Genomic DNA, 111,849 nt, shown 5'->3' on the forward strand with positions numbered 1-111,849 from the left:
TTTAATGCAGTGGTCCCCAACCTTTTTATGACAGCGGACCGGCCAAAGCCTTCGTATATTTCCGCGGACCGGGGGGGGGGGGGGGGGGTGCATGCGCGTTGTGAGGATCGTCGAACGGGGGGGGGATGCGTGCGTTGTGAGGATCGAAAGGGGTGGGGGTGCGCGCGTTGTGAGCTGGCGCAAGACTCAACCCTCGGCATCCGGTGTACGATTTTCAAAATAAAAGCTCCTCCAGACTCAATGCATAGAACGGACATATTTAATTATTTCTTGCGCGGCCCGGTACCAATTGGTCCACGGACCGGTTCCGGTCCGCGGCCCGGTGGTTGGGGACCACTGCTTTAATGGACAGATTCATAAACATTTAAAGTTTTATTTTCAGTGCTGATTTTCTTCAGAACTTTTCAGAACAGAAAAATCCTCGTAGAGTCAGGAGAGATTCAGGCGCTTCGGATTAGAACAAAGAAACCAAACTTCCCCAAAAGCCCAAGACGTTCAAAAAAACAAACATCAGGTCAAAGGTCAAAGTGACTCCCTGGTCTGTCCAACAAATCAATCAAACAGCTGCAGCTGATCCAGAATGCTGCTGCTGGAGTTCTCACTAAAACCAGGAAGATAGAGCACATAACACCAGTTTTAAAGTCTCTCCACTGGCTCCCTGTAGCTCAAAGAATAGACTTTAAAATACTGTTGTTAGTTTATAAATCACTGAATGGTTTAGCACCACAATACATTAAAGATCTGCTGCTGTTGTATCAACCTTCCAGAACTCTCAGGTTCTGGTTCTGGTTCTGCTCTGCATCCCCAGAACCAGAACCAAACGAGGAGAAGCAGCATTCAGCATCTATGCACCAAAAATCTGGAACAAACTTCCAGAAAACTGTAAAACAGCTGAAACACTGACTTCCTTTAAATCTCAACTAAAAACCCACTTGTTTAGAGTTTTACTAGAAATGTAATCAATTACAAATTTATTGACGGAATCTGACTTGATGTGTTTTTATTGTTGATTTGATGTAAAGCACTTTGAAATGCCTTGATGCTGAAATGTGCAACTAATAAAATTTGATTTGATTATCTTGTTGACCTTTGACCTGTCAGCAACCAACCGAACGGAGTCGGTACATTGGACCGGCGCCGTTAGCATGGATCAACTCTGAGCAACATGGAGTCCAAACATTGCTGTGAGGGAGCAGCATCTGCTGGTTGTTGTATAAATCTACGTCTTGGCACTAACTGTTTGTGGAGGGAAACAGAGAGGCTTATTGCGGTCCACAGCTCTCTTCTTTCTCTCTCAGATGATAAACTGGTGTAGAAATAATTACTGGGGGACTCGAGGTGGTCATAAAAACCAACAGGAGAACCAACAGCAGCTCATTTCATTTAGTGGAGCCTACAAATGGCGCAGCAGAGACGACCAGATTCATGTTTCACCAGACAGGAAGGAAGGCTCTGCAGAATGGCCGCCGCTCGGAACCGGGACCATGACCTCTATAAAAATTCTTCTTCTGGTTTGGACAATCTTCCAGGGATTTATTATTTTGGCATAAATTTTAAATGTCAGGTTTTTTCATTGGTTGCTTTTTAAAGTTTATTTTCTCCTGAAAGATGGCCGACGCTCTTCCTGTCAGAAACTGGAGAATCTGCTGGGGTGTGAATACTTTTGGTCTTTATTGAACAGTATTATTAATGTTTTACAGTGTATTGAACATCTTTTAGAACCAGAACCTGAATTATTGATGTGCAAGCCAATTAATGTACCTGATTCCCAACCAGGTTTCTGGTGACCCGTCAAAACCAGCAGTACGAGCTCCATCATCCGTCGTTTGGACCAGTCAGAACCCGTTAGAGTTCTGTCCGGTTCCTCGCTCTGTACATCAAGTGGCTCATTAATAACCAAAAACATCCATAACACCTGAGATGAAGAATTTCCAGACAGAAGCTCTTTATTGGAACGTTGCATTAATACACAAACTGGTCAGAACATAATGTCTGAATTTATCAAAAGCTGCTGCAGGTTCTGCCTGGTACTGATACTGGCATCAATTTATGGACTGAAACATAAAAACTTTAAGAAGCAAAAACAGACTCTAAGCGGATCAACGGAACCGGTTAGAACCAAGCTGGAGCAGAAAGATAAAGTTGGACAAAAACTCAACAATCTGTTGTACCTGTAGGGGAACTGAGCCTGAAGTCCAGATTATTATTTATAAATATTGTTCCCAAAGGTCTGAAGAACCAGGAATACTCTTGGCTTACAAACACTTTTCCCACATTTCAGAAGAAAATACAAAAGAACAGAAGAAAAATTCTGAATAAATTTCCCGGCTGATCCGTTTGGTTTCATCTGAAAATCATGGAACCGGGCCTGACGGCACCACTCAGACCGTCGCTGTCAGAACGCAGCGGGTCCAGCGGGTTAGGACATGACCCCAAACACGGGGTTATGGCGGCAGATGCTCGGCCCGATCTCCTCGTAGTCCTTCTTGGTGTGGCAGACCTGGTAGAACTCGGGCTGAAGAGCAGAAGAAGAAGTCAGCTGACCAGAAACTATTACAGCTAATGTTAATGTTAGCACCCACGATAGCAGCTAACGTAATGTTAGCCTCCAGGGTAGCAGCTAACGTAATGTTAGCCTCCACGGTAGCAGCTAACATAATGTTAGCCTCCAGGGTAGCAGCTAACGTAATGTTAGCCTCCACGGTAGCAGCTAACATAATGTTAGCCTCCAGGGTAGCAGCTAACATAATGTTAGCCTCCAGGGTAGCAGCTAACATAATGTTAGCCTCCAGTGTAGCAGCTAACATAATGTTAGCCTCCAGGGTAGCAGCTAACGTAATGTTAGCCTCCAGGGTAACAGCTAACGTAATGTTAGCCTCCAGGGTAGCAGCTAACATAATGTTAGCCTCCAGGGTAGCAGCTAACGTAATGTTAGCCTCCAGGGTAACAGCTAACGTAATGTTAGCCTCCAGGGTAGCAGCTAACATAATGTTAGCCTCCAGGGTAGCAGCTAACATAATGTTAGCCTCCCCGGTAGCAGCTAACATAATGTTAGCCTCCACGGTAGCAGCTAACATAATGTTAGCCTCCAGGGTAGCAGCTAACGTCAATGTTCGCATACACCTCAGAAAGTATGTAGTTGCGCCCCGGCTGGAGAAGTACCAGCACCTCCTGACCCCACTAGGGACAAGACGGACGGAGAGACAGACGGGTGGGTGAGTGGATGTAAGTGTAACGGACAACCATTCCCTACTTCACTGTTTCTCAATTCCGGTCCTCATGACCCCCCGCCCTGCATGTTTTAGGTGTTTCCCTTCTGCCACACACCTGGTTGAATCTATGGGTGATCAACAGGTTTCTGCAGCACTTGATGGTGATGCAATCATTTGAATCAGCTGCTCTGGAATAGAGGTACATCTAAAACATGCAGAGCAGGGGGCCTGAGGACTGGAATAGAGAAACACTGTCCTACTTGATGCTGTCAAATCTAGAAAATGAGTCACTGAAAAGTGACTTTGTCTTGAACCTGTAGGTTCTGGGATGATTCAGGAAGTCATATGGACATCTACCAAAGACCAACTTGCTAACTAAGAAAAGTGGGGGCATCTGACCTTGAACTGCTGAGAGCCCTAAGTGAAGGGAAATGTCAATTGAAAGATTAACACAACAAACAAAAACACTACAGTTCCTTGTATAAGTTACATTCAAATCAATGGAGCTAAAATAGGTCAAGTTAAACTGCTAGTGCTGAATGTTGTTCTAATCTGTTAAGTTTTCTTTAAAGACAGAGGGGAGATTGTTAAGCGCATGTGTTGGATGTGAGGTAATGGGAGGCAGGGCGAGAACTGTTTGTGCTGTTGTGAGAGGAGCGCGTGTTGTTAGCTATGTTAATGGCCACCATTAAAGTGTGGACGCCAACATCAGTAGTGTGATTATCGCTAACGTTAGCATCTGGAGATGCTTACCGTCGATGCCAGCATGGATCCTCCAAACCACACGGCGTATCTCTGCATGTGATGAGTGACGACCTGAACATCGATTGGTTTGGGCTGCAGAGAGAACAGAACCAGGCTGATTAATGGAAACAAAACCGGAAAGCAAAGCCTGGACAGTTTAACAGAGTATCTACTGTAAAACGAGGCCTGGGAACTTTGCGGCGGCGGCTCCCACCTTGAGCTTTCCTCCGCTCAGCTCCTCGCTCAGCTTCAGCCGGGCGTCCACCGTCCTCTTCAGGTCTCTCTGCAGCCGTCGCCCAAAGTCCCTGAACATGGTGGAGCCTCCGGACAGAACCACATTCTGAGGAAGGAGGAACATTTGGGTTATGGACCCCCAGAACCTGAACGGACCGGGCCAGACCGGGACGACGCGGTTACCTTGTAGAGCGGACGGCGAACGTCAATGGGACAGTTCTGGATGACCTCGTCCACGACCTCTGAGATGGGCTGGGTGAAGTCCGGGTTGGCGAACTGGGACCAGAGACAGCGGGTCAGAAGGTTCCGACAGTCGGGTCGGCCAGCCGGACACACTGCGCCGCTGTGCAATAATAACCAGACTGACCTCTGGGTGGAAGAAGATCTCTGGGCCTAGGAAGCGCTCGTAGCCCACGTCGATGGTGAACTCCTTCTTACTGACGGCGTTGACCCCAGTGTACTGCTTGATCCATTTGGACCCGTCCGAGTCGTACTTACTGAACTCTTTGACCAGGTCCGGACACACGTAGCTGAACCTTTCCTGAGAGGGAACGAGAGGGGGAACATTAGAGGGAACATGGAGATGAATGAGGGGTACCGGAGCTCTGCTGGATCTAAAGTCTTTGACCGGCTTCAGTGAAGCTTCAGGTTGTGGAGTTCTACCTGAAGCTGCTTAGTTTCCTAGCAGCTGATGTTCATGTCCAACTAAAACCAGTTACAGACAAACAGCACCACCTGGTGGCAACATGAAGAACAGTAGAGCCTGCTCTATCTTGATGTCAAACAGCCAGACTGATCTAATCAACCTTCAGTGATGTTTAGGTTAATGTCCAGCTGAGGACTCACCTTGACCGCCTTGGCCGTCTCCAGGGACTGCTCCGGGGGGACGCCCACCTCCCTGTCCCTCAGCAGCTGCTGGGTGAAGTAGGTGATGTCTCTGCCTGCGATGGGGATGTGCTTGATGCAGCTGCCGATCACATAGCCTTCAGCCTGGGATGGAGTGGACAGAGGGGGACAATCAGCTCTTAAATATCAGGTTCTTATTTGTTCATCTTTGAAGTGATTTAGTTTGTAAAGTTTCCATCTGGACTGTTTTCATGTTTCCAATAAATTCAGTTTTAACATTTTAATAAAAATGTTATTACAGCAGAGGCAGCAGATTTAAAAACATCTGTGATACTGAATGGGAGATCCCTCAGGAAAATCAATGAACCCAACTCAACGGTTCTGCTGGTTTAACGTTTAGAAAACTGCTGAATCATCAGTAAAGCAGAGCTGGGTTTTAAAATCAGGTCGACCTGCAATGAGCCACAGCGACCACCAGGTGGCAGCAGCTCACCACCACACATGAGGGAGAACCAGAAGCAGCTTCCCGAGTCTGCAGCTGGTTTGGACCTCCAGGCCACCGTACAGAAACAGCAGGGCGTCCCCATGGAGGACTCACCACAGGAATGACGTGAGTAACGCCGTCTCCGCTGTCGATGACGGTTCCGGTCAGGGTCCGCTCTCCGACCTGCCTAGAAGTCCAGGAGGCTGCCAGCGCCAAAACCGCCTGCAGGACACACAGAGGGGATCAGAACCATGAAACAGAACCATCAGAACCAGGAGGAGCCGGATCAGAACCAGAACCAGAACCTCTGACCTGCACGGCGATGTAGAGCCCAGGGACGTTGAAGGACTCAAACATGATCTCGGCCGTGTATTCCCGGTTCTCCGGCGTGTTCAGAGGAGGTTCCGTCTGCAAACAGAAGACCGGGTCAGACCCACCGGGCCGGCCGTGAACCGGGCCGGGTCTGGTGGCCCGTCCAGAACTCACCAGCAGGAAGTAGTGGTCCTCCGGCTCGGCCCGCAGGTACTTGAAGATGACCTGCTCCATGAAGCGCTCCATCAGGTCCCAGTCCTCCACGATCCCGTGTCGGATCGGCCACTGGGGTAGGAGAGGTCAGAGGTCAGCAACAGGGCAGCACGGTCCAGAACCCAGCAGAATCTCCCGGCCCAGAGACCAGCTGGACCGACCAGGAGGTTCCAACAGAACAGATCTTGCTCACAGCATCAGCAGAACTCTGGATGGAGGATTGGACCCTGTCCAAATTGATGACCCTCGCTCTGTTTGGACCTCCAGAACCAGTCCTGTCCACCAGAACCACCACTCAAAGGGAACATGGACCACAAACAGCTGAACCGGTCCAGTTGGGTAAAGTGAAAAGTAGTTTGGTTGTCCTGGTTGGCCGCTAAGTGTCAATAAATTAATCAAACCCTCCAGAAGGTTCTGGACGGTTCTCTGCTGATTCACGTTGGCGTGACCCTCTGAGGTTCTGCTCAAACCTGACTCCTGACCTCTGACCTCTTACCTTGGTGGAGTACGAGGGTTTGTCCACAGCTTCATCACCGATGTAGAAGTCCAGGTCGTCCACTCCCTTCATCATCCTCCGCTGGGCTTGATCGCCCACCTTCGCCGACTCCTTGATGGCGATGCCTGAAGAAACAAGAATTGTTAGGAGGAGGACTTCCTGTCCGCAGGAGGAGGACTTCCTGTCCGCAGGAGGAGGACTTCCTGTCCGCAGGAGGAGGACTTCCTGTCCGCAGGAGGAGGACTTCCTGTCCGCAGGAGGAGGACTTCCTTTCTACTCACATGAGGGAACGATGAACTGCGGCTCGGTGTTTCCTGCGTAGCCCAGCTTGGTGTAACTAAGAGAAGAAAACAGTCCAATTACTGTAGGAACCCGGCCCAGAAGTTCTGACCGGCCCGGTTATTTTAGTCTGCCGATGGTTCTAGTTCTGGTTGGGCTCCAGCAGGAAGTCAATGCTCTCCATGTAATTTCAGGTTCTGGACAGCAGGAAGATTTTTATCAGAACCTGGCAGCGGTTCTGGAGAAACTTCAGTCCAAGCACACCATTTACGTCAGGCTGAGGTCTGGACTTTGACTAGGCTGTTCTGTTGAAAATCTGCTGTGTTTAGCCCAAGCTCCACATCACCATACCTCCACCACCTTCCTGTTGAGTCCAAATGTCCACTGGTCTGTCTGACCCAAGAGAACCTATCCAGGTCCAAACAGCAGCTCCAACAGTACAGGATGTGATCCAATAACCTGATCAAAGCACTTCCTGTTTACAGACAAACATCTGGAACTTGAGGAAGGGCTCCTGAACCGGGCCAGAACAGAATCCAACATGATGCTGATTTATTCTACTGGTGCCCTTCATCACTATCATCACCATCAGAGCCCCGCCTCTAACTGCCAGAACATTTCCCTGGTTCTGCTGCGACCCGTCTGACCCAGCTCATTTCAAAGAGCAGTCCCAGCATGTCGGCCGCAACCTGCCGCGACACGCTGCAAATATGCAGCGCATGCAGCCGGGGAGCCCAACCTGCAGCGCGGTTCTGATCCGGGTCGGCACCGCACAGAGGTCCTCTCTGCTGCGGCGTCACCATGACAACCTGTCCAGCTAAACCCAGACCCGCTGCACAACAGGAAGTCTCACCTTGTGGACCACAGACCAGCACTGGCTGCTCTGGGAAACACGGCGGCCATCTTGGAGAGGTCCAAATCGGCCTGTCTAAAATCTAAAATCAACATATTCAACATGGTCTGGCCAGATGATGGCGGCCTGTTGGATGTGACACGTAGCCAATCGGAGCGCGGTGATGTAAGAACGGAGGGAATCCCAGACTGTTGTCATGGCAACTGAGAGTCGGTGGACATCGGAGGAGATATGTGGAAATGTTTATTACTACATGTAAAGGTCATTATTATATGTGGTTATGTTTATTCAGTTAAAAATGTTAAATATAAAAACAGAATAATTCCCTCCAGATCACAGAGCAGCAAATTGAGCTGCTGCTCCCTCCGACTTTATCAAACGGTTTTTCTTTTTGTTTTGTCTTTTATGGTTTAAAATGAATCTCTAACTTTCACTACTGCTTGATTATTCTAGATTCATGTTTGGTCTGCTGGGGGTTTTACTGGATTTTCTTCAGGAACCAGGATGTTCTGAGTGGAACCGGTTCTTGTGTGGTGTGTTGCTCCTGCCGTGTGTCTGGACTCAGGAACCGACCAGAACCTGTTGGACTTTTATGGCTCTGTGGTCACAGAGGTTTGGAGAATCGGCCCACAATCCTTAAATCATGTGAACCAGACCTAAAACTCTCAGCTCTACTCCTCTCATCTCCTCTCTCTGCTGCCCTAACGCTCTGACTCTGGTCGCTATGGTAACGTCTACACATCCCTTCAAAATAAGATACAGATGCTCCACAAAAACAAACATTTGACCTCAGGATAAGGACTAATGGAGAACTGATCTTGTTTCTCTGCAACCAGACGGTCCATCTGGGAGAGATGAGAGACACCAGAAGTGTTGCTGATGCTCAGGGTTCTTGGTCTCTAGTGGAGAAACAGTTTGAAGCTTCATGGCCTCATTAACATCCGGTCACCATATCATGCAGAGCTTGGACTGTGGGAATCACCTACTGGGATAAATCCATCCTCCTGTCTCTTCTCTGGACCTTTTCCCTTCATAAAGAAACTTTACAAAGAATCTGATCTGGTTCTGACCCATTTTGCTGCTTGTGGCTCAATGTTGGCGCCAAGACGGAACCTAGAGGGTCCGGTTAAAGGATTTTCAAAATAAAAGATCCTCCAGACTCAAATAATACATTAAACAGAAATATTTCATTATTTCTTGTGCGGCCCGGTACCAATCGGTCCATGGACCGGTACCGGTCCGCGGCCCGGAGTTTGGGGGCCACAGCTGGAAAACATGAATAAAACCTATGTAGATATTATGTATATAATCATGTTCATCATTATTTAATCATATTTGTTTCTCTATGATTGTATTATTTTGTTTGTATATTTATATAAATATGTATTGATATTACTAAATAATATATTTAAAAAATTATGACTGGTTGTGTGCTTTGTGAAATGCTCATCATACATCAATATCAAAATATTCTATTCTGAATCTATTCTGTTTCGCCATTAAGAATAAATATGCTGAACCATGTATCAGTCTATTGAAAAATACTTTTAAAAAATAACTTTCTTGTAAATGTAGTTATGAAAGCTGTTTGAATAAGGTTTACATTTTTTAAAAATCGTAAAAATTTGTTTAGCATTTAGCAAGTTATGATCGATTAAATGTGCTGGTACTTCATTGTGCCTGTCAAACATATAACGCTGAGTGGAGCGGTCGACCTCTCCAAGATGGCCGCCTTAAATCTCGTCAGCTACAATAGCCAGGAGTGGCCATGAGGCGGCTATTCTTTATTTATGTCTTTGTTGTGGACAGCAACAGCTGACGACATCAGCAGAATCTCCTGGTACCGAGCTAATCAGCAGAAACCGGTCCTGGGCTGGGTCTCACAGGAGGACGGGCGTCGGTCAGTCCGTCAGGCGGTCCGTCTCCTAGGAGACGAGATCGCTCCTCCAGGTTTCTGGAGTCTTTCACCGTTCTTTGGCCTCCGGCATCTTTCTCCGTTTGCTGCACAAACCGAAACATTTCAGAACCGGCTGAACATCAGGTCCACTGACCGAGTCCGGCCAAAAGCTTAGGAGGCCGCTGGCCCATAAGGTTCTGCTGGACCGGACCGCAAGTCATCCACAATGCAAAATCCCGAAAATAACTGAAAATCATAAAGAAAACCAACTTAAAAACCCAACAGATCTACTATCCAGGACCACCTTAAAGGAGAACAAGGATGGCCTTTTTGCACAGTACTGAATCAGCTCTAACAGAACCAGAACTTTTTTTGTTTTTGTTTTTGCAAAACCGGGTCAGAGGCTGCAGACTGGTTTGCAGCCAGAGGGAAGTGTCTCCACAAGAATCGGATCCAAATGTCCAGAACCAGAACCATCCCGTCTGCAGAGCAGCAGGATAAACCAACTATCAGAACCAGAACCGAGTACTGTACTTTCCCGTTGTAATAACCGGGTTCTGATGCCGAGTCACAACCATATATGGACTAAAAAGGCTGAATGAGGAAGTGTAAGCTGAGCGTAGGAAGTAGCACCGCGCATGCGTAGCTGAACAGATTTTAATGTTTGGTTTAACTGGGAAATTAGAGCAGCCATCGCGTCAACCTGAACGAAGCCGACCCGTAATAACTAGACCGGTTCTGGTTGGTTCCGTTTGTTCACCAGGTTAGAACCAGCGTACACAACCAGAGTTGTCAATCAAAGTTCGGTAAACAGAAACCCCGGACTCCCGGACAAAGCCCCGGACTCAACACCGGACTGAGCTCCGCTCCGCTCCTCCGTACCCTGGCTCCAAATGCTTACCCCGTCCCACAGTCCACCACACACGCCGGTAGCCGTCCAGCCATCTCTGCCTCGGGTCTCTGCTGAAGTGCTGCTTTCTGGTGGAGGCTGGAGGACAGGCGGAACCCTGCTGAGCCCGCACACAACCGTTTCCTCTTCCGCGCTCCGCTTCTGGCAGCCAGAGAGAGGCAAGATGGCGGAGCGGCGGAGGCGGGGCGGCTGTCACTCAGCGGGGTCCGCTCCTCTGCAGCCAGCCGGCAGCTAGGGCGGCCCGAGGGCAGGCGGCGTCACCCAAACGATTCAGGTTCGCTGTTTGGTTCAAATCCCGGAGGTTCCTAAAAAAGAATCTCTTAAGCTTTTAAACAAACCCAAACAGTTTCTGGGTTTCCTTAAATGTTGAAGAATTATTGTTTGCATGCAAAGTCATGTTTGAGTTAATTGAATAAGTCTGGTGTAGAGGTAGGCCCTTAAACAGGTTGTTTCTGACCTTTGCTGCATGTCTTCCCTGTCTCTCTGTCACCTTGGTTTCTGTTTGATTATTGTGAATAAAGCCACTCTAATGTCACTAAATTGTAGTCAGAGGAGGCAGTAGGAAGTGAATGGAAGACAGCAGGAAGTGAAGAGGAGACAGCAGGAAGTGAAGAGGAGGCAGCAGGAAGCGCTGACATATCGGTGTCTAACAGACGGGCAAGATGGCGGGCTGAGCATTCCTACTAGTGCTTTTCTCTTAAAGAATTCATCAAATAATAGTTTGTGAACTTTAGAATCCCCCTCCGATTTTAAAATATAATATTGCGACTACCAACAAAAGCCTCCCAAAAAATGGAACATGACTACGGGCAAGGAAACTGCATGGAGACCGAAAGCTCTGGCGAATAATTTATTAGTTTACAACCTAAGAAAACTTTTCACATGTTCATGATTTTTAATTTACTCAGAACTGTTTCTTGTTGCTATGAGGTTTCCAGCTAATATTATCTCTGAAAACCAATTTATTTTTCATTTCTCTCAAGGCTCTTAAAGACAACGGAAAGCCAAAAGCCATTTCTTTTTTTGTTTTTCTATAGGAAACCCGGTCCTGCGCTTCAAATGCCGTCTGAGGCAAATGATTGTACTTTTTGTCAATCTGATGTAGAAACTTTGCAACATTTATTCTTTTCTTGTAGTTCCAAAGCGACGGACACACTTTGGCAGGCCCCGGTTAAATTTCTTCAGGAATTTTCTAGTTATTATTATTATTATTATTATTATTATTATTATTATTATTATTATTATTATTATTATTATTATTATTATTATTATTATTATTATTATTATTATTATTATTATTATTATTATTATTATTATTATTATGAGTTTTTATATATTTATAGATAGACCATCACGAACCACCCTCCATACCAGTAAGTGGCGGTAATGCTACTAAAAGTTTGTTGCCAACCACCAAAAAAAACAACAAAAAGAAGAAGAACCCTAAAAGCAATCAAATTAAAAAAATAAATAAATAAAATCGAAAAAAAAATAAGGGGGAAACCCTTAACCAATATTAAGAGACTAATCGTTGAAACTCTTCCGTTATCTGGTTCATTGCTTTTTACACGTTTACTTCTGCGCCTATTTTTACTCAGGCACAGCAGCGGGTTTCCCGAGGGGTCCTCGTCGTCACAGTATTACACACGTGTTGAGCAACCATGGCGGACCTTCAGATGAAGCTGCTCCGAAAGAAAATTCAGAAAAGGACCGAAAAGAACCGGGAGAGAAAACAGAAGAGGACACAGCCGGAAGAAGTGGAGGCAGGTGAGTGATCCGGAACCGACTGATGGCTCCGAACCGGGACCGGGATAGCGCCACTTGTTCAAGTCTGACCCGAAAGCTGGCTGAGAATCATAAGAACCTACGTTAAACTGACTGATTACAGAGTAAAACTAAAAGCGAGCTGTTTGAATCAGTTGATCAGTCTTATAGTGTTTTATTCAGAAATATTCTGGCTGGAGGCGGGTTCCGGTGGTCCATTAGGTCCAGGTCGGAGGTTCTTCCTGGACTCTTCAGGATGTTTTTATCGGTTCCCCCAGAGTCGGAATAAGATGTTGTAGAGGAAACTGTGTCCCAACACAACGGAGCTGTCCTGCCACAGACCCATCAGAACCCATCCGAGCCTCACGGACCAGTTTCAGACTTGTTTCATGGAGTTCTGGGATCGGGACGCTCCTCGGCTTCTCAGATTAATTTAATCCTGAATCTAAATCGGATGGGATTATTTATGACGGAAACCTCTGATTTTAATTTATCTGAAACTTTTACAGTTTAAATCAGGAGTCTAAAATGTTTATTCAGCCTGGGAACCAAAACTGATGTAAATAAATATTAATCATAGACGTCAGGGGCCGCTGTCCTGTCCTGCAGCTTTTAGATGTGCCTCAGGTTGAAAGCTGGAATGAAACGGCTTCATCACCTCCTTCACGTAGAGACAAGCTGACGACCTCATTGTTCAGGACTGCAGTTTGACACCTGCCTGTGATAAACCCACCTAGTCGGTGCACATTTTTATGTCAAACATAGCTGTGAACTCTAATCTGATTGCCTTGAACAAACTGATATTTTGCATAAAATGCTGAATGTTTCAGGCTAAAATACTTTATATTTTATGATGGCACATTAGAGCCAGGCTATGAAAACATTTCTCTTTTATTATGAGAATAAAGTCTTAATAATGTGACAAGTTATGAGAGAATAAAATCTTATCAGAGTTGTAATATTGGTAGAATTATGGAGTAATGTTATCATATCTCCAGTTAATGTTGAGCATCTTGTGACGTTACGTTTTGGTTTTATATATTGGAAATAATCTTTCAACTAAGCCTGTCACCATAACAAATTTTGCTGAACAATTAATTGTCTCAAAAACTATTGCGATAAACGATAATATTGTTTAAAGACCTTTTTACACTCATTTAATGGAAATGACATAATAATGCATGTTATTTCCTGCCAGATACACTTTATTTTCAAAAGAACGCTTAGGGCGTGCTGTGGTGGCGTAGGGGACAGCGCCACCCACATTTGGAGGCCTTGAGTCTTCGACGTGGCCGTCGCAGGTTCGATTCCCGGACCCGGCGACATTTGCTGCATGTCTTCCCCCTTTCCTGTCAGCCTACTGTCATATAAGGTACACTAGAGCCACAAAAGACCCCCTGGTGGGTGAAAAAAAAACCCCATTTAACACTGGAACTGATAAATAAAACAACCAAAAACTAAAATAAAATGGATTCTCAGTCTCCATTAACAAAAATGTACTTGAATAAAAACATCAAAGTGTAAATAAATACTGGATTCAACCAAAAGAGTTCAGATTATGAAGTCTGTAAACCATATTGTCCTTCAGTAATCATTAGATTTAAATAGAGAAGATGGAACATCGACTACCTGATGCAATAGTTCACACTACACGTTAGTTCACTCCTACATTTTCCCCTTAAGACAATCTGAGAACGTTGATGTTCTCAGATTGTCTCTTGTGGTTTCATAACCGATCATCCTGTAGTGTGTGGTGTGTTACGGTAGATCGTTGTGGCGCTCCGATCTAAATCAGGGGTTTTTCCCACTGGGAGCTTAACGCAGCCTGTTGAATGTGACAGGTAGCCAATCAGAAAGCCGGATTCTCCTCCTGCTTTCTGAGGGGAAATTACAGAGGGGAATCCCAAACAGCTGACACGGAGCAACCCGAAGTCCAGCGGACATTGGAGATGATATGTGGAAACAACATTAATGTTTATAAAACATTTGGTGTAAAGAATATAGAAATGATGAGGGGAGGAGTTGGAGCCAAATTGGTACCAGTTGATGAACCCGGTAACTTTTCAGCTGTTCTTCGTTAACGTGACATAAAAAGGTTCTAATGATTTTCATTCAGTCAGGACGTTACGCTGACACTAGAGACACATGCACTGCAGGGAGATTGTAGTAAAGCATTGATTAATGCCTGGTTTTAAAATGACTTCACTGGACTTGGAGCCATTATTTTGTGCCCATTGTTGGACACCACACGGCCCGATGGAACCCGATGGAACCGTTCTACCTAGGATTTCTGTCGGCTAATGTTTGGTCTCTCAGGTTTTGAAAATGGGCCGACAATCGGCCGACAGCTCTAAGATGGTGTCGTGTGAACTGGACATTACACTGAGGAAATGAGGAAGGGAGGGTCAGTGGAGAGCAGCGGAGTTGAACCTTTTTTCATTCAGTGTCATCAACAGAAAGAGAAAAAGGCTGGAAGAGACGATAATTAAAATGATGTTGATAGTTTTAATTTATCATACATTAATTGATTTATTGTTTATGGTGACAGGTCTCGTTTCAACACATCAGCATCAAATGATCATCAGCAGGATTTTGTTGTAATTTTATGTATTGATTTACATTTTGATGTTTTAAAGATAAAACCAGAAAATATAAAATTGTTTTATTAATGATGGATTTTACCCAGACAGATGAACCCATCCTAACCTGTCGGTTCTGGTTCTGGTGCAGGGGGGTCCAACAGGCCAGATGAGGAAGGCTGGGAGGAACCAGCTGCTGATGCTGGTCCAACAGAACCAGAGCGGAACCAGCAGAACCCGGCTGAGGAAGAGGAAGCAGAAGAAACTCCTCTGAAGAAACAGAAGAAGAGGAAGAAGAAGAGGAAGCTGGCAGACGGAGACGCAGGTAGAGTCAGCACCAGGAAGCAGACTGGGTTTACTGGTTTTACTGGGTTTACTGGTTTTACTGGGTTTACTGGGTTCATGTTTCAGTCTCAGCTCAGAAGAAGATCAGGACTGAGGAAGAGGATGGGTTGGACATTAATGATGAAGCAGTAGAGGAAGAGGAGCCTGAACTACCCACAGGACTGACAGGTGAGCGATCAGCTGGTCCCTGAAGGCACCACCAGGTGGCGCTGCCTTCCAGCGTTGGCGGTGACTTGCTGCAGAAGAAGAAGAGCTGACCTGCTGCTTTCTGTTCAGGCGCTTTCGAGGACACCTCGTTCGCCTCTCTCACCGGCCTGGTCGGCGACCACCTCCTGAGGGCGATCAAGGAGATGGGCTTCGATCACATGACCGAGATCCAGCACAAAACCATCCGCCCCCTGCTGGAGGGAAGGTGAACTGCACTGCTTCACTCAGCAGCACTGTGGCAGGCTTCCTCCTGGTGACATCATCAGGTCCTCCTGGTGACATCATCAGGTCTAATGATGACATCATCAGCTCATCCCGTGGTTTCTCCTCAGAGACATCCTGGCTGCTGCTAAAACTGGCAGCGGGAAAACGTTGGCCTTCCTCATCCCGTCCATCGAGCTCATCAACAAGCTCAAGTTCATGCCCAGGAACGGTGAGTCTTCCTCCGGAGGCTCCGCCTCTCGCTCTGCGTTCCTATGCTGAGGCTCCGCCCCCTCTGCCCTCCCTCAGGTACCGGCGTGGTGATCCTGTCTCCGACACGGGAGCTGGCCATGCAGACGTACGGCGTGTTGAAGGAGCTGATGGCGCACGACGTCCACACCTTCGGCCTCATCATGGGCGGCAGCAACCGCTCCGCCGAGGCCCAGCGGCTCGCCAACGGCGTCAACATCATGGTGGCCACGCCCGGCCGCCTGCTGGACCACCTGCAGGTGAGACGGTGGAACTGCAGGCTAGTTCTGCACCAGAGTCTCGGTTCTGCTTTTGGTTTACGGGTCGTCTCCTCCCAGAACACGCCGGGCTTCATGTTTAAGAACCTGCAGTGTCTGATCATCGATGAGGCCGATCGGATCCTGGAGGTCGGCTTCGAGGAGGAGCTGAAGCAGATCATCAAGCTGCTGCCCAGTACGTCCCACCGCAGCGCCGCCTTCTGACCCCCACATGCCCCGGTGACCCCTGTTTTACCCCATCTGCCCCGTCTCTGCAGAGAAGAGGCAGACGATGCTGTTCTCGGCCACCCAGACGCGCAGGGTGGAAGACCTGGCCCGGATCTCCCTGAAGAAGGAGCCGCTGTACGTGGGCGTGGACGACCACAAGGACAGCGCCACCGTGGACGGGCTGGAGCAGGTAGGCCTCTGACCGACGGAGCCCCTCTGACCTCTCTGACCCCGGCTGACCTCCTGACCCCTGCAGGGCTACGTGGTGTGCCCGTCGGAGAAGCGCTTCCTGCTGCTGTTCACCTTCCTGAAGAAGAACCGCAGGAAGAAGCTGATGGTGTTCTTCTCCTCCTGCATGTCGGTCAAGTTCCACTACGAGCTTCTCAACTACATCGACCTCCCGGTCATGGCCATCCACGTGAGCTCCTGACCCAAACCGGCCCGGCTGACCGGTTCCGCTGGGTTCTGACCGACCCGTTTCTCCCCACAGGGCAAACAGAAGCAGACCAAGCGGACCACCACCTTCTTCCAGTTCTGTAACGCCGACTCCGGCATCCTGCTGTGCACCGACGTGGCGGCGCGCGGCCTCGACATCCCCGAGGTCGACTGGATCGTCCAGTACGACCCGCCGGACGACCCCAAGGTCAGCCCCGGGCGGGGTGGGCGGCACCGGGTGGCTAGAACTCTGACCTCTGACCTCTATCTTTGTCCCGGTCTGCAGGAGTACATCCATCGGGTCGGCAGAACCGCCAGAGGCATCGACGGCCGCGGCCACGCCCTGCTCATCCTGCGACCCCAGGAGCTGGGCTTCCTGCGCTTTCTGAAGCAGGCCAAGGTGATGTCTGACCCCAGCATGACCTCTGACTGACCTCTGACCCCTGGCTGACCCCCGGCTCTGCTCTCTCTGCTTCAGGTCCCGCTGAGCGAGTTTGAGTTCTCCTGGAGCAAGATCTCCGACATCCAGTCTCAGGTAAGAACCCGAACTGGTTCTGTTCTCGGTTCTGTTCTCGGTTCTGACCCGGTTTGAACCGGTTCTTCCTCTGTCCATCCAGCTGGAGAAACTGATAGAGAAGAACTACTACCTGCACAAGTCGGCCCAGGAGGCCTACAAGTCGTACGTCCGGGCCTACGACTCTCACTCTCTGAAGCAGATCTACAGCGTCGATACGCTGAACCTCCCCATGGTGGCGCTGTCCTTTGGATTCACCGTACCGCCCTACGTTGACCTCAGTATCCTTTTCTGTTCTGCTAAGGGTCCAGGCCCCTCTGGCCCCTCTGGCCCTGGAGTTAACCGCTCCTGTTTTAGATCCATGTTCAGATGTGGACCTGAATAATTAAACCTCCATGGTTTCCATGGTTTCCATGGTTCCTCCTTGACTCCGCCTCCTCCAGACGTTCACAGCAGCAAAGGCCTGAAGCTGCAGAAGCGCGGCGGCGGCGGCGGCTTCGGCTACCAGAAGGCCAAGAACGTCAGGAAGTCCCGGATCTTCAAACACGTCAGCAGAGGGCCGAGCGACCGCCGGCAGTTCTCCCGCTGAACGGAGCGGAGCGCCCCCTGCTGTTAATGTCCTGTAAAACTCAACATTTCTAATAAAGGAAACAAAGATCTTTGTGTTTCTAAGCTTTATTTTACCACAGGCTTTGACTAGGACACTAATGACATTAAAACATCAATTTGATCTTGAAGGTGTTTCTTCTGATCAGTTAATCAAGTTTCACAGGATGATAAAGATACAAAACATTTTCAGTCTGAATCTGGATTCTTCATCCTTTCTAGATTTATTTCCCTTTGAATAGAAAGATGTTCACACCGGGTCGGAACCGGGTCTCTGGCTGAAGTTCTGCTGCCAGAGCGAAGTTGGACCGAACCTTCACCTGACCCAGTCGGACCGGTTCTGTCAGCTGGACGGTTGAACTGGGAGCATCCTAATTGGATCCAAACTGGTTCTGGGAAAGCTGGCCAACATGGAGGTTCTGGAACAAAGGAGATCCGAGACCAAAGGTTCTGGTTGGGTTGGAAACGGTTCCGGTGGTCCCGCTCTGTCATCACTGGTTTAAATGAGCAGAACTTTAACTAGGCCGGTTCTTTCAGAAACTCCAGGGTCGGTTTCATCTCCAGAACCAGATTGGTACCCGGTACCACCATGTGGACTCAGTCGGATCCCAGCTGACAACCTGTGAGGAGAAACGGAGCGGGTTCAGAACCTCTAGACCTGGTTCTGCTGGTTCAGACCCGGTTCAGACAGGATCTGAACCGGGTCTGAACGCTACGGCGATTCACAACGCGTCGACTGTACAGGAATTGTTCCGATCGATTAGTTCCAACGGATCCAATCGATCAATCGGAACAGAAAGATCCGTTTGTCATTCACAACATCAGAACCTCCATCAGAACCTCATCAGAACCTCCATCTTGTCTCCATCAGTCTACATAAAGGTGGTTTTGGCAAAGAGATTAAAATCTGGATTACCTGAAATAATAATTCAAACCCAATCTGGTTTCCTAAGCAGCAGATCCATCATAAGAACATCCGCCTGGTTCTGGACTTTATTGATTATAGCCAATTGATAAAAGATGAAAGTTTTATGTTGGTTTCAGATTTGATTCTGTGGAACATCAAGTTATTTTTAACACATTGAGACATTTTGGATTTGGAAATAGTTTTCTTAATATGATTACCATGTTAAACACCAACATTAACAAATATAAATATATATAATTATATATTAATATTATTGTCACATGGCCCAGATTCACAGTAGAAAGAGGAACCGGACCAGGCTGCAGCTTCTCACTTATTGATTATAGTCAGAAATATTAGCAACAGCAATTAAATATTGAAGCTTTGGAAATGAAAAACCAGAAAACAATCATTGGTCAATCGACAGATGAAAACTCTCTTCCTGGAAAACAAAAACAAATTCCTGAGTTGTTCTCCCAGGGCTGCAGCCCAATTTAAATAAATGTGAAATTATGAATATCCATAACTGTTCTGATTCTTCAGTCTACAATATTCCAGTGAAAGATGAAATGAAGTATTTAGGAATGTGGATTAGTAAATGTCAAACTGAAACATTGACAAGTCAACATTGATAAATGTGGAAAACCTTAAAGAGACTCGATGTTGTTTCTGAAATATTATCAACAAAAACTGAATCCTAATCCGGGATGATGTTTCCAAATCTCATAAAACAGATTATCAGAATAAATTTGAACTTTATCTGGACAAACAAACACCATCACATCAGAAAAACAGATTTAATAAAACGTTCTGAGGAAGATGGTGTCAAAGGAATCGGTTTGAAGTTATGAATGGAACTAAAGATTAGATGGCGTCAGGAATCAGGGCCGTGCTGCGGTGGTGCAGCGGGTCAGCAGGCCTCAGTCCTCGACGCGAACGTCGTGGGTTCGACTCCCTGCCGCATGTCTCCCCCTCCCCCCTCCTCCTTCTTGTCCGCCTACTGATACAAAAATACGAAACATGAGCACCGCAAAAAAATGGAAAAAGAAACGGATCTTATTTGGTTTGTTGTTTCTATTTCAATAAGTTGGAGGTTTTGAATTTTTACTGAAATGTAATTTTGAATTATCTAAGCCATTCTATGTAGAAAATCTATAATTATGAAAGACTGGTGGAACAAAATAATCTGGTCAGTTACTCATTTACTGGATGGAAATGGAGATATTCTGAGTTTGGAGGAATTTAACAGGAAGTTTGGAACTGATTGTTCACTAACAGTTTATAAGAAAGTTTTCTACAGGATCCCTGATGTTCTCATTCTGTCAGTAAAAACAGTTTAACTAATTTCTCTATTCCAAGATCCAAACGGAGCATCTGGACATTAGAGGTAATAAATGCAGCAACAGGTTTTTCAATCAGTTTTCAATAAATAACATATTCACAGTTTTACAGATCTATGATAGTCAAAATGAGATTGATTCCTCCTAAAGAATTACATTTTAACATAATTAATAACATAAATCCATCAAATGAATTTTAATTTTAATTTAATATTAATGTGAAGAATTGTGGTTTTTGGAAACAACTAAACATTTGTTTTACGAATGTAAAGAAATATTAAACTTATAGGATCAACTTTGAAACTTTCTGTCTCCTAAAACAATAAATGTGGATTTTATTTCTTTACTAAACATTCAGTTCAGTTTATCTATCAAAGAAAGAAACATGGAATCTTCAGTCAATGTTCTAATTATTGTAGTTAAATATTATATCCATAAATGTCTCTGTGCAAAATGCTGCCTCTCAATCTCTGCTCTCAAAAATGAACTTTCCTTTTTTAAAAGATGCAGAATTTAAACACAATTAAATTGTTTGAGTTAATGGAACATTTTCAGTCAGTTCTCCTCTGATTAATTTAATTCATCTTATTTTATTATTATTTTTATTTAGTTAGTTTTTATTATTTTAATACTTTGTTCTAGCATTTGTATCTAAATGGATTGTCAACAGAGGAGATGTGATGAAGTCATTCAGTTTGCTGCAGCAGGATGGAGTCAGATGACATCAGTCTTAAGGTGTGAAACTCGTTTCCAGCGATGAAACATCAATTTGAGTTATTTATTCTTTATTTCTTTATCCATTTGAATTTTGTTATTTAATTCTTAAATTTCTATTTTTTGTATTGTTTACAGAGTTTATTTGCAGGTTAATAATTGTTGAGTCTATTTATCTTTTGTTTTCTTATTTCTCTTATTTATTCTGAGTCAGACAGGAAGTCATGTGGGTCAGTCCACTGTGGGTCAATCCACTGTGGGTCGGTCCACTGTGGGTCGGTCCACTGTGGGTCGGTCCACTGTGGGTCGGTCCACTGTGGGTTAATCCACTGTGGGTCAGTCCACTGTGGGTCAATCCACTGTGGGTCAATCCACTGTGGGTCGGTCCACTGTGGGTCAGTCCACTGTGGGTCGGTCCACTGTGGGTCGGTCCACTGTGGGTCGGTCCACTGTGGGTCAATCCACTGTGGGTCGGTCCACTGTGGGTCGGTCCATTGTGGCTGTAGGTCAATCCACTGTGGGTCAGTCCACTGTGGGTCGGTCCACTGTGGGTCAATCCACTGTGGGTCAGTCCACTGTGGGTCGGTCCACTGTGGGTCGGTCCACTGTGGGTCAGTCCACTGTGGGCCGGTCCACTGTGGGTCAATCCACTGTGGGTCGGTCCACTGTGGATCAGTAAAGGACCAGCAGGTGTTTGTTCTCCGGTCTAAAAACCACCAGACCCAAAGGAAAGTTTGAACTGTAATTGTTGCTGAAAAGGAAAATCAAGACAGTCATCAAGTTGGACATTAAAGTTCTTTTTCCTGCGTGGAGAATCTGGACCCAGAACCTCTTAGTGGCTGAAGGAACTTTTATTGGATGTTTGTTTGACAAACAATCACCACGACAACGTCTGCAACTAGAAATAAAAATGAACAAAAAGGAAAACATTCAGCCAGAACACGGCGGGTTCCCATGAAGCCTGACGTCAGAAGTTCAGGTGAGTCAGTCCACCTTAAAACACTGATGGGTTCAGAACCCAGCTTGTTCTGAACCCATCAGAACCCTGTGTTAGACTCGCATGCAGCATTGGCCCGTCAGAACAAGCAACATGCAGCACGGATACGGCCGGACCTTAGGGGTCCACTCTGATGAGGGCCAGGGACCCAGCAGGGGGCGCCGTTCGTCGTCTTCCCTACACCTGTGTTCACCCAGTGAGAGAGCATCCAGCGTGGGGCCCAGTGAGACTCCGGTTCTGGTTTCAGGTGGTCCATCAAGCGGCGGCGGTGGCTTACCGTTACTGGTGCAACTGGTCTCTGACGTCTCCCAGTTCATGGATTTCTGGACGGCTTTCTTCCAGCGAGCGAAGCGTAACTCGCTCTCTGTGGAGGAGGGTTTGGGTTCAGTAGCAGCAGAATCGGCCACTAGATGGCAGCAGATCACCTTTCATTATGCAAAGCAGGATTGTGGCGTCTCTGACCAAAGTCTTCATTCAGAAGCTTCTTCAGATTCACTGTAATACAGACTGCTACAGGAGATCTGTCCTGCCATCACCGTCTGCATTAACTCTGAATTAATATGAGCTACAACATTAAATTTCCTTTGAATCAATAAAGTGTTTTTGAATTTGAATTACTACAGTGCAGCTAAATGACCAGCAGGCAGTGTGTTGTGTGGTTCTGGTTCTGGTTCTGGTTCTGGTTCTGACCCTGGGTGTTGATCTGAGGTTGGTACCGCTCAGCTGTGACCTCAGGCAGCTGATCTGGGTTCAGGTTCCAGACCTCCACGCCCTCAGCGGCGCCGGCCGCCATGGCTGCACCCAGAGCCGTGGTCTCGGACATGCTGGGTCGCACTGAAAGCAGGGAGAGACAGAATCAGAACCAGAACCAGAACCAGAACATATTACACTATAAAACTAAGACAAATTTACTCATTATAATTACAATCATGAAAAATGATTTACTTGAATCCCAACTCTGTTATGTTTGGACTCAAAAGGTGATTCAGGTCGTTATCTGTGATGGTGGACAGGCCAAAGGTCAGAGGTGACTGTCTCTGACAGAACCAGAACCGGCTCTAAAACCCAGAGTAACTCTTTGAAGTTCTTACCGACGGGGATGCAGAGGATGTCGGCCTGCAGCTGCATCAGCAGCCGGTTCCCCGTCATGCCTCCGTCCACGCCCAGCACCGGCAGCGGGACGCAGCAGTCCTGGTTCATGGCGTCCAGGATCTGGCGCGCAGCAGGACGATCATCAGACTTTAACTGGACCTCAGCAGAACCGAAGGTTCTTTATGCCTGCTCACCTCTCTGGTCTGGAAGCAGACGGCCTCCAGGGCAGCAAACGCCAAGTGGCTTCTGTTGGTGAACTGGGTGAGGCCGCAGATGATGCTGGGAAACACCAGAGGTCAGGTGCGGTCAGCTTGGGAGCCACAGACCAGACCAGTTAGAGGAGCAGAGAGTCTCACCCTCTGGCGCTCGGCTCCCAGTACGGCGCGTAGAGGCCAGAGAACGCTGGAACAAAGTAGCAGCCGTAGGATGTTCCTGCTTCAGCTGCTAGCTGCTCTGAAACCACAGGGTGGCGCTAAAACACTCACACCTCCTCCCAACAGAAGGTTCCTGGTTCTGGTACCAGAACCGGGCTTCAAGAATTACCGATCTCAGAGGACGACTGCACAATGCACATGTTGTCCCTCAGCCAGCGAACCACGGCTCCAGCTATCGCCACCGAACCCTGCAGAGAAACATCAGAGCGTTTCAGTCAATACATTATGACCAACATTCTGGTGGTTAACAACGAAATGGAAATCAATTGTTGATTTTTTTTAATGATGTAAAGCATTTGAACTGAAATGACCTACATAAATAAACTTGATTGACTGATAAGTCAATCAGCTGGTCATTGGGTCAGTTGGTTGGTCAGTTCTGTAGGTTCTGTAGGTTCTGTTGGGGCGTTCCCCGGCTCACTGCCCTGCATGTTTTAGAAACATCTGAAACATTCAGGGCGGCGGACCGGACCACATGAGTGACCAAAAGGTCCGACTGGCTTCCAGTTTACTGATCAGGAACTTCCACTGAGCAGGATCTGGACCTGGCAGTCCTCACCCTGCAGGGACAGGACGTCCCCTGGTCCCGACCCGTTGGTCAGGAAGTTCAGACAAACCTAGTGAAGAACCAACAAGTCTCACCTCCAGCGCGTAGCAGGCTGGCCTGTCCCTCCCCAGCTTGTAGGCGACTGTAGTGATCAGACCGTGTTCAGACATCACCGGCTGCCGGAATCACCAGAAGACAACAAACTCAGTTTGGATCACAGGAAACGGTTCTGGCGGTTCTGAAGCATCTTACCTTGGTTCCTGTGTTCCTGAGCAGGAAGCATCCCGTCCCGTACGTGTTTTTGGCCTGGCCTTCCTCAAAGCACATCTGACCAACCAGAGCTGCCGACTGGTCCCCGAGACACTGACAGAGATAACGACACCGTCAGGTTCTGGAGGAACCGGTCCAAGATGGAGGACCGGCAGAACCTTGACTGGACTCCACAGTACATCAGAAGCCCCTTACCCCCGAGATGGGAACCCCTGCCAGCAAGCCAGACCCCTGGAGAAACAGGAAGTAGGTTCAGTTGGACGCCAACATCAACATCGACCGTCCTTTGAAATGCATCACTGTGCAAAAGTCTTAGGTCGCCTTTAAACAATTCTTTGGACTTTGGCTGCAGTCTTGTTCTGGGTATTTTAAAGGAAACGGCTTTGGTTTTTGGAGATTGAAACGAAATCTCACCAGGTGGATCATAAACCAGGATGGGTTGTTCTGTAGAACCTGGACAAAGGTCCAATAAAGCGAACCAGTCACACATTCCTCCGATCTTTGGTTAATATCTTTACCCAACGACAGAGAGCAAAGGGTAACGATCTGACGCTGTTATCAGATCAGATTTACAGGCAAGTTCAATAAAACGTCCCACAGCAGAATGAAGAGCCGCCACTGATCAGAACCGGGTCATCTGGTACCAAGCCCACATGTTGCTCAGTTCTGAAAAATAAAACTTGCGACTGTTCAGAGGATCAAAACGTCAAAAAGAGGCTAAAAGCGGTAAAAATGTTCTGGACCAAAGCAGTGAGGCGTGCAGCTGACCTCTGGACTGCAGATCGGGTCGGGTTTGGTCCAGAAGATAAGATATGAGACAAACACTGACAGGACATTCAGTTGGACCTGAACAAACAGCCTGCAGCAACCAGACCGGTTCTGATCCGGAGCAACAAGCAGCTTCACACATTCATTCCTAAAACTCGTCTCACACAGAGCTGCTGATTACGCCAAGCTCAGCAGCAGCGTGAGACCAGAACCTCTTCAGACCAGCTTATCAAGATCCTAAACGATTATAGCTTCATTAAGGAATTATAATAATAGAAAAATTCAACAAATTAAAATTAATATTCTCACTAATTATTGTTTCAACAAGGTGTTGCGCAATTCACTGTGTTTCAGTTCCTTTAACAAAAAAATCGACTCAAAGAGACATCAAGTTTAAATCAGCTCATCAACCATCGCTGTGTTCATGAGAGGCTGATTAATAATCCAGAAATAAACTCGATATCTTAACGGACTGAATGTTTTGTTTTTAATGTAATCTTTGCTCGTCTTGCGGGGCTCAGGCTGTTGCCATGGTAACAGGTGTGTTTAAACTACAAAGAGAGACAGAGAGTAAAAAGGTAGGAGTGGTTTTGAGTTGATCACCTGTTCGGGTTATTTTACCTTTGTTTTCCTTTGCTGTGGCTCATTACAGCCGCTGTAATTTCTAAACGTTGGACTAATTACCTCGTTCGTTTGTGAGTTTACATCATTCACAACAAACTTCACATAAAACAAATAGATTTCATTAAATTTTAACAAACAAATGGCTTCTACCGCGATAATTATGTGAGATTAAATGAATTATATTCCAGCTTCAGAAGATTTTCCTTTACCTTTCCAGAGCTCTTTGGTTCCTCCTGTCAGTCTGTAGCTTCTCATATTGAGGTCAAAGGTCAGATCTACCATAACTGACTGACACCTGCTGCTTTGCAACCAGTTTGTGACTGAGAAACCAGTAACCTCCTCCCACTGTCAGAGTCTCACTGAGGAAGAAACTGCATCAGGTTTTCTATCACTTTAATATTTCTGCTATAACTGATGGATATTCACATATAAAGTAAGTCAATAGAGTTTCATTTAGTATTTTTATGTCTTGGTGTCATGAGGTCGATCTCAGCCGGCTGGTGAGAGAAAAAGGAGATCTTGGTCTCAAAAAGTTTGGGTCCCCCTGATCTAACAGAACCTGGTGGGCTGGTAAAGCCACCGGTTTCAACAGGTTGTCACGGCAACTCAAACCGGTTGAATAAATGTGAACTTTCTCTAATGAGGCTTAAAGGGACGGTTTCGTACTCATGGCTGTTGGATTGCTCAACAGTAGCAACGTGTTGCCGCTGCTGGTCCGAGTGAAGACGGTCCATCAGGACGGAAACGCCGCCATCAGTCCTGATGGAACTGGAACAGGAAATGCCTTGCATTCACTGAGCAGCCATGTTTTAACGACAGAGACATTTCCTGTTCGCTGTCATGACACGATGGAGTTTGGATGTTCACTGAATCAAAATGGAAACCAGATCTCCCGCTCCCTTCTTCCCCCATTCATGAACAAGATCCCGAGATACTTGAACTCCTCCACTTGGGGCAGGACACCCTCCCTGACCCGGAGAAGGCACTCTACCCTTTTCCGGCTCAAGACCATGGCCTCGGATTTGGAGGCACTGACCGCCATCCCAGCCGTTTCACACTCGGCTGCGAACCGCTCCGCTCTGACACCGGTCCTACAGAGACCTCACAGCCCGTATCAAAGAGCCCGGTACCCCATACTCCCGGAGAACCCCTCACAGGGCTCCCCGAGGGACACAGTCGAACGCTTTCTCCAAGTCCACAAAACACATGTAGACTGGTTGGGCGAACTCCCAGAACCCTCCAGGACCTGCTGAGGGTGTAGAGCTGGTCCAGTGTTCCAAGACCAGGACGAAAACCACACTGCTCTTCCTGAATCCGAGGTTCAACAATCTGACGGACCCTCCTCTCCAGAACCCCCGAATAGACCTTGCCAGGGAGGCTTAAGAGTGTGACCCCCCTATAATTGGAGCACACCCTCCGGTCCCCCTTTTTGAACAGGGGGACCACCACTCCGGTCTGCCAATCCAGGGGAACTGCCCCCAATGTCCATGCGATATTGAAGAGTCGCGTTAGCCAACACAACCCTACAACATCCAGAGCCTTGAGGAACTCCGGGCGGATCTCATCCACCCCCGGGGCCCTGCCACCGAGGAGCTTTTTGACCACCTCGGCGACCTCGACCCCAGAGATTGGAGAGCCCAACCCAGAGTCCCCAGGCTCAGCTTCCAAAATAGAAGGCATGTCGGTGGGATTGAGGAGGTCTTCAAAGTATTCTGCCCACCGGCCCACAACATCCTGAGTTGAGGTCAGCAGCACACCATCCCCACTGTAGACAGTGTTGGTGCTGCACTGCTTCCCCCTCCTGAGACGCCGGATGGCCTCGAAGTATGTCCAGCCCCTCTCAAGGAGACTGGTTCCAGAACCAGAACCAGAGCCATGCATCGAGGTGAGACCGACTATTTCTAGCCGGAACCTCTTGACCTCACACACTAGCTCCGGCGCCTTCTCCACCAGAGAGGTGACATTCCACGTCCCAAGAGCTTCTGCAACCGAGGATTGGACAGCCAGGGCCCCCTCCCTCGGCCGCCACCCATCACCCATTGGTCCCATGGGAAGGGGGCCCATGTTTCCTCTTCGGGCTGAGCCCGGCCGGGCTCCATGGGTAAAAGCCCGGCCACCAGGCGCTTGCCATCGTGCCCCCCCTCCAGGCCTGGCTCCAGAGTGGGGACCCGGTGACCTGCGTCCAAGTCCAAAGTTTGTATCCATCATTGGGGTCTTCGGGCTGCACTTTGTCTGGTCCCTCACCTGGACCTGTCTGCCTTAGTGACCCTACCAGGGGCCTGAAGCCCCAGACAGCAGAGCTCCCAGGATCATTGGGGCCTCAAACCCCCCCACCACCATAAGGTGGCAGCACAAGGAGAGGCTGCTGCAGTTCATTCAGATTAATATTTTCAAACCTGGAAAAATCCGGGTTTCAGTTCCGGCCCAACAGAACCTCCAGTTATCCTGACTGTTAGCAGTTAGCATTTCTGACCCGGTTCCATTAGAACCTCTTCATTCATAAAGAACTTATTTTAAGCAGAAAGTTCAGATTTTTTGCCAATGGGCACATAAAGTATTATGGTTTTAGAGTGGCTTAGTTAAAGTCCAGACTTCAGGAAAAAAGCAAAAGCACCAAAAATGTGTAATGGTGTAAATACTTTCAATAAGTAAAGGGTCAGAACCAGAATATAGATGTTAGAACAAAAAATCATGAAAATCTTCTAGTTTCACAGATTGTTTCTTCTTCATTGTTGTTATGATTAATTATCATTGTTGTTATGATTAATTATCATTGTTGTTATGATTAATTATCATTGTTGTTATGATTAATTCTCGTCGGCGTGGCGTTCAGGGCTCACCATGCGGCCGTAGATCTCAGAGGAGCTTCTGACGGCGGGGAGGATTTCCATCGGGACATCAAAGAAACTGGAAACACAACCGAGTCCATCAAACCGGATATTTAAATGACTGGTCAACTGGTCAGAACCAGTCAGAATGAGCCAGAACTGGGACCAGCCAGAACCAGTCGCAAATGAATAGTAGCCTGGGTAAGAAATGCTCCAAGCTCCAACTTAAGAAGAATAAATTCAGTTTCCAAACTCTTGTGGGAAAATATTCCCGGCACCTGAAGCACCAAAACATTCCTGGGAAACTGATAAGCTCTGGATCTGAGTTCAGACCCAGACAGAGCAGCTTTGATATCCGGTTCCTGAGAGCCGGTTTTTCTGGCTAGTGAGACGAACTGGTCCAGGTTACCTGCAGAGCTCGGGGTCCCAGTCCAGGGTGTGGATGTCAAACAGCAAGGTGCGGCTGGCGTTGGACACGTCCGTGACGTGGACGCCTCCGTCTCGGCCACCCGTCAGACTCTGGAGGAGAGAGAGAGCTCTTTAATCGGCGGGAATAAAAACCTGGAGCTGGAACCGGCAGCCCGCTGCTCGTACCCAGATGATCCAGGAGTCCACGGTCCCAAACACGGCCCGTTTACTCAGAACCGCCTGCCGCACCGCCTCCACATTGTCCAGCAGCCAACGGAGTTTCACAGCACTGAAGTAAGTGCTGATGGGGAGTCCGGTCTTATGCTGCCAGGCAAGTCCAGTAGAACCAACAGGAGAACCAAAAACAGGTTGACCTCAGTGGCTCCCTGACCTCTCGAGATTTAGGGTTAACGGTCCTACCTTCAGGTGGTTCTTGCTCCTGCTGGGAGTTTTGCTGATGAGTCTCTCTACAGTGGACTGAGTCCTCAGGTCCAGCCAGACTGCAGAACACAGAGATTAGAACGTCCACATGATCAGAGTCCGACTGCTTCTGAGACAGGATTGTCTCAGAAGCAGTCGGACTCCTGCAACTTTTGGATGTGTCTCTGCTTCAACACACCTGAGTCACATAATGAGGTCATTAGCAGGAGTCTGGAGAACCTGACTGCACTAAGGAGGAGATTCAGCTGTTGGATTTAGGTTGTCGGACCAGGGAGACTCTAAGAGCTGCAGGACACCGACCCTCCAGAACCAGGACTGCCCAGCCCTGTTCTGAGAGGAAGTCAGCTAACCGTCTGCCACTTGGAAAAGTCTGGAGGCCTTAACAGTAGAAGAGTCCAATTTGGTACAGTATAATGAGTCCAGTTTGACCTTTTAAAGAGTTCATCCATCCATCCATCTTCTTCCGCTTATCCGGGGTCGGGTTGTGGGGGTAGCAGCTTCAGAAGGGAGGCCCAGACTTCCCTCTCCCCAGCCACTTCCACCAGCTCCTCCGGAGGAATCCCAAGGCGTTCCCAGGCCAGCCGAGAGACGTAGTCCTCAGTCTTCCAGCATGTCCTGGGTCTTCCCCGGGGTCTCCTCCCAGTGGGACGTGCCCGGAACACCTCACCAGGGAGGCGTCCAGGAGGCATCCTGACCAGATGCCCGAGCCACCTCAACTGGCCCCTCTCGACGTGAAGGAGCAGCAGCTCTACTCTGAGTCCCTCCTGGATGACTGAGCTTCTCTCTCTAAGGGAGAGCCCAGCCACCCTACGGAGAAAACCCATTTCGGCTGCTTGTATCCGTGATCTCATTCTTTCGGTCATGACCCAAAGCTCATGACCATAGATGAGGGTGGGAACGTAGATCGACCGGTAAATCGAGAGCTTTGCTTTTTGGCTCAGCTCTCTCTTCACCACGACGGACCGGTACAGCGCCCGCTTGACAGCAGACGCTGCACCAATCCGCCTGTCGATCTCCCGCTCCCTTCTTCCTTCATTCGTGAACAAGATCCCGAGATACTTGAACTCCTCCACTTGGGGCAGGACACCCCCCCTGACCCGGAGAAGGCACTCTACCCTTTTCCGGCTCAAGACCATGGCCTCAGATTTGGAGGCACTGATCGCCATCCCAGCCGCTTCACACTCGGCTGCGAACCGCTCCAGTGAGAGCTGCAGATCACGTCCTGATGAGGCCAAAAGGACCACATCATCCGCAAAAAGCAGAGATTTGATCCTAAGGCCACCAAAACGGATCCACTCAACACCTTGGCTGGTCCAGAGATTCTGTTCCTAAAAGTAATGAACAGAATCGGTGACAAAGGGCAGCCCTGGTGGAGTCCCAACTCTCACCGGAAACGAGCCCGACTTACTGCTGGCAATGCGGACCAGACTCTGACACCGGTCATACAGTGCTGCACTGCTTCCCCCTCCTGAGACGCCGGATGGTGGACCAGAATCGCCTCGAAGCCGTACGGAAGTCTTTCTCCATGGCCTCTCCAAACTCCTCCCACACCCGAGTTTTTGCCTCAGCAACCACCCGAGCTCCATGCCGCTTCGCCTGCCGGTACCCATTAGCTGCTTCCAGAGTCCCACAGGCCAAAAAGGCCCAATAGGACTCCTTCTTCAGCCTGACAGCTTCCCTCACCGAAGGTGTCCACCAACGGGTTCGAGGGTTGCCGCTGCAACAGGCACGACAACCTTGCGGCCACAGCTCAAATGAGCCTCCTCGACAATGGAGGCACGGAACACGGTCCACTCAGACTCCATGTCCCCCAACTCCCCCGGGACGTGTTCGAAGTTCTGCCAGAGGTGGGAGTTAAAGCTCCGTCTCACAGGGGATTCCGCCAGACGTTCCCAGCAGACCCTCACAACACGTTTGGGCTGCCAGGTCTAACCGGCATCCTCCCCCAACTCACCACCAGGTAGTGGTCAGTGGACAGCTCCGCACCTCTCTTCACCCGAGTGTCCAAGAGATACGGCTGCAGATCCGATGAAACGATGACAAAGTCGATCATCAAACTGCGGCCTAGGGTGTCCTGGTGCCAAGTGCACATATGGACACCGTTATGCTTGAACATGGTGTTCGTTATGGACAATCCATGACGAGCACAGAAGTCCAACAACAGAACACCACTCCAGTTCAGATCGGGGGGGCCGTTCCTCCCAACCACGCCCCTCCAGGCCTCACTGTCATTGCCCACATGAGCGTTGAAGTCCCCCAGCAGAACAAGGGAGTCCCCAGGTGGAGCACTCTCCAGTACCCCCTCTAGGGACTCCAAAAGGGTGGGTAATCTAAGCTGTCATCCGGCCCATAAGCACAAATGACAGTCAGGACCCGTCCCCCCACCCGTAGGCGGAGGGAAGCTACCCTCTCGTTCACCGGGGTAAACCCCAACGTACAGGCGCCGAGATGGGGAGCAACAAGTATGCCCACTCCTGCCCGACGCCTCTCACCTTGGGCAACTCCAGAGTGGAAGTATGTCCAGCCCCTCTCAAGGAGACTGGTTCCAGAACCAGAGCCATGCATCCAGGTGAGACCGACTATTTCTAGCCGGAACCTTTCAGCCTCACACACTAGCTCCGGCTCCTTCCCCACCAGAGAGGTGACATTCCACGTCCCAAGAGCCAGCCACCAAGAGGGTTGGACTACCAGGCTCCCCTCCTTCGGCCGCCACCCAGCACACATTGCACCCGACCCCTTTGGCCCCTCTCACAGGTGGTGGGCCCATGGGAGGTGGGACCCATGTTTCCTCTTCAGGCTGTGCCCGGCCAGGCTCCATGGGTAAAAGCCCGGCCACCAGACGCTCGCCGTCGTGCCCCCCCTCTAGGCCTGGCTCCAGAGAGGGGCCCCGGTGACCCGCGTCCGGGCGAGCGAACACGTAGTCCAAAGTTAGTATCCATCATCGGGGTCTTTGGGCTGCACTTTGTCTGACCCCTCACCTCGGACCTGTCTGCCTTGGGTGACCCTACCAGGGGCATGAAGCCCCGGACAGCATAGCTCCCAGGATCATTGGAGCACTCAAACCCCTCCACCACGATAAGGTGGCAGCCCAAGGAGAGGTTAAAGAGTTCAGTTATGGTAAAAACTAATGGATTCTGTCAGTCAACTGAACCAAATCTACTGGAACCTCCATGTTTTCATTGCAGCTCTTGTTCTTTTGTTCTTGTGAAGGGTCTGAAATAAATCCATCCATCCACCCCCTTGTCTTCAACTTAATCCAGGGTCGGGCTGTGGGGGCATCAGCCTAACGTAGGAGGCCCAGATTCCCCTCCAGCCTCCTGGTCCAGCTCTACCAGGAGAATCCCACGGTGTTCCCAGAGAGGAAGATCGTCTCTCCCTGCAGAGGAAACTCATTCCAGTTGCTTGTATCCATGACCTCGTTCTTTCGGCCTCTACCCAAAGCTCATGACCATAGATCCGACTCAGCTCTCTCTTCACCATGACAAATCGGTACAACGCTCGCTTCACTGCAGACTCCACCAATCCGCCTTCATGAGCTCAGAGATCCTTAAACTCCTCCATCCTAAGGCCACCAAAACAGATCCACTCAACACATTGGCTGGTCTACAAACACTATGAACAGAATCGGTGACAAATCACAGCCTGGACAGAGTACAGATCTCACCGGAATCCGACTTACTGCCGATAATGAGGACCAAGCCCCTGCAAGACTTCCTGAGGAACATAGTCCAACACTGTGCCCAGGTCTACAAAATGGACATGTAGACTGGTTGGGTGAACTCCCAGAACTCTCCAGGACCCTGCTGAGGGTGTAGAGTTGGTCCAGTGATCCATGACCAGGATGAAAACCTGGTTTAGTAACCTAATGAACCCAAGAAATAAACCTAACCTAACCTAGATAAACCCAACCTAAGCTGGCTGCAGAGCTGCTGACTACCTCCATTGCTGACCCAGTCCAGGAGAAGCTTCCTTCCAAGCTTCTGCGGGTTTTACTGGAACCAGTCCTTACTGGTTTCATGTGGCTGGACTCACCGATGGCGTTGTAGAGCGGCTCTCCGGTCTCCTTGTCCCAGACCAGGGTAGTTTCTCTCTGGTTGGTCACCCCCACCGCTGTAGAGCAACAACAACAATGTGAACGTGGATGAAGCTGCAGAAACAGAAGAGCGGCAGCAGCAGTATCCAACCTTTGATGCGGGACACGTCCACGCTGAGCTGCGCCAGTTTCTGGCAGGTCTTCTCCAGACACTCGTAAACGGTGTCCATGATCTCCCTGGGGTCCGCCTCCACCCACCTGAGGAGATGATTGGTCCACACATGTTCAGCATCTCTTTGCACTAAGTCCAGGTTCTGCCTCCTAAAAGATGACTGAATGGAACTGGCTGAGGCCTAGTCCAAACATAGCCGATATCTGGGAAAACTGACACATTTTTATGTGCTTTGGCCTTTCATCCACACAAAAACATCTAATATCACTAAAAACGATTACCAAAAACTATGACCAAAGGGAAGATGTGAGAAACCTCTGTATTTGTGTCTGCTGGTGGAAAACGCAGCATTCCAGTCAAATAATGCACCAATAATTCCAGTTACATCGTCTTGAATTTTAATAACCCTATTTTCTAATATATTGAAAGTAGTTCAACTTACAGATGAACCTCCTGGCGCCATGTTTGATTCCTAACAGAAAGTCGTGGATGTTGTGAAGGATTCTGATTGGCTGACAGGTTTTGCCTTAGCTCTACACTGCCCCCTCTGGGTTAGAATGTTTAAACAACGCTCAGACGCAGATTTATTTGGGTTCATGTGGATGAAAACCTTTGTGAAAGCGATCCCGTGTGTACGATGTCCAGAGTCTCACCCTTCTTTGGGGAAATGTTGCTTAAGCTCCACCTGGTGGTGGCTGATCAGCTGGGCTGTTTTAGTGTTGAACACCTGCAGAGAAAAGCAACCAATCAGAGAGCAGGACAGAAGGGATGTGGATCGTTATCCTAACGGGTTCAGCTCAGCCTCTGACACGGTGGGGGGAGACACCCAGCAGGGGCTGTTAAAGGCTATTCTGGGCTGTTGTGGTGGCAGGATGGTTCCTCTGCTCAGTGATGTAAACCAGAGTAGCAGAGGACCCTCCATCTTAACAGTCAGCATTTCCTTTGGCTAAAAGGAGAAAATGTGCAGGCAGAGAGACGGGCAGCTCAGCTGCGGAAGGACCTCACACCAGCAAAACCTGAACCCTCAGGTACTCATCTGTCCAGCTCCTGATGAGCCATCAGCAGGAACCAAACGTCTTTCTAAGCGAGGCGGCTCCCCGGCGGAAACCCATCTGACTCCATCAGGAAGTGAGCCACTGAAGCGGCGGCTTGCCGCCGCAGGAAGCTGAAGCAGCAGCCAATCATCTTCTTGATGCGTCCTGTTGTCAGACCACAGTGCTAAAACCGCAACCCTCCGCTTCACCAGCCGGACATCGGCTGCAGACCAACTGGCGTCACAAACTGGACTCATGATGTCACCCGCACACCTCACCGCTGTCTCACTATGCAAATGAGGAGGGCGGGGCCTTAAGCCGTCTGCCTCATTACACTGCAGACGGAAGACTCCATCAGGAAGTGAGCCGCCGCAGGAAGCTGAAGCGGCGGCTTCCTAAATTTTGAGTTTAATCAGCTGCTGTGTAAAATTGGGAATCGACCCGACGAACACCATCCATCCATCTGGTTCTGGTCCGTTTCCAAGGAAACTGGGAGTTCACCAGGTCCAAGTTTGTTCCCAGTTGATTCCAGCTGAGCTCCAGGATATGAAATAATTTAGCGTTTCCTTTTTCTCTCCATAGGAGCTCTACCTGGTCTGCATTCTGATTGGCTGGTTCCTTTCTGGAGGCGGGGCATCAGCTCACATGATGCTGCCATCACCTAACAGAATAAGAGAACCTCCAGACAGCAGCTGGTAAAGATCTGGTTCTGGTTCTGCTGTTGGTTTCTTCCTGTGAACGGGGAGTTGTCCTCTCCTCTGCCGCCCCCTGCTGGTCAGGAGGAGTGATGCTCTGCTGGGTTTCATTTGATAGAAACTTTTTAAACTAGTTTAAATAAATATTATATTGGATGTGAATGAGCTGCAGAAATAAACATTCTGACTTTATATTGCTGATATCTAACAACGCATTTTTATTTCAAACGCGGTTATATAATTACTATGAGTTTTCTGACCCGGTTCTGGTTCTGTTGGTCCAGTGCAGCGGACTGGACCAGAAATGATTAACCAGCAGCAGTGATCAGTGCTGACGTCATGAACAGTAAATGAATGAAAACAGGAACTTTAAAAGCAGCAGAATCTGCTGTAAAACTTTTCCAGAATGAAACCACAGTTCGGTCCGGGTCGGTTCGGTCCACTCACCAGGAACCTGGTGGAGCTGGTTCCCTGGTCAATGGCAGCCGCCAGCGGGTCCATGTCTGCTGCTCGCCTCCCGGGACTCCAGTCTCCTTCTGGGCTCCCTCTGCGCCGAGCAGCGCTGTTCGCCGCAGGGGGCGGGGCCGCCGGAACCGGCCGGAGTTTACCGAACCACAGGTCTTGTGTGAAATTCTTTTCCCCTGTGAAAATCTGTTCCCTGCGTCGGGAGCGCGCATTGCAGCCAGAGTGGCGGATCCGATCATTTTCACGGCGCTGCTGGTCGATTTTTCGGTAAAACTGCTCAGATAATCATGTCAAGGTTGTAATTTTCAGTTTAATCAGCTGCTGTGTAAAATTGAAACGATAACAAAATGGTCAAATAAATAAATAAACGAGGTCTTCTGACCCTGTTTTGTGTTGTTTTAATCGCCAAGAGAATTGGTCTTTTCCCTACTTTTGTCTCTCAAGCCTGACTAAAAAAATCACCAAACACAGTTTTCCAACACGTTGTGTGTGTTTCTAATTGTTGATTGCTGATATAAGAGGATTGAAACTGGCTGATGGCAGGACAGGAAGATTAGTCGTCCTGAAAAGATGATCACTGGAAAAACCTTCTAATGTTAAATATGACACATAACTGGATAAAAGAAAGTTGCTGATATTTAGTGGTTCAAACATATTATCACACATTACAATCGTCGAGCATTTGGAAAAGGTTGCTCTTTATTTGTCAAAGCAATGAGGGAACTGCGGGGATTATTCCAGCCACCTGAAATAATCCGTTCCCTCTCCATCTCATTGGAACAAATTAATTTACCAACAAGTTTTCCACTGTGCTTATTCCTCTAATCATCAACAATAAATGCTGTGATTTTGGTAACATTTCTCCATTTTTGCCAAAGTTATGAGGAGGGAACCAAATATTTTAGCTCTTTCAATTAGCCTGTTCTTTGTAGAGGGAACAGATTATTTCAGGCAGCTGAAATATCCATTCTCTCCTCTTTGGGAAATAAAGAGCAACTGTTTCCAAATTCTCAGACTCATGTGTGATGAAGTAGAACGGGATTTACCATAAAGTCTAAACCAGTTTCATCAGCCAGTTTCAATCCTCTTATATCAGCAATGAACAATTAGAAACAAACACAACGTTTTGGAAAACCGAGTTTGGTGACTGATTTTTTAGTCAGGCTTGAGAGACAAAAAAGTTGGAAAAAGGCCGATTTTCTTGGCGTTTAAAATAACAAAAAAAAAAAAAAAGCGTAAGAAGACCTTGTTTATTTATTTATTTTATAATTTTGTCAGCTGCCGTTTACACTGAAAGTTTGACATGATTATCTGAGCGGTTTTATCGAGAAATCGACCAGAAAGCCGAGGAACTGGTCCGACCGCCAGATCCGCCTCTCTGACTGCAATGCGCGCTCCCGACGCAGGAGAACCGATTTTCACAGGGGAACTGAATTTCGCTCAAGACATGCCTCTGACCACAACCAATCACAGTGCAGGATGGAAACACGCCCCTTCCCCTGCAGGTGGGCCTCCGTCACCTGATCTGGCTGATTCTTTAACATGGAAACGACGAAACATGCATGTAAATGACGTCATAGTCTGTAATTTAGTCTGAATTACTTTATTTCCACATTTATGTTCTTGTAATTTTCAGTCACAGAAAATAAAACGTTTCAATAAAAATGAATGTCTGAAGATCTGCTGCAGAGCCCAGAAGTATTCACAGCCTGAAAAGTGTGGCTGGCTTTTAGCCTCATTCACCACTACACAGCTCATGCTACCAGTGGAAGCTAACGCTAATCAGAAGCTTCATAACATGACGGAGGGAGAACTTTAGCAGAACCAGATGTGACCCAAAGGTCATGGGTTAGGGACCAGCAGACATCTCCAGAACCTGAACCCACCGGCTCCAGAACCTCCTGTGGTTCTGCCACTCCGTCCTGACCCGACTCCGTCTCTGAAGTTGATCAGGATGAAACGAGGAAACGAGATTCGAACAAACTGGATCCATCAAACAAAATTTGAGAACTACACACCATTTAAATATATATATATATAAAAAATAAAAATTTTTCCCTTCTCATCCACCGCGGGTGGTGATTCTTCTTCCTCTTAGCTCGGGTCCTCTACCAGAGGCCTGGGAGCTTGAGGGTTCTGCGCAGTATCTTGGCTGTGCCTAGGACTGCACATTTCTGGACTGAGATGTCTGATGTTGTTCCTGGGATCTGTTGTAGCCACTGTTCCAGTTTGGGGGTGACTGCCCCGAGGGTCCCGATGACCACAGGCACCACTGTGGTCTTCACCTTCCAGGCCCTCTCCAGTTCCTCCCTTAGGCCCTGGTATTTCTCTAGTTTTTCATGCTCCTTTTTCCTGATGTTGCAGTCACTTGGTATTGCCACATCCATGACTTTCCTCTGTTGTTTATCCACCACGACTATGTCTGGTTGGTTCGCCCTCACCATTTTGTCTGTCTGGATCTGGAAGTCCCACAGGATCTTAGCTTGGTCATTCTCCACTACCTTCGGGGGTGTTTCCCACATTGATCTTGGGGGTTCCAGTCCATATTCTGCACAGATGTTTCTGTACACTATGCCTGCCACTTGGTTGTGTCGTTCCATGTATTCTTTCCCTGCCAGTACCTTGCACCCTGCTGTTATGTGTTGGACTGTCTCAGGGGCCTCCTTGCACAACCTACACCTTGGGTCTTGTCTGGTGTGGTAGATCTGGGCCTCAATTGCTCTGGTGTTTAGGGCCTGTTCCTGGGCGGCCATGATGAGGGCCTCTGTGCTGTCCTTCAGTCCAGCTTTTTCCAGCCATTGGTAGGACTTTCTGATGTCAGCCACTTGGTTGTTGCGGTGGTACATCCCATGCAGGGGCTTGTCCTCCCATGATGGTTCCTCCGGCACCTCAGCTTCTGTTCCCCATTGTTTGAGACATTCACTGAGCACATTGTCTGTTGAGGCTTTGTCCCTGATGTATCTATGGATCTTGGATGTCTCGTCTTGGACAGTGGTTCTCACACTCACTAGTCCTCTGCCTCCTTCTTTGCGGTTCGTGTAGAGTCTCAGGGTGCTGGATTTGGGGTGGAACCCTCCATGCATTGTTAGTAGTTTCCGGGTCTTAACATCTGTGGCCTGTATCTCCTCCTTTGGCCAGCTAATTATTCCTGCAGGGTATCTGATTACTGGTAGGGCATAGCTGTTTATTGCACGGATCTTGTTCTTGCCATTGAGCTGGCTTCTCAGGACTTGTCTTATTCGTTGGAGGTATTTGGTTGTGGCTCTTTTTCTTGTGATCTCATCAAGGTTGCCATTTGCTTGTGATATTCCCAGGTATTTGTAACCTTCCTCTATGTCTGCTATTGTTCCTTCTGGGAGTGAGACCCCTTATGTGCGGATGACCTTCCCTCTCTTTGTAACCATCCGACCACACTTCTCTAGTCCGAATGACATCCCAATGTCCGTGCTGTATATCCTGGTGGTGTGGATCAGTGAGTCGATGTCTCGCTCGCTCTTGGCGTACAGCTTGATGTCATCCATGTAGAGGAGGTGGCTGATGTTGGCTCCATTCTTGAGTCGGTATCCGTAGCCAGTCTTGTTGATGATTTGGCTGAGGGGGTTCAGGCCTATGCAGAACAGTAGCGGGGACAGCGCATCTCCTTGGTATATGCCACATTTGATGGATACTTGTGCAAGTGGCTTGCTGTTGGCTTCAAGGGTGGTCTTCCAACAGAACAATCCCTACCATATATATATATATATATATATATATATATATATATATATATAACAGTAGGCAATTGGACTAATTACCTCGTTCCTTTGTGAGTTTACATCATTCACAACAAACATCACATAAAACAAATAGATTTCATTAAATTTTAACAAACAAATGGCTTCTACCGCGATAATTATGTGAGATTAAATTAATTATATTCCAGCTTCAGAAGATTTTCCTTTACCTTAACAGAGCTCTTTGGTTCCTCCTATCAGTCTGTAGCTTCTCATATTGAGGTCAAAGTTCAGATCTACCATAACTGACTGACACCTGCTGGCCTCAGGTTTTCAACCAGTTTGTGACTGAGAAACCAGTAACCTCCTCCCAGTTGATGACATGAACTTGTTAGTTCCTCTGATATATTGTGACAATCCGCTAGAAATGAAGCACTAATGGAGTCATGTTTCCATAGAAACAAGGCGCCGCCAGGCTTTGTTTGTGAGACTTGCGGTCACGTGGGTCGTTGTGGGCGGAGCTTGTAAGGTCCTCGTTCCTCCACACCTGCACTTACCTGTCCGCCCTCCACCTCAGAACTCACTCAGTCAAGATCTCAGACTGGAACCCGGATCACTTCACGGACCCCCACTGAGACCAAACCCCGGAAACCACTGCATTGCCCCTCTGGCGGAAGTTTGTCTTCCTCTCAAGTAAGATCAGTCTAATTCTTCATGAATTTCCACTTTCCGACTACCTCAAACTCACCATCTCTTTCTCTTTGCTCTTCACAATACAGACAAGAACTACACAGTCTCACTTTTCCTCATTGTTAAAATAAACTTTATTTATCTGATCATCTCTTCTCCTGGTGTTGTTCTGTATGTGGGAAAAGAAACTCGGACCCATCATGACAAGAAGTCTTTTTTACCGAGATAAAACGGATCATCACCTAAATTTAATCGTATTTTTCCAGATGTCTCGTCTGTTTCAGCCTCTTTAGGGCATCAGCTACTTGTGATCAGTTTTGAACTGGAGAAATCTCCTTCCGGGCCTCCATCTGAATTTTGCGCGTCATCCGGGTCACGTGTCTGGAACCCAGACATTATTAATAAAGACTTTATAAAGTCCTGCTTCTTGCGCCCCCCACTAATGGAGAAGTACTAGTTTATTCTGACGAGAACAAGAAACAGAAAATATGCACAAAACCACAGCTGACTGCTGCTAGTTCACTTAAATATTCCCTTTATGGAAGAGATTTATTTATAACAATAGAGAAGAGAACAAAGTAACTTAGTAAAAATACAAGTAAACGGGACATATTTAGATAAATGAACAGGAGCAAAGGAGAGCAGCTGAGAGGCGCAAACGGCCTACCTACAATACCACAGAAGAAGAAATAAAGGTTCAAATTCACATCCATGTGCAGAAACTCGGTTCGGTTCTTCAGGCCGGGCCGTCACGGCGTCTCTGGTTTACTGGGTTCTGCTCTGGTTCTGCTCTGGTTCTGCTCTGGTTCTGGCTGCAGTCTTGGGTTGCTCCCTGTCCAGAGCTCTGTCCATCTCGGTGTAATAGTCCAGGGCTTTCCTTACCGGGTCGATGATGTGCTGCTGCGGACAGACAGACAGGTCAATGCTACAGCTGACGGACCGCCCGGCGTTTGGCCGAAGGAGGATTTCTTATTTGTTTTTCAAAACCTGATTTCAGTGTCTGCTCACCTCCAGGCAGGGGAAGAGGCCGGCCAGCTCCATGAAGAGCGGCAGCAGGACGAACCTGATGAAGCCGATCTGAGATGAAGGTTTGGTCACTTTGTCTCTGTCCATGAAGGGACTGACTGGAAGACCCTCCAACTTCTCCACGTCACTCTGAGGACAAAAACCCCTGGATTCAGTTTACATCTGGGCCCTGCAGCCATGTTCTCTGAATTCTGGAGTAAAAACAGAGGCTGCAAACGAACCACAGCTCAGGGTGTCTGATTTTAGTTCATGTAATCTAGCTGAGATAAAGGTACACCTGTAGTGTACCTCCCCTAATCTGCACAGTTTAGATTATTCTGTCAGACCTTCCTCCTCCTCCTCCTCCTCCTCTTCCTCTTCAGGCTCATTGAATATTCAGCTGTAGCTTTGATCTGCAGCTCTATTCATATTGAGATTAACGTGACGCTGAGCATCCCAACGTCGTCACATTGGATATTTGTTGGATCGTGAACCTGGGTGTGGCTCCTGCTTCCAAATTACTTCAGGTGGTGCTCTTTCTATAGTGTAACCTAGCCTAGCCTAGCCTAGCGTAGCCTAGCATAGCCTGCCTGAACTAAGTTTATTTGTTAGTTTGCTAAAAGTGCCCTTGCTCAGTCTATCTAAACATGCCATGAATTATGTGAGTAATTCACATAAAATACCTTATTTTTGCTTAGTCAAACTAAAACTATTTAATTTATTTTGTTAGATTATCAAATTTTAGTTTTGATTAGTGTAGCCCATCTTTTAGCATGCCAATTGTTTTTATGTTTATCTTAAAGGGATAACCTGTTTAAGATTGTATTGTATTTAAAACGTAATCAATTAGTAATCTATTGACGGATATAGACTCATTGTCGTGTTTTTATTGTTGATTCTATGTTTCATTGTGTTTCTGTGTTTGATTTGATGTAAAGCTCTTTGAAATGCCTTGCTGCTGAAATGTGCTATACTAATAAACTTTGATTGATAACTTTAGTTTACTCTTATTGTATATTTGTTTTACATCAGTTTAGGCCAATTCACCTGAGATTAATAATTTGTCTCAGATTTTCAGTTTAGTTTAATGTAGGGTGACCAGACGTCCTCTTTTTCCCGGACATGTCCTACTTTTCAGACCTAAAAAAATGTCCGGGGGGAATTTCAAAATCGTCCGGGATTTTGGTCAACTGCCTCAAAACACATTACATAGTGTTACCTCCCCCCAAGAAGTGTCCTCCTCTTCAGAAACCCAAATCTGGTCACCCTAGTTTAATGTAGCTGGTGCAGTTTAATCTTAGATAGTTGAGGTTATTCTAAATTAGTTAGGCTAACCTAGTTTATTCAAGGCTAGCTAAGCCTGGTTTATCCCATGTTAGCTTTGTGAACTAGACCTAAACTTAGTTTGGTTTATTTTAGTTTAGCTGACCTAAGATTTTCTTTCAACTTTGTTGTATTAATTTATTATTTTCTATTCAATTTACTTACATAGAGTCAATTCATGACAAATGTCATCACTTCAACACAGCTATTTGTGCTAGCTTGGCTAAATTTGGCTAACAATATTGTTGGCTAGCTAAACTTGTTTAGCTGAGCTAGGACAGCTGCCTGTCCTCAGATTGTTTTAGTGCAGCTAAACTTTATTCAGCAGGATTCATTTTATGTCTTATTTGAACCAAAGCTGTACTGTCAGTATTTTTTCGATGGCCATAATATACAGCAGAAAGATATTTTATAGGGAGAAGTGAAGCTAATTTCACGCAGCCTTTTGTTTCTGCCAACATTTAATCCAGAGGATGGAGCTGGATTACGTGGTACCTGGTTGAAGAACTCCTGTAACAGGCAGTCCAGCCAGGGCCCGGCCACCTCCAGGGGCCGCGCTTCGTTGGAAATGTCGCTCACTTTGATCAGGATCATCATGAGCTGCTCACAGCAAAAAGACACATGGGAATTTGGGGGAAAAGGAAATATATTTTTAGATGTTTTCTGTTAGTTAACTTTGACTTGTTGGACTAGGACTTTATGAAAGATGGGTTTGTTTACAATAAAAACGGCATTTGAATATACAGAAGTCTCAGATCTCAGATTTTATTTCTGAAATGAAACGTGGAACCGTTTGGTGTAGTTTTAGCTGAGCCTGACTGTCTGTTTCTGAAGATTTCTTAAAAACAAAAACTGATTTTCCATCAACTTGTAAAGGTTCATTCATGTTTGCTTGTTTCTCAGCATATTAAATGTTTCTATGACTAATAGAGCTGCTAGTCAGAATTAAAGTAGAGAAACTTTCCCTGAATGACAACATTTCTCATTTATCCCTCAGCAGAATCCGGGTCGCTTGGATATCAGGACCATCCGGGTTTATTTTCCTCTTGGTCGAGTCGGGTCGCTCGGCGCTGCGTCGCTCTCACCAGGTCTTTGTGTTCCTTGTTGGTGAAGTCGAAAGCAGGCAGGACGGACTTGAACTTGTGCAGAATCTCATTGTGCCTCGTCATGTCGGTGGCCAGGATGCATCTGCAGTTAGAACACGATCAGAACCAGGAACTGATACAAGAATCACACTGAGCTCCTGAAGGCGATGATCTCACTTGATGATTCCCTCTCTTATCCGTTTGTACTGATCCGAGGACAGATTCCTGAAAATGTTGCTTTCTCTCTGTGAAACAAGGAAGAACCTGGTCCCTGACTGTGGTCAGCTGATTCCAGTGGGAAGCAGAGGAAAGCAGAGGACGTGATCTCACCCTCTGCAGGATCTGAAAGGCCACGGCACAGTGGTGGTTCTCCAGGGGAGAGATGTCGTTGTAGCGCAGAGCCAGTTCGGTCCGCGCGTTTATCTGCAAACGAAAGGAAAGCTTTCAGCTGAAGGTGTCAGTCGAACCGCTGCCGGACAGAGACGCCTCCACCTGGTAGGCATTGTTGTATCCGGTGTGGTCAAGGTCGTGGCAGACCGCAGAGGTCATCATGGTGAGCAGGTCGATGTTCTCCAGTTTATTCCTCAGGTCGGTCAGCCAGATCAGCCCGTACATCTGAACAGAGAGACGACCGTGAACCTGCTGGTCCGGGGACCGCTGTCGCTGTGGAAACAGTCCTTGGACTGCAGGGTCTCACCATCTGGGTGACGCAGAAGCAGTGCTGGAAGTTGTGAAATGGGATGTTGTTGTATCTTCTGTAGACCTCAAACAGGAAGTGCTGCAGAGCTTCAGGCTCAATGTTGAATGACGAGATGAAATCTAAGTCTGTGAACATGACCTGCAGGAGAACCATGATCTCTGCGTCCTCCCACTGCCTGGAGACACGAGAGGGACAGACAGGAGGACATCAAATCTAGAGACACGAGAGAGACAGACAGGAGGACATCGAGTCTGGAGCCCAGCAGGCTCTCCTGTTCTCTGAACGCTCAGCCTGCTTCATGTCGTCAGACAGGCTCTGTTCAGGTGATTAATGTACTGGTCAGGTAGTAATCATGCTGGGGAGCGGCTGTCCTTCCTTTTCCTTGAACCTCCAGAGCCCTGGCTCTGCAGACCTTCCTCCTCCTCCTCTTCCTCTTCAGGCTCAATGAATATTCAGCCGTTCCTTTGATCTGCAGCTCTGTTCATATTGACATTAATGTGATGCTGAGCAGCAAAGGATCTGCTCTTCAACAGCAAAAACAGCTGCACCACATTGTCCTTGATCTCATCCTCATCATCATCATTACTACAGCTTTGATCCAACACTCACCAGTTATCGAAGGTGGGGGTCTTCAGGTACTGCCTCAGTTCCTCTGAGACCTCCAGGGAGCTGCAGCAGGACAGCAGAGAGACAGCAGAGAGTCCTAGAGCCAGAGTCTGCATAGGGAAGCAGCTCCCTGTCCAGGAAGACTCACCTCATCTGCAGGACCTTCTGGCGGACATGCTCCACCTCCTCCCTGGTCTTGTGCAGACTCCTCTTGTGGTAGAACGGTGACGGCTGGTGCGTTCCCTCTGAGAGGTCTTTGTAGAAGCCCAGCCAGCTGAGATGCTCGACACTCTGGAACCAATCAACCAGCCCAACATCAAACCATAGGTTAAGGTCAGAGGTCAGGAAACAGCATGAGCTTGATACCTCCAGCTTCTCCCGGAAACAGTCCACCTGTTTCTTCATCTCCAGCACGACGGCAGGCGTCTCTCCGGCTGCGAACAGGACCTTCTTCTCCAGGCCCTGCAGTCTGGGACAGATCAACACATTAGCGCCTGTAGCCGCCATCAGCCAGGATCCCAGATCACTCAGGAAGTACCTTTTCTCCATGGATGACAGATCAAATCCGAGTGCACCAGCAAGCTCAGCGCCTGCAGAGAGAAGTAACCAGATGACCACCAGGTGGCCCCGAGAGCAGCCGGAGCCTCACGGTGCTAGCTTACCTAGCGGCTCGCTGTTGCAGTCGGCAGCTACCACCTCCAGCCTGTAGCAGGAGGCGGGGCTGTTGGGCTCCAGGCCGGGGCAGATGTTGATGATGTTCCCTTTGGGGTTGTAGAGTTTCAGGATGTCGTGAGGTCCGGCCTCGGCTGCCGAGCGAAACAGATCTGAAAAAGCAGGTCATCCGTCCATTTGTCACCCACTTCTCACAAGAACTCACTAAAGTTCCTCCTTCTGAGCCGTTTGGTCAAACATGGTGGGAGTGGAGCTTCCAGCTATCATAGAGGGGAAAAGTCAAGGGCAAATTATTCACCGTTTATTTTCTCTCCAACAGATTGTTCTAACCCTAAGAGTAAGGCAGAGAGGCATCTGTCCGTCCGCCTTTCTATCTACCTGTCCAAAGAGGTAAAACAGAAATCTTCAGCACACTTTTATCCATCCGTTGAACATAATTTCTATATTTCATATGTTCTGAATTTGACCTTTGAACTTGACCTGTCTCTTTTCCATGCAGAGCCAAACATTTGCAGTTTCCCGATTCTCCTAAAATCCTGAAAGAACCAAAAACCCAGGATTCAATTTAAACCCAAATTTTGACGCAAATCAACCTGATGGCCCGTTGTAGACCCGATGGACCCTTGTAGACCCGATGGACCCTTGTAGACCCGATGGACCCTTGTAGACCCGATGGACCCTTGTAGACCCGATGGACCCTTGTAGACCCGATGGACCCTTGTGGACCCGATGGACCCTTGTAGACCCGATGGACCCTTGTAGACCCGATGGACCCTTGTAGACCCGATGGACCTGACGTTCATGTTGCAGAATGTGGTGAGCAGCTCTGAAACCAGCTCACATCAAAGGCAATCCCACCTTTGATATGCTGTTTGCTCTTCCTCCCTTTTCACAGCCTTTATTTTAAATATTGATTCCCTCATTTTAAGGAGTGCAGCATCATAAATGCTACACGATGCTGCAGCTTAATGGGTAAATGTAATTGTATATGTTGACTAACATTGAGTTAAATGTTAATGAATATTCATTAGCGTGTCCTTATTAATTAAACTAAGTGTACATGAGGAACCGAACGCTTGGTGTTTGTTCTTTAACCAGTACACTATTTAATATTTCCATGTCTTTCCAAATGTTTCTGATGTTTATCCTCTTTCTATCCGGCGCCTTCCTCACTCTGATCTCTGTTTTCCACCCAGAGCCGACCGACTGCAGGGAAACGGTCAGGAAGTGGCTTCATTAGGCGTCACAACGGGAGGAAGGAACCAAGGAACCAGAGTGACGCCGACCAGAGTCGGACCTGGGTCAGCCCAACTGGTCCTGGTTCCTTCAGAACCAGACTGGACCTCATGATGCTGATCTTCATGGACCACAGACTGATAATCTGGTTGTTAAAAGGAGTCAAATCTACAGATCTACTCCTGTTTTCTTAAATCAAACATAATATTAATATTTGAACCTTTTGGAAACACATTTTTGGAAATATGCTAATTTTTATGCTAATTCCAATAAAGTGGAGGAATTACCTGTCAGAGCTTTATTTAATTCCAATAAAGCTCTGACACGTCTACATCATAATGTACCATTAAAAGTTTTTAATGGTACATTATGATGTAGACCTGTCAGAGCAAACATGTAAATGAATCAATATTGATTCCTTATTGATTCAATATAAAATCAATCCAAACGTTTCAATATGGATTCAATGGTGCGTCATGTTGTGCTATCTGGGTTCTGGCTGCTGCTGCCATGACGACAGTTTGACTTTTCTTTAATGAACTGAAAGAAGCAGAAAAACCAAGCAAGTGAAAAGTCCAGACTGACCTTTGACCTCCTGAGCCGGACAGTTTCCTGGGAACTCGGCCCGCTCCGGGATCCCGTTCACTGTGAAGTGAATCGTTTTGGATGCCATGTTGCTGCAGCGGGAGCTGCTGCAGTCTGATCATGATCCCAGAGAGACACTGCCTCCTCTTCATCCCCTCCTCTTCCTCTTCATCCCCTCCTCTCTCCTCTTCATCCCCTCCTCTCTCCTCTTCATCGCCTCCTCTCTCCTCTTCATCGCCTCCTCTCTCCTCTTCATCCCCTCCTCTCTCCTCTTCATCGCCTCCTCTCTCCTCTTCATCGCCTCCTCTCTCCTCTTCATCCCCTCCTCTCTCCTCTTCATCGCCTCCTCTCTCCTCTTCATCGCCTCCTCTTCCTAGATTGTAATAATCTGAGCCCAAAAACAAATGCTGGAATCAAATCAGCTCTGTGTGTGCTGTCTTAATCAACACACACACACACACACACACACACACACACACACACACACACACACACACACACACACACACACACACACACACACACACACAGAACCAGCGTTCTGTGTTTGATCTAGCTCTGTAACGGATCAGTTGGTTCTGTCTGTGCTGGTCATTAGGGTTAGGGAGTATTAAATAGTGTACTGAAGGGAGTAAAAGTAAAAAGTTGTCAGAATGATGAATACATTTACCTGAAAAATCTACTTAAGTACAGCAACATAGTACGTTTTTACTTTACAACTCTGATTTCTCCAAACATTCTGTTTCCCACATTTATAATGGAGACACGCAGAGAAAAAGAATGAATTCCTCTAACTCCCGGCAAGATGGCGGAGACAACAGCTGCGCGGTAAGAGCTCTGGGTAGCTAGCTCCTTAAATAAGTAGGTGAACATGTATGAAGGCCGGACGTGGCCCAAAAACAAGAAATGTATTTCCAAGCACTGTTCAGGTGAAATCACTCAATCAGGTTTATTCTTATATTGTGCACAATACAGAGAGCTTGTAGAACAATGAGTAATGAAGCAGGTCTAGATTAAACCTCGCTAAGCTCTGCCAGGCAGAGAAACACATGAGTTTTATACCAACGATAAAGAATTAACAACAAGGGGAGAGACAGTCTGGTTCTGACACAGCTGTGGAAAACAACTTCCAACCTTCTACATGAAACCCAAATAGTTCTTTTTGGTGAGAGTTCATAAGCATTTCATATGACCTGACTAGCAGATGTAACCTTATTGTAAGTTTTCCATGACAATCATCAACTAATAATAATAATAATGAATTAAAGCATCCAGTGATAATGGGAGCGATAAGACAAGCAAGAGAAAAACAACGACGATAATGGCTAACAACAAAGCTAACAGTGTAACAGCTGTGAACAGGAATCAAGCTCAGCGTTGGTTTATTCCTATCGGACAGTGAGAGACACGTTCAACCGCGGGTTTGGTACACAGTCACCGTCCTGCGGCCCAACAAACACATTTTGGAGAGAAAACTTTATTCAAGCTTTATAAACGTAACAACGCCAAAGTTTTGTTTAAAACACTTACAAGGTTAACATTATTTTTTATGCAGAGCAAAAGTTGTGAGAACTATTTTTAACAATATAAACATTATTAAGAATGAGAGGTAGCATTAGCATGCATCTGGCTGCTGCGGTACGTCACAGAACCCTGCTTTGTGCAACACTAATAATCGTCCTCCCAGAACAATATTTAATATAGGAACCAAAAATAAAAGGAATATAAAACAGAAATAGCCTGCTCAATCCAAAAGCAATAACAAACATGTCAATTCAATAAAATAGAAATAAAAACCTTCAGTTAAATCAGTGAACAGACTGATAGAATCTATGGTCCAGAGGCCTTTTTCAAAGAGTTCTAGCATTCTGCATGTTGGCCCATTCCACACTGTTAAGCAATGATTCCAGTTGTGTGGTGGATGTGTTATCTATGGCTTCTGTTTTTTTTAGTACTTCCTATACAGATTTTGATTAGGAAGTGTTTAGTTTCGGGTTGATGAGGATTATTTACATTGTAGGAGTCTTATGGGCCAGATGCTGTGTTACGTAACAGGCGTGACACTGAGCTAGGGAATTGAAGAGACCTGATCAATCTCTTTCTTTCCTGAACCTTCTGTAGAGGGTAACTTTTATGTTGACATGTGGACTAGGTCTCACTCTTCATTTGTGCCAGAATATATCGGTTGTAGACATATCCTCTTTGGTTACCTTTCTTTAGATCATGCTCAGGATTTTGGTGAATTTCACGGGGGGTGAATGTAACAACTTTAGAAAATGTGCTTTATTTTTTTATTATTATAATATTTGAAATTTCACCAAATCCTGACTAACAATGAAGAATCTTATTTCTTTGTCATATTTTAAGAATTGTATTATTTTACTTATTTAGATAAGCACTATTACCTGTACTGTCACTTTAAGAGAGCATCTTATGGCATCAGTACTGTACTACCTTCAGGTGGCGCTAGGCTGCCTGAGAAGAGGTAGGAAATTCTCTTTGCTTTTGGTTATGCTAGAGTTTTATGAAATATGTAAAACAATTGTAAATACATGCAGCTGTGATTTGTTTTAATACATACAAAGGAGTATTCTTTTTGACAAGTTAAGAAAAATTTTCTTAAATGTTAGAGAAGATATTATTAGTTAGTCACAGGGTTTCTCCATGTGCTTGTCTGCTAGGGGAATTTGGACTCCTGTGAATGGAAGAGCTGCATGTTAAAGGGCATTTTTATTTCTATTTGTGCAGGCCTCTGCAATAAAGAACAACCAGCAACTCCGATGGTCTGACTCCCTTCTTCATCTGAACACAACGCAGAACACATCAAGGTTAACCGACTGTATAAGACCAGGTTATCGGTGAAGAACACTAGTAGTATACACCGGTTACATAAGGTTCATAAAATAAAAAAATAAATCAAATTAACTCAACTACAACAGCAAAGCTAACAAGACTCTGCTAACACAATACTGCCACAAACCCCCAGGACCACACAAGGAGACAAAGGGAGACGAGCAGGTTGGTTCAAATGCATCCAGTGCCAAGATTTTAGAAGAAGCTGAAAATCTACAGAAAATGATGCTGAACGTTGGAGAAGAAATGAAACGGAAAACGCTCTCCATTGCTAATATTGCTAAAGCGGTGAAGTTTAATAGCACCGAAGATCAACTGCGGTAAAACTAGCCGGCCCGCACTCGATTTTCATGTGCGCCGTGGCACAAGACGTTACGGCTCCCTAATTTATGAGCTTTCAGAGTAAAAGCTCACATCCGGTTCATTTTTGATCTACTGCAAGTAGATTTCCAGCGGGGAAAACAAACATGTCCAAAGTGTGAAGGAGAGCATAATTATGATGAGGAAAACACAGAGTGAATAATGGAGGATGTGAGGTCAGAAGAAAAGCAACGGAAATCAAACTAGTTAAAGTCAATAGTGATATAAGTTTTGCAGAAGCTGCTAAAAGAGAGTCTGAGGTTTTTGGTATAAAGCAGGGGTGGGCAATTAATTTCTTCAGGGGGCCGCATGAAAAATATGAAATATGTTGGAGGGCCGATCCAGCAATGACTCAAATTTAATCTTGACTCATTATTCATTTTCTCATACCTCTTGTTGTAATAAAATATTTAAATCATATTCTTTTGTTAAGAAGAATATTCAGTAAAAATTAATAAAAATAAAAAAACAATTTGTGGTTTGGCTGAAGTGAGAATTAACAAATTAATAGTTAAAAAAAATATCGTCATCACATCTGAATTTATTTTTAACTTTTTAATCTCTCCACAATTGAAATGGTGTGTGTTATATTAATCAACTGATCAACTGCATATATGAGCAATAAATGGTTTTAAGTGTTGGAAAAAGCCTGACGAACAGATGAGCAGCTGGGCAGTGTCCCGTATGTCACAGCTCTCATCCAAAGCCAGGGAAAAATACCGGTACTCAAAATCATTCACGCTGTCTTTCAGTTGCAGCACCAGGTTCGTCGCGATGTCCTCCATCCTTCTCGTTACGTTTGCGGCGGAGAGGAGATGTTCTCAAAAGCGTCTTTTTCTCAGGACATATTAGCACTGCTATACTCTCCGTCAGAGAAAGGTTTGCTCTTCCTAGCAATCTTGTGGGTTATGACAAATCTTGCCTTGACTGCAGCTCCTCTAGATGCCAGGCGTTTTGTAAAAAGTGTTTGTTGAGCTTGCAACTTGGCTACAGTACAGCGACTCAGTGGCGCTCTTTCTCTGAAAAGTTCTTGTATCTCTTCTGTGTTTGGTCACGTAGTGACGGTGGATATATATTCCTTTAACACAGCCACCTGCACCACAAACTAAACACACGGCCTTGCCTTTGACTTCAATAAAGAAATATTTCGCTGTCCATGCCTTGTTAAAAATGCAGAATTCGGAATCAACTTTTCTTTTTTTACCGTGAGATGACATTTTGTGGGGATCGTGTATTCGGCTGCTAGCATCACTTGTTGTTGCTGTGCGTTAGCATTTATGTACGTGCATTCATAAACGGTGCGTCAAGCCCTTTCAAAATAAAAGACAGCTGTGTCGCATGCACTCGAAAATACGGTGTTTTGTTTTGACTGGGGGGGGGGGACGCGGGCCGGACAGGGATGCCCAACGGGCCATATCTGGCCCGCGGGCCTTAAAATGCCCAGGTCTGGTATAAAGGATATAAATAAGAGACTAGAGGCAGAAGGACAGGAAGACAAAAACTGATCATCTTACTGTGAAACGCTAGAAACTTTATTGCAGATGGAGAAGAGTTTAAAGGATTTGTTAGAGAATTTAAAGAAGATCTAGATATTATATGTATTTAGGAAACTTGGCTTAAACCAAATCTTGATTTTGTTCTAAAAGGAAATGAAAGCATTAGAAGAGACAGAGAGGGAGGATCTGGAGGAGGATGTATAATATTCATAAAACAGGGAATTAGATTTAAATTATTGGCTAAAGGAAGAGAGTTAGAATATATTGTTATTGAAATTTGGACAGTAAATGGGCAATTTAAAATAATTAACTTCTATAATCCATGTAAAAGACTTTCAATAGATTTAATGGAGGAACTTGGAGTTTATTTAGATGGTAAAGTTATATAGTGTGGGGATTTTAATGGGCATAACTGATGATACCATTGTTTACTCATCAGACAAGAGCAGGACTGTCGTCAGTGAAAAACTAAAGATCAGCTTGCAGAGATGATCATCATGGCTGAAGGATTCCTGTTTAACTCTCAGTACAAAGAAAACAAGAAAACATCATTACAGTTCTTGAATATCCAGATCAATGAGGATCTTATTGAACAAGTATAACAAGAAAAATATTTAGGAATAATTTTGGATGCTCAGTTAAATTTTAGGAGCCACGTTGATAAAATCAGCAAAACTGTTGGATCAAATATAAACTGTTTTAAATTTGTTAGAAACTGTTTAACTCTTCAGTGTGCAGAGATGTTTCTGAACTCAATGATGGTCTCACATTTCTCCCAGGATCTGCTGTCTGGGTTCAGACCAGCCCAACTCCAACCGTTAGCACTCATATGTAATGAGACCTGATCGAATATTGGGACATGATCAACAATGATCAATAATGATGTCTTTATTCTCTTCCTTTCTTAAAGCCTGACTCTGTTTAACTCCAGTTCTTATTGTCAGTTCTTGAATATTTAGGATTTCCAGTAAAATGTGTGAATGTAATTAGAGGTCTCTATGGTAACATTAAAGGTAAAGATCATTATATTTATAGCTCATTTTCAGCATCATGGCAATACAAAGTGCTTTAAAGAAATTAAAAAGAAATACAGACAAAAGGAAAGAGCAAAAGAAGAAGAAGAATGTAAATAAACTAGAGGCTCCTTTTCATAGCTGGTAGTTAAGTGTAAGAAAGTTTCCTCTGATCTAATTCTGAGAGAATAGGCGTCTAAAAATAGTGGCAAAGTAGTTTTTCTGGGTTGTTAAATAAGTGTGAGTAAGTCAGTATCCTCTGGACTTTCTAAGTGTTCTCTAAACTTGTAAAAGTAACGAGTTCTCCAGTTTTTAAGTTTTAATAAAAACTAAATGTTCTTGTTCTGGAAGAGTTTTTTCTGGATTCTAAGTTTGTTGTAATTCCTTTTCTGGGTTCCAATAATAGGAGTCTTTCTGCATTACAATCTAAAAAATGATCTAATATTAATCTAAAATAGTGAGTTCTCTACAGTTTCTAGAAAGATAAGCTAAAGAGTTACTAATAAACTAATATACTAGAGTCTCTGGATTCCAAGTTTGTTCTAATTCCGTTTCTGGGTTAAAAGTGAACAAAATAAAATAAAAAAGAGGAAAGAACTGTTGTGGAAAAAAACCATTTCCAAGCACTGTTCAGGTAAAATCACTCAATCAGGTTTATTCATGAATTGTGCACAACTCAGAGAGTTTGTAGGACAATCAGTAATGAAGCAGGTCTGGATGAGAAACTCTGCCAGGCAGAGAAACATGTTAGTTTTATTCAAAGGGATAAAAGATCCAAAGCCTGGGAAACAGACTGGTTCCCACACAGCTGGGAAAAACAACGTCCAACCTTCTACATGCAACCCAAATAACTTTAACTTGGTGGGAATATTCAGAACTTAGAATAAACATACAGCAATACAACTAGCAGGTGTGACCTTATTGTAATTTTTCTACATCATTTCTCCCCTTTTGATTATAAGTAAATATGTAATATTTAACATTAATCATCATTTCCCTCTGTGGTTAAAAAACATAACATAACACCATCCTGGATGATGTAACAAAAAGAGAAAAAAAAACAAAAACAAAACACATATGCATGATATGAAAACCCTCCTGACATTCAGCCCTGTAACAACGTGACTGTGAGGCAGGACAGTCCTCCTGCAGCCCCCCCTGGTCAGGGAGCCCCCCCTGTGTTTGGTTTCACACCAATGACTGAAGACATAAAAAACAACAAGAAACAAACAAGAGGGGCGCTGGGACCAACCAACTCAAAACCACGGATATCAGGTGGGAAACTCACTCAGGCTAACAAATTAATTTTACAAACTCAAAATTATAAAATCTAAAATAGCAAAGGATCCAATAAACCTTTCACCCTGGGGAATAGAGATTGCTGTGATTCTGGGTTAAAGTTCTAGAGATATGGTAACTTTTGCAGTGTTTTAGAAAAACAAAACAATAGAACTCTGTTGTAATATTTTGTCTGGCAAAATACTTTATTCATAAAGAGTGCTGAGATCATCCCCAGTTTTGAACATTGTTTTATCTGAATTCCAGTTATATTTAAAATTTCTGAAATGTATGGAATCATACCTGACTGAATTATTAATGAAATTGCCCACCAATGCATGTTAATTCTAAAATATGAATCTCTTCTACGCTATTTTAGTTATTATTATTTTATTGCTTTATTTTTTTCTTTGCCAATGTTTCTGTTGTACTCTCATTTCTAAATCTGCCTCTCTATGCACGCTGCAGTTTATCCATCCATCATGGGTAGGTTTGGGTATGGACGGTCCTGACATGTCACAACCAATATTCAAGGGATATAAAATAGTCCCGACCAATTTTTGCCATATTAATTAAAAAAATAAAACATGTATTTTTTAACAAAAACAAAATAAATAAACGAAAATCTACATTGATTAGTTTAATATTTCAATATATTACGCAGTGGTAGCATTCATTTTAAAATTCGCTGTTATGAACTATGACGACCCGCTATTGGCTCAAAGAACGTGGATCTACGTTCTTTGATTGGCTGCAGCAGGCGGCGGCCAGCTGGCCACACGCGGAACGGAAGCTTGGTCCATGGAGCTGAAAGTGAACGCGTCTCCTTCTGAGTTTTACATTTATTATGAGTCTCCGAGACCCTTGTCGTCAGTAAGTTGTAAGGTCCCACCAAAACTTAGACCAAACCTACGCCCTTGCCATCCATCCATCCATTTCCTGGTCACCCTTGTCCTTAATGGGGTCAGGAGGGTTGCTGGTTCCTCTCCAGCTACGTTCCAGGCGAGAGGCGGGGTCACCCTGGACAGGTCACCAGTCTGTCGCAGCGCTCCAGTTTAAATAAAGTTTATTTTAAAAAAGAGAGGAAAAAAACCTCAATGGCGGAAATACGTCAGAAACCCCTGATCGCGGAAGTGCTCCCTCTTCCGTCCGCTGTAGCGCATTACTCTCATATAAATTCCATTTGTTTCGGGATAAATCTCCGCATGAGTCGTTTTTAAAAACTGTTTAGCCCCAATAGCAGATTTTTCTGCTAACATCAGCTTCATTTTTCTTCAATCAGGTTAAAATGCCGATCGAAGGAGCCGATCGCACCACTCCAGGCCTGCAGGGGGCGCTGTGAAACAGCTCCGGATCACGCTGCGCTTCCTGTTGCCTCAGTTGTTAGCACATGTTCAGAAGGAGCAGCGTGAGGAGCTTCGGGGCCGAGTGAACTTCGGAATAAACTGGTGAAATGACAGAAAGCAAAGCGGAAGCCGCTTCGCAGCGGCACAGAGAGCTGCTGGCCCTGAACCCGGAGCTGGAGGTCGAGTTCAAGAAGAAGGTCCAAGAGGTGAAGAAGAAGAACCGCGGCGGGAAGGTGAGCACAAGTCGGTCCTGGTGTTCCTCATGGGGGATTCAGGACGTCTGAAGGCTCGGAACCGGAGAAACATGTGAGGTTCTTGATTAAACCAAGAACCTCAGGTTTGGTCCAAAACATCTCGCTGGACTGGATCCAGGACTGTAGAACCATTCAATAAATTAGGATAACAAATTAAATTATTCCAGTACTTTATCACTTATTACATGTATGGGTTAATTTCACACAGAGGGGAGTTTTCTAGCCTTTATCTCTGCAATGATTTTCCGGTTACAGTTGATTAAAAAATAAACAGACAAATAGAAACAGGTTTAAAAAAAACCTGTAGAACCATGGGCGGCCCTAGAAGGGGGCCAGCAGGGGGCAAGTTACCGGAGAGCTAAATCAATTTCTCATGATGACATGAACTGGAAGGATCCTACGAACAAATTTTATTTTTATCTTCACAGTTTTACTGTAATAATGGATCAAAATTGAAGGTGTTGCTCTTTGAGTCAAGCAGAATGTCAGTGGAGGATCAGCAGGTAGCAAATTTCCTTCAGGCAGCTTGGAGGAAACCAACATGTGTTTAGTTTAAAACGACTCGCGTGTGTCCTATGACATCACTTCCTGTTGGTTTCTTTGTACTCCAGGGGAGCCGTGGAACTCCAGGTGTGGTGTACGTCGGCCATCTTCCTCTGGGGTTGTTTGAGCCGCAGCTCCGGTCCTACTTTGAGCAGTTTGGGACGGTCCTGCGCCTGCGACTGTCCAGGAGCAAAAAGGTCAGAAAACAAGAACGGCTCAGTGGGACTGGATCCAGAGGGATCGGACCTCCGCTGATTATCGGACCTGACTGAAAATGGTCTGAGGTTCTGCCTCTGGTTCTGACCGGGTCCCAAGGTCCGGTATCCCAGCCAACATGATTCTGGTGCATTGATCTTACTGCCCGTGGTCCAATAGAACCACCAGAACCTCCTGATCTGGACCAGCTGAGCCTTTTGATTCTGTTTTATGACTTTGTGTTTATGATGTGAAGCACTTTGAAATGCCTGGCTGCTGAAATGTGCTTTACAAATAAAATTTGATTGATTTTAAATAAAGAGTGTTAAAGAGTAGTAGCCATGGTTACCTGTAGCAGCCTGTTGTGGTTACCGTAGCAACAGGGAGTTATGATGTCATCTCTGCTGCAGACCGGCGGCAGCAAAGGTTTCGCCTTCATCGAGTTCGAGAGCGGCGAGGTGGCGAAGATCGTTGCGGAAACCATGAACAACTACCTGATGGGGGAAAGGCTCATCAAGTGTGAGTAGAACCTCCAGAACCAGGCTTGAGTTCTGGTTCTGGTGCTGATCCGGTTTCCTCCACCTTCCCAGGTGAGGTTCTGCCTCCAGAGAAGGTCCACGAGAAGCTGTTCGTCGGGTCCCAGAGGATGTTCCGCAGGCCGGCCCGGCCCGCCGTGACCCGGTACAACCAGTACCGCTCGACGGAGCAGCTGGACGCCATGACCCGCCGCCTGCTGAGGAAGGAGTCGCAGCTGCGCAGGAAGCTGGCCCAGCAGGGGGTCCAGTACGACTTCCCCGGATTTGTAAGTGATCTCAGAAACGGGTCAGAACCCAGGTCTTTTGACTCCAGATCAGTGGGCCTGTGGTTCTTTCCCTAGTTCTGATGCAACTTCTCTCATGGAACCAGTTTGGTTCTGAGGTTCTGGTTCTTACCGGTTCTTCCTGTTCTGGTCCAGGCGGCCCAGAAGAAGACGACCTCCGCCGCCCTGGACGCTTCGTCCTGCAGCGATGTAAGTCCACCTGCCGGTTCTGGACACGCCGGTTCTCTGGCCCGTACTGAAAATGGCCCGGCGCCGGTCCATGGCTCCGGGTCAGATAACTGGGCCCACATGAAGGTGGGGCGTAAAGCTGATTGGCCGCCTGCCGGTGGTGGCGCTATGAAACCCACGCCCCCACATGACTGGTTACCATGACGACACAAATGCTGCACCATATCAACTGGATCATCAATCAATATGATTGAAGTTCAATTTAAAATGTTTCTGGCTTGTTTAGTTGGTCTTTGATGTTTTGAGGATGTTAATCTCTTTGATCTTCCTCGTTGCTGTTCTGATCAGCCTGACTCTTCTTCCTCCTCCTCTTCCTCAGCAGACCACGCCCGTCTGTACGCCGTCCTTCTTGGAGAGGAGGAAGTCCACGGTCGTCCTGGACGACGAGGAGGACAGTGAGATCATCCTGAAGATGCCGGCAGAGGAAGACGACGACGACGATGATGATGATGATGATGATGATGATATTGACTGCAACATGGAGGAAGAGGAGGACTCTGACAGCTCTGAGGACAAAGAGGAGGCCCAGTGAAGGGTTTCAGTATTTAAGGCGGACTGGGACAGTTTCTACCTCCAGACTGGAGCCGGAGCGACCCGATTGGTCCAACAGAACCGGGCTGGTCCAGGCTGGCTCTGCCCACCGGCTGCTCTGCTTCCTGCTTTATTATTGTTGTTGCTGTGATGAAGAATGTGTTTTTGTCAGTCCATTAGAGAATATTCCCTAATATTGCAGCAGAGAAGCGGACTGGACCTGAGCCAGACCAGCCAGGGAAAACATGGACTGTGTCACATGACCAAACACGGATCACATGACTCCAGAACCTCCCCAACAAACATAGACCACACATGTTCCCAGCTGATCAGCTGGTGATCCAGTGGATCAGTCAGAACCTTCTGGGCCGTCTCAGTCGTGATGCTGGTCCAATGAACCCAGACGATGTTTTCAGACCTATAAGCTCCGATGTGCTGCAGTGCTAACAGCTGCGCTAATACCGGCGCTAACATCGGTGCTAGCATTAGCGCTAACAGCAGTTTCATGGTTAAGGTGTTAGGATCTGCAGCTGGGCGTCGTTCAGCTGTGTGACCAGTTTTAGCGGGACAGAACCAAAGAATGAAACAAAAAACATCAGATCCCTGATAGACCAGATGGGTCCTCTCAAGCTTCATTATTAATTCATTGTTAAAGTAAAACAGTAAAAGAACAAAACTGTTTCTGTGCCAGTTCATAACATCATAAGGAATTGATTTCATATCGTCTCCTGGGGCAATGCTGGATCCCAGGCTCAGGTTCTTTTGGAGCCTACAGAGGGATGCAGCAGCATTAGAGCTCTTTAAAAACAAGCAAATGTTTAACTTTCAGGCATACATTGACTTAAATTAATTTCCAGTCCTATTTTTCATATAAATAAATACTGTTGCAAATATGCGTAAACATTGTTTATTTCTTCTAGAGTTTATATGCTTACTTTTTTTCTGGAAACTGAATCAAAGCCACAATCGGGGCCCATAAATCTGGTTCTGACTGAACCACACATGCGCAGTCCAGCTCTGGCCGCCAGGTGTCGCCAGATATCGAGCGGCCGCTTGTCCATGCGACAGTTTTCCAAGTGCCAACATCATCTCTGGATGAACTGCGCATGCGCACGACGATCCCCATTCTTGTCCTTCAGACAGCATTCCTGCTGGAGAGTGTTGATAGAAAGGCAGAAAGAGGAGCGCTTTGAGGCCGCGGACTGAAGCTTTCCCCCCGGAGCGGAGAGCGGGCGGCACGGAGAGTCTGCGGCGGGAAATGGTGAGTGTTTACTCGATTGATGAAGCTGCTCCTCTTCGGCCCTCCCGCCCCCAGTTTTCTTTTGTTGCTGCGAACTGACGTTTCATTCAAAGGTAGCTAGCTGTAGCTGGGTCCGCTGGTTACTGCCGGGCTTCCCAGAGGGAAGGCGGCCAGAGAGGCTGAAGAGAGAAGCGGGAGGTTCCACGGAGGCTCCCGGAGCGAACCGAGGGCTACCTGCGCTCCGATGGAGGCGTGGAGACGGGGAGGCTGCTGCTAGCTGGAGCAGAGCTAAGCTAGGGAGGGGGGAGGTCTGGTGCACCAGGATGGAGATCCAGACAGCATAATGTGACACTGCAGCTTTATCTAGCCAGAACCAGAAACTGGTGTTGTCTGTTGCTTTGGGGCTTCTAGGTGAGATTAGCTCCATACCAGGGTGGAAAGACATCAGCAGCGGTTGCCAAACCCTGATACCCCCAGCAGGTAAACCCTGATACCCCCCAGCAGGTAAACCCTGATACCCCCCAGCAGGTAAACCCTGATACCCCCCAGCAGGTAAACCCTGATACCCCCCAGCAGGTAAACCCTGATAACTCCCAAATCCCGCTTGTCAGAACTGGATCAGAACCACAGAAATGGATTCCTGCTGCACATGTTCTGGTGTGCTGGTGGCTCACTGAGGGAAAGCTGCTCAGGATGCAGATGTTTTTAGGGGAAAGTTGAGTGGAAGGAAGAAATGCTTGAACAAGTAGCAAAAGCAACAGCCTGGCAGGGATTGACACATTTTTTTAGCCATTTTTGTCATGCTAATTACAAGCAAGCATTTGAAATCTTGCATTAAATGCGTATTAGGCTCCTGGTTTTTGAATCAGCCAGGCTACGCAGAGCATGATGTCATCAGAAACTGACGTGACACATGGCTGTAGTAAACAGGAAGTAGAGGTTTCTAGGTAGCATGGAGCAGAGAGAATCCTGCCTCCTGGAGGTCTTATGGTTGGTTCCTCTGGTAAGGCTCAGATCCACCAGTGGGTGGCAGTAATTGCTATGTCAGAGCTTAGCTAACATGTTTCTGTCTCTCCTTTAGCGCATTAGCATGTTTTATACGAAGCTATAAACTGTCTAAAGCAGGGGTGGGCAGTCCTGGTCCTGGAGGTCCAGAGGGTCAGTTTCCTGCAACCTTTAGCTGTATCTCCACTTCAACACACCTGAGTCACATAATGAGGTCATCAGCAGGACTCTGGAGAACCCGACTGCACTGAGGAGGAGATTCAGGTTATTGGACCAGGGAGACTCTAAGAGCTGCAGGACACCGGCCCTCCAGAACCAGGACTGCCCGCCCCTGGTCCAAATTGAGCTTATAAACCTTTTTATCAAAATCAGAGTTATTTTTCAAAACTTGCATTTAGAATGGTGGAAACACGGCTGGTGTTAGCGGAGCCACTGGCTGCTGTCCTCCGTGCAGCGCTGCACTAGTTATGAAGGACCCGGTACCTGGTACCGGGTCTGCTCTGCGTTTCTGGGTTAAAAGGCTTTTCATTGATCTGATGTAAATAAAAGAGACGCAGCTCAGAATGGAACTGTGTAAAAATGTCTCCCTTCACATCACTAACCGACCCGAACCCAGCCCGGTGCCAGGTCTCCAGTAACTCACTAACCGACCCGGTGCCAGGTCTCCTGTCCCAGTCTGACTGGTCCTCATCTCTTCCCTCCAGGATAACGCTGGACAGTGGCAGGACGAAGACATGGATCCGTGATCCAGTGACCCGACCCGCTTCCCGCCCCCACCAGAACCAGCCACCTCCCAGCTGCTTTCCACACATGCTGCATTGCTGCCGCTCCCAGGCCCCCGCTGCGTCCGTCCTTCTAGAGTGAGCTAGTGGCTGTTCCTTGGGTCTGTGACCCGGTCCGTTCGGAACCGGCGCACCGATGGAGCCCAGTGTGGAGAGCTGCTTGGCTCAGGTCCTGCAGAAGGACGTGGGCCGGCGGCTGCAGGTGGGACAGGAAGTCATTGACTACATCCTGGACAGGAACAAGTCCCCCGAATTGGAGCAGGACCAGACGGCGCTGGACAAGATGGTGGACGCCATTGCCAGCTCCTGGGTCAACTCCAGCAACTTCAAGGTAAATGCAGCTGGAACACGACGGGGGAGGGGTGATGCTGAGGGGTGAGGACACCGTGCCTCCATCCAGTGTCCTGACCTGACCCGGTGGTACTCCAGCTGCTGACCCGTTCAGTCAGGTCATGATGGATGCAGCCTAACCTCTGTGACCTCTGGCAACTTGTTGCTGTGATTAGGCCTGTCACCATAAATAATAAATCAATTAATCGTACAATAAATTAAAACTATCGACCTCATTTTAATTATCGTCTCTGTAGTTTCCTAAAAAAAGAAGCCATAAGCTTGACGCTCTCCGTCTTTCTCTTTAGTCCACTTGATGACGACGAAACAAAAAAAAAGACTCGATCCTCTTAATATAGTTAAATGGTTTTACTCCAGAAATAAAAAACGGTACAAAGGTTATCCTTCCACAAAAAATAAAGAAACAAGAAAATCTAAAAAGAAAGAGAGAGAGAGAGAGGTCAAAAAACTGTGTGGCTCCACTCCAACTGCCCAACTGACTCTGGCTAGCCACACCCTAAAAATCCTTAACTTCAATTAGTTATGCAAATTTACAAAACTTTAGTGTAGTCAAATACAATAAATTACTATGCAATACAGATTTAACTACTTATAATTTTTATCCAAATAAACAAATTATAATAAGAAATATGAACATAACTTATCCTAAAGTCGGAATGAACAAAAACTGAATTTAGGCTTCTACAATCTCTTCCAGGTTCAACTCCGCTGCTCTCCACTGACCCTCCCTTCCTCATTTCCTCAGTGTAATGTCCAGTTCACACTACACCATCTTACAGCTGTCGGCCGATTGTCGGCCCATTTTCAAAACCTGAGAGATCACACATTAGCCGACAGAAATCCTAGGTAGAACGGTTCCATCGGGTTCCATCGGGTTCCATCGGGTTCCATCGGGCCATGTGGTGTCCAACAATGGGCACAAAATAATGGCTCCAAGTCCAGTGAAGTCATTTTAAAACCAGGCATTAATCAATGCTTTACTACAATCTCCCTGCAGTGCATGTGTCTCTAGTGTCAGCGTAACGTCCTGACTGAATGAAAACCATTAGAACCTTTTTATGTCACGTTAACGAAGAACAGCTGAAAAGTTACCGGGTTCATCAACTGGTACCAATTTGGCTCCAACTCCTCCCCTCATCATTTCTATATTCTTTACACCAAATGTTTTATAAACATTAATGTTGTTTCCACATATCATCTCCAATGTCCGCTGGACTTCGGGTTGCTCCGTGTCAGCTGTTTGGGATTCCCCTCTGTAATTTCCCCTCAGAAAGCAGGAGGAGAATCCGGCTTTCTGATTGGCTACCTGTCACATTCAACAGGCTGCGTTAAGCTCCCAGTGGGGAAAACCCCTGATTTAGATCGGAGCGCCACAACGATCTACCGTAACACACCACACACTACAGGATGATCGGTTATGAAACCACAAGAGACAATCTGAGAACATCAACGTTCTCAGATTGTCTTAAGGGGAAAATGTAGGAGTGAACTAACGTGTAGTGTGAACTATTGCATCAGGTAGTCGATGTTCCATCTTCTCTATTTAAATCTAATGATTACTGAAGGACAATATGGTTTACAGACTTCATAATCTGAACTCTTTTGGTTGAATCCAGTATTTATTTACACTTTGGTGTTTTTATTCAAGACAATTAATTGTTCAGTAAAATTTGTTATGGTGACAGGCTTACCTGTGGAAATTCTTTATATTTTTAAACGGCTTCAGTGGATGACGTTTTGGCGCCCCCTAACGAGCTTCGGGGAATGATTTTGATTAGAAAAGCTATCAGTTTGTCAGATCATTAACAATCACATCATTCTGCTTTGCTGTTCTCACTGCTGGAGACCAAACCTGGTCACCATGACAACCAGTAGATGCACTTCCTGTCACACCATCACTAACATGGCTGCTGCCACCGCCACTCTGGGGGAAGCATGGCGGAGGATCGGTCATGCTGTGGGTCTCTGTCAAAGGGGAGCCAATAATTTAGCGTTTGGATTAATGAAGTGGAATTGAAACATTAACAGGTTATCTAGGCCAGTAGCAATAAATCAATTAGTCACATGATAAATTAAAACGAGATCAATAATTTCCATTTATGTGATTTCCAGTTTTTCTCTTTCTGCAGAAACTGGATGATAGTTTTCAGTCTGGTGCTTCGGTCTCTGATGAACCTTTTATTTACACACATTTCATCTTTCATTTTATTTGTTTCTGGTTTTTGTTTTGGATATTTAAAGTGTCTTCCAGTGTTAAATGTTCATATGATTTTGTAGTTTATTGGGCTTTGAGAATGTGAGAACATTATATAACTTAGATATGGCCTCCAAATAACAATATTATCGTTTATCGCGATAACTGCTGGGACGATTCATGGTCCAGGAACGTGCTGCGGCGAACCCTAACCCCGATCACAGAGGTAACAGCAGATGAGCTCCTGCTTGTGTTGCGTCGTCAGTGTGAACATTTCACGGATGATGGCGGTCGATGTCGCCTAGCGGCGCCAGTTCCACAGGAAGAGAACGTTTCTAAACAATGAAATATGTTTATGTATGGGCACCTGCCCAGGGCGGTAGCAGGAAGGGGCGGGGCACCGAGGACCGGGAGATAAACTGTCCCCTGAACTGGTTGACTGCTTCCTGCTGCAGAAAGACCCAGATGGTTGCTTGCATGTGATTGGCTGTAGTGCAGCAGGAGGCGGGGCTTGTCTTCATTGGAACCAGAATGGGTGGCAGTGATCCATCCTGAGTACTCTGAGCCACACAGAGTAATCTGATTACATTTACTAATCAGTGGGGGCCACCAGGTTGGAGCCAACTGGGTTCTACTGGTTTCCTTGAAGTAGACAACTGGCCAGCTGAATTAATCCTCAGAAAACTGAAGGAGGTTCTGGTTCTGGTTCCTGTTCACCTCGCTGTGCAGCTCCCAGTCTTCCCAGTACAGCAGCAGCTATAAAGCAGAACTAACCAGCGGCTGGATCCAGTAGATCCAGTCTGTGCACTGTTTTCACTGGTCTCTCTGGTCTCCCAGTCAGCCAATCACAGCGGAGGCAGCAGTAAGCCCCGCCCCTTGCGCACCAAAGCCCTCAGGCGAAGCGTCGGCCTCTCTGATCGGGTCAGAACCTGTTAGAGCCGCCGCCTGGAAGGTAAAACATATTATTATGTTGCTATGGCAACAGCTGCTGCTGCAGCAACCAGCCGAGCAGCTTCTCCCTCACGATGAGCCGCCATGACACCACAGAAGAAGAATGCTGGGAACGTCTGAATCAGCACCGCAGGAACATGGCTTTGCTGTCCTTCTGTCCAACTGTCCTCCTCCGGTCAGTGATTATAACCCACCAGCAGGATTTAAAGTCTTGTCTCTAAACGCCTGGATGAGTTTCTCTGATCGGAGACATTAGAAATGTTCTGCAGCTGGTAGAAGGCCCACTTTGGAACCGGCTTTATGTGGCTCTGGAGGCTCAGGTCAGAGGCCAGCCTGATCTCTGGTTCACAGCTGGAACAGCTGAAGCTGACTCTAGATCTATAGCTCTAGATCTGTAACTCTACATCGTTCCTCTTTAATGATAATAATTTCCATGGAATCCCTTCTGTATTCAGCCTGAATGCGAATGAGAGAGCAGAGCAGATCCATACAGCCGAGCAACTGATCCGCCTGTAATAATATAATAATAATGTAATAAAAGGAAATAACACAGAGACGGCCATGTTGTTCTAAAAGCAACAAGTTTGAACCTGAACATTCAGCTGAACCAGAACTCTGACAGCAGAGCTGCTCTACTGTTAAGCTACGGGCTGGTTGTGTTTCCTCATGCTAACCGTCTCTGACACTAACAACAATAAACCAGTGGTGGGCCGTCAGGGCCTGCAAGACCTTCTCTGCTGGCCTATAAATATCCAAATCACAGACTGGTGTTAATTATATTTTGTCCATAAATACGTATCAAATAATTCCAAATGGTCTGTCCGCTTCCTTTCATTGCTAGCCTCCCGGTTGCGCTGCTTCCAGGCGTGTATTTTCATTTTTAAGCATTTAACCAATCACATTTCAGCCACGAATTGTTGCCAACCCTCTAGCAGGCGTGCGGAAACGTCAGCGTATTCACGCGCTTTGATTGGATAGTCAGAGTGGACTAGCCAGAGCTAGCAAACTGCATCTGTAGCGAGCTGCACAAGCAAAGATATTGTTGTGTTGATTTAATAGCTGTTTTGTCAACTCACAATGGGTGAAGGAGGAGAAGAAATGGATTTGGTTGGAGATTTACTGTCAAAGCCATTTTCAAGACGGACTTTTCAAGAAAAGCTGGACATTGTTAAACAAGGTCGGGCAACTCCGAAGCTAGCAAGCCTGTCACAACCGGGAAAAGGAATTGTCCGACACTTTCAGTCTACTAACTATGAGCGGTGCTCCTGGCTCACAGGCTCCAAGGAACGCTGCAAATTGTATTGCTGGGAGTGCTTGTTATCTGCCCCTGATCGACATGGTGTTTGGAGCCACACTGGATTTGTAAATTTGACTTGTCTAACCAAGGCAGCAACGAGGCATCAAAGCACTGCTGGACACTTACAAGCAGCGGTGCTTTCCAAACCTTTTGGGGAAACCAGAGTGGATCTACAGCTGAGTGCGCAACGAAAAGGTGAAGAAAATCAGGGAAACCTTTCTGCAGCTACTTGTTGGATTGATGTTCATCATTAACTGTTACCTTGGCCAGGCCCTGCATGCACTGAGTGTAAAATCACATTTTCAACAGACCAGAAACGACCGAGCCGCTTTCCCCCGAACGTGGAAGCTGACCTGCAAAGAGCGTGTTGACACCAGGTGTCTGTGTGGACAGCAGTGCATGCTGGGAGCAGCAGCAGCGGGGTGAAGACGGTCCGCCTTCCTCAGCGCGGCGTCTCGTCACGCTGCTCTGCTGCTGAGGCTCAGCTGACTCTCCAGAACCCGGTTTGGTTCCGGTTTCTGTTTTTAGTGCTCACCCTTAGGCGAGCGGACCTCGGAGCGGCCCGGCTGGCGTCACGGCCCGTCCCGTGGTTCCCCTCTGATGGGCCGCGTCTCTGCCCGTAGGACACAGCGGAGACACTCTGCCTCTGTTAGAGCGGTTTCTGATCCGATCGGGTTCTGGTTTCTGGAGCGGTCCTCCCTCCAGAGAGACTTGCACTGTCTTTGCTCAGAGGCGTCCGTCGCTCAGGCTGCTGCAGAGTTCACTCTGACGTTTCATTTTGGACCTGGTTCTGGACCCGGCACAAGAACCGGTTCTGGGCTTGGCCTGGTTCTGAAGCTTTTCCTCTGATCTCTGTCTCCTGGTTCATTTCCGCACAAACTTAAAATGTCTTGTACCTAAAGCCATATTCAGTCTCATATTTTATGTCGTTTATTTTTCACCAATCAATCGATCAAATTTTATTAGTATAGCACATTTCAGCATCAAGGCATTTCAAAGAGCTTTACATCAAATCAAACACAGAAACACAATGCAACATAGAATCAATAATCAAAGCACGACAATAAGTCAGGTTCCATCAATAGATTTGTAATTGATCACGTTTCCAATACAATCCTAATCAGGTTGGTTTGTACCCATAAAAAGTTTCCCTGTTTCACTCCTGCTGTGTTATAAGGAACAAAATAATCCCCCAGGGTATTTTCCGTCAGGCAGATGCTTGGGTCGCCCAAAGGCACTCTGACTGCAAAAATATGAAAGGAAAAAGTGTTCACACTTTTTAAATAAATCCAGATTTATTTCTATCATACTGGGAACACAGGGCACAGGCAGGGTTCAACTTGCTGGTCAAACTGGGAGCAGTCCAGTGACTGGGAGGCGTCCTGGTAGCCAGGCTAAAGTGAAGGTTAAAAATGAAATGATCTCACAGTGTAATAGAAAATTCATCCCTCTACATTCAGAAAACATATTTCAGCACATTGGGGCACGGACTCGTAGCATCTCTGTAGCTAAACACTGACGATGTGAAACATGAGTGAAGAAACCAGCTGTGATCCTCCCAGACTGGTTTCTCTGGGAGGAGAACCCCAGGGAACTGGGAGGTAATCCACTTCCCTTCTAACAGGACTTTCTCATTGACTCTCTTTAGAAAAACGCCACAGTATGAAAAAAGTTAGCTAAGAAAATAACACAATAGTTACTTCAAACCAATTTAGTTACATAGGAAACACTTCTTGGTTGTTTACAAGATAGATTCTGGCCGCAAAAGCAAGAAATTATGTTCAGAATGTTTTTGAAATTATTTTTACCTGTGAAAGGTAATGCCAGTCGATCCAGTTTGTACTTTACGATGATTGAAACAAGTCCAAGTAGGACATGAAATATGGAGCTCCCATCGCTCTACTACCACATCCAACATGGTGGCGACCCAACAGAGGGTCCAGTAACCCTCAGCGTCCAGTGAGCTGAGTCCTATGTCCTAGTAATTAGTAGTTACCTACTAACTACAACTGCTAACTAGAACCAGTCATGTGACAGCGATGCACAGATATCGGTATTGGCCCAAACGTTCCCATCGGTGCGTGAAGCCACTCTGGTCTCTGAAACGAGGCACTGCTCCATGATACTGGGATGATACTGGGATGATACTGGATGATGCTGGATGATGCTGGGATCATTCTGGGACTGTAACTGGACCCAGCTGGAGCAGCTGGGACGGCCCGGCCCAGTTCGTGATCGGATCAGGAGTTTTAAACTCTTACCATGGAGAAAGGCTTGTTCTAATAAAACATATATCATTATTAGAATAATTATGTGACCCAGTTCTGTGTTCTGTCTGTTCTGCAGGTGAACCTGCTGGGCCTGGACCTCCTGTCAGCTCTGGTGACCCGGCTCCAGGACCGTTTCAGAACCCACATCGGAACGGGTGAGTCTCTCTGCTGCGGCGCCTCTGCTGGTTCCGACTCGTGTCTAGCCAGTTCTGGTTCTGTTCCAGTTCTGCCGAGCCTGATGGACCGGCTGGGAGATGCCAGGGACCAGGTGAGGGAGCAGGACCAGGTTCTGCTGCTGAAGATCATGGAGCAGGCCGCCTCTCCTCAGGTAGTTCAGATCCAGTCTGGTTCCCCCCACCGGCACCAACCCGGAGGGTCCGGACAGGGAGCGGTTCTGTTGGACGGCTGTTCTGGTTAAACTGGGAATTGAATCTGGAGAAAAGTTCTGATAAACTTCTCAGAACCTTTGAACCCAGTTTGGTTCTGATGGATTGATGACAGGAAGTTAGGTTGGAGAGAAACAGGAAGTCATGACATTGCAAGAATGGAGCCCTAACAGAACCGAGCCCTAGCGGGCCCGTCTGGGTCTGGTTCTGGTGGAGTTCAGTGCTGATGTGGACCTGTGGTTCTGGTTCCAGTACGTCTGGGACCGGATGCTGGGAGGCTTCAAGCATAAGAACAATCGGACCAGAGAGGGAGTGTGCCTGTGTCTCATCGCCACGCTGAACACGTGAGCAGAACCAGAACCAGAACCAGAACCTGAGGAACCCACCAGACCCAACTTGTTTCTTTTCTAGGTCCGGAGCCCAAGGCCTGACGCTGAGCAAGATCGTCCCGCACATCTGCAGCCTGCTGGGAGACCCCGTGGGCCAGGTGACATCATCGCTGACGTCATCGCTGACATCATCATAAGATATCTATACTCCCTGTATCGTCTGGCTGCTGGGGGACCGCGTGGCCCAACTCTTGGCTGCTGCGTCACTAAATCCTTCTGGCGGCCATGACGGTCGGTAGTGACCAGAGGAGCGACAGAAATTCTTTCCCCAAGTTGTTTCTTCATGGCTTCTTGTTCCAGTTCATTTGTCTGTGAACGTAGCTCACCTGGTTGGGCTCAGAGACGGAAGCTAGCTTAGAAACCGACCCGTTCCTCCTCCCTCCTGAGGAGTTGATCCGACTTTGCTTGAATTCACACCACATGATTTATATTAATATGTCATAAATGGTGTTTCCTCTTAAAGTGGAACAGCATTACAAACGCACAGAAGACCAGATGCTAACCAGTTTCCTTTCCATACATGCTAAGCTACATGAATGTGGGGCATTCTTCTCCATAATGTCATATTTGATATGTTTTTAATCATACTTACTCATAAAGTAATGATCTTCTTACCTTATAAAAAGTGTTTGCTATAAATCTGTGGTTTCACCGAGTCTTTACGACTAATGGCTGCTGTCCATCGCCGCCATCTTCCCTGTCTGTGCAGCCGACCGCGTGGCGCCCTACGGCCATTTTAAAGTGAGATGAACTAAATGGAAGCGGCTTTAATGGGGTCGTTGGTGGTTCTGACGCCCATCATGGCGCAGTGGGCGGAGTTCTGGACAACCTGATGCCGCATGCAATATAATGATCACCTCCATCGCCCTCACTCACCACCTTCATCACACATTTCTTCATCATCCTCACAGCTTCTGAACACAGGAAGTCAGTCTGTGAATTTGTTACCATGGAAACAGGGATCCAGGTGTTTCCCCTACTCTTCTCCATCAGGAAGGTTTGGTTTGATGCGTAGCAGCAGCAGACCAAAGAGTGGGATCTGGTGGATCCTGGTTCCAGAACTCTGATGACTGATTCTGACCCGATCTCTGGTTCTGCAGGTCCGGGACGGCGCCATGAGCTGCCTGGTGGAGATCTACCGCCATGTTGGGGAGCGGGTGAGGCTGGACCTCAGCAAGAAGGGCCTTCCCCAGTCACGGTACGGAAGGCCACAGGGTCCGGTCCGGTCCGGTCCGGTCCAGTCCGAGCAGCCATAAAGAATGATTTTTATCTTCTCCGGTTTAATTTCTGGTCTTCAGAATCTTTCCTTATTTTCAAGCTGCTTCAGGACCCAAAATTTAATCAGGTTTGATTCTGAAAGTTCAGCATTGTTTGGCTTTTATGAGGCAGATCAACACAAAGGTTCAAGAAAAATGATAAAAATCTGAAAGTTGTGTTTTGCATTTAATAAATGTATGCCAGGGTTAAGGTATGGCGCATTCAGATATTTCTTTGTAAACTAGTTTCCATGATGATCATCATGAGAGACACGATCTGATCCGTCTCTCTCCTCTTCCTCAGGTTGAACGTCATCTTCAGCAGGTTTGATGAAGTCCAGAGATCCGGGAACATGTTGCCGTCTTCTGGTTCTGGTGAGTTCCTGTCTGCCTTTCTGGTTCAACTTCTCAGCTGGAGGAAGAGAAGAGAAGAGGGAGAGATGGGTTGCCCCTAGCAATGGGTTTCTGCCGGAGCGGATCCGTGTATGAAGGCTGGGCTCAGTGAACCCGGCACCAGTGAGTCCAACAGCCTCGCTGCTGGATCGGACCGAACCTCTAATCCTCCCCAGTTTAGCACACCTGGACCAACGATGGCTCGTTAGAGGCCTAATAAGAACACTGACATGCTGAAAAGGTTTTGGTGCCACCAGGGAGAGAACTAAACATGCAGGATGCAACCGGACCTCCAGGACCAACTTTGGACACCACTGCTCTAAAAGGTTCTGGTCCGGCTGAGCCCACAGGGAGAATGATGAGAGCAGTTATCTGTAAACAAACAACGACGTTTGTTTAAAGATAAATGTCAACTAGTGTTTACAACCCGCTCACTCAGGAAGTAAACAAGCCAGCCAATCAGAGAGAGGTTTCCATCGGCCAATCACAGTAGTTCTTATAAATGCTGAACAACAAAGGAGTATCTACCAAACAAATCACTTTAGGAAAACAGAAAACTTAATATAATAATTTAATTTTCTACTTGAAGAATCTTAGTCAGCAGTGATGATGAGTCAGCATGTAAATATGCCATTCTATTTTTATTTATTTCTTTAAATTTTCCTTTGAAATGTGACCAGTAGCTTGTTTTCAGATCCACTGGCTGATTACTTCTTTACCACCCTGATTTATTTTCATTGTATTTTTGGTGTTTGCCTTTAAAACTATAGAGTTGGTCTTTTCTTATCCTCAACAATGCTGAATCATGTTTTACATTTTTACAACTTGGAACATTTTTAACCTGAAACATGCTGGTTTCAATCAGAACAGAGAAGTCAGGTGACCTCAGAAGAACCACACCCATAATCAGACTCCGCCCATAATCAGACTCCGCCCCCTCTATCAGGAGTCTTTAACCTCCAGCAGCATCAGTCCAGTCATCATCATTACACACAGGAGGCCTTGGCTGACCACAGTGGTTCCCCCTATGAATTACAATAAAATCCCCCCAGGAAAGAAAAAACATCAACTGGGCTCACGTGGTTCAACCAGACAGAAACCTTTACACACGTTTTGTTTTCAAACTCCACTGAAGTTTATTTCACACTTCAGGTTGCAACCAAACTGCAAACCGACTTTACAGTCAAACACTTTTATCCAACAGTTTGGGAACCACTTCTGTTGCTGTCCTGTTGGCACTGATTCCACTGGTTCTACTGGTTCCACTGGTTCTATTGGCTCCACTGGTTCTACTGGCTCCACTGGTTCTACTGGTTCTACTGGCTCCACTGGTTCCACTGGTTCTACTGGTTCCACTGGTTCTACTGGCTCCACTGGTTCTATTGGCTCCACTGGTTCCACTGGTTCTACTGGTTCCACTGGTTCTACTGGCTCCACTGGTTCCACTGGCTCCACTGGTTCCACTGGTTCTACTGGTTCCACTGGCTCCACTGGTTCCACTGGTTCTACTGGCTCCACTGATTTTACTGGTTCTACTGGCTCCACTGATTTTACTGGTTCTGCTGGTTCCACTGGTTCTACTGGTTCCACTGCTTGTGGTCCATGTTCTCGCTCTGGCCTTTGCCCGGTCAACAGGCTGCTGAACCTGGCCGGTTCGGTCCGGTTGTGGTTAGAACCTCTGACGAGCCGCTCCTCCTTTTCTGCAGATAAAAACTTTGAGGATGAAGACTCTGTGGACGGAGGCCGATCCTCTTCGTCGTCCTCCTCCAAGGCGCCTCCTAGTGGACGGAGGGCGGTGGTGAGCTCTGTGAGAAGGCCCAGCTCTGCTTCGTCCACCAAGTCCACAGGTGAGAGACACATCTAGCAGGACGGGGACGTCCGTCCGTCCGTCCTGCTGACTGTCTGCTCGTGTCTTCCTGTGCTGAAGGAAAGGAGGCGGCTGCTGGAGCCGTCGATGAAGACGACTTTGTGAAGGCGTTTGAGGACGTCCCGCCAGTCCAGGTGTGTCCAGCTCGGACTGTCTCCATGATAAATCCCCCAGTGGACCAGAAATTATTCCAGAAATTATGGAACAATGTCTGGAATAATTTATTATCAATAAAAGATTATTTTGCCGTTTTATTACCATTTGCGGCCAACACAATGATAACTGCAAATAATGCAAGCCGATCAACTCACAGGTCAAGGAAACCTCAGGTGTGACGTCATCAGAGGTTTGTAAATAAACAGGGATGTAAATAGTAGTAGTTGGTAACTAGCGTGACTGAGGTCAGAGGTCACTCCAGTTTATAAAAGGGGAGGGATCGGTGGAGGGCAATGCGTGGGAGCGAAAAACTTTGGAAGGAGCGCCGCTCTTACTGGGTTGTGCTTGGTGTGCAGTTCTACTCCAACAGGGAGCTGGAGGACCAACTGACCAAGATCCGAGACGTTCTATCTGACGACAAACACGACTGGGAACAGCGCGTGGTGGCGGTATGTCCTCTGACCTCCGCCAGGCCGCCCACTGATGAACCCGGCTAACTCTTCTGTTCTGTTACAGCTCAAGAAGGTCCGTTCTCTCGTCCTGGCCGGAGCGCCAGACCACGAAGGCTTCCCTCACCAGCTGCGGCTGCTGGAGGCGCCGCTGAAACTGTCGGCCAAAGATCTGCGTTCCCAGGTGGTCCGAGAAGCCTGCATCACGCTGGGGTGAGATTCTGCTACAACACCACTGGCCCTTTAAGAACCTGATCAAGTTAAAGCATCTCTGGCCCTTTAAGAACCCGTTAAAGCATCTCTGGCCCTTTAAGAACCCGTTAAAATGTCTCTGGCCCTTTAAGAACCTGAACAAGTTAAAGCATCTCTGGCCCTTTAAGAACCCGTTAAAATGTCTCTGGCCCTTTAAGAACCCGTTAAAATGTCTCTGGCCCTTTAAGAACCCGTTAAAATGTCTCTGGCCCTTTAAGAACCTGTTAAAATGTCTCTGGCCCTTTAAGAACCTGTTAAAGCGTCTCTGGCCCTTTAAGAACCCGTTAAAATGTCTCTGGCCCTTTAAGAACCTGAACAAGTTAAAGCATCTCTGGCCCTTTAAGAACCCGTTAAAGCATCTCTGGCCCTTTAAGAACCCGTTAAAATGTCTCTGGCCCTTTAAGAACCCGTTAAAATGTCTCTGGCCCTTTAAGAACCTGTTAAAATGTCTCTGGCCCTTTAAGAACCCGTTAAAATGTCTCTGGCCCTTTAAGAACCTGTTAAAATGTCTCTGGCCCTTTAAGAACCTGTTAAAGCGTCTCTGGCCCTTTAAGAACCTGTTAAAATGTCTCTGGCCCTTTAAGAACCTGTTAAAGCGTCTCTGGCCCTTTAAGAAGGCCTCGTTGTAGGAATCCTTTGATTAATGGTCCTCAAGCGCCATTAATTCCCTCCTGATTACGTTCATGGCAGCTCTGACATTAACCGGGTCTGGAACTGATTAGGTTTCAGTTTGCTTCAGAACCGGTTCTGCTCGGCTGTGAAACTTTGATCCATCACCCAGATTCTAATTGAACCTAGATGAGGTGGAACCGAGCAGGTCTGCAGCTAAAGAGCAGCTGCTTGACGAATGGATCAAAGCTAAATGGGACGTGGCACACTGTACCACATCGGGTGGTACAGTGTGCTCTGGTACCACCTGAGGCTGTCACGGACTGGACCGGACCGGACAGAACCAGACAGGACCAGCCTTTCAGGCATGAGCTTTCAGAGCACACAGCCTGAATTGAGGAACCAAAGAAACATTCAATAAGCAGATGGCCTGGAACCAGAATGAGCTCCTCAACTGGTTCTGGACCAGATCTGTTGGTTCTGCTGGTTCCCTGCTTTCTGGTTCCTCCGAGACTGTTCTGCAGCCATGGGTCGGCTCGGTTCGGTACCGTCCAGCTTGGACAGAGAGGAGCAGGGTCTTTAACCGTGTCTCCGTGTCCACCAGATATCTGTCCGCCGTCCTGCGGAACAAGTTTGACCACGGAGCGGAGAGCGTGATGCCGACCCTGCTCAACCTGGTACCAAACAGCGCCAAGGTCATGGCCACGTCCGGAATGGCCGCCATCCGCCTCATCCTCAGGGTGAGACTCCGCCCCTGTGGGACGTCTCAGTCCCTCCGGGGGATGTGGACCCTAACACCTGTGGTTCTCTTCCAGCACACCCACTACCCTCGCCTCATCCCCATCATCACCAGCAACTGCAGCTCCAAGTCTGTGGCTGTCAGGAGGTAAGAGCTTCTCCACGGCCTGTCCCTGGTATCCATGGAAACCAGGCAAAGGTTTCCATGGATACCAGTTTAAAATTGGAGGAATGGCTTTTCAGCCTTACTGGAAGCTTCATTCAGACACCAACTTCTGCTGGTTCCCTGCTGTCTGGACCTCCAAGACTGTTCTGCAGCTGACCCATGGCTGCAGAACAGTCTTGGGTCAGACAGGTCTTGTTAGACCAGTTCCAAACTATAGTTTGGAACTGGTCTAACATGGCCACTCTTCTCTTCTTCTTCTGTGCTTCCAGGCGCTGCTATGAGTTCCTGGACCTCCTGCTGCAGGAGTGGCACACGTCGACCCTGGAGAGGTGAGTTCTGCCTCGGCTGTGGGACCAGGACTGCATGGATGGGTGTGGGGGAGGGGGAGGGGGTCTGAGTGGAGGAGAGGGGGGGAGCTTGTCAGCCCTCCCCCTTCCCTCCCCCATGGTGACATTTGAGGCGGCTAGGCGTCGGCTCGCTAAGCTCCCGATGAGCCGGGGTGATCGATGGATGCCGTGAGGCGGCTTCCGCTCCTGTAACCATGGCCACGGGAGAGGAGGCATTAAAAGCGGGAGGGAACCCCAGGGAGCGAGCTCATTCCTGGAGTGTCGCCGTGGGAACCGGCGGCGCCCGTCTCTGTCCTCATGTTTCCGTCTCGCCCCAGACACGTGGCCGTCCTCACCGAGACCGTCCGGAAGGGAATCCACGACGCCGACTCCGAGGCCCGCTCCATCGCCAGGAAGTACGCGTCTCCGCCTCACACTGCGATGCCAGCGGCAGGAGCGGCCTCCGACTCACCTGTCTGTCCCGTCGCAGGTGCTACTGGGGTTTCCATGGCCACTACAGCCGGGAGGCGGAGCTTCTGTTCCAGGCGCTGGAGGCCACCTATCAGAAGGCGCTGCAGTCGCACCTGAAGAGCTCCGACAGCGTCGTGTCGCTGCCGCAGTCCGACCGCTCCTCCTCATCCTCACAGGAGAGCCTCAAGTAAGACCCGGAGGTTCTGGATCTGGTTCTGGTTCTGCTAGCCTTCCTGCAGGATGACTCCAGAATGTTCTCTGCTTTGTTCCAGCCGACCTCTGTCTGTGAAGAGCGTCATCGGAGGCAGCATCACCAGAAGTAAGTGTGTTTGGGCCGAGCCCGTCCAGAACCGTGTTGGGTCCAGAGGGCTCTGGTCCAGTGTCTCCTGTCTGTCCCCGTCCAGGTAAGCTGGCGGGCTCCAGGTCGTCGGCCACGCCGGGCTCCCTGCAGCGTTCCCGTAGCGACATCGACGTCAACGCCGCCTCCAGCGCCAAGTCCCGCCTGGGAGGCGTCCCGGCCTCCTCGCCGTTCAGCGCCGCCGCCGCCCTGCCCCCGGGGTCCTACGCCTCGCTAGGTACACCCCTCCTGCTGTGCAAAAGTAACGGGTCGGACCGACTGACTGACTTAAAGGTTTATTCCACGTTTATTCCAAACTGATCATTATTTCAGTCATCCGTTATTCTGCCAATCAATTTGTCAGATAATGACAAATCAGTTATTCTGATTCTTAATCAATTATTCTAACAATTGATCTCAATGATTAATTGATTTTTCTGACAATTCTTGAGACAATCGTTTAAGACGATTAATCCGATAAAAAAAGTTTTTTCTTTTAACCACTTAAGCCAAGTGCATTAGAAATACAGTATAAGATAGAAAAAAATAATTTAATCTTGTATTTAAATCAGAAAATTTTGTCAATATCAGCATTCCTCTAGTGAATGTTTGATCATTTGCAGCTAACGATGCATCTGCAGCTGAAAAACAGAACCGCTCAGGCCGTCCTGAACATCGGTTCAGCGAACAGCTGATCTGGAAATCAGTTATTGATTAATAGGAGATTTTTCCAGAACCAAGTCAAGCCAAAGCTGCAGATTTGCACAGAACATTTTTACCTTGCATACAAAATGTTTCCATGTTTGTCCAGGTTTGGTTTAATTACAGCTTTAGTCTAGTAATCAATCCATTACTGGATCAGTTGATGATTATTTCAACAACCGATTACTCTTTGCAGCCCTCCTTTATTCCAGCTCTGCTGCAGAACCTTCTTGCTGCAAGGCAACAGCTCTACCAACTGCACCACTGTGCAGCCCTTATTCTGATTTAGTGACGTAATTATATTAGTTGTGATACCTAAAGGTGAAAATGTATCAAAGATTTCTAAAGAAAATAAAAACGGGAGACCGTAGATAATATAGGAAACAGCGCCCCCTTCACTTCCGGAGTGCAATGGTCTCATTTCCAAATAAGGTCTGAGACAGACAGCGGTCCGTCCCGCCACTTCCTGTTTGCTGCAGCGAGGTTCTTCTTAAATAATTAGTGAATAAAATTTTTTCTGAAAGAAAGAGAAAAGATATGTAAAATTTGACTTGGTCTGAAAAGATCAGAGGTTTTATTTAGTAGCCTATGTAACCTTCACTCCGGAGCTGACACGGTTCTGGTCCTGGTTCCGGACCTGGACCAGGACCAGCTCTCCCAGTGGTTTACCCCTATTTCCTCCTGGTTCCTCTGGTGGTGGATATTAATGGCTGCTGCTCAGCAGTTATGGAAGTTTACTGGAACGAGGCTCCCAGTGCTCCCATTAACGGGGCCCGTCTCTGTTCATTGGACTGACAGTAACCAGTAGACCTGTCCATCTTGTCCATCCTGTCTTGCTGCTAACATCTCCCCTCTTTCCATTTTGCTGCCTTTTTGAAAAAGACGGCGCTGCTGGTAAGAGTGACGGTAAGATGAGACGTCCCCGTCTGTCCTGTCAGAGACGTCCGTTCCTGTGTCCCCTCCATCTGTCTTTCCCCCTCTTGTTTGTTGTGTGGATGTCCTCTGCCTGTCGTCTCACTTTGGGGACACAGCGTCCTCACATTTTATTAAAGCATCACGATTAAAAAAGCTCGATAATCGTCAGAGCGCTTCAGTGAGGGACGGTAAACGCATAAAAGACGATGGCAGAACCCCAAACATCAATGAATAAACAGCAGACGTACTTTCAAGCAGCAGATCCTCAGGCCATTGTTTCGTCTCTAGAGACGCTGCTTTGTCTCTTGTCCCTCGTCCAGGTCCTCCTCCGTCTGTCCTCCGTCTGTCCTCGTCTGTCTTTCTTCATATCCAAACTATCGAGTGTCTCTTGTGTCTCTGCAGGTCGTGTTCGTACGAGAAGACAGAGCTCCGGCAGCGTGGGCGGAGCCAGTCCGTCAGTAGTGGACAGCAGGGGGCGGAGTCGAGCTAAAGTGGTCTCCCAGTCGCAGCGTAAGTCTGTATGATGATGATGATGAAGATGTGCCTGTCGACCATCTTTAGTTCAATGGACCTTACCAGAGGGGCCGCTTTTCATTGGCTGATGCTCATTCTACGTGGTCACGTGGGTGGCCGTCTCACAAACACGAGCTTCTCGTTAGCTAAGTACAGCATAATAGCAGTACTGAAACAACGTCTACACCTTGAAGCCTGTCTGCTACACAGTCTAACGTTAGCTAAACAGATCAATATGCAACGTGTATCTGACACACACTAAAGATTTTATTTTAGCTTTGGACTAAACTGTTACTCGTGTTAGCCTCTCTAGCACCAAGTACAGCTGGTCAATCAACCATCGCTGTGTTCAGGGAAGCGCTGATTAATAATCCATAAATAAATATCAAGCCTGGAAACTTGATATCGTAACGGACTGAATGTTTTGTTTTTAACGTAATCTTTGCTCGTCTTGCGGGGCGCAGGCGGTTGATATGGTAACAAGTTTGCTTAAACTACAAAGAGAGAGAGAGAGTAAAAAGGTACGAATGGTTTTGAGTTGATCACCTGTTCGGGTTATTTTACTTTTGTTTACCTTTGCTGTGGCTCATTACAGCCGCTGTAGTTTCTAAACGTTGGACTAATTACCCTGTTCGTTTGTGATTATACGTCATTCATAACAAACATCAAAAAGAACAAATAGATTTCATAAAATTTTAACAAACAAATGGCTTCTTTACCGTAACTGAGCTCTTTGGTTCCTCTTATCAGTCTGTAGCTTCTCATATTGAGGTCATCAAACCAAATTTCAGATCTACCATAACTGACCGACTGACACCTGCTGGCCTCAGGTTTGCAACCAGCTAGTGACTGAGAAACCAGTAACCTCCTCCCAGATGATGACATGAACTTGTTATTTCCTCTGTCCATTGTAGTAGCTGATATATTGTGAAAATCAGGTAGAAATGATGCACTAATGGAGTCATGTTTACATAGAAACAATGCGCTACGAGGCTTTGCTTGTGAGACTTGCGGTCACGTGGGTCGGTTGTGGGCGGAGCTTGGTAAGGTCCATGCTGCAGTGAAATCTGTCCATGTCTCATCTAATCGTCTTCATGCTGCTCCATGCACGCTCAGTTCTCTGATCAGCTGCAGGCCAGAGTGCATGCTGGGTAAAAATCTACATACATGCGTCCCTCTGTCTGTTTCTGACCGTCCACTCTGTCCACTCTGTCCCGCGGCCTGGTGCTGCCATCGTCCAGGATCCAGTTCAGCCAATCCCATCAGCGGTAAGGCCTAAGCTCCACCCGATGAGCTTGACCCCTGACCCCTGCGGCTGAACGCCCCCTGCTCCTGTAGCAGTCTGTGTCGCCTGCAGCTGCATGACTCTGATTCAACAGTTCACTTCTGGTTTCTACAGTTTTCACTGGTTCCACTGCATCCTTAGTGCTCCATGTGTGTCACTGGGTCCCCTTAAGGCCCGCCTCCTCCTTGCCGCCGCGCCCTCAGGCCGTCCGCCTGCCATCCGGCTCTCAGTGTGTGTGTCGTTTGCTCCCCACAGCCGGCAGTCGCTCCAGCTCCCCAGGGAAGCTGCTGGGCCAGAACTACGGCCGCATCCCCCGGGCCGCGGCGCCGCCCAGCACCGCCGCAGAGAGACGCAGCAGGATCCCCCGCAGCCAGGGATGCAGCCGCGAGACCAGCCCCAGCAGGCCGGGCCTGGGTAGGACGCTGAGCGCCACATGCATCCGACCATCCATCCATCCATCCATCCATCCATCCATTCATCCATCCATTCATTCATTCATCCATCCATTCATCCATCCATCCATCCATCATCCATTCATCCATCATCCATTCATTCATCCATCCATTCATCTATCATACATCCATCCATTCATTCATCCATTCATTCATCCATCCATTCATCCATCCATCCATTCATCCATCCATTCATCCATCCATCCATTCATCTATCCATTCATCCATCCATTCATTCATCCATTCATCCATTCATTCATCCATCCATTCATCTATCCATTCATTCATCCATACATCCATCCATCCATTCATCCATTCATTCATCCATCCATTCATCCATCCATTCATCCATTCATTCATCCATTCATCCATCCATTCATCCATCCATTCATCCATCCATTTCCATCCATTCATTCATCCATTCATCCATCCATCCATTCATCTATCCATTCATCCATTCATTCATCCATCCATTCATCTATCCATCCATTCATCCATCCATTCATTCATCCATCCATTCATCTATCATACATCCATCCATTCATCCATCCATTCATTCATCTATCCATCCATCCATCCATCCATCCATTCATCTATCATACATCCATCCATTAATCCATCCATTCATCTATCCATCCATTCATCTATCCATCCATCCATTCATCCATCCATTCATTCATTCATCCATCCATTCATCCATCCATCCATCCATCCATCCATCCATTCATCCATCCATTCATTCATTCATCCATCCATTCATCCATCCATCCATCCATCATCCATTCATCCATCCATTCATTCATCCATCCATTCATCCATCCATTCATTCATCCATTCATTCATCCATCCATTCATCCATCCATTCATCCATCCATTCATCCATCCATCCATTCATCTATCCATTCATCCATCCATTCATTCATCCATTCATCTATCCATTCATTCATCCATCCATTCATCTATCCATTCATTCATCCATTCATCCATTCATTCATCCATACATCCATCCATCCATTCATCCATTCATTCATCCATTCATTCATCCATCCATTCATCCATTCATTCATCCATTCATACATCCATCCATTCATCCATCCATTCATCCATCCATTCATCTATCATACATCCATCCATTCATTCATCCATCCATACATCCATCCATTCATCTATCCATTCATCCATTCATTCATCCATCCATTCATCTATCCATCCATTCATCCATCCATTCATTCATCCATCCATTCATCTATCATACATCCATCCATTCATCCATCCATTCATTCATCTATCCATCCATCCATCCATTCATTCATCCATTCATCCATCCATCCATCCATTCATCTATCATACATCCATCCATTAATCCATCCATTCATCTATCCATCCATTCATCTATCCATCCATTCATCCATCCATCCATCCATCCATTCATTCATCCATCCATTCATCTATCATACATCCATCCATTCATTCATCCATTCATTCATCCATCCATACATCCATCCATTCATCTATCATACATCCATCCATTCATTCATCCATTCATTCATCCATCCATACATCCATCCATTCATCCATTCATTCATCCATCCATTCATCTATCCATCCATTCATCCATCCATTCATTCATCCATCCATTCATCCATCCATTCATCTATCATACATCCATCCATTCATCCATCCATCCATTCATCCATCCATCCATTCATCCATCCATTCATCCATCCATTCATCCATCCATCCATCCATCCATTCATTCATCCATTCATTCATCCATCCATTCATCTATCCATTCATCTATCCATCCATCCATTCATCCATTCATCCATCCATTCATCTATCCATCCATCCATCCATTCATTCATCCATTCATCCATCCATTCATCTATCCATCCATCCATCCATTCATTCATCCATTCATCCATCCATTCATCCATCCATTCATCCATCCATTCATCCATCCATTCATCTATCCATTCATCCATCCATTCATCCATCCATTCATCCATCCATTCATTAATCCATCCATTCATCCATCCATTCATTCATCCATTCATTCATCCTGGTACCAGTGGTACCAAGTACCAAACTTCCTGTGCAGACAGGAAGTTGTTCTTAAAACTTTGCAGGCTTCCTGTAGCCATCCTGCTGTGTGGTTCGGCTCGGTCCAGTTCTGTTCCAGTCAGGATCAGAATGTTGAATAAAATGTTGATAAATCTGTTCTTCCGGGTTCTACCAGAACCATCCCACACATTTCAGCCAGCTGACCAGCAGTGTGCCAGGATCAGTCTTACAGCTCTTAAGCTGCAGGATATTTTTAGAACCTTTTTAAAGCCGTGGTACTGACCCGGTCCAGTCTGGTCTATTTCTGTCTGGTTGGATGAGTGAAATTTGTCACCAATGAAGATAAAAAAGGAAATATTTTTCTCTCGTCTGCAGCAGCATATTGACTTTGTTTCTTCTTCTACTGTTTTGACTCACACGTCTCCTCTGCAGTCCTCCTTCTCTCAGCAGATGTTTGATGTTAAACCAGTCAGAGTGTTTGGGTTCCTCTGCTGCAGCTCAGAGGAACCATCTGTTCTCTAGCAGGAGTTTCCTGTTAGCTTCTCTGCTCACATCAACAGTTTAGCATCTTCTGAAGTGGAGTTACCTCCTGGAGCAGGTTCTGTTCCCTGGTTCTTTGTGTCTGGACCTCTGGTGGCCGTCCAGAACCAGCATTTCCTTCTGTATTTCCTTCCTGTTTCTCTCCTGCTTGATGTTTTCAGCTAAGCAGTTGTTCTGACAGCTAGCCTGCGTGCTAATGCTCTTCTTCTTCTGCTGCTGTCCCCCGCTGCACGCTAGCCCGGAGCCGCATCCCGCGCCCCAGCATGAGTCAGGGCTGCAGCCGCGACACCAGTCGCGAGAGCAGCCGCGACACCAGCCCCGCTCGGGGCTTCGCTCCTCTGGGTGAGTACGGCCTGGTGTTCCTCAGGGTCGCTGCTGCCTTTCCAACGTTTTACTCAGAATGAATCCTGGAGAATCAGCAGGAAACTGAATTAAAACACAACCAGAAGCTGCGGCTGGAAGGCTCCATGCTGCTGCTTCTAGCTCCACTAATCACCTTCAACAGCCTGGGAAGGGTCAAAGGTCATCTCCACACCCTCTGGAATCTGTTCCAGAAACATTATTCCCAATATAATAATAATAATGATGATGATAAATTACAATAAAAAATTCTGAGTAAAAAGGTAAAAAAAAAAAATTAATGAAAATGACATTTTAAAAAAAAGTAATAAATGATTAAATTGAAAACTTTCAATTGGAATTAAAAACATAAAATCAAATTAAAACATTAAAAAAGGTTATTCCCAAGAGGAAAACATCTCAAGGTCAGAGCGCCATCTCAGACTGAGTTAGCAGGTCAAAGGTCATGACTCTGAACCAGTCTGGCTGCTTGGAAGGGTTGCTGGAGAAAACCTCTTCTCTAGAACCAACATGGCCGCCGGAGCACGGTTAGCGGATCAGAGTGATGCCGGACCAGAACCAGACCCAGAAATCAGTGAGGCACAGTGGTGGAGGAGTGGTGATGAGGGCCATGACTCCGCCTACTTCCTGTTTCCTGATGTTGAGTTTCTGGGTTTAGAGGAGCTGCTGAAGATGGTCTGCTTGTGTCTGTAGCAGGTGTGCTGGTCACTGAGGACCGGAGGGTCAAAGGTTAAATGTGAGCGGCTCTGGGGCCTGGTCCTCTGCCGTCATATTTAACCTAGAGGCCAACTGGGGAAACTGGACCCGGTGGTTCTGATCCAGTAGTGACTTCTTGGTTCTCCCGCAGCCTCCAGACGCCATTCCCGTTCCACCAGCGCTCTGTCCTCAGCAGAACCCCACGGCCAGTCAGGTGACCTGCATGTTCCCAGTCCTCCCAGTGTGAGCTGGAGTGGCCCACCAGTCTGCTTCTGTTGTCGTTCCTCATGGCTGCAGCCAGAACCCATCAGAACCCATCAGAATTCAGTTTTTACTCCAGCATGGCAGCTTTTTCTTCAGTTGTCATGGAAACATGTAGTTTTGGTTCCAGGAAGGTTCTGGTTCCGATCCATATCTCATGCAGAAAGTGACGTTTTTCTGTTTCTTTGTGTTTCCAGCCTGATTGTTTCAGTTTTCATCCCTTAATGAGACTCTGAACATCTGGTGCATGTTTCTGTTTCTTCTTCTTCTGTTGGCTTCCTCTGCTTGTTGGGCGCTGATGATCAGACCAAAGAAGAAGAAGAAGGTAAGACTCAGGCAGCCGGTTCCCTTCATTAATCAGCGGTCCGTCTTGTTTTGTAGATCGATACGGTCTGATCCACCAAGCCAGGATTTCTGCGTCGGTGAACGCCATGCGGGTCCTGAACACCGGCACCGAGGTGGAGGCGGCCGTGGCCGACGCTCTGGTGAGTCACTTCCTGCTTCCACGCCACAATCCTTCAGAACTGCGGGCGAAAGTCGGAGAAAAGGTCCTTGACAGTTTGGGTTTGTGCTCCTCTCTCTCGTCTTCCTTCTGGCGTTTTGCTTGCAGCTGCTGGGAGACTCCAGGAACAAGGTAGAGGGACGCTTACCGCTGTCTGTGTTCACTCCATCGCCAGCCTGTCTGTCTCACTGCCTCCTTTACTTCCTCCGGTTTCTGTCTCGTTTCTGCTCCAGAGCCTCGCGGCACTGCTCGCCTGCCTCTGAGTTGAAAACAGATTGTTTCACAGATCAGGACTGAATCACATCAAAGCTCTGCATGTGTCTTAACCTCCATCCCTGGTTGCCAAGCTCTCATTCCTGCATGACGCTGCATGAACGTTTCCCTCTCCGCTGCAGAGGAAGCCATTGCGGCGGCGCTACGAGTCTCCTGGGATGTACTCCGATGACGACGCCAACAGCGACGCGTCCAGCGCCTGCTCGGAGCGCTCCTACAGCTCCAGGAACGGAGGCATCCCCCACTACCTGCGGCAGACGGAGGACGTGGCCGAGGTGCTGAACCACTGCGCCAGCTCCAACTGGTCCGAGAGGAAGGAGGGCCTGCTGGGTCTGCAGAACCTGCTGAAGAGCCAAAGGATCCTCAGGTGGGAGTCTGTCAGGGGGTTAGTAAAGTCTTTGCACCTTCTGCTGCTGGGAGTTATTTGAAGGAAACACAGAGCTCCTATAATACGTTGGTGAAGTCAGATGTATTCCCCCTTCAGCAGCCAGATGCTCTCCCCATTCAGGCTCTTCTGAACGGTCTGGAGGAAGCCAGAAATGCCAAAACATCTTGAAGTCCCAGTCAAATGATTCATCCTCGTTGTACTGACCTCTTTCTGTCGCCACCAACTTCCAGGTCAGAAACACGATGGCTTTAGCTGCAATAACAGCAAAGATGCTGTGGAAAGATCATCACTTTAAATGTCAGACATCTCTCCAAGGCATGACTAAGGCTGCGTCATCACCACCAGCCTGTTCACCCGACTCCGGTCCACTTGCTATAAAGTCCAGTCCGGTTGGTGAGGTGTGAACACTAGCTGACCTCTGACCTCTGACCTCTGGTCCTCCAAACCTCGGTCTGGGTTCGGTTGAAATGAACTCTGGTTCAGTTTGAATGTGAACGCCCAGCGGACCAGAAACCGCTCCAAAAGCAGGAAGTGGACTACAGCGCAGGGCATTCTGGGTAAATCCAACCAAAGCTAACATGTTAGCCTAGCGCTAGCAGCAGAAATGTCTCCTGGTCTTCAGCCAAAGACTAAAGAGAAATCCTCCAACACTAAAATCTGACGCCTCCATCTTGTTTCCATCTGGTGAAGAAGGAAGTTGCTCTCAGTGTCTTCAGAGGTTTTTGTGTGGTTTCCTTCAGTGGTTGTTGGTGCAGCGCCCCCACAGGCCAGGAGGGGAACAGGTTGGTTTGGGTCAGAATAATGTGGAAGAGAACTCAATCAGTAAACATGGAACGGAACGTTTCCTGAGCAGTTTTTCTTCCAAAGATCCATCTTAGTCTGACCAAAGTTTCTGTTTAGGTCCCTGGAAAGTTCAACTTCTTCTCTCTTAGAAATAATTAAAGTAAATAAATAAACTACATATGTTTACGTTTGTGTTGGTAGGGTAGAACCTGACATGCCTCCAGGAAGTCATGGGTCATTGTTCTGGTTCTGTTGGGTTCTAACTGGCTGTTTGTCTGTGCAGCCGGGTGGAGCTGAAGAGACTCTGTGAGATCTTCACCAGGATGTTTGCAGACCCCCACAGTAAGGTAGAGACTCTCAGATACATGCATGGTCTTCAGCTGGAGATGTTTCTGGATCTAACTGTGTGTGTTCTGCCTCACGGCCCGCCTTGCTGTGGCTCTAACTCCAGAGAGTGAGTGTTTGCTCCTTCAGTCCGTGTCCTCCCTGTCGGACGGAGAGCCAGTCTGACCAGAACCTGCCTTTGCTCCCAGGTGTTCAGCATGTTCCTGGAGACGCTGGTGGACTTCGTCACGGTGCACAAGGACGACCTGCAAGACTGGCTCTTCGTCCTGCTCACTCAGCTGTTGAAGAAGATGGGCGCCGACCTGCTGGGCTCGGTCCAGGCCAAGGTCCAGAAGGCTCTGGACATCACCAGGTCAGCACTGAGACGCAGCACGGCCTGCGTGCTGCTCAAGCCTTTATCACTAAGACACTGATTCAATGATCTAGTGCAGTGGCCCCCAAACTCCGGGCCGCGGACCGGTACCGGTCCATGGACCGATTGGTACCGGGCCGCACAAGAAATAATGAAATATTTCAGTTTAATGTATTATTTGAGTCTGGAGGATCTTTTATTTTGAAAATCCTTTAACCGGACCCTCTAGGTTCCGTCTTGGCGCCAACATTGAGCCACAAGCAGCAAAATGGGTCAGAACCAGATCAGATTCTTTGTAAAGTTTCTTTATGAAGGGAAAAGGTCCAGAGAAGAGACAGGAGGATGGATTTATCCAGTAGGTGATTCCCACAGTCCAAGCTCTGCATGATATGGTGACCGGATGTTAATGAGGCCATGAAGCTTCAAACTGTTTCTCCACTAGAGACCAAGAACCCTGAGCATCAGCAACACTTCTGGTGTCTCTCATCTCTCCCAGATGGACCGTCTGGTTGCAGAGAAACAAGATCAGTTCTCCATTAGTCCTTATCCTGAGGTCAAATGTTTGTTTTTGTGGCGCCTCTGTATCTTATTTTGAAGGGATGTGTAGACGTTACCATAGCGACCAGAGTCAGAGCGTTAGGGCAGCAGAGAGAGGAGATGAGAGGAGTAGAGCTGAGAGTTTTAGGTCTGGTTCACAGGATTTAAGGATTGTGGGCCGATTCTCCAAACCTCTGTGACCACAGAGCCATAAAAGTCCAACAGGTTCTGGTCGGTTCCTGAGTCCAGACACACGGCAGGAGCAACACACCACACAAGAACCGGTTCCACTCAGAACATCCTGGTTCCTGAAGAAAATCCAGTAAAACCCCCAGCAGACCAAACATGAATCTAGAATAATCAAGCAGTAGTGAAAGTTAGAGATTCATTTTAAACCATAAAAGACGAAACAAAAAGAAAAACCGTTTGATAAAGTCGGAGGGAGCAGCAGCTCAATTTGCTGCTCAGTGATTTGGAGGGAATTATTCTGTTTTTATATTTAACATTTTTAACTGAATAAACATAACCACATATAATAATGACCTTTACATGTAGTAATAAACATTTCCACATATCTCCTCCGATGTCCACCGACTCTCAGTTGCCATGACAACAGTCTGGGATTCCCTCCGTTCTTACATCACCGCGCTCCGATTGGCTACGTGTCACATCCAACAGGCCGCCATCATCTGGCCAGACCATGTTGAATATGTTGATTTTAGATCGGGAACACCATCCTGCATTAATTACCCCCCCACCCCCCAGGCTGCAGCAAAATTGCCAAGTCTTGACCGGTCCACGGTGATAAAAATGTCGGGGAACTGTGAACTGCTGAAACGTAGAGCTGCCTTTCCTAGATTGACTGAACATTCTGCGCTCCACTACTGGTTCCAGGTTCCCGAGGCTCAGTGGTACCACCACGACAAAACCCAAAAGCCTTACTGGAATCTCTGATTCACCGTTATTTAAATACATCCTGGTCATACAGTGAGGTCCTGGTATTGCTGGTTTTACTGGTTTTAGGTGAAGCATATAGGAGAATTAAAGTGACAAACTATGGAATGTATGAATATAAAATAACACACAGGACTCGGATTCTTCACTGCTCCGGTTGAGCGGGAAGAGATTTAATTGTAATTAATCACAGAACAGAATCTCTAACAAATATCCAAAACCTGCCAGCTCTTACTGGATGCATCACTTTTTATGGGGTTCCATCTCCACTGGTGTGTGTTGGAACATTTGGACCAATAGCATTGCTTCCCTTCCCCTGCTAGTTATTCTGCCTCAGTTTGTACTAAATGTGTTTCAGGCCTTCCAGGAAGCGGTTTTGGACTTCCTGGAAATCAAAATCTGCTCCATCTCAGCGGCGCCAAAGAACAAATTTGTCAAGTTGTTGTTCGTTATCTGTCCAAATATAAAATCCTTCTGACTCCAGTTGGTTCTGGCCGCTCAGAGTGACCTGACCCGGTGCCAAACAGCCTGAAAACATCATGTTCTCTCTAACAAGCAGAGCATCATCTGCATATTTCTGTTAGTGTAATTTTCTCTGGTTCCAGAATAGACTCAAATGACCTTCAAATGACTTCATCCTCGGTGGAGAAACTCCAGATAAATTCTAGATAAAATGGACCAGAAGGAGGCCGAGTCGTCAGCCCTGAGGTCCAGTAAATATTACAAACCAGGTGATTGGGTGAGTTGGTACCAGATCTGATTCTGTTGCCAGTTACCTGGTGTGAATTATTCTGCTCTGAATATTTACTCTTCAAACATCGTCTCTGATCAGTGAAAGTTTGAGATCATCAAAGTTTCCTAGGAAACGAGCTCTGATGGTTGACGATGATGTTCAGCGTTGACCCGTCCAGCAGGTTTCGGTGTTCCCTTCGCTCTGACCCGGTCAGCTCCTTCTGGGTCAGAGGTCACTGAACTCAGCTTCTGTCTGCTGCGTTTCAGGGAGTCGTTCCCCTTCGACCAGCAGTTCAACATCCTGATGCGCTTCATCGTGGACCAGACCCAGACCCCCAACCTGAAGGTGAGCCACAGATGTTTCCCACCGCCGCGTCTCCGCCGGCCCGGGATTAAACATCCCGTCGTCCGCAGGTCAAGGTCGCCATCCTGAAGTACATCGAGTCTCTGGCTCGCCAGATGGACCCGACCGACTTTGTGAACTCCAGCGAGACGCGGCTGGCGGTGTCCCGCATCATTACCTGGACCACCGAACCTAAAAGCTCCGACGTCAGAAAGGTGAGACGCATTTCATCCTCCATACAAGAACAAAGGCTTTCCACCCGAAGGTTAAAACTGTTTTGTTTTTAGCTCAATTTTCTGTTTATTCGATAAATTAGCGGTAAAAAGGTTTTGGATTGAAGATTTTGCTGATTAAGATGTGATTGAATTAATTTCAAACCCTGAAATTAATTGGATCTGAAACTATGAAAGCCTTTTATCAGAATCCTAGTCGACTTGTAGCGGCTGAGTTCTGGTTCCGGCCGATCACCTGGATCTGAGAGAGACGGGGCCGCCACATCTGGGCGAGGCGAGTCTCACTTCGGTCCGGTCCCGGATCATGGTCGTCGTGGCGATGACCGTGAAGGCAGCCCTGAGGGACACCCAGCTCACTTAAAGGGTCAGCGTCGATTTGAAAACTCTCAGCTGAGAGCGGGCCGGGTCAGGGGTTGGTTCTGGAGGACAGACCAGGTCCACCATCTGGGTCCAGATCAGGTTCTAGATCTCAGTACACTGATCGGCCAGCGTTCGGGCAGAACCTGGCAGAACTGGAGAAGTTCCAGAGCCGAGTCGACACCAGAACTTCTCCAGGTTCTGCTGGACATCACCTGTTGTTGCTGGGTTCTGTTGGCCCAGTTCTCCTGCTCTGATCAATGGCCGGTGCCAGGTTCTGGTTCTGACAGAGGTTCCTCTGCATGTTTGGTTCTGCTGGTTCCAGGACCTGGGATCAGTAAGTGGTTCTGGTTCTGTGCGCAGGCGGCCCAGGTGGTTCTGATCGCGCTGTTTGAGCTGAACACGCCGGAGTTCACCATGCTGCTGGGCGCGCTGCCCAAGACCTTCCAGGACGGCGCCACCAAGCTGCTGCACAGCCACCTCAAGAACTCCAGCAACACCAGCAGCGGCGTGGTGAGTCCCTCCAGAACCTCCAGAACCCGGTCCAGGCCTTATCAAGCTCAGCTTCTGCTTCTGTTCTCCAGGGGTCTCCCAGCAACACGGTGGGCCGGACGGCGCCGCGCCACGCCCCCAGCAGGTCCAGCCCGCTCACTTCCCCCACCAACTGCTCCCACGGCGGCCTGTCTCCCAGGTAGGAACCGACCGGACCGCGGCCGGTTCTGTCACCACCAAACCTGCCTGCTGGTCCTGGAGAACCTTGTCTGTAAGGCGTTCTGGTACCGACCCACCGGGGTTCTGGTTGCATGATAGTCCATCCACAGATGGAGGCGCCATGATTGCTACTGTAAACGTGTGTAGAAATCATCGGCATAAGATAAAAATGGTAGTGGAGCCATGAGACCTGCTGAGAGCAACGCTCCGGATGGAAGTGAAAAGCTTCCCATCAGAACCGCTGGAACCGTCCCGAGTCTGAAAGGTCAGAACCTCCGGATGCTGCGATCAGGTTTTTTCCTTAATGTTTCTAGTATAAATGCTGCTATGAGATCTGGCAAAACGGAACCATGAAATTCAGACAAAAACATAAAATACCTGCAGGTCCGAAGCATAAAGAAAAACAGCGATCTGTAATAACATATGGAACAGTAAGGCTCTCGAAGCCTACATTAAACATACAGTCAAATACATCTCAACACTTTTCACATGTCAGGTAAAAAATGAAACATTCATTCATGCAGGTTGCATTGAAGTCATCAACCCAACCGGCCTGATAGCGATAGCATGGCTAGCTGCCATGTAATTCTGCAGAACGTCTGAAGGGGGCAGAGCACCTACATCTTTTATTCAAATTTTTTTTTTTTACAGATTATCTCTCATGCCAAGACAGCGAACGTTTAAAAAAATCTTTTTTAATTTGCTTGCTGCAGCTTTAAGCAGACGTTCGGTGTGAGAGTTCACCGTCAGGTGATCGGTTTGTGATCGGCCGTCACTAATCACACTTTTCCACGGAAATTGGTCGATTATGATTGGTGGCCGACGGCTCGGCGTGCCACTAGTCACCTAGTCAACCTCTGGTTCACTGGTCAGCAGGAAGCAGATCTGTCCTCTAACCTGACCCTCTCAGCTCAGACTCTTTTTGTCTCTCCTCTGTCTCCGTCCTTGTCCTGCCTCCTCTCATTGGTTTCCTTCTCTCCTCCATCCTCCCTTCCTGCTGCTACAGTCGTTTGTGGGGTTGGGGGGTCGACGGGCTGCTCCACGCTGCGCCCCCTGCCGCCCCCCTGCCTCAGTGCGACCCCGCCGCCCCCGGCCTCAGGGCCCTGCGCCGAGCCTTTTCACCCAGGTAGACCGAGTCCAGTTGTTCTGTTTGTCGCTGAGCGTCGCTTGGCGACACGTCGGCACGCTCGGATCGGACCGGCGGCAGAAACACTGCGCACGCATGCGGACCGGCGGCCGTGTTTCTGCTCTAGCTGCGTCCTCTGACCCGCCGTTCCGCCTCTGTGCCCCGCAGTGTGACGGAGTACGACACGGAGAACATGAACGCCGAGGAGATCTACAGCTCGCTGCGCGGCGTCACCGAGGCCATCCAGAGCTTCAGCTACCGCAGCCAGGAGGACCTGAAGGAACCGCTGCGCCGCGACGGCAAGAGGGACGACGGCGTGAGTGTCCCACTGGTGGATTACTGGTACTACTGGTGGATTACTGGTACTACTGGTGGATTACTGGTAGATTACTGGTACTACTGGTGGATTACTGGTAGATTACTAGTGTACTACTGGTGGATTACTGGTAGATTACTGGTAGATTACTGGTACTACTGGTGGATTACTGGTAGATTACTGGTGGATTACTGGTAGATTACTGGTAGATTACTGGTGGATTACTGGTAGATTACTGGTGGATTACTGGTAGATTACTGGTAGATTACTGGTAGATTACTGGTGGATTACTGGTAGATTACTGGTGGATTACTGGTAGATTACTGGTAGATTACTGGTGGATTACTGGTAGATTACTGGTGGATTACTGGTAGATTACTGGTGGATTACTGGTGGATTACTGGTAGATTACTGGTAGATTACTGGTGGATTACTGGTAGATTACTGGTGGATTACTGGTAGATTACTGGTGGATTACTGGTGGATTACTGGTGGATTACTGGTAGATTACTGGTGGATTACTGGTGGATTACTGGTGGATTACTGGTGGATTACTGGTGGATTACTGGTGGATTACTAGTGGATTACTGGTGGATTACTGGTGTACTACTGGTGTATTACTGGTCGGCTAATGGGTATTACTGGTGGATTACTTGTAAATTACTGGTGGATTAGGGTAGGGTCTGATGCCAGTCACAAGCTTCCACTTCCTTCTAATAGTCAGTAATACTACAGGAAAACCTGTTATAATAACTGCATTTATAAACTTCAGGTGCATGATATCGGCTTTTTGCAAATGCAAAGAGATGCTAAATCCTGCCGTTTTATTTTGAAAGTATGATTAATTCTGAAGTTCCTCCTGTCAGGTGGGAAGAGAAGTCGTGGCTCCGTCTCCAGGTCCTGATGGTCGTCCGGGTTTAGACGTGGTGGAAGGCGGCCGCACCGCCCTGGATAACAAGACGTCGCTGCTCAACACCCCGTCGCCACGGTCCTTCTCCGGGCCCCGGAGCCGCGAGTTTGCCCCCTACGGCTTTGGAGAAACCATCTGCGCCTACGATAAGAGCGCGCTGAAGGAGGCCGTGTTCGATGACGACGTGGAGCAGTTCCGTGACTGTGAGTCTGCAGACACTCTGCGCGTCCCAACAAGGGTCAAAGGTTACCTGCTGTTATCACATGGACTCGTCTCCAGGTTGAATCAGGGATCACACAGGTTGTTAACATGCTAACAGATCCCAGAATCAGTTGTCTGTGACTCCTGGAGGGGGCGCTGTGCAGCAGGAAGACTCCTTCACTCTGGAAATAAGAGCTGCACAATATTACAAAATATTCTGATTATGATTTTATTTGTAAATATTGTGAAGACTATAGTATTAGAAAATATTTCAATGATGATATTGGTAAACATTGTGATGACACTAAAATTGACTCAGTATTGTACAGCCCTAGTAGAAAATGACAGCAGCCATTGGCTGTATAACTATCTGACCACCAGGGGGCAGTCATTGACCAGCGATGGGCGACTGATTCAGGATTAGCTGAACATGTTGACCTAAATATGTCAAACTTTTCTTTAAAAAATGCTTTTTGTGATACAGCAAAACTAATAATTACTTCAGAAATGTTTATCTGTAGTTATATTTTTCACCCATGGAGGTCGCCATTTTGTCACCAATGGGTTGATGACGCATTTTGGCCTGTTCTGTACCGGAATCTACAGAGTAAACACAGCAAGCTTAACTTTACCTGAGTTTATCAGGTTGTGTTTGCCTGGTGCAATTTTAGATGTTGCCACATGGTGGCGCTGCTGGCTGTAAGTAAAACTAACCAAAAAAGGCGAGTTCCCACATGTGCAAAAAGAAGAGCGCAGTGGGAGAGCCACAGCCAAACATAACTTACAAAGGGCCTATTTGGCCCTCAACATTTCTCTCCAGAAGACTTTGAGTCACTTGTATGAGCAAAACTGAAGAAGGCTCTAACAGCTGTTTCTGGGCCGGACACGGAGGTATGGCTGCGTCTTCTGGTCGGATCACACAGTCTGACCAGAGGTACATGTCCTCCATCGTTTCCTTTATGAAGCTGAAGGCAGCAGCAGCTCCTATGTCCAACTGTCCCCTTCCTCTGTTCGGTCCTCCTCGTCATCATCACTCCATGTTTCTACGTTCCGATGGATTTCAACGCTCTGGTTCAGTTTGAAAAGGCTTAAAGACGTTACGCATCACTGTTTGGCTGGACGGAGTTAGTTTGACCATCAGACCACATTTACCCAGAATGACATGGCAACATTCGTGTGACAATATTTTAAATGAAGAACTAAACAGCCTGCAGTATTATAGTAGTATGAAATAAATATTAAATAAAGAGTTTCACTTTAGTGTGAAATGAAAGTAGAACCAGACGCTGGCGCGGCTCAGAACTGGATCAGCTGCTAATGCTAGCGCAGCGGCCAGGTGGTCCCCTGAGATCCAGGTGAGAGGTCACCTAAGACTGTCGCCATGGAAACAGGAAGCAAAGCTGCTGAAACCAAACATGTCTCCATCCAGCTGTTCAGCACATTTGTTTCCGTTGCTGCCATCACATTGTTCCCTCTGCACCCACCTCCCCATCTTCATCCTCCCTGACCCTGACCCCTGACCCCTGACCCCACCTCCCACAGGTCGGCAGAAAGATTCGGGTGAAAACAAGACGAGTCTCCCTAAAGGCTTTTGTCCTGGTAAACGCTCTTCCTCCTCCTCTTGCTGTTTGTTTCCCTCATTTATCTCCTAGAACCGTCGGTTCTGTCGGGTCAGGACCGACCCGACAGAACCGACGTTTTGCTGGGTCAGGTCGGGTCGGTTCTGCCGGGTCGGGTCCGTTTACTCTGACTCTGGGACGTTACCCGGTTCTAGAATCGTTCAGGATGTCGGAGACGTTCCATGCTAACCCCTCTCTGGTTCCGAGCAGTCGGACCGGACCATTCTGACCTGGTGGCGGACCTGCTGAAGGAGCTGTCCAATCACAACGAGCGCAGCGAGGAGCGGCGCGCGGCGCTGCTGGAGCTGCTGAAGGTCACGCGGGAGGACAGCGCCCCCATGTGGGACGAACACTTCAAGACCGTCCTGCTGCTGCTGCTGGAGACGCTCTGCGACAAGGACGTAAGTTCTGGTTCTGGGGCGGTCCTGGTCCGGTTCTCCTTCCTGGGGTTCCTCCAGGCCTGCTGGTGGTCTCTCTCCAGAGGGACCGGACCAGGACTCTGGGGCGGTACTGATCCGGTTCTCGTCTCCTGGCAGCACACCATCCGGGCCCTGGCCCTCCGGGTTCTGAAGGAGATCTTGAGGAACCAGCCGACCCGGTTCAGGAACTACGCCGAGCTGACCATCATGAAGACCCTGGAGGCCCACAAGGACTCCCACAAAGAGGTGATCCGGTTCTGGTTCTGGAGAAACTCCTGGTTTCTTGGTGAAAAGTATTAGCACCCTTGATATGAATGAATGAATGAATATCAGCCGTTCATTCATTCAACACTTTGATTGACCAATGAAATAATAATCAACCAATCACACCTAGAAGTTAGAGACAGTTCTGGACCGAGGGCGGAACCGGAGAACCGGAGAGAACATGCAGAAAGACTCTGGGCTGGGAATCGAACCCAGGACCTTGTTGCTGCAAGGCAACAGTGCTACCCACTGCCCCACTGTGCAGCCGGGTATTATTATTACCATTATTCTAATAATTCCAGAACCTTCAGAACCTCTCATGGGTTCCTGAAGCAGCTCTGTTTCTATGTCTAAAAAGTTTCTGCAGTTTTTTAGTTTCGGTTTTTCATCTCCTGGTTTTTCTTCGGTCTCTTGTTCTCTCTGAATTTGTCTTTTGTTCCTTTTCCTGATTCTGTTGTTGATGAAAAGCAGAGACGTAGTTTATCAGAATGATTTGGTCTTCATGAACCTGAAGTGGTTCTGGTTCTCCTGGAGTCTGATAGTTTTGGGTTTTAGTTTGGAGTTCTGCTCTTCGCCGCTAAAGGACGAATCTTATTTAGCAGAATGACTGACATGGCTAGGTGTGTTTAGGTGTGAGAGGTCAGAGGTCGGCTGTGAGGCAGTCGACCTCTGACCTAGCCGCCGTGTCGTCCCCCAGGTGGTGCGTGCGGCCGAGGAGGCGGCGTCCACGCTGGCCGGCTCCATCCACCCGGAGCAGTGCATCAAGGTGCTGTGCCCCATCGTCCAGACCGCCGACTACCCCATCAACCTGGCCGCCATCAAGATGCAGACCAAGGTCATCGAACGCATCGCCAAAGACTCGCTGCTGCAGCTGCTGCCCGACATCATCCCCGGCCTGCTGCAGGTGGGTTCCGGTTCCGACCCGTTTCCAGCCCCCGGCGGATTCTTCCATGACGCCCGCACAGCAGCTTATTTGGACAGTGGAAATTTTTTGCCTTATTTTTCCTGGAAATGTTTGTGAGCACTCTGCTCCGGGTGCGACTCTTTCCATGTTCCTGCTGACCCGCCGTGTGCGTGTGGGCGTGTGGGCGTGTGCGTGCGTGTGTGTGTGCGTGCGTGTGTGTGTGTGTGTGTGTGTGCGTGCGTGTGTGTGTGTGCGTGCGCGTGCGTGCGCTCGTGCACGGCGTTCCTGATGCTGCTTGTGTCTGCTGCAGGGCTATGACAACACAGAGAGCAGCGTCCGCAAGGCCAGCGTGTTCTGCCTGGTGGCCATCTACGCCGTGATTGGAGAGGAGCTGAAACCTCACCTGGCACAGCTGACAGGCAGCAAGGTAGCTCTCACACACACACACACACACACATATTGGACCCGTGTCAGGTCCAGCATCAGGTTCTGATGGTCTCTCTGGTCCAGGGGTGATGATGTAGGCAGTTTTCTAAAGTCCATTGTGAATCCATTTGTCCAGCAGCAGATCTACAGCAGAACGGCCTAGTCAAAGTCCAGACCTCAGCCTTAGTGAAACACTGTGGTGGCCCTTCAGAGAGTTGGACCAAAGATCCTCTGTCAGTCAGATGGATGCCTCTGTTCTGTTCCTGCAGCGCAGCAGCAGCCTGAATGTTTGACCCAGAATCTGGTTTATTAAAAACACAAGATGGTCATCAAGTAAAATCCATTTCTGCACCAGATTTGCTAATATTTATCCCTGATGAATACATTTGGTGTCAAATCATAAGTCATTGGGGGCGTTATAAGAATGAGTGATGCCGTTGTTTCTCACTCATTCTGCTACAAAACGTAACCGACAGCATCCGGTTTAGGATTTTCAAAATAAAAGCACCTCCAGACTGAATACATAGAACAGACATATTTAATTATTTCTTGCGTGGCCCGGTACCAATCGGTCTACGGACCGGTACCGGTCCGCGGCCCGGTGGTTGGGGACCACTGCTCTAAACCACAGTCAAATGTATAGAAGGATCCAAACTACATCCAGACTGCGAACCGGGCCGGTTCTCCTGACGGTTCTGCGAACCGGGCCGGTTCTCCTGACGGTTCTGCGAACCGGGCCGGTTCTCCTGACGGTTCTGCGAACCGGGCCGGTTCTCCTGACGGTTCTGCGAACCGGGCCGGTTCTCCTGACGGTTCTGCGAACCGGGCCGGTTCTCCTGACGGTTCTGCGAACCGGGCCGGTTCTCCTGACGGTTCTGTCTCTGTCTGCAGATGAAGCTTCTGAACCTCTACATCAAGCGGGCCCAGACCACCAACAGCAACAGCAGTAGCTCCTCCGATGTTTCCTCTCACAGTTAATGTGAGCCCTGTAGAACCTTCAGAACCTTCTGGACCCAAGTAGAACTTCCCGCTCCACCCTAACCTGCTGTCCTGCTTTGCATCTGAGCTGGAGCCGACCCGGTTCTCCTGCAGCTTCTCCATAAGTTCACATGGCCGGATCCAGAAGTTCAGCAGCACCTTCTGATTGTTTTCTACGTGCCCTTAGGGACCGACCCGACCCAACCCGACCCGTCTAACTCATCCAGAACTTTGGATCAAATTGCGGTTCTCCAAAGCATTGGTTGTTGCTCTAGTGCGACGTCTTCTCTGTTCCACCTGCAGAGACCCGCTTCACACCTGGAAACACATCTGGACCCGACCTGAGGTTCTGAGACCAACACTGCTCAGTCTGAGCAATCAGCTCCTAGAAATTTGGTTCCCAGGAATTAATCCGCCTCACATAAATAAAAAAGACTTTTCCCAGAAAGTTTGGAGACATTTTCATCTGTTCAGAAAACCTCCTGATTGGACAATAAGAACAGAGTCACAGATCCCACCGTCCAATCAGAGAGTAGAATTTTTGGTTGCCTTAACTTGAGGAGCAGATAGCGGCCGGGTTCTGGAGCTCTCCAGAGGTCTGGTTCTGTCTCCTCCTGGAGACCCGGACCAGAACCTTGCAGGTGTTCTGTAAATACACGTCGATAGTCACTGTTTGCACGTCAGTGAGCTAGCTAGCATGTGGAGCTCCGCCTCTTCTAAAGTGCACTTTGTCACCCCAGCCTGGTTCTGGTTCTAGTAGAACCACCGGGCCGCCTCTGGATCTGGTTCTGGAGGAGTCTGGATCCCCACAGGCCGCTCCAGAGTTTAGCAGGAACCTTTGTCCTGCTGATGAATCTTCAGATTTTCTTTGTCGTGGTTCTGGATGTCGGTGAGGAGGTCCAGAGCGGCTCATAAGTCACGAATGTACAGGAAGTTCTGATCCGGTACTGAAACGGACCCGTAGCCGGTGCTGCCTCGCTTCTCCTCCTCCGGGCCTCTTTCTGTTTTATTTTAGAAGAACCCGCCACCCTGAAGCTGGTCATACTTTGTTTTGCTGCAATATTGCGACTTGTATTTATATATTTTATTTGATCAGGTTTTATTTTCTTGTTCTGATTTGATGATGATGATGAAGATGATGATAATGGTGAACTGTACAGTTGCTCTTCTTTAAATCCTGTCAGATTTGCAGCGAAGTGAAGAAATAAACAGACTGAAAGTAAAACTTTTCTGACCGGTTTAATTCTTTCTGTCTGAGATCGTTTTATAACTCCCCAGGTTTAAATAATCCAATAAAACGGATCAGAACTCTGGCCCAATTACCTGGTTTCTGATACAGACAAGCAGCAGCATGGAGACTCAACAGACCGGCACCATCCAAGGGATTTAAACGCTCTGCTGCGACTCCTCAGAGGTCAGTTAGCATTAGTGACTCAATTTGAGGTTCAGCATCTCTTGTGCTCCAGTTCTGACCTGCATCATTACTCTAATCCAACCCAGAGGGGTTAGGTTTTAATTTGTGTTGTTCTGGGCTCCAGCTGATGAAAGTCAAAGTTCTGCAAGAACCACAGCTGACCAGCTAGAGGCCCAGAAATATGGGCATGCTGTTCGGTATCGGCACTCAGAATCAGGTCTGGGTTCCTTACGCATGGATCAATGCAGTCTGGCATGGAGGAGGTTCTGGAAACCCAGGTGATTCTGATAATGGACCTTCAGCTGGTCGTCTTTCTTGGTTCTGATGTGTCTTCCCTCCGGACAAGTAATCCAAAGGTTCTCTGTGTGGTTCTGCTTTGCCTGCAGATAGAAGGCATTGGACCAGAACCAGCAGATAGCATGGCTTCCTAAATGAACCACAAACGGAGCAGGTTCTACTCTTCCTCCAGACTCTGAAAGAGAACTGGACCTCAAGCAGCAGCATGGTTCTGGTTGCATTTCTGCAGCTGCTCTCACACATCTGTAGCTTCTAACTAATCCGATAAAAAGCTGAAGGCTGGTGCTGATCCAGATCAGGTACCAGCTACAACCTTACTGCTACTGCATTATCAATCCTGCAGCCTTCAGGCTGTCTGAACCAAGGTCAAAGGTCAATCTTAGTCCAGGGTATTCCTCTGTGATTCATGTGTCCCAGGTCCTGAACAAATCCTTGTCGTGATCGGGTTCTAAAGTTGGTCTCCCAGTTCCTGATCAGGCGGTCAGCGGATCGGCACCAAAAGGTACAGAACAGAAAGTTCTGGTTCTGATGTCCTGGAAACAAGACTGGCTGAGGGTTCTAACAGAACAGATGGATGTTCTGTTCTCCGTCCGTCCGTCCAATCAACCATCCATCCATCCATCCATCCAATCGTCCAACCAACCATCCAACCAACTATCCATCCAACCAACCATCCATCCATCCATCCAATCGTCCACCCAACCATCCAACCATACATCCATCCAACCAACCATCTAATTGTCCACCCAACTGTCCATCCATCCAACCAACCATCCATCCAACCAACTATCCATCCATCCAACCATACATCCATCCATCCAACCAACCATCCATCCAACCAACCATCCATCCAACCAACCATCCATCCAACCAACTATCCATCCAACCAACCAACTATCCAATTGTCCACCCAACTGTCCATCCATCCATCCATCCATCCATCCAACCATCCAATCGTCCATCCATCCATCCATCCATCATCCATCCAATCGTCCACCCAACTGTCCGTCCATCCATCCATCCAACCGTCCATCCATCCACCCAACCGTCCATCCAACTGTCCATCCAACCATCCAACCATCCATCCATCCAACCAACCATCCATCCAACCATCCAATCGTCCACCCAACTGTCCATCCAACCATCCAACCATCCATCCATCCAACCAACCATCCAATCGTCCACCCAACTGTCCATCCAACATCCATCCATCCATCCATCCAACCATCCATCCAACCAACCAGGGCCGTGCAGAGACCTTTGGAGGGGCAGAGGCTCAAATTTAAAAAAGGGGCACATTGAAGAAAATCTCGGTACAACAAAATACCAACGACCCTTAATAATCAATAATCTGATTGATCCTACTGTATCACTGCCTTCATGAGAGGAAATGCAAAGCAGATCTAGTCTAAATTTTCCCCAACAGGTAGAAAGTTTCTGTTTCTGCTGCTGAGTTGATCTGAGACTGAAGCTGTTCAACAGACCAGAAGAGAGAAAGTCAAAGGTCATGAAGTTATGAAATAAAATCACCCCATCCCTCAATGAAATAAGTGCAGCAAATTATGATCCCTTTGTGGAAAAAGTCACAGAAATGAAAATCGATGGTCCAATTTGCCAATATCCATGATGGGTTGAATAAATTTATTAAAAATGACAATCTTGCCCAGATTTTTGTACTATTTCTAAACACTTCCATTGCCACTGTCAGATTCATTTTATGACAGTCTGGACAAACTATTTAATCAGTTTATTTGGAGTAATAGAAAAGCAAGACTCCGTGTATAGCGGCTCTATTTGCCCTATGAAAGAGGTGGACTTCACCTCCCTGACCTCAGACGGTGTTATATGGCCGCCCAACCAACATCAGCTACTCGTTACTTTTGGCGCCTCCAGCTTGGCTACACATTGAACAGCAACCTGTTCCAGGTTTCCCCTTAAACACCTTCCTATATTCTTCAGATATAAAGACACTAAAACCCCCACAAAGAACCCTTTCTTAAAAAATACAACTATCATTTGGGACGCAGCACAGAAACATGGAGCCGACCAGAACTTTCCCAGTTCATCCCTATTTGGGGTAATGAAAGGTTCACCCAGAAAACATGATGGAGGATTTAAACTATGGAAAGATTAAAGATCTATAAGTCGAGGGCATGTTGCTTACATTTGATCAGTTATGCAAGAAGTATTTAAATATTTAATTTTTAAATACTTACAATTGAAAAGTTATGTTTCAAAACTGAAAGGAAGAGTTGACGTTCCACCTTAACAAACATAGAAGAGGTCTGCGTTGGGGACTTGGAAGGGAAACGTTTTCCTCTAAGGATTCAGCAACTGACAAGTTAGACGCTTGGAGAAGAGAAACTCTTGAAGAGATGGATGAGGAGGACTGGAATCAGAATGTTTAAAACCACAAAAACAACCCATAAACACGATTTAAACTTCTACAATATAAATGGCTCATGAGAACCTTTATAACCCGTCAGGGTTCATCACAGGTCCAGTGATCTTCCACTTAATGATCATCTGAAAAAGGAACTCTTCTATCTACCGTCTGTCTGAATTGTTTAAGGTTAAAGTCCCTTTAGAGGTTCAAATCTGTTCTAGGAATAAACCCAGTGGGATTAAAAACAATCAGACTAAATCTAAATGAATAGATTACAGATCTTCTTCAGGCAGAAGATCTGTTGCATCATGCTGGGGGGGCGTGGAGGCCCCTCCCTGGGACTCTGGAAGAAACAAATTGCAAATTCGCTCAGACTGGAAAACCTAACAAACATCACCAAGAATAAACGGAGAGACTTTGGGAACCTCTGGGAGCCAAATGTGAGGATGGTAGGGAAGAAGGCGGAGCTTGTTCCTGGACGTGTTGACGACAGTTTCTATTTTCATGTTGTTATTTTTCTCTGTCTCAATCTAAAGAGTTTTGCATGATTTTAAAACTAATGCAGGTTTGAATGGAGGTGTGTAAGTTCATGTTCACAATGTTCAGTTTGTGTCCTAAAAGAGAAAATTCAATCAAATGTATTGGAAAAAACAAAGTGTTATTGTGTACAAACATCTGCTCCGCTTCCTTCAGCAGGTTCTGAGTGAGCCGACTCCGTCCGCTGAGTTTGCATCTGGTCTTCATTGCTGTGTTGATGTGGCCAACGCTACCAGACCTGTTTCCCAGAGATCTGGGACGGTTCATCTCACACTGCGCTGAAGGAAGTGTACAGTGGCAAGAGCCCCATTATACACTTTGTTTTGGGGAAAAAGCACAGCTATAAGCATGTCAGAGCAATCCAAAGTTGCATCAATGATGCACAGCAACAGTTTGCTGCTTTGTGGAGAAATGGCAAAATTTGGAAAGAGAGGAAGGTGAGAGATCTTCTCAGGGTCAAACATTCAGTAAACTGGGATTACATACTGGTAGATACTGGAAGTGACTCCGATGTTCCGAAGGCGGATTAGTGACATGGTGAAGCGTTCAGAGTGTCGCTCATCTCCTGCTCTGTGGGATGATTACACTGAAATATGAATTCTTTGAGATTCTCTGATGATCTGATTCATTTGTATGTTTGCAGTTGTTGGAAATGCTGAATGAATAATGAAACAACGTTTGAGTTCTAGATCAATTCTTACTTTTGAACTTTTATTGTGATTAATTGTGATTTTGTTCAAACTGCATGTGTTTCTTTTGCCATTTTTAACAATCAATGTGGCGCTCATGTTTTAATAAAGATGGATAAAATTTACCAATCAGATCTTTTGTCTTGTCTGAATTGAAGAGCCTGAAGTGGAAAAAGGAACGTCGGTTTTAGTGCTGATGTCCAAGATGAAGCGGTGACCTGCAGTGGGAGATCACCAGTTTTCCTGCCAACAGGAAAAAATCTCCAGACAACATTTGGATCACCATTCATAATATTTTTAGTTAGAAAGCTCTTCCTGTTGCCCACAAGGTGGCGCCATGAGCTCAGTGGTGATAAACCCTCATTTCCACATTTAGCTGGATTATTTCAGCAGAACTAATCCAGATTTCTAGTTGACTTTAATTAATCCTAACTCATGAAGAATGTTAGGTTGCACAGTGGACCAGCTTCTGTCTTAAGGCATCAAGGTCCTGGGTTGAAATCCCGGCCAGCGGTTTGCCTGTTCTCCCTGTGTTTCCTGTTTCCTCCCACAGTTCAGAAACTCGACGGTTAGCTCTGCTTTCTGAGGGTTTCCCAAAGGAGGGGGGGTGGAGGTGTGCAGGGCCGGCCCAAGCCTTCATGGGGCCCTAAGTGAGATGTGGTTTTGGGGCCCTCTATATCTGCTAACAATGTGGATTGGCTGCAATCAGCAGTCTGACGATTCGGTCCTTCACACACTTGCTGAACATATTGTATCTCTGACAGTGATGCCTACATTACATATTATATGAATGTATAATATAGGATACATTTATCACCACCGAGTTCCTTAATTTTGGGGGATCGGTGATCGGCCAATACTTGTGAAGCTCTTCTTATCCCCTGATCTGATCTTCATCAGCAAAGGTTTAAAAATCACCTCTGTGCTCTTCTGCTCTGAGGTTTGACTGACGGACCGACCCACCGGGTCGGGTCTGAACGTTTAAAGTTAACAATATTAACCCACTGTTGCCAACTCAGCGACATTTCAGACAAAAAAAATTGGTATCGGCCAAGATCAGAACCAGCAGGTCAGGCCTTTTAAAGATCGGTTACCAGGAATCAATGCAGCCCTACTTAAGATTTATGACATTCTTTGATTAAAGTACTTTCTCTTGGTGTAACTACAACAGCTAAAAATGTCATTTACACCAGGCGAGTCTTTCTCTCCTGAGAATGTGGACCGGTACCGGTACCGGTACCAGGTTGATTCTTAGCCCTAAGATCATTTTAGTTGGAGAAGTTTCACATAACTTATTAGATGATGTAAAAATGTTTGTTTTAGCCACATAAATGATTAGCAAGCAACAAATGGCCAACTCCAGCTTAGAGCAGCTCATTGCTATATGAATGTAGCAGCCATGTAGCCTAAACATTTTGCTAGACAATGTGAAACTTTCTGATTTAATTATTGTTATCAAACGTTTTGAAAACAAAGAAACTTCAGAGATGTACAATCAACTCATTTAAAGGTAAAATTCAGTTTCACACAAAGACGCTAGCTTAAATGTTTGGCTGCTACCGCTACCAAGCTAAGTTTCTATTAGCAGCTTCACAAATTTTCTGATAAACTTTACATTACCAAGAGACACATGAAAACAAACCTTTCTCTTGACGTATCTCCCCCTTTCTTTTCTCTGTCCCTGAAGGATAAGTCCTTTTTGTGACATTGTTTTACTAATTTCTCTTCCATCGGAGTTTTAGAGGAATTATTCATATTACTGGTGAAGCGTGACCTACCGCGGCCACCAGGGGGAACCCAAGAGCGATTTCTTTTTCTCTCTTTTCTTTTTGTCCGTATCAACAATTATTTCTACATACATTATAAAAATATATTGCTGTAAGAAAAACCACAATTTTATAATAAAATTGTGTGTTTTCATTAATATAACCACATAGAAATCATTACTAATATTAATATTAATAATAACAATCTGTTCCATTTATGGGCCCCCTTGCGGCCCCCTATCCCCAAGCAGCTGCTTAGTTTGCTTATACCTTGGGCCGGCTCTGATGGTGTGTGTGTCTCTGTGTTTCGCTGCCTCTTGCTTACCGATTGCTGGAGAAAGGCGCCTCCACTGCTCCACTGCTGGATGAATAAGAGGCGATGTACAGTCAGTGTCTAAGGCAGAGCTTGAACTCATTTGTCTACATCCTCACTATATGTGAGCTTCTGTGAACCAAAGCGTTCACATTGTTCCTGACCTTTAGGTTCTCTTAAATCCTCATAACCTGAGTCGGCATAGAAACTGATTGCTAATCATGCTGCTTTTGATTTACCGATTAACAATAAGAAGATATTCAAATAAATCCTGCTATAGTTACAGACTTTCAGCACTGGGTCACACTGAGTTTGGCTGGCAGAACCTGCAGAACAGGAACATAAAGATTCATCACATATCGGCATTATCATCGGCCCATAAATAAAACTGGGCCGATATTAATATCCAGTATTCATTTTCTTCTGTTTCTAGTCATTTTATTTTTCCCAAAAGAGCCAAAAAGATAAATCATTAAATGCAACATCATATTGGTTATCGACAGTAACAGCAATGTTGATAATGACATCAGCCCAAATTGTTGTATTGGTGCATCCAAAACCTTAATGATGCCCACTGATAGATCTTCTTTTTCTTCTTCTTTTTAAAAGAAGAAAACCAAACAGCAGTTTGCCTTACCGCCACCAACCAGTGAGAAAAACTTTAACTTTGGGTCTTGCAGAAGAACTTCAGCTCCACGTCAACAAAACGACGACTTTTAGTCTCTGAGCTTCTGAGAGACGGAGCGACGAAGACTGGAGAGCGTCAGGCTGCTCAACCAGGAAGGTTCTGAGGTTCAGTCCTGCAGTCCGGTCCTGAGGTCCGGTCCAGTTCTGTGGTCTGCAGGATTCCTGAAGCAATTCCTGCATCTCAGGCTGAACTTCACCAGGTGAAAAACGGCTGAACCAAATCTTTTAGTTTTTCTGACGTCAGACAAGAAGTCTCCCACAATTCCCTGTGGCTGCCAGCCGGAGTGACCCCCCCCCATCTGTGTCTGCCAGCGGTGAATTATAACCTTCACTTTGGGGAAACAAAGTGACGGTTGTGATTGGATTTTAATTATGGCGCTGAGCTGAGAGCGATGGCTTCCTGAGAGAAGCGGCCGGATTTATGGCCGCTGGCCCCACATCCTCTCTGATCTGCTTTTACTCCGGTGACCCCACGACCCCCGGGGGTCATTAGCAGCCCCCTGAATACTCTGCCTGGCCGGCAGCCCGCTTTGCAGCGCCTGTTTTCCAATCAAATCACTATATTTAACAGAGACACGAGTCCAGAGCCAAGTCCAAACGGACATCTGTTTGAAATTGGTCCTTGCAATTATTTCACACAGAAGCTCTGCCCCCCCCTTGCTCCTTGCTCCACTTTGGTCTTTTGTTTGTTGTTGTTTGTTTTCCCCCTACACACACACACCCACACACACACACACATAGTGCTGCTAATAGACAGAAACGAGTGGGGGAGGGGGGATCTGGCTCCTGTATCGGGCCCACGCTGAAACCAACCAGGTCTTTGTGGTTCAGCACAAAGCAGGTTTTTACCCGGAGCGGCTTTCACTCTGCGGGGCGGCGGACCGCCGCCAGGTTCATGACGTCATGACCATCAACGCCGCAGAGCGCCGTTTTCACCTGCAGCCCGGGCTCAGCGAACTGGAGAGGCGCATTATGAGCAATGGGTCCGAAAACAGGAAGGTCTGCTGCTGGGAAGATACGGCTGAAGGAGCAGGGGGCTGTGAGGCCTGCAGGGGGCGCCGCAGCTGGACACAGACGGCCTCTCATTGGGGCAGACGGGACAAAACAGCAGCCGGTCTCAGTTCAGGGGACAACATGCAGGAGGTTCGGACTGAACACCCGGTATGGGGTCATCCTGAGCTGTGTCTGTAGTCATGATGCTACATGCTGCTGCAGGACAAACTGGCCATGTCTCCTCACTTTTTTCTCCCACTACTTTCCAACCTGCATTATCTGCTCTTATTTTAACTGGAAACCTTTTATTTTCTCAGATATTTTCTTTTCCAGAAGCTACACCTGGTCTGGCATCCTGATTGGCTGATTCCTTCATGGAGGCGGGGCATCAGCTGCCATCGCCTAACTGTCCTCCCTCTCCTGTTTTAGCTTTTGGCTGCAGAATGAGGCGTTTCTGATCCTCTGACCCTGAAAGCTGCCTGATCCGAATGTTTACTGTACTGGAAATACTTTTTCTAACTTTTATGGGTTCCCTGGGTTCTGTTGCACTGTGGATGTAACGGCATTGAGTCGCTTTGAGCCGCGGATAAATAAAGATTTTATGTAATTCTATTCTCACTGCTGGTCGGCGACATCGACAACACCGCAGCCGCTCAAGCCAGGAGCTTCCAGACGGCCAGAGTTCTGATCCGGTCCAGATCACTGACTCGGTCAGACTTCTGGATAGGTTCCAAAGTTGTCCAGTCCGTTTGCCAAGTCAAAGTCCAGTCCGGTTAGTGAGGTGTGAATGCTAATCGACCTCTGACCTCTGGTCCTGTGGTCCTCCAAAATTTGATAGGGGTTTGGTTGAAGTGAACTCTGGTTCAGTCTGAATGCATATGTGAACGCCAAGTGGACCAGAGACTGCTCCAAAAGCAGGAAGTGGACTACAGCACAGGGCATTCTGGGTAAATCCAACCAAAGCAACTATAAATGGAAGAAATGTTGCAGCTTGGTCTCTAACCAAACCCAGCCTCCCAGACTGAGCGGCGCTGCTTCCAAGTTTCCAACTTGCTGATTTAAAGTATTTCACACATGATCTGCGCAGAAAATCTAATGAGTTAATGTTCTGCAAAAGCAGAGGGTCTTTTATCCAGACAGATTCCAAGTCAGTTCCATCCATTTCCATTAATCCTAGTTATCAATCAACTAATCAAGTTCTTTTTATTATCCAAAGTATTTAAAAAGGTTTGTATCTAAGGAAATCCAGCAGATCATTGAGGCGTTGACTTGCAGCAATACTCCTCCTGGAACAGCAGGGGGCGACAGTGAGCAATCACATGGATTGTGTAGTTAACTTTACAGTAATCCGTCATAAATAGGCAGTAAATTACCTTCATTTCTATAGCATTTTTAATGCATAAAACCACAGAATGTCATACACAGATAGAAATATAGATAGGGCTGAAATAATTATCCACAGTGAATGGATTATTGAAATAATTGTCAACTAATTTAGTATTTGATTAATCAATTTTTACAATAATTGTTAGCTGCAGCCCTGGTTATATTTATAAAACAAAGACTGAAGGAACAGCTGATAAAAACAATAAGTAGAACATTTACCTCAGATCCTCTCTGAAGAAACGTTTAAAGAGCCAGCATTATGTTTTCCAGTAATAAAAAGTAACCATGTTACTTTCAGTTTTTATAAAAATGTTGTATAAAAAAATGTGACTTAAAAATGACTTTGCAATTTAATGAAATCGGGCCTCTGTTTCTTTAAAAACTCCTGCTCTTTCTGAAGCTCCGCCTCCAGGAAGTCATGCCAACATGGCTCCTCTATTAACCCTTTAGCGGTTTTACCAGAGCTGCTCTGAGCAGCAGCTCCTATAGAGCCCAGCGGTTCCACCAACTGTTTGCTAACTGCTGCTGGCTAGTCTGAAGGAGCTTAGTGGGGGAGGAGCTGCGCCTTGAAGGCGGGGCTAGGTCCACCCAGGCGTTTGCAGCTGAATGGTTGCCATGGAGATTAAAGGATCTCTCAAACAATAAAGAATCAAAGCAGCACTCCAGGTTTGTTTTTATGAGCCAATGCACCAGTGGCTGACGGGCAGAAGAAGTTGGCCAGTACTGGATGGAGTAGTTCACAGACAATGCTCTGAGTTTGGGGTTGTGCAAAATAATTTAATTTCAAGTTGATGAGGAAAATGCTTTGGCCATATTTCAGCATAATAGACGGTGATAATAGATGTCACCCACAGACATGAATACGTAGAGTCAGATGCTGAGTCCTTCATTACATCTCCGCCATTTTGAATGTGGCAATAAAGTGATGGGAGCTCCACACCTCATATGCTGAGTAGATTTGTTTCAATTGTTTTACAGTAAAAACTGGACCCATTAGCATTACATCCAGGTAAGAATTAAAGAACATAACCTCATTTTATGAGCAGAATTTCTTGACTTTGCAGCTAGAATCTATAAACAACCAAGAAATATCTCCCAGGTAAATAACTGGACCAAAAAAACACTCGGGTTCTAATTTTGTTAGCTTAGCTAACTTTCATACTGTGTAGTTTTTCTACTGTGAAGAGCTGATGAGAAACTGCTGCTCGAAGAGAAATGATGCGTTTTAGCTGAGCTGTTTTTCTCCAGTTTTGTTTCAAAATGTTGATGTTTAACTATGTTTTTGTTTCTTCTTCTTCTCCCTCCAGGGGGTCTTTTGTGTCCCTTATTTGAAAGAAGGCTGACAGGAAAGAGGGAAGACAAGCTGTAAATGTCGACAGGTCCAGGAATCGCATGAATGTTTTTTCAAAATGTGAAGGAGTCAGGATTTAATTTTCTACTACACTCTTAGATAATGTGTCTTTTATCTTTGTCTTTAGGGTTGGGGTTACCTAACGTCACTGGACGGCTCCCAGTTTGACCAGCAGGCTGAACCCTGTCTGTGCTCTCGGTGTTAGCAGTAGAAATAAATCTGTATTTTAACGTACACCTTTTCTCTTTTACTTTTTGTGTGTTTTATGTTCATGAATACATAAAACTGTCAATAGAATGAAGTAGTTCAGTTATGCTAGGTTGACTTACTGATGTAGAATTCAGTGTGTTTTGGTTCAGTTTAAAAAAAGCGACTAACTGACAGATCATCAGGAGAGCAGGTGTGTAAATGAGCTTATCAATCATCGGTGTGTTAGATCAGTTAGTGGCGGCGGCAGCTAGTCTTCCACCACAATCACTTATTAAATAATTACAAATAAACATCAAACCTTAAAACATAAGACTAACGGACGGAGTGTTTTGCTCTTTGTGTGGGAAATGTTTGAGTGCTTTTTGGTGTTCAATACAGAAACATAAAGTAGCGTTGTTTCAGTTGCTATGGCAACAAGTCTGTGTGTGTGTATGATAACCAACAGAGAGTGAGAAAAACTAAGAATGCGAGTGGTTTATTGTTTATTTGAGTTATTTAAATGGTTTTCCTTCATTATTTTTTGCTTTGCTGAGGTGCATTAATAATCTAAATTTCCAGCTTTCATTTAATTATGGATGGAGAAGTAAATCATCTTCCTGCCCTCCAGGGTTTGGGGTATGCATAAACTTTCTGGATGTAAACAATAACACGCAGGAAGTTTCATAACAGGAACTGTTTAAGTGCTGCTGCCTCTTTATCGGTTTTACAGCTTGAGTTGTTTCTGTTACCACAGGAGAAGTCAGACAATCCCTGATGGAGCCGTTTATAGACGACGTACCAAGAAGCTCCTGCAACCTGCTGCTTTCTGTGTTCTACAGTTTCTGCTGGAATAAATGCTTCATGGGAGATGAGTTAGTCCATCACGTCCCTTCAGAGGGTTTGATATTGGAGAGATGGGGCCTTTCCCATCTTGGGGGCCACAGGTCAGCCTGGGATTTGAGCCAGGGACCTTGAGGAGGTTCTGGGTCGGGACCACACGTGTCTGTGCTAATAGGCAGAACCATCCAAACTGCCTGATGAGTTCATGGTCTGGTTTAAGTGAGGTGCTGTGGGACTCAGACTCGCCTGCAGGAATGTTTTAGCGTTTATCCGCTCCCACCCAGGTGGCTGGACATTAGACGTGTGATGATGTTTCGCCACCTCAAATGGAGCTTTTTGACACCTCGGGTGCTAAAAGCCAGCCTATCAGAGGCCGGCGCCTTCGGGCCACTAAAAGCCGGTTTTCTTCTCTCATTCAGAGAAATAAAAACATCAACGCCATAAAGTCACAATCCCAATAACCTGCCAACTTTCTTGAAACGCGACTGAGGAAAAAAGGTTTCCTGTCTGAATAATATTTGAAATTATTTAGAGATGAGCTCTTCCCCGGTTTGCCCCTTTAGCTCACCTTCATCTACAACCAATTGTTGCTCCACCCAAAGCAGAACAGAACCCAGAGGTAGTCAATTCAGAAACATCTGAAGCTTCTAATAGTTTTTGTCTGAAGTGAACGGCCCAACCTGACGTGCGTCCTGGAGAAGGTTACAGTCCTGGACCTCTGGTCCGGCCCGCTCTGGCTCAGAGTAGCGCAGCTAGCCTCAGAGAGATGCTGGACAGTTGGACTTCTGGGCTGTCTCCAGCACTGATTTGGCCTTGATCATCTCTGAAGAACCACTGGTAGGTTTTGTTTGGACTGGAAACTGAGTCGGATCAGCCGAGCCCGGTCAACAGAACCCCCATATCTCTCCCACCGTCTGCTGAGCCAATCAGAGGACCTAATAACCGTTTTCACTCATCGACGTAAAAACCCCACAATGATGAACTCTGTTGTCAGCAGAATCAACAGAACCGGCAGAACCTGATCTGCACCAGAACATTCAGTCACTTCCTGTGTCGCTACACTCAGAACCTCTGAAACCTGAAATTGCTGAGGCTCCCATGTTGGTCACAGACTGTGGGAACTTCATCTCCCAGCATTCATTGCACTGGAGATGACAGATTAAGGCCGACCTGCTATGAAGCCCAGAGTTGGTCCAGAAGACGTTTAACCCTTCGAGGTGTTGCCTGGTGAACTGATAGCTGTTAGCTCATCCAGCTCTCTCAGAACCGGCAGCTCATCCGCTGGACCAGAACCACTTCCTGTTCTCCTTCCATCGTTTTTACCTCTGCACGTCTTTGACTTGAGAGAGTTGGTGGTCTTTCCTTCAAAACTTTGCTGATTAGATGCTGTTCCGTCCTCTGGATGCTGCAGGCAATGAGCAACGTCAGTGGCAACAGCAATCAGCACTCTGCTGTCAGATTCTCTGAGCTCCGGCCTGTTAATCCTCAT

At 47.1% G+C, this 111,849-nt stretch overlaps 6 protein-coding genes, 1 long non-coding RNA gene and 1 other non-coding gene across 32 annotated transcripts; 5 read left to right on the forward strand and 3 right to left on the reverse strand.

Annotated features, from left to right (window-relative positions):
• Positions 1-1,921: 1,921 nt before the first annotated feature.
• On the reverse strand, positions 1,922-10,763 carry LOC122840348 (actin-related protein 3-B). Its single transcript, XM_044132664.1, has 12 exons — positions 10,472-10,763; positions 6,823-6,878; positions 6,542-6,666; positions 6,007-6,117; positions 5,833-5,928; positions 5,635-5,742; positions 5,037-5,180; positions 4,558-4,731; positions 4,374-4,466; positions 4,171-4,296; positions 3,966-4,049; positions 1,922-2,515 (listed from the first exon to the last, which is right to left on the reverse strand). The coding sequence occupies exons 1-12, from the start codon at positions 10,513-10,515 to the stop codon at positions 2,420-2,422; spliced, it is 1,257 nt and encodes a 418-aa protein (XP_043988599.1). The 5' UTR covers positions 10,516-10,763; the 3' UTR covers positions 1,922-2,419.
• A 293-nt stretch (positions 10,764-11,056) lies between these two features.
• Positions 11,057-17,918, forward strand: ddx18 (DEAD (Asp-Glu-Ala-Asp) box polypeptide 18). The gene is made up of 15 exons (XM_044132660.1): positions 11,057-11,166; positions 12,079-12,247; positions 14,975-15,148; positions 15,235-15,336; positions 15,445-15,580; positions 15,708-15,808; positions 15,886-16,085; positions 16,164-16,278; positions 16,361-16,500; positions 16,567-16,728; positions 16,801-16,953; positions 17,032-17,145; positions 17,224-17,280; positions 17,363-17,540; positions 17,703-17,918. Exons 2-15 carry the CDS (start codon positions 12,142-12,144, stop codon positions 17,846-17,848), a joined length of 1,884 nt encoding a protein of 627 aa, XP_043988595.1. The 5' UTR covers positions 11,057-11,166; positions 12,079-12,141; the 3' UTR covers positions 17,849-17,918.
• Positions 17,919-17,923: 5 nt separating this feature from the next.
• On the reverse strand, positions 17,924-35,780 carry LOC122840347 (glycerol kinase-like). 2 transcript variants are annotated; one of them, XM_044132662.1, is made up of 18 exons: positions 35,617-35,780; positions 34,094-34,167; positions 33,420-33,526; positions 33,268-33,345; positions 29,215-29,294; positions 28,981-29,118; positions 28,796-28,905; positions 28,399-28,465; positions 24,362-24,397; positions 24,149-24,259; positions 23,992-24,072; positions 23,459-23,537; positions 23,272-23,368; positions 23,110-23,194; positions 22,915-23,035; positions 22,514-22,657; positions 22,101-22,187; positions 17,924-18,485 (listed from the first exon to the last, which is right to left on the reverse strand). In XM_044132662.1, exons 1-18 carry the CDS (start codon positions 35,668-35,670, stop codon positions 18,463-18,465), a joined length of 1,572 nt encoding a protein of 523 aa, XP_043988597.1. In that variant the 5' UTR covers positions 35,671-35,780; the 3' UTR covers positions 17,924-18,462. The 2 variants fall into 2 exon arrangements, with proteins under 2 accessions (XP_043988597.1, XP_043988598.1); XM_044132663.1 differs by having other exon boundaries at positions 17,931-18,485; positions 23,272-23,317.
• A 4,775-nt stretch (positions 35,781-40,555) lies between these two features.
• si:dkey-219c10.4 (high affinity cGMP-specific 3',5'-cyclic phosphodiesterase 9A) lies at positions 40,556-47,396 on the reverse strand. 3 transcript variants are annotated; one of them, XM_044132463.1, is made up of 14 exons: positions 47,250-47,396; positions 45,419-45,580; positions 45,295-45,346; positions 45,123-45,225; positions 44,905-45,047; positions 44,760-44,819; positions 44,148-44,325; positions 43,943-44,065; positions 43,781-43,873; positions 43,628-43,695; positions 43,451-43,553; positions 42,861-42,965; positions 41,046-41,192; positions 40,556-40,934 (listed from the first exon to the last, which is right to left on the reverse strand). In XM_044132463.1, the coding sequence occupies exons 1-14, from the start codon at positions 47,335-47,337 to the stop codon at positions 40,803-40,805; spliced, it is 1,557 nt and encodes a 518-aa protein (XP_043988398.1). In that variant the 5' UTR covers positions 47,338-47,396; the 3' UTR covers positions 40,556-40,802. The 3 variants fall into 3 exon arrangements, with proteins under 3 accessions (XP_043988398.1, XP_043988397.1, XP_043988399.1); XM_044132462.1 differs by having other exon boundaries at positions 40,556-40,937; XM_044132464.1 differs by having other exon boundaries at positions 40,556-40,937; positions 45,419-45,688; positions 47,250-47,349.
• LOC122840220 lies at positions 45,678-47,013 on the forward strand. Its single transcript, XR_006372187.1, has 3 exons — positions 45,678-45,818; positions 45,928-46,244; positions 46,625-47,013. It is a non-coding gene; the product is annotated as an uncharacterized LOC122840220 (long non-coding RNA).
• Positions 47,397-54,086: 6,690 nt separating the features above from the next.
• On the forward strand, positions 54,087-59,067 carry nifk (nucleolar protein interacting with the FHA domain of MKI67). Of its 3 annotated transcripts, XM_044131180.1 has the most exons (7): positions 54,087-54,246; positions 55,532-55,828; positions 56,461-56,589; positions 56,998-57,106; positions 57,178-57,389; positions 57,543-57,596; positions 57,955-59,067. In XM_044131180.1, the coding sequence occupies exons 2-7, from the start codon at positions 55,703-55,705 to the stop codon at positions 58,165-58,167; spliced, it is 843 nt and encodes a 280-aa protein (XP_043987115.1). In that variant the 5' UTR covers positions 54,087-54,246; positions 55,532-55,702; the 3' UTR covers positions 58,168-59,067. The 3 variants fall into 3 exon arrangements, with proteins under 3 accessions (XP_043987115.1, XP_043987116.1, XP_043987117.1); XM_044131181.1 differs by lacking the exon at positions 54,087-54,246 and having other exon boundaries at positions 55,346-55,828; XM_044131182.1 differs by lacking the exon at positions 54,087-54,246 and having other exon boundaries at positions 55,558-55,828; positions 57,958-59,067.
• Positions 57,638-57,766, forward strand: LOC122840483. Its single transcript, XR_006372239.1, has one exon. It is a non-coding gene; the product is annotated as a small nucleolar RNA ACA64 (small nucleolar RNA).
• A 52-nt stretch (positions 59,068-59,119) lies between the features above and the next one.
• clasp1a (cytoplasmic linker associated protein 1a) lies at positions 59,120-98,737 on the forward strand. 20 transcript variants are annotated; one of them, XM_044131158.1, is made up of 43 exons: positions 59,120-59,427; positions 61,116-61,524; positions 68,333-68,411; positions 68,481-68,584; positions 68,895-68,986; positions 69,054-69,129; positions 70,132-70,229; positions 70,592-70,662; positions 72,387-72,527; positions 72,608-72,681; positions 73,060-73,152; positions 73,220-73,365; positions 74,618-74,753; positions 74,829-74,899; positions 75,187-75,246; positions 75,582-75,659; positions 75,734-75,901; positions 75,987-76,033; positions 76,119-76,289; positions 77,636-77,659; positions 78,071-78,178; positions 79,722-79,880; positions 82,760-82,864; positions 83,730-83,792; positions 84,221-84,324; positions 84,450-84,473; positions 84,737-84,981; positions 86,069-86,132; positions 86,237-86,239; positions 86,319-86,482; positions 88,973-89,051; positions 89,120-89,263; positions 90,002-90,151; positions 90,223-90,329; positions 91,356-91,475; positions 91,644-91,791; positions 92,658-92,904; positions 94,445-94,501; positions 94,732-94,922; positions 95,058-95,186; positions 95,902-96,108; positions 96,419-96,535; positions 97,426-98,737. In XM_044131158.1, the coding sequence occupies exons 2-43, from the start codon at positions 61,330-61,332 to the stop codon at positions 97,510-97,512; spliced, it is 4,746 nt and encodes a 1,581-aa protein (XP_043987093.1). In that variant the 5' UTR covers positions 59,120-59,427; positions 61,116-61,329; the 3' UTR covers positions 97,513-98,737. The 20 variants fall into 20 exon arrangements, with proteins under 20 accessions (XP_043987093.1, XP_043987097.1, XP_043987099.1 ...); XM_044131162.1 differs by lacking the exon at positions 94,445-94,501; XM_044131160.1 differs by lacking the exon at positions 84,450-84,473 and having other exon boundaries at positions 59,121-59,427.
• The last annotated feature ends 13,112 nt before the right edge of the window (positions 98,738-111,849 follow it).

Source organism: Gambusia affinis, linkage group LG11 (assembly GCF_019740435.1).
Source record: "Gambusia affinis linkage group LG11, SWU_Gaff_1.0, whole genome shotgun sequence".
Classification (NCBI taxonomy): Eukaryota; Metazoa; Chordata; class Actinopteri; order Cyprinodontiformes; family Poeciliidae; genus Gambusia; species Gambusia affinis.

Excerpts from the sequence above, each read along its gene's own strand:
- LOC122840348 (XM_044132664.1), bottom strand. The coding sequence starts at position 10,515 with ATGGCTGGACGGCTACCGGCGTGTGTGGTGGACTGTGGGACGGG. Across the intron at positions 6,667-6,822 it reads GCAGTTCATCGTTCCCTCAT|GCATCGCCATCAAGGAGTCG; the intron begins GTGAGTAGAAAG and ends TTGTTTCTTCAG. Across the intron at positions 6,118-6,541 it reads AACCCTCGTACTCCACCAAG|TGGCCGATCCGACACGGGAT; the intron begins GTAAGAGGTCAG and ends CTCCTACCCCAG.
- ddx18 (XM_044132660.1), top strand. The coding sequence starts at position 12,142 with ATGGCGGACCTTCAGATGAAGCTGCTCCGAAAGAAAATTCAGAAAAGG. Across the intron at positions 15,337-15,444 it reads ACTACCCACAGGACTGACAG|GCGCTTTCGAGGACACCTCG; the intron begins GTGAGCGATCAG and ends CTTTCTGTTCAG. Across the intron at positions 17,146-17,223 it reads GCTTTCTGAAGCAGGCCAAG|GTCCCGCTGAGCGAGTTTGA; the intron begins GTGATGTCTGAC and ends TCTCTGCTTCAG.
- LOC122840347 (XM_044132662.1), bottom strand. The coding sequence starts at position 35,670 with ATGGACCCGCTGGCGGCTGCCATTGACCAGGGAACCAGCTCCACCAGG. Across the intron at positions 22,658-22,914 it reads CATCCTCTGCATCCCCGTCG|TGCGACCCAGCATGTCCGAG; the intron begins GTAAGAACTTCA and ends CCCTGCTTTCAG. Across the intron at positions 18,486-22,100 it reads GACCAGTTGCACCAGTAACG|GTTGTCAGCTGGGATCCGAC; the intron begins GTAAGCCACCGC and ends TTCTCCTCACAG.
- si:dkey-219c10.4 (XM_044132462.1), bottom strand. The coding sequence starts at position 47,337 with ATGGCATCCAAAACGATTCACTTCACAGTGAACGGGATCCCGGAGCGG. Across the intron at positions 45,048-45,122 it reads GTTTCCGGGAGAAGCTGGAG|AGTGTCGAGCATCTCAGCTG; the intron begins GTATCAAGCTCA and ends GATTGGTTCCAG. Across the intron at positions 44,066-44,147 it reads GCTTCTGCGTCACCCAGATG|ATGTACGGGCTGATCTGGCT; the intron begins GTGAGACCCTGC and ends CTCTCTGTTCAG.
- nifk (XM_044131180.1), top strand. The coding sequence starts at position 55,703 with ATGACAGAAAGCAAAGCGGAAGCCGCTTCGCAGCGGCACAGAGAGCTG. Across the intron at positions 56,590-56,997 it reads GACTGTCCAGGAGCAAAAAG|ACCGGCGGCAGCAAAGGTTT; the intron begins GTCAGAAAACAA and ends TCTCTGCTGCAG. Across the intron at positions 57,390-57,542 it reads AGTACGACTTCCCCGGATTT|GCGGCCCAGAAGAAGACGAC; the intron begins GTAAGTGATCTC and ends GTTCTGGTCCAG.
- clasp1a (XM_044131158.1), top strand. The coding sequence starts at position 61,330 with ATGGAGCCCAGTGTGGAGAGCTGCTTGGCTCAGGTCCTGCAGAAGGAC. Across the intron at positions 74,754-74,828 it reads CCATCCGCCTCATCCTCAGG|CACACCCACTACCCTCGCCT; the intron begins GTGAGACTCCGC and ends GTTCTCTTCCAG. Across the intron at positions 83,793-84,220 it reads AGAACCCCACGGCCAGTCAG|ATCGATACGGTCTGATCCAC; the intron begins GTGACCTGCATG and ends CTTGTTTTGTAG.